This window comes from Periophthalmus magnuspinnatus, chromosome 12 (genome assembly GCF_009829125.3).
Source record: "Periophthalmus magnuspinnatus isolate fPerMag1 chromosome 12, fPerMag1.2.pri, whole genome shotgun sequence".
In the NCBI taxonomy this organism is placed as follows: Eukaryota; Metazoa; Chordata; class Actinopteri; order Gobiiformes; family Gobiidae; genus Periophthalmus; species Periophthalmus magnuspinnatus.
In genome coordinates this window covers 4,121,308-4,224,238 of record NC_047137.1, presented here as the reverse complement: position 1 = coordinate 4,224,238, position 102,931 = coordinate 4,121,308, and the positions used below count along the sequence as shown (strand labels likewise).

Sequence of the window (102,931 nt, the reverse complement as noted above, 5' to 3'; positions counted from 1 at the left end):
GCCGGTGACCCAGCATTAAACAAGGTCACAATTTTACCAATAATCATTTCAATTTATGGTCTATGAATCTAAGTTAAACAGAAAAATACTTTCTTTTTTTTTTCCTTTTAAATAAATACACTTAGTTTTGGTATTCCATTTCCCGTCCTTTTAAAAAGTGTTATTTGGGACATGTAATTCACATGAAAATAATTTGAAGCTGTCTTAATTGTGGGGGTTAGAGTCCAATTCAGTAATTGTGATCATTATAAATAACCTCTTCACTGAGCGAATTGTACTATGAACAGTTTCTGCATGGCCCTCGTGCTTAGGTATATACAGTATTATGATTGCATTGTGCATTACAGCGGCAACATTTGGCTCCCTTTGCAGACCACGCCCCCTGTGCGCATTCACGGATGTTGGCCGCACCCCCTTCGGACCCAGCAGCCTATAACCTCTCTGAGTTTCCGCCCATTCCTCCACAGTTGATTCTTTGGAACCGCATTGTCATGCAAATAGAAGACGCGTAAAACCTTCCCCAAAGCAGAGCGCAGGGCAGAAACCCACGGAACGCACGGAGGATACGCACGGCCCACGCCTTGGATTTGTAGCGTTTCGTCGCCACGGAGCCGTCCGTTTATCATAGGTGAGCCCCCAATCCTCTCATTTTGGATGTTCAAATTAGTTTGAGCGCGTAAAGGTGTGCGCTCTTGTGCCAGGTACGCCTGTGTAAAGGAATGCGGTGTCCAGGACTCAGTTTAGCTTGTTCCTAGTCCCGCATCAGCTCAGGTCCATGTGCAATAATGTGTATTTTGTTTGAATAGACGCCACGTGAATAGCGGCACCGGGGACGCGAAGGAACCAGGTCAAAACTAAGGAAAGCGCGTGGACACGCGGAGTGGACTATCAGAGGTGTCTTCCCCATCCCCTGCGCTAGACGACCTACTGCTCCGCGGGGAATACAGTCAACAGAGGCTGGACCGCTCTTTATGCCCTAACAGTCTCCGGATTCAATTTTTATCTTTTGCACACTGCGTGTGTTTTCCTCGTGTCCTTTTTGGGATATACTACACAGTGGTCTTTCCTCCTTGAAGAGGCTGCTTATAAGTGCCTTATCGCTTGGCAGTGGCCCTCCATAGGACCTGTTCCGGCTTTAGATCCACGCAGGATTACAGTCCCGTATCGCCAGCTGCAGCCATGAGTCAGGCGGACGTTTCCACATGCTCCGCACCACAGCGTGTTTTTCAGGAGGCGGTGAAGAAGGGCAACACCAAGGAGCTGCATTCATTGCTTCAAAACATGACAAACTGCGAGTTCAATGTGAACTCGTTCGGGCCCGAGGGCCAGACGGCCCTGCATCAATCCGTTATCGATGGCAACTTGGAGCTGGTCAAATTGCTTGTCAAATTCGGGGCGGACATCCGGCTGGCCAACAGGGAAGGATGGAGCGCCTTACACATCGCCGCATTCGGGGGTCACCAGGACATTGTACTATACCTCATCACCAAGGCCAAGTACTCGTCTGGCGCCCGGTGATCTGCTGTCAGGTAATCAACTAGCAAAAGCAACAAGCAACAGTAGACCACAAACTGCAAGCGGGATGCAGAAACTGTCTTTACTTCACAGTTGTGCCAAATGATCAGAGTAAACACACAGGGCTGCGCAGTTGTCCCTCACTGTAAACCAAACGGGGTCCTGCACACTCCTGGGCCAAACGCACAGCCAGCAGCGTGTTTGGTACTAAAGCTTTCCTCCTGAATGTCTCCCACATCGCGTCGTTCACTCTACAGGCTGCTGCTGCTGTGCGACTGGCCGAAGAGCCTCGCAAATGTCCCAGTTTCTCTCTCCATCCTCAGTACAGTTGAATAGTATCTTTGTGGGGACGCGGGTCTGACCTATGGCTCCTCATTGTTAAAACTTCCTAAGTTATTTTAAAGAAACACGCACTTGATGTTAAAGCTGTATGCTGGAATATCTGCAAGGGTTGACATGGAGAAGAGGCAGTGTCTCCGTGGGCAGCCAGGTGTCTGCTTATCTGAACAACTTTTACTCCAACATGTGATCACTTTCAGACGTGTAATCATGAACAATTGACTGTGGTGAAGTACTGTACACAATAGCTTTACTTTGTGCATGTTTTAAAGAGACAGTACTGCTGGCGTCCCATCTTTTCAGGCCAGTGTCAGTGTGACCCTTTTTGCCAATGGTCAATGTGTTACTAAAAACAGCTGCTTTCGCTTTGTATCATTTGGAAATTCACTTTATAATCTCCTTTCAGTATTTTATTAACATCCTAGTCATCACTGTGAAAGCAGGCTGGGTTCTTTTATTTATGAAGGTACATTGAGAAGACTTTTTTTGTAATATGTCATGGTTCATCTGTAAAAAAGTGAATCTTGGGTGACTCAAGCTGCTGCAGCCTTGTAGTATAACTGTCCCGTGTGGAGACTCCATTTAAAGCGCCCCATACCAACATATAGGTTACTCTATTGCTGATTCTTAACAAGTGTTTTCTTTTTTTCTCCTTTCCCACTTTTGTTTTGGTTGCCTGTTGCCAGCTACCTCGACTATATAGTGTTCCCTTCATGTCTGTCATCACTGCTTTCCATGCAAGGAATCACATAATTGCGCTTTTTAAATGGATTTTCTGCTGTCTTCACCCGGAACAGTTTTTTAACACTACATCCAAACAAATTCTCAACATTTCATAAGCATACACTGCCATTCCCAATGTGCTACCTGTCCTCCAAGATATTTTTCAGTAAGACAAAAAGTGGAATTGTATCTTTGAAATGCAGGGAGTTTTATTGCACACAAAATGAAGCCCCTGGTGTTGGCCTGGGGTGCTGCAGGCCTTTGGAATAGTTACGACTACTGAGCAGGACCCTCATACTGTTGGACTATGAAGACAAAACAAGAATCCCACTCATGACTGTGGCGCGACTTCACTTTGGAATTTGGTAAACTTGCCTGCTGCATTTGCTGAAAAGTCATGACACCCTAACATTTGTATCAATGCTGCTTGTATGTTTGATTTTTTTGTTTTGTTTTAATGTTATATTTTAAGCCTACTGCTCAAAATGGCCAACAGTTTTATAAAGGCTTCACGGTTGCACAGGTTCACCTCATGAGAAGTGTGTGGTTTGTTTTGTGAAATACGTTACAGTGTGTGTGACTGAATGTGTGAGTGTGGTGAAGCCCTGAGCAGCTGTGGCTCTAGCAGTCATTCTGACTGACTTTTGAAAAACCTGGAGAGGTAACAAGTGAAGTGAGATCCACAACATGGTCGAGATTGGTATCAAGCAACAAACATGAAATATGCATCACTTGTCTTAAACTTGATGTTTTTTCTTTTTGTTTGAATATTGCACTGATGACTGTTGTTGAAAAGTTGGCTTTTATGTGTCAACATTTTTTATTTTTTCTGAATAGAAAAAAAACAAACACAACAAGATACTATTGTATGAATATATGCTCCAGGTGATGTTGTCCTAATGTCTGTGTTACTTTGTGGAAAAACATGGTGTTTTTTAACAAAGATGTGTGTATTGGGTGTATGTATATATACATATGGATATATATATCGCTGATGATGATATCTTTGGGCACTTTCTTTTTTGAAGTGCTGTCTTCCTATTATTGTTGAAAGGGGAATAATACATTTGATGGTAAGATCATTGATTAAAAATTGCACGGTTGTGTGGTTGTTTGGCTTTTCAGGGTCATAACATTTATGACGTATGAAGAAGCCTGCCACCGGATTGGTGTACATGAGTGAGATGACTTTTTTCAAATTTTATTTTTATTTTTGAATGAGAAAAAGTGTGGAGTTTTATTTTTTTGGGACCAAATTGTCTTTCTGGTCTTGCTTCATTTTAAGTGAGAGGAGATCACAACTTGATCCTTATTTTCTTTTTATTTGTTTTTTTTATCCTTTTATTTTTGAACGTTTGTAACACTGTGATGATGACATCATGTCATGTGGAGATGAGTGCTGTATTATTTTTGTACGTTTGTGTACAAGCCAGTAAAGAAATCATTAAACCCATTCTTCAGTCTATGCATGCATTTTTTCATTGACTGTATTTAATTGAATGTACTCATTATTTAGAACTTGGGTATACTTGTTACTTGTCTAGTGCAGTTAAGTGATTGGGTCTTTAGGCAGACAGGTGGATCTTTACTAATGTCGTCTACATGCCTGATTCTAAACTAACAAAATAGTCCTTAGCTGTTTTTTTTTACTGGTGGTGCAACTGCCTTCTCCTCTGACCCCTCCCCCTCCCTCCTGGTGCATTTTTTCATAGAATAGACTAGTTTGGGAAACACCCCACTCTTACCCCCCTCTTTGCCTGTCTTCTTCCAAACCCGAGCCCAACCCAGATCCCCATTCTCTCCCTTTGTCATTCATCTGGCCTCATCCTTTCACTGCCTGGATAAAAGAGTGCAGTGCATTCTGGGTAGGCTTGGTTTAAAGAAGCCTCCCTCCCCTCCCCTGTATGTGTTGCTGGTTTTATGTTACCCCCACAAAAAACGTTCCAACACTCTGCTCTTGTTCTCTCTTTGGAATGATGAAGGCCCAGTCTTTGCACAACTCGGCTCTCCAAAAACGTCTTAGATCCAGCACATTTCAATGCTAGAATGGTTTTATTGGACATTTGCACTTGTAACACAACACTCATTGCTCTATATTTGAGCAATTTGTTATTTGTAGGTAACTGAGAATGCTTTATAGGTTAAAAAAATATGTTTTTTTTTAACACTGCTGCATTTTTTACCGCATACTTCCACTACTTTATATGCCACTCAACAATTATTACATCTTCTACTACTACTAATACTGCAATTGTAAAACAAGTACTACTAGGCTACAATAACTACACCACTATGACATGCATGCAGTACTATCACTTATATGCATATAGACTTGCTTCAGCTAGTCGAGTAATACATTATTTGCAGTTTCCATAGCAATTCAACACTTCAAAACACAATATTCTTTTGAATGTTTTAAAGTCCACCCCATAAACAGGAAACTAAAACATATGAATACTGCTGCTAATATGCTATTTCTGCCAGTGATACTACTAATATAATAATAAATTGTACTGATTGTAATACTAAATGAATTCATTGTTTTTCTTAGCCAATAGTTCTAAAATTTCTTTATTTGGCAATATGTTGTGTGACCCAACTTCTGAATTGTTTTTCTGCTCTTCTTAAGGCCTTTTTGCTGACTAGAAGCCCCCGAGTCTTGGCTCTCCTCCACTTAATTCCCAGCACCTGTTTTGCGAAAGCCGCCTATGTCCCTGTTTCCTGGAAGTACTGTGTTGCTACTGATATTGCATGAGTGTGGGAGGGTCGTGGGAACGCTGACACAACAATGCATCTTTCTACATGTCCGACCTGTTCATGTTGCAACAGTGGCTGGGTGTAGTTGAAGTGTTAAACAGTTTAGCTTCTGCTGTCATCTCGACAGTTCTATAAATATCAACTGGATAACTATCAAGACTACGCCACTACTATTTTTACCTGTACTGCAATAATTATTACTGCAACTGCTATATATTTTATGTTGTATTTACACTATACTGTATTGTTGTATGAAATATTCATCAAAATAGGCAGCTCAGTCAGAGTCCCAAATAGCATGAACATTTTAATAGTGTGATTGGTGACAGCAGCTCAGTTACCAGTAATTAAAAGGTTAGAAATTTAATCCCCAACAACACTGCATACTTGTTGTTGTCCACTTGGGAAAGACACTTTGCCAGATCTGCTTATATGAATGTGTAATGATATTGTCATTGATTATTTAAAAACACTATTTGGGTGATTGTGTACTATTTGTTTGATATAACGTTTCTGGTCCATCACCTACTTATGTCTATAGAGATGTAATTGATTTGCCAAGCATGTGCATGTGCATTGCAAGTATGGTATTAAATATACGTATCTCCTTGGAAACAAGCTAAGTCTTAGGTCAGATCTGTGGAGAAGCAAGTCCACTCAGTCATGGTAAGAATGCTTGTTTTTCAAGGTATTTTTGAAATTCCATATACTGTGCAAATTCTACATACTGTGGAATATTTCTGGCAAATCAACAGAATCACTTTGGAGACAAGTAGGACTCCCAAGTTAAAAGTTCCACAATGCATCTTTAAATATTTCTAATGTTACTGGATGAACAATTTTCATTTGGTCAGAGTTGAACCATCACTTATAAATGAATACATTTGTTATTTTTATATTTTATTATACATTTCAAACCCAGCATCAACATTATCCCTCTTCCCTCTCTCCTTTTCTTCTCTCTCCCAGCTCTCTCCCTCCCTCAGTCTCTCACTTGTGGAGGATGTTTTTGTTGAGTTGTGTTCCCATTGTTCACACACTCAGTTGGCTGGCCTCCCAGGGCTGCTGCTGCTGGCTGCTTGGCCCCTAATAGGTTCTTCATGTTCCTTGGCTTTCCTCGCTCATTTCGGTCTGGAGCTGTGCACCCAGCAACACCAGGCATTTCACGAAGGAATTCTGTCACCAAGATAGTATCCATTGTATTTGAGAATGGTGTTTTTATCTTTATTATTTGTTTAAAAATGTTTTTCTTGTCTGTATATGCTATGAAATTAATTATATATTTAAAGGTGCACTATGAAACATTTCTGGTGGAGGGTCTGCTACCTGCTTGACTTCATGGGGATGTTATTGCCTTGCCAGGAATGATCCACAGTATGACATTAAACCGATACTATACTGTGGAACATTAAAGACAAAGCTGAACATGGAGATCAGGAGGTGGATGACCCTCCACCAGGAAAGTTAAGTAGTACACCTTTACCATTGCAGTAAAGGAGCATCAAAACACATAGATCTTTTGGTAAGGCAAATAACTATAAGAGTGGAAAACTTGCACTGGTTAGCTATCACATAACATAGCATTGGCCTGTAGCAGAGGTCCTGGTATGCACCTGCAGAATACTTTCACTTTGTTTCTGTTGAGTGTGGGAAAATGTACTTGATTTGCATTACTCATTTAGGTTGTCAGTTATTATTCTACCTTGTTTCTTTAAATAAATGTTTTCACCCAACTGAAAACACAGACAGTATCCGCAGCATGGAAAGCGACAGTTGTAATACAAAGAGGAACCTTACCACACTGTGTCAACCTGTGACTGTGCATGACCTGAGGCTCTACACTTACACAAATATAATGTCGTGCAATCACTGTTTTCACTTCAATATGACAACATAAGCCATACTATCCTGCTCACATGGTGCCCTTCTGATATTTTTTCATTTGTACTTGAAAAATATCATGCAAGACAAAGAATTAACATCTCCATGGAGGTGAGCAGGTGTACTATCCATCTGAAATATTACTTAGTGTACCTTAATGTTGTGAGTGCACATATACTGTATAAAATTAACAAAACCATCACAGTTACCACATGAGCCTTGACAGTGACCTGCAATTTATGAACAGAATATAACTTATTTCATCAGCTTTTTTTAAACAAAAACAACACTCCAGTTATTGTCCATGCTTTAATCCCTGTCTCTGTCGGGTGACAGTGAGCTTTAAATCTTGCTGATATTGCACTTTGGTTTTGTCAACCCCTGAAAACAAAAACATGTCTGTGCCCCCCCCCCCTCTCCCACCCATATATGTGTGTGTATGCAGGGGAGTAAAAGTGAGAGAAAGACAGGTGGTTGGGCCGATCCTCTCCTTGCCCTATGCTCTTTATTGAACTTTTTTTCTTTTTCATTCTCCCAGTTCATTCGTTGCTGCTTTTCCATAGCACTAGTGACAAGGCTCTCCATTCAATGGCTCATTCTTCCAGCGGCCCCCTCCCTCACCGCTCTTCCTTTTGTCTCACACGCGGGGCCTGCTTTTGCTATTCACCAGCCAGACGGACCGCCATTGACTGGACCCCCCCTTTCCCCCCACCAGCAACACCACCCCACTCTACACCATCACACACATATGCACGAAGCAACCTGGCCGGTCCCCACCCTACACTGCTCTGTATTAGGCAGCTGCTATGCTAATGAGGAGGAAGGCATGGATGGAGCAGGCAGCCTATAGTTGCAGAGTGACCCCATGTCCATGCCAGAGCAGCAGCAGACCTCCTGTTACACAAAGGGATGGCCCCTCCCCCTTGTGCTCCTCTGCTAGGACCTTCTCCTTTCTCATTCAAATCCATTTTATACCCCAGTGGTAAAGAGAGCACTAAGTGCAGTATGTAAAGTAAGCCTGCTCCTGCCCCGCGGGCGTAGCCATTCACAAGCCCACAGACAGACACAGCCCTGTGTCCACTCTGGTTTGGGAACCATACCTTTACACACGTGACACCTGCACAAGAGAGGCAGAGCAGAGCCTTCTCTGTACTGTGGTGAGGATCTGAGTAAACTATGTTTTTGGTGTGTATACACCACGCAAACTGAGGGTGATCCAGATCCAAATAAAACATTTATATATTTCATATATTTAAGTCTTTATTCTCATATTCCTTAATTTTATTTTTTCCCCATTCATTTATTTTCAACTTATGACTCATTGCAGTCATCATACATGTGTGTCTCTAAATTGTGAGACCCACTATGACAATAGTCATAGCTTCAACTTTCCATCATCTTTTAGAGCTAACATAATTTCTGAAATTGCTAATGTATTCAAATCAATTAGACCTACCTGGATGGACTGTTTAGAGGATGCATTAGTCTTATTATGACAACAATTGCATATGTCTTGTATGGTTGAGGACTGTGTTGTGTTGCCATGTGTTGGTATGTTTGTGTTATGGAGAATGCATCCGTGCGTCTCCATGTGTTTTGGGGGAGGTGGTGTTGGCAGGAAGCTCTGTTCTGTTATTTAGCTGTGCTGTGCAGTGTGACCCTGTGCCCCATCAGGGAGGGACGTCCTATTTGACATCTGCCTGTTTGCAGGGGGAGAGGCTTGAGGATACGAGGGGTGGGCTGCCCATATGGACCTCCAGCCCCCTGCTTTTATCAGCCCCACCCTAACTCACAGCAGATCTCCTGCTGCCGCCAGTTTTTGTGTCACTCTCTGCCATTCCAGCGCATTATATGGATAGGGATACTTTTCAAAGTACCAGGGACAATATCAGACTTTTGCTATCATAGCCAAAGAAGACAAACAGATTTTATTGTTATTTTTTAAGTAAATGCTGTTGGAAATAAAGCATTTGTTAATCAGCATATAAAATATTCCACTACTAATTCATCATTTAAATTACTTTACAAATCTGACTCAGCATCAAATTATTTTGGCGGTAACTCCTCAGATCTGTTGAAATATGCAAACACCTAAAAAAAAAAATTGCAAATAGATAAACATTAGGCGAGTAGCCATCAGCCAGTGGTCATCATATAATGAAGAACAAAGATCCTTCACTATGTAGTCACACAGGTTTGAAAACCTGCCGATGCTCTAGCCTTGTACTGAACAGGGGAATAGGCTGCTGTGGGCACAACACTTCCATGCATATCAAAAATTTTTTTTTTCTGCTTTTAAATAATGCTGTTACTGTAGACACTAGAGAGATTTTGAACTGTAGTAACATAATATACTTAATCATTTTAACTATTTAAATGCCATATGGCTTGTGTGTGAATGGACGTATCAAGCGGATCGTCCATCTGTACTCTATAGGCCAGGTTGTGGATTAGGCTGTGCTGGTACAATGTTCCAGTGTGCACAGCATATATAGGCTAACGAGCTCGAGCTCTTTAACTTGCAGTGAGTAACAGTAAGCACACAGTGGCTGATACAACTGTCTGCTCCCCTCTTCACCATAATACCACTGTGGAAGGCTTACTGTCAATTAGGTTGTTAGCACATATTGTGACACAGCTGTGCAGCTATTTTGTATGGCCTCATACCCGAAATTAGGTTTATATGGGATTGTAAATTAATTGTATAAAGTGACAGTTGAGGTATTTGGGCAGGACAGCTATATAGGGCACTATTATCAGGCACTATTAACAGCAAAGCCACAGTTTAAACAAAGGTGGACTAACTGATGGAAAAACAATGGCAATAAAATGGTGTCATAATCAGATTTAAATGTAGCATCAAATTATGTAGCCTATAAATGACCAGGTCATGTTATCAGTATGTCCTGCTGTATGTGCGTGTGCATGTATAGACGTGTGTGCGTGTGTGTCAGGGAGTAATTATGGAGAATAAAGGCCTGGTTGTACACAGTGAAACTATGGGTTTTGAAGTGAGATGGAAGATGCTTTTCTGTTTGGCTGAGCACGCTCAATGGTCCCATTGAGGCAGCCCCTCAGCAGCCATTATCCCTCCGCACTAGCCCTGCGCACACAGCTGTAGGAGCGCACAGAGCCCCGAGCACACTGGGCCTGAATGAGAATCTGAGCTGTGGGGGTGAAGTAAGGAAGAAGAGGTGATCAGCGAAAGAAAACAACCTCAGGCTTCCACAGGGACGTGCCACCAATGTTCTCCATGGCTAGAAGAGTTTAAATGGAAATCCCCACCTCACAGATGTAGTAATGAGAAGGCCCTATTCATCTCATGATTTGAAGTGTACATTTAATATACATTTAAACATTGCATCTAATTGTATGCACAACACAACTACAACTTTCACATCTCTGAATAGGTATAATACCCATAGCTGAGCAGAGCTGCACTACTTGTGTTACAGTGGGTTGGTATGAGGCACAGCCACTCTGCTCTCTATAGAAGAGTGATTGGTTACAATGGACCACTTTACTCCTCTCTTTGGTCAGGAAACACATGTTGTGAGCATCTCTAAGTTGCCCTGAGTTAGACCTCTGGTCCAGCGGTTAAACAGCTCCCTGGGAGACGGTGCTCTGTATTGCAGAACACAAAGGCTTGTGTGCTACAAGGAGCTGACACTTGCTGGGGGTCAATGATGGCTGGTCACTGGTGCAACCCCATTAGGCCATTGATCTGACCCTGGCTTCTGCCACCTGGGGAAAGGAATGTGCCCTCTCCTTTCAGAGGGCCTGTCTGCGAGTGTCACAGAGTCCTCATATGTGCGCTGCTTATCATCCACAGGTCAATGAGAGTTGTATGCCTGCCACACACTCTGCAGCACTGCAGAATGCCATCATTTAGACTTCAGTTTCACATGTGTGCAATAAAGAGAAACAAACTAAAGAGTTCTATTTCATCTAACACCACACACATGTTTGAGTCAAGCACGCACATCAACACAATCTGTACATTATTAAATTGTAAATGCCACCCAGACAGAGGAAGACACAGGGTCCTGCGGAGCTCAGCACCTTTGACGACTACGTGAGGTGAATACATAGACTGCACTCACAAAGGGAAGAATGGAGCAGCATTCAGCACTTTCCCTTCTTCAATAATATAGATTCCAAGTTAAAACTTTTTTTTTTAAGCTTAATTAAACAGAATAAATTTGTGCTAGAATGATATGTATTTCACGTTTTTCTTTAATTAAGAACAAGTTTAGTATTATAATTTTTCTCACACATCTGTTCTATTTCAGAGTCAGTGAAAACACTCAGATGACACAGCTGGTTTTAAAAGAAGGGAGGCGGGGGGGAATGATGGTGGGAGCTGCCAGTTGGTCGGCCATGTAATCAGAGTTGAACTTGGAGAAGGAAAGAAAGTGATGTCCAACACAACATGAGAGGGAGAAGGGGGTGGGGGAGTTTGGGTGGGGGACATTGGGTGCATGCAGGAGGGAGGGGATGGGGGAATGATGGGACAATAGACAGTGGCAGAAGCAGCAGCAGCTGACCAGAGAATCCCTTCTTCTTTTGTCATCTCATACAATGACGTCCTACCACACACTCTGTTTCCTTTCCTTGGGGATCCTTTAATCCTTACTCCTAAAAATCCCCAAATTTGTATACCTTGTCTTGAATTAAAAGATTCAGAATAGCTTCAGCAAATGGTTGTAGGGGTAATAAAGTAGCTTTAGGTTCTGAGTTGACAATGTGGTTCACTGGTTCACTTTCAGCTTTGGCCTCAAGGCTTGGCTATTTGTTCACATTTTTCTATAGCGCTTTTCCACCTTCAAGGTGCTCAAAGCGCCATTTCTTGCTCAGGAGTTGATTAGTGACGTTTCCTCTCTATTTCAGCACCTATTACAGGCTGTTTCTAGTCTACCATAAAGCATAGTCCCACAAAAACTGATGAGACCAATACATGTAGCCTTATTTGCTCTGAAAATCTTGTTTTGGTCTTAAGTTTGTTGCTCATTGAGAACAAATGTGGGAACCACTGTTTGATTGCTGATTCAGTTTGGGACAGTTAGATGGAGTGTGCTCTTATCTGATTGGAGGCCCGTGTGAAGCTGTGTTTACCGCGGCCTGTCTTCTGGAAAGGTATTGGAAAGTTTTGTGCTTTAGCAGTTCAGTTATGGCTTCCTCTGTGTCTTCATGGGAACACGCTCCCAGCGCTCCCTCCCTCTGTCTGAGGCCGGACCCAGCAGCACCAGGTGATATGGCCCGGTGCGGAAGGTCACCACTGTGATGTCACTTCTCCTTCCTCTCCGGATATTCCCAGCATTCTCCTGCCAGCCGCCGGGAACTCTGGGAACTAAAAGCAGGAAGCCTGGCTCCTTAGCAAACCAGAGAACATGCATGTCTATTTACTGATTTTTACACTGCTATGTGAGTCATATTTCTTCTGCCCAGAAACAATTGTTTGTGGAGAAGAGAGACGACTAAAACTAACTTGCTTTTATGAATCCATCGTTAAATGTTATTCCCATGTGTGCTTTAACCTCGTGGCAGGTAATCCTAGTGCAGTAATTCTGAGCAACAGCGCCCCCTTTTGGTTCAATGTGTGCATTATGCCACACACTGTTACTGGACTGGACATGTAAAGTCATGTGCAGCTGTCATCCTTAACCTTTATTAATGTGTCCACTAGCAAATGGACAATAAAAAGGTAAAGAAAATTTGTGGGATCATGATAAACATTATTGTTGATGTAATCTATCCAGTGCAACAGAAGAAAATACATTCAAAGGGGACATATCACGCAAATTTCACATGTGGTTTTATGCACTTTCTCAAAGTTGTATTTTGATTGATTCATGGATGAGTAATCCTGTGCATACAAGACATGAGAATACAGAAAATTTGTTTTCACCTACCCCCTATCTCCTCCCACTGCTCTGTACTTACTCTCAATTATGAAAACAAATTCAGGACATACATGTGTGGTTAAAAAAATTAAAATAATAATAAAAGCAAATATATGAAAAGCTGATGCTTGCCATGGTGAATTGCCACTGTGAAGAGGTTGGGCCTATCAGTTCTGCAGAAAATCGATGATCCCATAAGCCGTTTTAGATCAACATTGCTGTTTACAAGCAACAAAATATAAAATAATGTTATATAATGTTTTCATTAAGGTCAATGCCACTGTAGCTAGTTCAAATAAATATACGAAGTCATGGTGAATGACACTATGTTTATAAATATCTGTAACTCTAATCTAAGTTCCTAAATCTAAATGAACTCTCCCTCTCTGATGATCTGTCAATCAGGAAGATCTTTTCATGGTGATTTGGTGCTTTTTGGTTTGATGAAGTCCCACTCTCAAACACAAATATGCATGTCCACTTTTCCTCACCCACTATTGGTCAGTCTCTGTCCTGTTCTGAGTGAACGTTTGGTGAATGTAACCAATCACAATGTGGAGAATAGCTCTGAGGAAATACAGTAGCGTACAAAGTTTACGAGAGCACTGCATGGAAAATAGTGAACTGAGCTAAAAAAACAACAACCTTTCATTCAAGTTTCAAGTAATTTCACCCACCTCTAGCTAACTTATCTTATCGCCAGTAAACTAGCGATAAGATAAACTGAGTATGAAATATCTGAAAGTGTGTTTGTCAGTGGGAAGTGGGAAATGTAAAACAATTAAACAGACAGAAATGTGTTCCCAATCTGCCAAACAGATTACAAGAAGCTAATCAAGTCAAATTTGCATAACCCAACAGTTTTATAAGATATTTATTTGACTCTAAACTTCAGTGTCACGTGCTCACTGTCATGGGTAGGTGTAAATCAAAGGCATAAAGTTGTGAGAGGAGATTGGGGTGGAAAGCTGCACAATGGGGAATAATGCGACCCTGCTGAGCTACTAAAAAAACTAAACTAACTAAAAAGAAAAATTTTGGTATTTTATATTATTTAAACATTTTGTTCAAAGTAAACATCAGATGAACTGAAGGGTTAAATATTGATTTTGTCTGTATCGTTTTGAATTGTTGCAATGGACGTGAACGTGGCAAATTAATACAAAAATGTCTCTTATTTTGTTTGTAAAGACTCCAGACTTCTGTAAACTCATGCCAGAGCCAGGACCTGGGCCTAGTTGTTTGGCCTACATTCCCCAGTTCTTCTACAACTCCACATTACAGGAGTGTGAAGAGTTCACTTATGGAGGCTGTGGAGAAAGGCCGAACAGTTTGTATTCAAAGATAAAATGTTTGGAGACCTGCCATCCCTGTTTCAAGAGTAGTATTATATTGTACTAGTAAACAAGTCTTCCTATTGTGCTTATAAGTTGTATCTCTTTGTCTGTGCAAGCTTTTAGCAAAGAGGAAGCCGGATCTTCTTGCTGAGGCTTGTGCTTGTACTGGAGATGATCACGATCACTGGACTGGAGTAAGATGCTTATTTACAGTGCACAAATGGCTCTCTAGACTTTGTCGGCCAGTGGGAGACATCACTGTCGTGAGTAAAAGTCCTGAGAAACTGATCTTTTTTGCCTGATCAGCCAGTGCATTCCACATTCTGTTTTCAATCCAGAAGCTTCTGTAGTTGTACCATAGAATGTGCAGGCACAGATGCTAATTGTATTACGTGTCTCTCAAATCGAAAATTCTCTTATCATTAAGAACAATATCTATAACTGAGATAATTAACCGTTTAGTGCTTTGATTGATTTGATTGTTCTGTTGTTTTTTTTCCCCATTTTTTACATGTAAGAAGCCATGTTGTTTTGTTTTTTTTGTTTACACAAATGGACCATGTGTCTCTCTGATTGGTTGATCTGCCTGACAGACAGGATACGTCTCCAGACCTGCTCGTCTTTGTAAAAGTTTGTCAAAGTGGGCAGTTCTGAGTGTCCAAATAAATTCTTTGTCTGCTCTCATGTCCCACCGGGCGCCTTACACCGCTATAGCTTTGTGCTGGTTGCTACTTGAAAACAGTGCTGTGGGTTAGTGAATATTATTACATTTATTGGAACCACTGCCTCTGTGTCAGTTTTCTTACCTGCATGCCCTGTGTGTAGGGAAAATAAGACTCACAACATCCACTTGGTTAAATTTAGATAAAGTGAATTTGCTTGGGTCTGTCAAATCACTCACTCTGAACTTCCTGTTGCTTTCTAGGGATCTGTAACCTACCTCCAGAGACAGGACCCTGTAAAGTCTACTTCTCAAGACATTTTTACAACACCACCTCTGGGAAATGTGAGATCTTCATATATGGATGCTGTCAAGGCAACCTCAACAGATTTAAATCTTTAAGAACTTGTTAGATGTATTATGGTGCTGTTCATGCACTCAATTCAACCAGTGGGTCATTTTTTTTTTTTTTATCATAATAACAGTCAAAATGTGTAAGCATTCACCAGTCTCCTTCTCTGTTCACCTGTAGAGGTGTAAAGCCTGCCCCCAGAGACAGGACCATGTAAGGTGAGAATTCACAAACTATTCTACAACCCACATTCTCACAGGTGTGAGCCCTTTATCTATGGAGACTGTGAAGGCAACGGCAACCGATTTCCCTCCGCTAAAGAGTGTCATGTGCCATTCTGGGGGCAGTGATGTGGTAAGACTCACAACCAAATGAGCTGAATATGAGTGTTGTGATCTAAAACCTGTGTTACTCCATTTACATGTGTTTTTTATCCAGATAATACCACTTGTAACCTCAGATGAGCGAAACTCCAGTAACTTGATGGTAGGACTTTTGATATTTTGGCACAAGTGTTAGTTGAGGGTACTATACTCTATGTACAAATAGTATAGTAGTAGCAGGCTATACAGATTAACTGAATTTCTGAAGGATGTACATTTGCACTTGTAGTAAATGTGTTTTGACCTACTTTGTGAACAAACTAACTTTTGTAGTCTGTCACCTACCAACAGAGAGAGGCCTATATGAGGTCTACATACAACACTATTATTACAACCACGAAACAAAGAAATGTGAAGAATTTGTTTATGGGTGAAAAGGAGTGCATGAAAAAATATAAAAAGGTTTAGTAATGACATCCTACACAATCAAATCTGACAAATAAAATATGTTGAATTGCTGTTTAGTTTGTGTTCTGCGATGTATGACCAAAAAAAAAAAAAAAAAGAAAAAGATTTTGATATATTTTTTATATTATTATTATTTTTTTAGCTTTTTAATCATGTTGTCCCCTCATCAAATACCTCTCTGGAGTTGTTTTTTTCATTCATGTTTCATTAATTGTCATGATGTGTGTATTTCTGTTCCTGTTTTGTCTCCCTGTGTGCTCTTCCCCCTCCCTCACCTGTCTGTACCTGGAGCTGGGCGGAGCTCTCGGCTCCTCCCGCGCGCACCTGCTGCCCATCTGACTAATCACCACACCTGCCGTGGGTAGGAGGAGCTGGGAGAAGACACCCTGTGTCCCTGTTGTGCCTGTGTTGCTTCACCCTGTTCTGTACTGGATTATCTGCGTTTGGTGCCGGATCCTATGTGTGCCTTCAGCCCTGCTCCGACCCTGTTCCGACCCTGCTTCTCAGCCCTGGTACTGTCTTGGTTTTTCCCTGCACTCCATGTTCCTGGATCCTGGCCCACACCTGGCTTCCTGCTCACCATCAGATCAACCCTCAGTTTTGTACCTTGTCTCAATCTGTACAATAAACACCGTAAATATTCCCCGAGTCTGCACTCTTTGGTCTGCTACACCCACCGTTACGACATTAATTCATTAATCAAAAGTCATCTATACAAAAATGCTCTATTTGCATTTTGCTTGAATTATTGTATTATAGGTTAAAAAATCCAAAGTTATTCTAGGCAGTTTTTATGTTTGTTTATTTTCCCATTCTTCATTCCCATTGTTGACAGCAGAGGGAACTCCAACACCTAATTCCGTATAGGAGATGGAGCTGTAGTTTATAAAGTCTGTTTTCTAAATGTAGACATTATTCTATGCAAAAAATGTGGAATGCTTATCCCACAGTGTCCAAAAGCATGTTCAAAAGGGGAATTAAAGTAAAATGCATAATATGTGTTCTTTAAATATGCCATGATGTGGATTCTTAGTACAACAATTGCCGTCTTGATTATGTTTGAAACTACAAAGAAGTTCCACACATTGGAGAGCAGAGTTTCCTCTGTGTGACAGCTCTCCTTTGCAGTATCGCTGAGACTAACTTCAAATGAGGACATGACCACTTGAAGAATTTAAGTTTGATTATTATTACTTGTTTTCCACAGTATATTAATGTTATTTGTAAGTATTGTATATTCTTTCCTGAATTGGAAGTTTTTTCAGTTAGCATTCAGAAGATCTCCATCTACAAAAAGAAAAAAAAGGTTATCAAAGAAAAATGTAACTGTAATTGTCAGTAAATGTAAAAAAGTGGACCTCTCACCATCTTTGACCACTCCACAGTACTCCTCGCACTCAGCTTTACTGTAAAACTTGTTGCCATTGGTTTGGCAGAAACCCTTTTTGTACGGGACACACAATCCAACAGTAAAATCAAAGGCCCAGGTGGATGAAGGGTCAGTGCAGGGCTCAGCCACCATGGGGAGACGGCACACAGCTGGATGGGAGCAAGGTCAATTAAATCATGTAAATTATGTAAAGTTGACTTTTTATGATCTTTTAATAATGTCATAATGGTTTTGCCTCATCATTTGCTATCCAGAGTTGTATTTTGATCATTCTGTTTTGTTCTGCATTAGTGTACTCAGAAAATATGCTTTCACCTACCCCTTATCTCCACCTGCCTCTCTGTAGTGGCTTGTGAATATTCAAAAAATTCAGACTCTGGGTCCGGTCATATATGTTGGATTTCTAAATGTCACATGGCAAAATAAATAAATAAATAAATACTCTGCTTCCTATGGTGTCATGCCAATATGAAAGTGAAAACTGATCTGTTCTATTATGAAACCACTTTAGATCAATATTGTGGTTTATAATGGACAAAATGAGGTTATACTTTTCTTAATGTCTGAAAATATTCCGTCTTTAACAGTGATTCATTAAAGACATTCACAAAGCTGCTCAGTTACTACGTTCGTCTGGCCACACAGTAGTCACACATCTCAGCTGGCCCAAACTGTGGCTAAACAACAAAAAGGCAGACCATAATAATAATAATAATAGTACATATTTTAATGAAAATATTACCCAAATATTAGTCAAAATAGTGATTCCTACGCTCTATGTGGCCTTTTACAGTAGTTAGTTCGTTTCCGCCCTCTAGTGGTGATGTAGTAGTATTTGCTGTATTTGTGCGTATCCTACCCTCAGTGCGACACCCCTGCAGGCAGTCTCTCTCCTTCTCAAAGTTGTTCTGATTGCCCAGACAGCCTCCGTAGTTGAAAATCTGACAGGTCATTGAAGTGGCGTTGTAAAAGTACCGCTGCTTCATCCCAAAACAAGGCCCAGTGTCCGGAGCTGCCGTACAGGCCTCTGTGAGACAAATCACAGTTTCACACGCACAGTTTATGAGTGGCTGTATGAAAACTATCGGCATGTATTTATCACTTTGTGGGGACTAAAACCTGACTAGGACCTGCCTCAACTTAAATAGAAAAAGAGTTGACAGAATGTGGTGGGGCATGGAGGGATGGACTCAGGAAATGTAAGATGAAAGATAATAACTACACCATACGATTTTCAGTCATTTCTTTGGGAGTACAAAGCAATATCATCACACTTTCTATATAATTCTTGCTACCTGCCTTTCACATGGAGATAATCAGGTGCCCATAATGGAAATCCTCACTTATTAGAACAACATGGTTTCAAATTAAGATATGGCTTAAATAGGTTAAGGTAGGCAAGTGACTATGACTATGATATTCAGTGTGGCAAAAAGTTCTCCCACTTAAAAAGATGAGAGAGGCCTGTAATTTTCATTATAGGTACACTTCAACTATGAGAGACAAAATGAGAATGAGAATCTTTTTTAAGAAGAAAGATTTATTTACAAATTATAGTGGAAAATAAGTATTTGGTTAATACAAACATGGGTTCATCTCAATACTTTTGTTAAATACCCCTTGTTGGCAATGACAGAGGTCAAATGTTTTCTGCAAGTCTCCACAAGGTTCTCACACACTGTTGCTGGTAGTTTGGCCCACTCCCCCGTGCAGATCTCCTCTAGAGCAGTGATGTTTTGGGGCTGTTGCTGGACAACACGGACTTTCAACTCCCTCCAAAGATTTTCTATGGGGTTGAGATCTGTTCGTTCGTTGCCCGGGCGGTGTGTTTGGGATCATTTTCATGCTGAAAGACCCAGCCATGTTTCATCTTCAATGCCCTGGCTGATAGAAGGAGGTTTTCACTCAAAATCTCACAATACATTCTTTCCATTACACGGATCAGTCCTCCTGGTCCCTTTGCAGAAAAACAGTCCCAAATCATGATGTTTCCACCCCCATGCTTCACAGTAGGTATGGTGTTCTTTGGATGCAACTTGTCATTCTTTCTCCTCCAAACAAGTTGAGTTTTTACCAAAAAGTTGTATTTTGGTTTCATCTAACCACAAACCATTCTCCCAATCCTCTTCTGGATCATCCAAATGCTCTCTAGCAAATTTCAGACGGGCCTGGACATGTACTGGGTTAAGCAGGGGGACACATCTGGCACTGCAGTATTTGAGTCCCTGGTGGCGTAGTGTGTTACTGATGGTAGCCTTTGTTACTTTGGCCCCAGCTGTCTGCAGGTCATTCACTAGATCCCTCTGTGTGGTTCTGGGACTTTTGCTCACCGTTCTTGTGATCATTTTGACCCTACGGGGTGAGATCTTGCGTGGAGCCCTTTATCGAGGGAGGTTATCAGTGGTCTTGTATGTCTTCCATTTTCTAATAATTGCTCCCACAGTTGATTTATTCACATCAAGCTGCTTACCTATTGCAGATTCAGTCTTCCCAGCCTGGTGCAGGTCTACAATTTTATTTCTGGTGTCCTTTGACAGCTCTTTGGTCTTGGCCATAGTGGAGTTTTGAGTCTGACTATTTGAGATTGTGGACAGGTGGCTCTTATACTGATAGCAATTTCAAACAGGTGCCATTAATACAGGTAAGTGGAGGGCAGAGGAGCCTCTTAAAGAAGTTACAGGTCTGAGAGCCAGAAATGTTGCTTGTTTGTAGGTGACCAAATACTTATTTTACCAAGGAATTTACAAATTAATTCATTAAAAATCCCACAATGTGATTTCCTGGATTCTTTCTCCCCATTCTGTCTCTAATAGTTGAAGTGAACCTATGATGGAATTACAGACCTCTCTCATCTTTTTAAGTGGGAGAACTTGTACAATTGGTGGCTGACTAATATTTTTTTGCCCCACTGTAGGATCTGTTTCCAGGAAATGAATGCAAGTCAGTGTAATTTCCCCAAAAAGCATGGAAACCCAACATAAATGAGAGTGCGTGTATGTACCAGTTCCATTGAAGAAAGGAGCGTCATCCCCAGAACCTTCAATGTCGACAGAAGGCAGAGTAGGCAGCACAGCCCTCCGCATTCTCTGTGAGGGAAATATACAAGTAATACAGTTCCAAACTAGACAATAGTCACGTTCACACATGCTTATAAACAAGTAATAAACCATCAAGAAAGATGACATTTAAAATGAATAAAATGTTTATTAAGAATGATTCAGGTTTAGTAACTAACTAATCAGTCAATTAATTAATCAATCAGTCCTAACACTACTCCTGACCTTGACCCCTACAGAGCCTTTTTATTCAATCTGAATTAAGTCTTTGTTGATGGTTTATTAAGGCTAATTAATACACAGTTATTATAAAGTGAGACGATTCATCTCTTTGCACGTGTATGGCAATAAGATGACATTACCGGCAGCTCTGGTTGAGTGGATGGTGCCACCACTTGCTCCCCAGGAACACAGTCCCCTGCAGAGCACTCAAACTGATAAGATTAAATCAAACGAGCTCACAATTTTCTAAGTCAGAACTGAACCAACCTTTGTTTTGTTTGATAATGACAAACTCATCACTGATTCCCTGTTGTCTGGCTAGTGTCTTGAAGTCTTCTAAAATAGTAGGTCTTATGTCTTTGGATCGACCTGACATTGAGAAACAGTATAGCAGTTATAAGGTTCAAAATGTTATATATATTTTGACATTGTACTTACTGTAAAGTTTAACTGAAACACTTTCGCCTGTTGGTTTCTTTTTGTTCATGATTAAAATAGCATACTCATTGTAGTTTGTGTGGACGACATATGCATCCACGTCTGCGTTCCATTCTAGATTAAAAACAAAAAACATTATTTTTGAACATACCCAAATCTCCTGCTAAAGTCTCATATAAAAAATGACATACTTGCAACATGGTAGAAAAATCTGCCTGCTGTTGAAGTCTGCTCATATTCTCCAGTTATCTCCACACAAGAGCTTTGCCTTCACAAAATCATGGATTCAAATAAGCAATATATATATGTTTCCCCGTTAAATTGTTAGTCTCTATGACAACAGTGTATTGTTCTAATTTTTCATCATTCTGATACCCAAGTATAAGTCTCTGAAAGTTTAGTCCCAAAGTCTCATAATAAGGTTATGTATCAAGTACTATGGAAGTGTTTTTCAGTACTGACTTGAGCATGGTCCGTGTCATCTTGAGCTTCTGTCCCGTCCCTCTCTGTAGCACCAGTTTGCCGATAGCTGCGTCTCCTCTGCGGTGTTGCATGTGGCTGCACTTTGTGGCCACAGCCAAATCATACCAGGTCCCCAAAAACTGATGAGACATATCACAATCACTAGTTTAAAGGGGACGTATTCATGTCAGTTTTAACCATAACAGTATTCCCTAATCATTAACTTACTGAAACTTGTATTTCAATAGATGCACACATGTTTGAGTAATCCTGTATTGTCCTGCATTTGAGGCTTGAGATCTTAGAAATTTTATGTTTTCACGAACCCCTTTTCTCTGACTACTGCTCTATACTCACTTGTGATTATTCAAAACAGATCAAACTCTGGGCCATGCATGTGGTGCAGGCATTTTTTAACAATGATAATGTGTTACGTAGTATGGTGAAATGCTACTATGAAGAATCAAGGCCTACCACGTCTCCTGTTTTTAAACAGGAAATCAATGAAAGTGTTTAGTTTGTTTCAGATCAATATTGCAGTTAGCAATTAAACATGTAATAAAATCATCTACATATACTACCAGTCAAATGTTTGGACATCCTCTCATTCATTGTTTTTTTATTTTTTTTTTATTTTTTTATATTTACCACTTTCTACTTTTCAGATAGAAAGATGTCAACTATATGATGCAAGGTACATGCAATTGTATTGTAAAGTAAAAGAATGTTACACAACTCAACTAAATACTTTTTATTTTTTATATTCAAATTGTTAAAGTTCACCTTTGCTTTACTGACAGTGCTGCAAACCCTTGGCCTTCTCCCAAATGAGCTTCATGGGTGTGCCTTGTCTAAGTCAAAAGCAGTGACAAAGTCAAAAGTGCCTATTTTAAAAAAATCTAACATCTAAAACCAGTTTTGAGTTATTTTGAGATTACTTTTTGTTGACTACATTCCATACATGTTCATTCATGGTTTGATTCTGTCAGTGAGAATCTACAATGTAAATAGTAATAAAAATAAAAACGTGTGTCCAAACTTTTGACTGGTAGTGTATGTTGTTTTACACTAAAAACATAACAGCTTTTGTTTAGTTTAAGGAAGATGTCTGTGTGACATTTCTGAAGTCACTGAGAAGTCACTCTAAGAACATGTGAATGCAACTGACCACAGTTTAACCACTCAAAAACATGCATGATAAAGCCACAGGTCTATCAGCAGCACAGAGCAAGTGACTTAAGCAAAGTGAGAAGAAACAAACAAAACAAAAAAGAAAAGAAAAAAGATGCTGTAATTGACTGCATAAATTGTGTGGTCTATTGATTTTATTGTTTACATGGCTGCCAACTTTATTTACTCTGTTGTGTAAATGGCTGTGTAAACATTGTGTTATTTTGTTTACATCTATTTTGCTTATTATCAACATTTTACCATACCTTATAGTAATAATGAACAAAATACAAATATTAGGTAAACTGAGGTGGGCAATCAGTTACATTTACTTGAGTAACTTTTTAAAGAAATTGTACTTCTTATTCTTATTCCCACTATGAGTAATATACAAAGTTGCCTTCATTAACATATTTGTGTTTGTTGCACAGTACATTCAAATATGATTTGTTGTTGGTTCATCTTTTGAAACCATAGGTGTTTGTATTATTTAAGGTTTTGTCATTTGTAGTTTTCCAGTAGTGCTTTAGTAGTAGTGTAGTTTAATCTTAATTTAATTTGTTGGACTTTTTACTTGTGTAATATTATTTTCAATATTAGTTTTACTTCAGTAAAATTTTTGGTTGTTCACCTCTGTACATGAATAAGATGATTACTGACCCGGCCGAGATCAAAGTTCTCCTGTGTTGTGTATAGTGGTTCTGTAGCCAGCGGGACAGCGTGTAGTCCCCATGTCCACCCCAGGAGCAGCACACTCAGTAGAATCCTGCACATCCTGTCTGCTCCTTGCTTGGGCCCAGTGTCTTACACAGATGAAACAGTCTGTCCTGAGGCAGCAACCTTTATCATGTGTGATTTTGTGATGTCTGCTCACTGCAACAGGGGAAAACAAACAGCACAGAGCAAAAGTCCAATGGTCTTTTCAGTGGATGTGTGCGTCATGTTCCCATTTGCCCCTAAATCAATGGAATTCATCATTTCACAAGGTTATTTTTGGCCATGAATAGGTTTTAGTACAATTAATACTGAACGTGTAATGAAGAAATTATGTAGCATAAATATTACAAATGATCAAAGTAACAGCACTGATTGTACATTTGTGAGACATTATAGTGACCAAAAAGAGCAGACACTGCTTCTCACATCATTTTTGGTGTATTAATTACTTACTATAAGGAAAATCTACACATTTTTATACCCAAAAGTGACTAAGTTTGATATTTTTCATTTCATTTTGTGAAGGCCTGGCATACAGAGAAAAAAGTACTAGTAGTTGTACTATTGGACCATTATTTCACAGAAAAGGAAGTCCCAGAGGGCCAAATGGGAATTTCGCAAGTCAAAGCTCCAGGTTCATTATGAGAGTTATAGAGAAAAGATACACAGGTACAACCACAATATATGTAGAACAAGGGAGAGGTATTTTTCTGACATTGGAAGTTGCAGTAACAACGCTCATGTCCTGTTTGCAACAGTAAACAGATTAACAAACCATCCAACTCCACTGCCTTTAGAAATAATTTCCACATCTAAGTGCAATGAGTTTGCAGTGTTCTTTAATAACAAGGGTCAGGGCATTAAAAATGCTATCAATTCCAGAATGCAATTAATAACCCAGCACCCACCTAGACACTTAGAGCTGACTCACTTTGCACCTATCACTGACCAAACTGTCCAAGAGATCATCACCAGTCTGACTTCTTCTACATGCTGCCTCAATGTTACCCACTAAATTTCTAGTTCTGTGCTCAACAGTTTACTATCACCCCTTGCTTATGAACAACTCCTTTGATGTTTTCCAGTCAGGTTTTAGACCCCACCACAGCACTCAGACGGCTCTTATCAAGGTGACAAATGACACTATCAATCATGTGATCCTCTTACAGGAACTAGAGGACTGGGTGGGCATCTCTGGTACGGCACTAAACTGGTTCAAATCCTATCTAGAAAACAGGGAGTACTTTGTTGAACTTGGGAAATGTGTCTCAGATAAAATGGACTCAGACTTGAACTTTAAGAGCCACATCAAATCAATAACATCTGCAGCTTTTCACCATCTAAAAACATTGTAAAATAAAAGGTACACTCTAGACTTAGAGAGACCTATCCATGCATTTGCCTCCAGTAGGTTAGACTACTGTAACAACCTGCTCGCTGGCCTCTTCAAATGAGCATTAAAACAGCTGCAGTACATCCAGAACGCTGCTGCTCGGGTCCTGACTAGAACTAGGAAGTACGAGCACATAAGTCCTGTGCTCAGCTGGTTTCCTGTGGCTCAGGGAATACACTTTAAAGCAGCTCTGCTTGTGTACAAATTTCTCACCTAGCACCAAAGTCCATCTCTGACATGTTAGTGCCATATGAACCATCTTGCACTCTGAGGACCTCAGGGACAGGCCCCCTGCTGGTCCCAGAGTCAGGACTAAACATGGGGAATCAGCATTTCAGTTTTATGCAGCTAAAACCTTGAACAGTCATTGACAATGTTTAAATCCAGGCTCAAAACGGTTCTGTTTACCTGTACATATGACTGAAAGGGTTTTATTCTGCACTTTCTCCTTTAATGTTAATTTTATGAACATTATTTGTAATTATTTATGTTTTGAGTTGTTGTGTTGTGATTTGAATGTCTTTCTTATTCTGTAAAGCACTTTGAATTACCTTGTGTACAAATTGTGCTATACAAATAAACTTACTTTGCCTTTTGAAGTGCATTTTAAGTTTTTCCAAAATGACAGTAATTTAGCTGTAACTTGTGTGATTTGTTTGTTCGTATTTTTTATTATAAACTGTAGCATTTGAAGAATGACTCAAACAAAATGCTTTTAGTTGGTCAAAGATGATTTTGAAATTGAAGCCTAGAAAGTATATGGCATTTTGCATTGTGTATTACAAGAACACCATGGACAAATATGATTTACCAGTAAGAATAAAGTGTGATATAGAACCTTAAATAAAAAATAAATAAATAAAAAAATAAGATAATTTTGAAAGACAATTTAATTCAAATTATTGTATTCATCCTGGAGGAAAATCAAACAGAGCAGAGGATGTTCATGCACAATTTATTCTTTTACAAAGCACATGCGCAGTAGTGGAAAGTACGGTAGACCTGTGAGACCTTAGTGAAGTCTCATAGTGGATATTTTTATTTCACAACATTTGAGAGTAAGGGTTTGGCTTTGACGAAATAAAAATGTCTTTATTTTGACACAAATTAGCACTAGCATTATAAAATGGCACTCTTAGCAAAATCAGTGTGAAATCTTTATTTACTTAAACTGTTGTTTTTTTAAACTATAAAATTACATTTTAAATGGCCGCTTCAGTACCTTTACTTAAAAAAAACTAAATTCAGCACTTCCACCAGTACAATATGGGTACTATATGAAGGTTAACTAGAGCTAAAAGTGAAATTTAGAGCCCAGAGATCTCCGTCATGTGTTAGCACTGGCCTGATGAGAAAAAAAGCGTATATTAAAGTTAAAATACAACAGCTATTGCATTTGTATTTGATATGTTGTGATCAGCGTACCTCTGTCTTGATTCATAATTACTGTTTTATCAATCCCCTGTTGTCTCACCAACGTTTTAAAGTTCTCCATCATGGCCTCACTCACTTCTTTACTCCGGCCTAAGAGCAACACAATTTGACACAGACTGGTGTTTCTTGTAAATGATAATGATAACACAATACTTACTATAAAGTTTAACTATCCATGTTGTGTTTCCCTCTGGCAGTTCTGTGCTAAGGAGGACCATCAGTGCATATTGGACATAGTTTGTATCGACCACATACACATCAACGTCCGCATTGAACTCTGAGGACCAAATACAACTGTAATACAATTTACTATTAAAGAGCCCATATTATGCAATTTTCTGGTATAAGTTATGTTGTTTTACTCATCAAAAACATACCCAGAGTTTAGTTTAGTTTCAGTCACACATGTTTAACACACTTAACACAGTGTTTTATTTTCTCTATACATGTTGCCCTTAGGTGCTGTTATTTCAAATCACAATGTGTCCTTCCATCTGTATGCAGATGATTTACAAATCTACCTGCCAGTTGTTCCTGATTCCTCCGACAGTCTGGATTCCATCCATAGATGTCTAGATGATATCAAACTGTGGCTGTCTCAGAATTTCCTCTGCTTGAATGAGGACAAAACTGAATACATTGTGTTTGGAACATCTAGCTTGCCCAGTGTCTCAGCTCCTGGTCTTATTGCTTTGGGCCCCCATCATTTTAATCATGTTGTCAAAAACTTGGGGGTGAAATTGGACAGTGATTTAAAATTTGACAAACAAATTGACTCTGTGGTCAGAGCAAGCTTTTTTCAGCTCCGCCTCCTGGTGAAAGTGAAACCTTTCTTGAGCCGTGGTGACCTGGAGAAAGCCATCCACGCCTTTGTCAGCTCCCGCATAGACTATTGCAACGCTCTCTACGCAGGGATTAACCAAGCTGGTCTTCACCAAGCTGGTCTTCACCAAGCTGGTCTTCACCGCTTATAGCTTGTGCAAAATGATGCAGCTCGCCTCCTCACGAACAGTTGCAAACATGATCACATCACCCCTCTCCTGTACTCTTTGCACTGGCTCCCTGTCCACGTCAGAATTCATTTTAAAATTGTAATGTTTGTTTTTAATGCACTAAATGGCCTTGCACCTTCTTAGCTATGTGACATTTTGACCCCTCACCAGCCCAGCAGAGCTCTACGATCTGCTGGGCAACATCTGCTGGAGGTCCCCCGGTCCCGGTGCAAACAGTGGGGGGATCGATCTTTTGCAGTGGCGGGTCCAAAACTCTGGAACTCATTGCCCACAGAGTTGCGTTCCATCTCTGACCTGCCTCTCTTTAAAGCCAAACTGAAAACTTATTTATTTAGACTGGCTTTCAGCACTTAGTGGCCCAGTGACTCTTTATTTTAATGATGTAATATGCTTTGTTGATTTGTATGAAGTTTATTGTTTTTAATCGTGTTTTTTTTAACGTTGTACAGCACTTTGGGCAGCCTGGGTTGTTAGAAGGTGCTATAGAAATAAAGTTTGATTGATTGATTGATTGAAACTCTGTTCCACCTTGTGATGTCATGTGGTAATACAGGAAGTGCTCCACTGTGTTTTAAAACTCCACACACCTTCACCAGAATCATTTGGAGGATTTCAGCCTAGGAATTGCCAGTCTCTATTGAACTAAAGGCAAAATGTAGCTGTTAGCTTGAAAACTACCACTACATGACATCACAAGGAGGAACAGAGCATTTTGAGCTTTGAAGATGCAGACAGGAAAATAATAAATGATTACTCAAATGTGTGAATGAAACAAAATGCAACTCCAGGTATACTTTTGATGAGGTAACAATATTATAACATGGCTTAATGCTCACAAGAATCTATTTTGTGTTGAAAATGTCAGTAAAGATAATGCTGAACTCATGTACTGACTGGGAACATGGTAGAAGAACTTCCCTGGAGTGTCCGTCATACTGTAGTTGGTGAAAGTTGATTTACAAGATTCATTTCTAAAAGACAGAGAAAGAAACATGTTTTAAGAACAATAACAAACATTGGGAGATTTAATTTCAATGTACTAAACAAATGGTTTTAATTTTCTATTTCCTTGCAATCATGCAGGTGATGTGCTGCCTCTAGAAAGTTATGCAGTGTTTCTTTAAATGAAAACTACCACCACCTTTGGAGTGTTTTACATAAAATGTTAGATTTATTTGAGTTTCCAAGTATAACATATAATGCAAATTTCAACTGCTACCAACAGTATGCCTGTAATTCTTGGCTGTTGTCAAAATCACACATTTCCAGCTAACATTATTATATATGTAAGTAAACATAAGATTAAGTTTTATTAAGTTTAAGTTAGAACATGTTTGTAAATGTTTATAATTTACCCTCCATGGCAAAAAAGGGCTAACCTGAAAGTAGTGGCTGCCACAGAGATGTTGCTCTCTGTGTTGTTAAGATCTAGCTGAACAATAGCAGGGCTTCTCATCTTACGCTGCATGAAGTGTGGACATGTTGAAACAACTGCCACCTCGAACCAACGTCCCAAAAACTGCAGAAAAGTGACACTTCAGATGAAAAGTTATGTAAATCCTGTGTTTCAAACCACATGCACTCACTTGATCCAGATTAAAATGGTTCTGTGGTGTGATGGGAGTATCTTGAAGAGAAGTTCCATGAGCTAACCAAGCTCCAAAAACAAAAAAGAAACTAACAAAAGTCTTAAGCATTTTGTCACACAGAAATAGCTAGTATTTAGAGGTTGTATGCCAAAAAGCAGAGTTTTTCTTTTAGTGGACTTTGGTATTCAAGGCTAGATGAACAATCAATACACTAAGTCAGGGTTGTCCAAACTATGGCCCAGGGGCCAAATGCGGCCCTCAGACCAATTTTTGTTGGCCCTCATGCCTCCTCGTAAATGGACCCAATTGATCAAGAAGTGTTTTTAGTACAAATTGAAGCAATTCTACCTCAATAACCTGAATAACATCACATTACGTTGTGACACAGACCTAAAAATAATCTCAAAAGTCTTATTAAAAGTACAATGTCTGTCAAACTTGTGTTAAATGCACCATTTGACTCCTTGTATCGACACTGGCCTGTGACCCTCTGCCTCAAATATGTTTTAGTGAAAAAAGTTTGGACACCCCCGCAAGTAAACCTTTCACAGGGTCTTTCCTGGTTCTACCACTGGGTGGAGACAAATTCCATGTGTAACCTGACAAACATTCATCATTATTTCACAATAATGGGTGTTGTGATGTGAAATATGACACATTTATCTAAAAATAAAAAGACACATATTTGATTAGTGTATGTTTATTTATTTGACTTGTAAATGAAAATGTAAATTAAGAACTGGGAACCCTGAGAAAGGAACTACACAGAAGGCACATTTTTGATGTCATAGTTTTAAGCATCCAATTCATCAGTTCTGGACTCTGTTAGTATCCATTAGCTGGGCAGTTCTCTGTTGACAAAAGTATGTAAAAAATAACATAACCAACAAGGTGATAATAAAGTTAAACTAGTTGACTTGTAATGTACCTGCTGGAGGAGGTGTCATGATTGAGTCTCTGGGAAGGTGACGCGACAGGGCGAAGGCTTTGTACTTCTGATAAACTTCATTTTTTACTTTCAAACTGCGAGCTGCAAAAACACACATCAGATACGTTTGTGACATAAAATCACTAGATAGAGCACAGGTGTACAAAAACACCTGTGCTAAAAGCTCAACTTGGGAGGTCTTTATCCTTTTTATGGCACCACCAGCCACTGTGTGTCACTGTACTTCCTGTTTGGTCTTACTAGGCGTGCCCAGGTGTGCCTATTTAAAGGCTAATTTATGCCGTCTCAGTGCTACAGAGTAGAGGCATACAGTTTTGTCTGTGGTTGTGCCGATGTAGAAAATGTCAATAAAGGGATTCTTCACTAAACACATGATTATTGGGCTCTTCTACACCTAACACCTTTAAACTCTGTCAGTCTAGTGGCTGTTGGTGTTACATAAATAAAAAGGTATTTAGTTGGCTGGCAGCTGTTCTGTTTTAGAAATCTATGGTCTCGCTAAAGTAACGTAATAAAACTTTGGTCAGCAGTTAAAATGCAACTACAATGTTTTCTTTATGGTAGCTAACTGAAAATGCATAACCAAAATAGCCAGTTTCAATGTTTTAGAATTTTAATTTTCTACATTTCCTATAGTGTGCAAAGTACATCAGCACTAACCATTTTCTTCTTCATTTGAGCAATGACACCACTGACCTCTGGAAAGCACTGTATGAGCTATAATATAGCTACAACTGTGCTCTTACCATACAGAGCCACTTGGGTGTACTCCCGGTTGAATACTTTATTCTTCAGGACTATGGCATACTCGGTGTAATTGGTATCCACCACTGTGATGTCCTTCACTATACCATGACCTGGAAACAAACAAACAAACTCAGAACACAACTCGTTTTAAAAAAATAAATACCAGAACTTACGTAAGCTGAAGTAGGAAAACTGTCCTGGCACACTGGTCGCTTCATAATGGTACGTCTTTGTCAAACAGCCAGCAGGACTACACATAAATCATTATAAAAATGTTACATTTTTCACATATGATTTATGTGTTGATTTGGCTGCTTTACTAGACATCCTCTGACCTTTGCTCCCACATGGTGAGGTTGACATTGCCATTAGGCAGTGGAATGACTATGCCCATAGAAGCCGTCAGCAGAGCTCTGTATGGGAGGAATCCTGGGGAATCATACGCCAGGCCCACTCGGTACCACTTGCCTCCAAACTGCACACAAATAATGTTATGTGATGGTGGAGGACTGGTCTACTCTGGGTAATATTCCAGAAGCTAATTTCTTCTCCAGTAACCAGTATACCACAACTTTAAAAGGCAGTTCAATGGAAATCTATGGACTGCTTAAAGGTGTATGTAACATTTCTGGTGGAAGGACATTTGCTTATCATCAATGGGATGTTTTTTGTTTTGCTTGAAATAGAGTATGGCACTAAACATATTCTCTATATAAACAAGCAGGTACTACCACCAGGAAAGGTTACATGTCAGATCTGTGGAGAGGTGAGACGCTCACATATTTGTCAAGGTATTTTTCCCACAAATAAAATCACCTGTAATTTAATAAATGCAGGATACGTTTAAAGTCGGAGTACCAGATTTTTAAAACGTGAAAAATGTACTAATAATTAATGATTCCCAAGCTCTCAGAAACCTCTTGGCACATTCACATGCAAAAAACTTTGGCCCCAGGCAGAAAAAGTGAAAACAAGGGGGGCCACACTTGGACAGCCAATCAGGTCTCACCCCAAAGCCTCATATGATAACTCACATGGATCATGGCTTATGTTTGCAATAAATAAAAGGTTTTATAATTAGATGAAGACAGCATCTACCCATCTGAGTTTTGTCAGAAAGTTCTGCTTTCACAATACACTTTCTGTGGGGAAAAACAGAATGTATTAATTTATAAGAAAAAGTTGGGTACTTGAAGCTTTAATGTCATACTGTGAAACATTGCAGGCAAAACAGCAACATCTTCATGGAAACAAGCAGACACCTCACTAGAAAGGTTACATAGTGGAGCTTTAACTATAGAGCAGATAGCACCAGTGCACATTCCTCATTATTTAAATTCTAAGAAGTACCATAACAAAAAGTTGGCCCATCTAATATTGCATTCATTCCTGCTCAAATTCAAGTCTGCACATGAAGATCTGCTAATACTCTTGGCTTAAACCTGTCTTATGGAGTGAGCTTTTAGACTAGGGAAAATACTGTACATAAGTAGTTTGAGAACATTTTACCCTCCGTGTATTTTTAGCACTCACAAACAAGTGAGCGGTGTTAGTGCCATAATTATAACCCCCTCAGCGGCCTCAGCAAGGGTAACTGTATCTCAAACACAACGTATAACAAATGCATAAACAATCTACCCTTTTAATTTGGCTCATGTCATGAGACATTTTGTTTTATTTCTCATTATATATCCCTTTTGGTTTCTTTTACAAAAGAGGAGAGCTTTCAATAGCAAATGTTTCAAAGTAACTCTAGTTTCAATGATGGGCTCATTCACAAAGTTGTAATTCTTGTGCCAAAGTGTGTCATGAGGAGGATGGATATAATTTAAACTATTAGTATGTTTGACACTGCAATTTTGTTTTAGGTACTTACTTGGCTGAAAATAAAAGGGTAAGACTCACACAAATAATGAACTTCATTGGTTAATGCTGAAGATGAGACTTATAAACTAAACAAGAACTGACACTGGACTAAATCGGGACAAAAAGAGAATGTCTGAACTAAACTACAGCTACATAAAAACAGCACCAGAGTTTGAGAAGTTTAAACAATTTTATAAACACCCTTAATAGCATGTTTAATAACCTTAATAAAGCATAAACAAAGACTTCATTCATAAAAAAAATAATCATGAATTAAGTTTATTAAGAGAGATTCAGGTTTAGTAACTACTAAATGAATACCCTAACCCTAGCCTCTAAACCTTTGTGCAGTTACTAAGGCTGAATCATTATCAATAAACTTTTTGTTCATAATGAATTAAGTCTTTGTCCATGCTTTATTAACCCTAATTAAGATGTAGTTCATATAAAATAGAACCATAAGAAGCAACAAATATTTGCTCGGTATCATTCACAGAGCTTATATAGCTTGTTTTGGCTCTGACTCTAGCTGTTTACTTTGTACCCAAATTACACACACAACCTACCGCAATGTTCCGAAAGTAACCCGTACTTTTGTCTTTATGCGCCACAGATAATTAGTAACACATATTATTACAGAAACACAAACATGAAAAATTTGAGCCTACAAAAACTACATTACCCTTTGCAAGTTGAAGTCCTTCTGTGGCTTGATGTCTGCATGCACCATCATCACCATTGCCATGACAACAGCAACCCTGATGGACCCCATGTTGAAGCAAAGATAAGTGGATTTCAAATGTATGTGAGTCTTGTGACCTAATTCTAAAGCAGAAAGTGTCTAGCTCTCGGCAGGTACTGAGTGGCAAAGCAGTGGCACTGTTTATTTAATCATGATCCACCCCTCTGACAATTGGCCAATCACAGCACAGGAAAGCTAAAAGCCAAGCCATGAGCCAAGATGACTTTTGGGGCTGTGTAAATGTAAAATAGCTCATTCTGTAGATGTAGACAGAAGTTTGTGGTTGTAGAGATCAGCTGGTGTATGAGATAAGATGATCATGCAAGTGGTTTCACAAGACTAGAAACCACAATGTGTCAAGAGGAATATGTTGAGTTGATAATTCTCAAGAGCCTATAGTTCAATTGTTATAACAGACAGAATTGTAATTATTTAAAGGGGCACTATGTAACTTTTCTGGTGTGAGGTCAGCCACCTGCTTGTCTCCATGGAGATGTTGCTGCTTCACCTGGAATAATTTTATTCTTCTATCATTTAGGGGCTTTTTTTGTTTGTTTTTTTGCTCCAAAATATACCTTAAATTTTTTGTGTGAGAAGGGTTGCCTGTCCACAGACCTGACCTGTAATTTGGAATAGTGGTGCTACCTACCTGGAGATAAGGGAGAACATTCCAGGCAGTAACAACATCTCAAGTGTATCTTTATGGTATTCCCATAAACAAAATAACAAGGTAAAATAATAATATCATATAATAAAATATACAATGGATATGTGCACCCAAATCCAAATTGTGTTGCCCCATATTTGAAATTATATGTATAAATCAAAACTGTAGTCACTGATACAAGAACTGACACTCAACTAAACCAGGACAAAAAATACAACTAAAAAAATAAATGATAAACCAGAATGAGTTTTTTTTATGAGTTTGTGGATTTTCTATTTTGATACTTATTTGAATCACTCATAGACTAATGTCCTATGCCCTCCATGATTTTGACATATTTTCTACAGCGTAAACCCATCTTGAATATTACCAGTAGAAGTAGAATAAAAAACAAGCACTGCCCATATAGTCAACAACAAACTGGTTTATCTATTATTTGCTATTAAGATTAAAAGGCTACAGGTTAGGGCAAGACACAGGAAGTATAATGCACATGGGCCAACATGGTTAAACAGTAGTACTAATTCCTCCTCAAAACAGTACATTAACTAAATAATATTGGAGCTATAATGATTAAAAAAATTGAAAGTATCTGATGCTGGTAAGGTTACATTCTTGGAAATCTGCATGTTAAATTTTATTTATGTATCCCGTTTAAATATTAAATCAGTAAACATGAATGATTACGCAACAATTGCAATATAGATGGCTATAGATAATTAGACAGTCAACATGGGTTGGTTTGACATTGCTGGATTGGAAGGAATGCTGTAGCCTAAGATATCCAAAATGTCAGTGGATGTGTCATCCTTTACTGAATGTTTGCTTTGCCTTTTTTTTCCCTTCAGTGCCCAGTTTTATAGAAACATAATAGTTGTTTTGACTATTCTTTCCAAATGTAAAACAAAGGTTGGCATAAAAAATTTGCCAATTACTGAGAAGCCTACTACTGTTGTAGTAGGCTACTCACTACTACTGTCCTTTACTCCACTCTCATTCAAATAATAATTAATATTGTAAGAGAATATCTGATTATACCTACTAACATATAAAATGATATCTGGGCTGAATAATGGAACCTAACTGCTGACCTGAAGCAATCCCTGGTAATGGGGAAAAGATCAAGGTTAGTGATCAGGATGAAAAACAAAACAATTTAAATAGTTTTATTAATAATCATTTCCATTCGCAGCAGTGCTTTTTTTCTTTTTTTTTCAGATGCAGGTTTGTACAGCAATAGCCTTCATTGAACATCAAGAGGACACCTCGCTCTGCACTGGGACTCACTGCAAAACAACTCCTCCAATATAAGATCATATCGTTCCACACCACACACACACGCACGCACACGCATACAGAAATGGTTCTCCTCAAGCACTGTATGATGTTCCTGAGTACCACAATAGGGAAAAGACAAATAAAAAGTGCAAAAAATCTGGGTTAAAAATTTAAACGATAAGCCATAATTTGTACACTGTGAAATATATTACTTTAGTAACTTATACACATTTTAGTAGTAATTTTTACTGATTTGAAGATAATTTCCATAACTGCCAAATGTCTGCTGGTCAGTTGTTTTTCAAAAGCTTTTACCATTTACTTCAGTTTCAAATGCTGCAGTTGATTGTCATTGACTCAAACATAACTCCCTCATTAACCCAAAATAATAATAAAAACAAATAGCAATAAGAATTTCACATAAAAAATCATACGGATAAAGCATTAAAACATTAAAAGCATCGACATTTTCAAAAATAATTTAAACTTATTACAAACATAAAAACATCTTTTTTTCAGAGTGCTGCAGTGAAGCTGTTTAGTCATGCGCCCCCTGGTGGTCCCAGTTCACTAGTGCAAATCCGGGTCAGAAGCATCATAACAGCTGCGGTATTCCCTTAAATACACACTGTACAACATCATCAACATTGGTCACTCGTTTTCTATGTGGACATTCATGAGAACATTTCACACTCATCATTAAAAGAATCAAGACAAAAGATCAAATTGCCATCCACTGCGGCACAGGAGGCAAGAATCAAGTAATTTCTTGCGAAAACCACTTTAAGGTCCTATTTTGTCTAGGTTCTCCCCAAAGAGGGAAAGGAAGTGACAAGCAATAATGGCCATTACTGTCAACAGCTTGCACCAATCAAGATCAACTGTTCAGTGCAAACTCTGAACAAAAGCACAGATTCAGATACAAAACAGGCTGTAACTTTGCCCTAATGTACGTCTTTCAGTCTATGATACACAGAGATGGATAGAGATGTTGTATAGATAGTTATAGAGATAGTTATAGTTAAGAAGGGAGGGGGGGTCATCGTAATGCAGACAATGTAGATAGCCAGATAGTATCAAATACAAGGGACATGTAGCATGGTTTAGCTGTACCCAAAGTACAACTACAACATACTAAATTTGAAATTGAAAGAAATTGAGTGTTTAAAATATCTTATAATAGCCAAAAATGTAAACTTTAGGTTCCAGACTGCTTGTCTCTATCAGTAAACCAGGGTTGTGCAATACCAGATAAAATACAATTATCATGCTGCAAACTTGCAACTGGCTCCAAGCTTTTCTTACCTCAGGCTCATATTTGTTGCCTAGAAAGCACCTGCAGTCACTAATGCAGATAGGTGCCATTTTAGTTCAGTTATACTGACACTGAGACATGGGGATGAAAAGCTCTCAAATGTTCTCTCAAATTTAGAGTAACCATGCCCTAGTGGCTGTTAAGGGAGGATAATGCATTACAGTACAGTAGTATATTTTTACAGTAAGCATGGAGCAGGGCCTGTGGTTCTGGAGCTGAGCTCACAGTAAGGCTAATGGCTAATGACACTCACTCACTCATACTGCTACAGTGTGTGACAAAACTACTGCAAACACCTTACAAAGATCTAGGACTAAAACATCTTTCCTCTCAAAGGTCAAACGAGTCAAACTACAGCCTTTCAATCTTTGGATCAGAGGGCTCTCAGTCACATTGAACACATCAGGCAAATTGGTGTTTCGTTCCATCGGTCACTTGAAAAGATGTCTGTGTAATCCCTCTGTCGTCGAGGTCTGATCCATAGTAAAAGCCAAAAGTAAAATCTGTCAGCTGGACAAAAAAGTTGTAGTGAAGAAGTTTTGCTGCTCATCCAAGCTCCTTCTTCAGTTCTGGTCAGATAGCTGGTGGACCCTATATCTATCTGAAGGGAGGAGCCAACTACACTGAAACTGGAAATTGCTATTCTTTACAGTTTCTGTATGTAGGCTGGACCATTTGTAGGTTTGAAATAGACCATTTCATAATCTCTGAAAACTCTCTGAAGCTTTTCAGACACACCAGCTGTGTAAGGAATAGTTACACCTTTCCTTCTAGATTCAGATTACCTGTTGTCCTGTTTTGTTTTTTTTTAGCTCTCTTAGATCATTGGATATCCAAAAGCCGAGAGGGCTTGAGATAACTGAAAGTGAAAACTTAAGAGAATGAAATTCCTGTCTATTTCAAACCTACAAACGTGTTAAAACAGAAGCCGGTTCACATAAAGGACAAAACCCAGAGCCATAAACAAAGTAATATAGTCTACTCCATTCAGTGTTGGGAAGACTGCAGTGAGCGTTGTTTAGAGAAACTAAACAGCCACTCCATAAGAGAATGTACCAACACCGCCCTGAGAGCCCCTCTGGACCCCAGTCCTCTTTACATCTCCATCTTAAATCCACTGTCCACTCCTTTGAAGACAGTGAGGTACACATCTTAGCCAAAGAAAAGAAATGGTTTGAGAGGGGAGCAAAAGATGAAGTTTAAATCTGTCAACTGGACAAATTGAATTTGTCCAATTGACAGATTTAAACTTCTTTAAAACATCTTTTGCTATGGATCAGGTCTGGACAACTGAGAGATTACACAGGCACATTTGAGAGGGGAGTTAAAGAGGCAATTTTTGCTAGGAAAGACCTTGAACAGGAATGGGGGCCTTAGACATCATCTTTCCCCCATATATAAGTCCATCCTCAGACACAAAGCAAACAAAGAAAACAAAGAGAACAATAGAGCTGCCACTAGGTGGGTAAGCACCCATTAAGAGTTGATTAAATATGCTAATTATGACTCAGGCACAGTGCACACTTAGTGTAGCTCAATAGACCTAGCCTACTACCTAGCTATTGTTTACCGAAACTGTAAACAATAGCTGTTTGCAGTTTCAGTGAAGTTCGCTCCTCTCTTCAGATGGATATAAGGTAGTGTCCACCAGCAATCTGACCAGAACTGAAGAAGCAGCTTGGATGAGCAGCGAAACAAACTCACTGCTACAACTTTTTTGTCCAGATGACAGATTTTACTTTTGACTTTTACTATGTCCCATCGGTCACTTCATCAGTTCATTCTGTGTATTTACACATCATTGTGGAGGTGCAGCTCACCATTAGGATAAAACCTGCACAACACAAAAACATTACCGAACAACCCATCAGTCCTTGTAAGATGAAACTGTGTCTTCATAAACATAAACTTACAACTTAAATATATTTGGTGTTTTAACACAGTTGTATTGTAGATATGCACAGGCATGGTCAAGCAGGTATTACACTGCACATTAAAGCCCTATTGCACCTGTGATGAGCTGCTCTGGAGAAGTCCTTTGTAACCAGAAGAAAATTTGCTTTATTAAAAGAGACAGTGAATTTGTAAATTGTGCAGGTTTGGCCATGGTATTTTAATAAAACACCTCACTGACAGGCTTGTTTATGAACATCCTAAACCTGACTAAATCCAAATCTCGTTCAAGTCGTCTGAAGTTTCTGTTTTCCAAATTCCTGGTAAGTTCAAATAGTGTTCCCATAACAGTACGGCTGTCCAGTTGTACCAATGGAGCTTGTATGAGGATTCACTTGAAGGTGCTTTTGTTTGGAGATTGTTGAAGACGTGCTGGATTCTTGTTGTAGGTTTCTACCCCGCTTGGTACAGCTGAGGTACCTAGAGAAATCCTGTTTAAAAATGTGAGGCCAGACAGGCAAAGCAGCGCCCTGTGTAGTTAGGTTTAATCAAAGAATGCAATCATGTGTTTGTGTTTCTATGGCTATTTCAGACATGTGCAGAGGATTCTCTGTTCCATATCTGTTTTGCTGAACCAAATTGTCAAATTTCTTTTTTCCAACAAGCTTCAATGTGCACATTAGGGCTGCAGTGTAGTCCTTTTTCATCACAATTTTACTTTTCCTTCAGTAATGGAGCGGTGCATCTCTTCATCCAAGGGCACATACCGCCCTCTACTGGAATCCAGGAAAAAAAGCCTGTCTGATACTGCGCTTGGATCAAAGCCATCCCGGCGCAGCTCTGTCTTCTGAAACTTGAATGTTCCTGAAGAAATAAATACATTTAAGTTCCAAAGTCTTAGTTTGTCATACCACTCAATAAGATCTACAGTATCATAGTCACATTTACCTGTCTTGTTGACCTCTGGCAGAAAGCGGAGGAAGACGGGGCGTGCATATGGAGGCAGAGCTTTCTCCATCTCCTTCACTAACTGCTCCAGGTCACTGGACTGCGAAGGATCAGCGATGGCTGCCATTCCAGCCTTTCCTTCAGCTCCTGTAATCAAAATCACAGAAAATGCAAATTGTGTAAGTGCTATAGGTAACATTTTTTGTTTTCCAGTGAAACTCATGGATGGTATTGTCTCTCAGGGCTCTTTGGGTCAGAAATCAATCTCAGACACCTGTGCCAATTAGTTTACCAGGTAAGTCCAATTAAAGGAAAAACTACTAAAGAAAGACATTCCATATTATTAAGCAGACCACCATTTTCAAGCAATATGGGAAAGAAAAAGGATCTCTCTAGTCCCAATAAAACGTGAACTAGTTGAATACCTTGGGCAAGGTATGAAAACCTCATCATACTATTAAGAGGTTTGTAACTCATTCAGAGCACACATGGATTTGTGTAGATAAAGGCACAACAAATACATCAGATTGAGAGAGCAGCTGCTAAAATGCCATTACAAAGCATTATAATTACAGCATTACATGACAAACAGGTATTTGAAGCTGCTGGTGCCTCTGGAGTCCTGCGAACATCAAGGTGAAGGTATGCAGTACATAAACCTTCTATTTGCCCACCCTTAACCAATGCTTAAAAGCAGAAACGGCTCCAGTGGGCCCAGAAACACATGAAGACTAATTTACAAACAGTCTTGTTAACCACTGAGTGCCATGCAACCCTGGATGGTCCAGATGGATAGAGTGGTAGATGGTTGGTGTACGGCCACCATGTCCCAACAAGGTTGTGACGTCAGTAAGGAGGTGGTGGAGTCATGTTTTGGGCTGGAATCATGGGCCAGACCATTTAAGGTCCCTGAACGTGTGAAAATGACCTCTGTAAAGTATGTGCAGTTTCTGACTGATCACGTTCTTCCATGGTACAAAAAGAAGAACCGTGCACTCTGTAGCAAAATCATCTTCATGTATGACAATGCACCATCTCATGCTGCGAGGAACACCTCTGCATCATTGGCTGCTATGAGCATAAAAAAGAGAAACTCATAGTGCATAAGACGTTTTCATTGAAATAGCTTTTGAGTTCAGTAATATGCTAATGCTTCTAATTGAAAAATAAACAAATCATTTTCTGTTCTTTACAACAATAACATGGTTTGAAACTCTGTTGTGCATAATAATTTGGAACGGTGCATTTTAAGTTTTTATTTTTGAAAAATACTGTTATCATTAGGAGGTTTGTTCAGTAACATTGAAATTGTATTCTAAAGGTTGATGAATTGTAAATTATGATGACTGTCATTTATACTGACAATTTGGCAAAATTAAAGAAAAATATGCACAATAATTTGGAACGCAGTATAGTTCTAATCCAGCATGAAACTGAAATAAGTCTAATACAGCTGCCCAACCATTTTTGTTGGGGCAATGTTGCTAAATTATGAGTGTACAGCTATGTAGCATATGGTGCACGTCGGCTATTTTAAGTTGTTCTTTGTAGGGGACAAAGTAAAGTGTTTTTACCTGGTACTTCTACTCCATAAACAACAACATCTTTCATGTCTAGCAGGCGGCTAAGAGTTCCCTCCACTTCTGTGGTAGAGACATTCTCTCCTTTCCAGCGGAATGTGTCTCCTGTCCTGTCTTTGAAATACATGTGGCCATACTTGTCCATGATGAGCACATCACCTACAGAAGAAACAAAACAGTTAAAATACTCCACATTATTTTGACATACTACAGGATAGATGGCATTGGGCATTACCAGAAAGATAGGCACTGTCTCCTTTCTTAAAAACACTATGAGCAACCTTCTTGCTGGTTGCTGATTGGTTGACATAGCCATCAAACCTTCTTAGTGGGTCATTCTGGATTATTTTTCCAACTAGTTGTCCAGGTTCACCTGTAAAGAGAAATACATTTGTTTGTGCCATATACTGATACCTTTTTTGTTTGTTTGGTTTTTTTTAAAATCCAGAGCAGCCGAATGCCACTGAGGTCTGGTGTTATTTTGATGCTGATACATAGGTCACATTTAGATTTTTCTCCAAAAAATGTCCAAACACTGTTTATACAGTGCACTGCTCTATATAAGAAAATACAATATATCTATATTTTCTATTTTTAGATTTTAGACATCCACAGCCCTGCACCCCTGCAAAAATAAAGCAGTGTAGTAAAATGATCTCATTTGATTGGCTGAAGATAATCATGTATGTATTTCATTATTCATGTATTTTATTAAGTCAGGGGTTCAGCTCAAATAAAACAGTGACCTATGCTTATGCTGTAAAATTCGTCAACTGATATATTGGTCCATCTACCAAACGTATAGAACAGAAATAAACCTACCCGGTTTACAGGGGATACAGACACCATCAGGCCCTCGAATGAGCTCCATGGTTTCCTCATCCACTCTCACCAGTCTGATCGGGTAAATGAAAGGTAATATCTGACTGTTGAAGCCACATGCTCCAACCTAAGTCAACAATGACAAATACAAAGGATTAGCACATATTTTGTAATACGACAACACTGAAACTGAGCTTAATCTACTATGATGTAGCACATTACATCACTTTAGTACCTTATTATCAAAATTGCCCAGACTACAATTGCACTCTGTAGCTCCATAGAACTCTGCGATCTGTGGGATATTGAAGCGGTTCATGAACTCCTCCCAGATGGACTGGCGCAGGCCATTACCTAAAGCCATGCGCACTCTGTGCTGTCGCTCAGTGTCCCGCACCGGCTGGTTCAACAGGTATCTGCAGATCTCACCAATATACTGAACAATCTGCAGAGAAGACACAAAGACACGAGTCAGTCTTCAAGAAGGAGTATAGAGATTCCATTTCAGTTTAGTAGATTTCATAAGCATAATGCATTGCAGCAATTTACAACCAAAAAGGAGCAAATTCATGACTATAAGACTCGGATTGCATGTACAGAAAGTGTGTATAACAAATGCCTATGCAGCGGTCTGCATTGTACTTACTGTGCAGTTGTATTTGAAGCAATCATCCCAGAAACGTGAGGCGGAAAACTTCTTTCTAATGACCACAGTCATTCCATGTATAATACATTGCCCAACTCCCACAATGTTACCTATGATTAAACCAGGCTCATAAGTGGTTGCTTGAACAAAGGACACACTTGTAACACAAATAAATGTGGTCTATTTATTTTTTTTGCATGCAACGCTGTTAACTTTTCATACAAGCAGCACTTAAAGCAATAACAAAACACACTTACCCGCAGAGTGGTAGAGTGGAAGACAGTCATACAACACATCGTCTGGTGACATCCTGAAGCCATAATACACCAGTGCAGCCATGCGATAGTACCTTCAGTTAGAGCAAAGAGTCATTCAAAACCTCCATATGACCCCTCTCTATCACAGTTATGACATTCAACACCAAAGCTCCACAGATCAACAAAAAGAACAGCTGCAGTTCCTGTGTATGTCAGATAGCCACATGACTTCTTCGTACCTGCTGTGCACGACAATAGCAGCTTTAGGCATTCCAGTGGTTCCTGAAGTGTAGATGTAGAACAAGCGATCTGAAGCAGACAGTGAAACAACAGTGAGAATAATATAGTTTGAATTATTATTTTGCATTTTTATTTGTATTATAGACAGTATGTTTAAACAAGCATGAAACAATGTGTGCCAACAATTATATTAACAGTGTCTGATAACATAATACTTCAATTTGATGCAAATATTCAATTTATTTTTATTTGATTAAGTACAAATAACAATAAATAAATAATGTATATGTTTTGGGGTCATATTATGCCAATTCCAAGACATTCTCACCAATAAAGGAACGCTGGGGCTGTTTGGGCAGGTGCGTGGGGGCACTTTCCAGCAGGGTCTCCAGGCACTCGGTTCCCTCTGGGAGACGTTTGGGGTCCCATTCTCCAGAGCACAGCATCTGTACTGCTTTTCTCATTGAACTGTGGACCTCATATACAGCTAGAAGAGCAAAGAAGAAATTCATTAGGTGCACACACAACCAGGTTTTGTTTCCATGCTTTGTGGGGGCAGTATATTGACCATAACCATACTTTTAATAACAATTACATCATGCTCTTATACATTGATTGGTACTTTTTTGTTGCCTTCTAGTACACTAAGCCAAATTTAAAAGCCTGCTCGGCCTATCATGCTGGCACTGTAGTAACATTACAGAGTAGTCTTTTGTCTTCTCTGTAGCAATTACTTAATGGCATAATGCACATGATGATCCTAGAGACTATTCTTTACAAATGGCTTATTCACTCTTGAGAGTTGTGGAGGTTAGAACTTTTATCAAAATAGAAAGCTCATGGGGAATATTGTCAACAATCTAAACATGACACAAATATTTCAGAGTTTAGCATGTGAGGATGTCATGGTGTGTTGACAAGATAAGTTGTGCATTATGCAGCTGAACAAATGGTATGAGCATGGTCATTATTGATGACAAGAAGGATAAGATTTCCTCAAGAAGGTACTTTCAAAAGGTGAAATTAATTTACTTCTTTAAATTAATGCAGTAGACCGAATACATAACAATATAATACATTCATAATTTTTTATTTTTTATTTTTCTATTTTGTGGTCAGTGGCATCTGTAACGAAGAGAGTTTCCCCTCGGGGATCAATAAAAGTGATTCTGATTCTGATTCTGATTCAATCGGCACTTGCTAATCTTCAATCAGATAAAATTTGCTGAAATATGTGATTTGTTATCTGAGTTTATCACTACCTTTGCCATCACATATTAATACAAAAGAGATAAAAGATGTTTCACTGACACATACTGTATATCCATGAGCGTCAGAATGACGATAGATTAGACCCATTGCCATAGCAATTAATAATTTAAAACTAAATATTACAACGCAAAATATCTTTTGAATGGGAGTCCAAATTAAAGCCAATGAGATCCAGTCACTCTTTTGGCTGCTTGAAATTGATATTCACCTACGTGTTTGATAACATAGAACTGCAAAGGATTATTTAGTAAAAATGTAATTTTGGTCTAAAAAAATCTGAATCTATCATATCATTTTTATTTAATCTATTGTCTAGGTACCATTTGATGGATGATGTTTTAATTTCAATGCAATATCACTCTGAAACCCATATTATATATATATAATGTTGAGCATTGTACTGGTTGTTCACTTACCCTCAGTCAGTTCAGATCCAAACACGACTGCCTTGGCATTTGAGATAGTGACACAATGAACCAGTGCCTCCAGCCTTAAGTTGAAGTTGATGAGCGCAGCCTCCACCCCAATCTTAGCCATTCCAAGCCACAAGCCCACGTACTGGGACCTGTTCTCCATAAAGAGGGCCACCACATCCCCCTCCTACAAAACACAGCTTGTATCACATTGTGTTCTTTACTCGTGATATGCAACCTAGTTTAGAACATACCTTGAAACCTCGTTGTAGCAGCAGGTTTGCAACTCGATTGGAGTATTCATCAAGTTGTCTAAAGGTCCATCTTTCTCCGGTGCCTTCAAAGATGAGAGCAGTTTTGTCACCATAGCGCTGGACAGTTTCAGCAAAGATCTTGGGGATGGTGTTCTTCTCCCGCAAGTGGCGTTTCACATTCAGCTTCACTCGTAATAACACATAGGCTGCACTATAGATAAATGAATATACATTTTTTGAGTTAGACAAACAAAAAAGCATTATACTGTAACATGTATTGAAAACTGAATTGCAAAATAGTACCTCAATCGCAATTTGAACTGATGTGTGAAATGGATGTGTTGAAAATATGCACTATGGCCTGAATCCTGATTTGAGAAACATAAATTGCAAATCTAACATATTCACTGGATTTATTTCCAAAATCATGCAGCCTTAAAAGAAAGTTTTAATAGATTCTCAATGTACAGCCCAATACATGGTTTTATTATACTTCTCTTTTATCCCATTTTAAAGGTAATAAGAGGTGAATCGTGTTAGATATGTAGATATCCATGTGCAAAGTGCTAAGTTTGCCCTAACAAGAAAACAACTAAGATCTATGTTTTGCAACATTGAGTGGAATTAACACAGGGATCCTATTACTTATATGGCTATAGTTAAGGGATTACACTCAAATAGATTAGATAAACACACAGATTTATTGTTGTGGAAAGTTGCATTATGATAACCTTTAACCTACATTAAGGCCTACATTAGACTTCAAACTCAGTGTTCAAAATTACATTCATCTGTCACTCAAGAAAGGTTTAAGTTCAATAGAACAAAGGGACACACTGATGTGGAGATATTAGTTCCAACTCACTGTAATGTACTTTTTGTTTTATTTTATTATTTTGGCAATAATACATGGCAAAAACTGCAAGATGACTGACCCATAACCTGATATTCACATCTTGCACAATTGTAGAGATTTATGTTGCAATGTACGCATATCATCAGGTGGTTTTTGAGTAACTCTTAATTCAAGTTCAGGTCAGATATGCAAAAATGTTAACCGTTATATCAGTTACCATGGCAACCAACGGTAAATATTAGCTTAAGGTAGTAGTGGGACAATGCAATTACCTTCCCCCACTCATTCTTTGTCCTCGAGTAGCCTATTTCAAGTAACTACTGCTCTACCACAAAATTTTGCAACGTGATCTTAAAGAGAAGATAGAAGATAGAAGTTTACATTCTCACAGCGACATCCTGTTGGGTGGTAGTAGGCCTATAGAGCGGAGTAGGTGAGCTTCCTGATTTGGTGTCTATTCATCATACCTGACTTAGGCCTAATGTAATGAGTTAACATTAATTTATTTAAATGAATTTCATTTAAGATACTGAAGTTTATTAGGCAGAAAAAAGGAAATTGCCATTTGGTTAGATATTATTAAGAAAAGTTTTTTAAAGGAACTGTATGTAGGATTTTAGAATTCATAAACTTGAAATAATATAGCTTTTATTTATATCTCATTTTATTCTTCATTACAAAAGCAGTGGACATATGTCCCATTTATTTATGTTCTAATTTGTCTATCTAACCAATCAAAAAACAGAATGAGACTCCCATGAGTCTTTCATTTGGGTTGCCAGTTTCAAGGCTGAAATCCAGTTGATTTGAACTTAGAGTGATTCTATCTGAACTCCCTAAACCACAGCACCTGCCAATCAGTGCTAGTGCAGCCTCTGTAGCTCTGAGTGAATTCTGGAAGGTCCGAGCTTTTGCATGAGGCATGGCCTGCACTTATATGGCAGGCCATGGCCTGAGAAAAATGTGTATGTGTCCTCTATATGCAGGTTTATAGGTTTAGGAACTAACAGTTACTTAATTGTAATTGTAATTGAAGCACAGTAAGAGCACAGACTACATACAGTTTTAATATGTATAAAATACATTTTGTTATCTATTTCTTTTCCACGCACCATTGCTCAAATACTGTTTTATAACCAGCTATCACTCGTACACTATACATTATTCAGTGATTAAAAGCAAGTGATTTATATTTTTTTATTCAATTAAACATTTTCATGACTGCTTCTGTATTTATGGTGTACACAAAACATGCTTACTGTAGGTCTCTGCCAATAGTTTTGACAAATATGTGTAGAAAGCTCCATCCTCCACTGCCCAGGTAGAAGATGAGGATGGCCGGGATGACCTGGTACCAGGGCAGGCCCACCAGCAGTCTCAGCACAAACAGCAGTGCTGTGCAACATGCCAAACGCATCATCCTGAAAGAATGAACATAGATGTAAAGAAGTGAGAGGTCGTGAGTCTGACAACAAGTTACAGCCTAAACAGGCCAAACAGCATGTCACAGGCACAAAGGTGAAAGAAAAATGTGTATGCGGCGGGGCAGAAACTTATTTGTAGTAAACAATTGAAAATGGCTTGACATGTCATGTTTTAGTGGGTGTCCATGCATATAGGATAATAAATGTGGCATTATAAATAATAAATATAACAATAATAGCTGATACTGCACATTCTGAGCAGCTCTACATAGGTCACATTAACCAACACATCATCATGTGGTCTTTTTAGTACTGACACATGAGTTAAATAGTTCAAAACGGATAGAGTTGGAGGATAGGGGACTTTGGGAAAACAGTGTATAAAAGCCAGGAGTCCACGGTGACAGCCCAGAGCAGCATGTGTCGACACTCACAATGGTGTTCATTGCTACCTGATAGCTAGAAGCATGCTGCCAAAGAAGCAACGATAGGTTTACATACCACTTATTACCTATTTATTAGTCTGGTTAGGCCTAGTGGCCTTTAGGAAACAACACTTGCATTGTTGATGGGTAACAGCACCGTTACCCATTTACAGAATTGATATAATGCTGACAAGGCGAACCTGCAATGTGCTATTAGGGAGATGATGGCTCTTTTACACCCGGTTTGTTGCCTATGATTAAAAAGACAGAGTGAGTCTAATGGATGACTATATGAACATACAGTACTAGCAAATAAAAATGATCGGATTTGACAGGACAGTGCAGCAGCACGGAAGAAAGCCTCATCATCTGCTCCTGCTATACCCGGAAATATCAGAAGCGCGTAACGGCTACATCATATTGCGGTGGCCAAACAAGGCTCAACCCACAGCTGCCAACACCACCTCTGTAGTCTTGCCATGTGCTTTTGTACCAGGTTTTATAATAGTAGAATTCGGGGAAGCGTTAGGCTGATGTGAGGTATTATGCGCGCATCGCGCCTGGGAATCTGAATACGCATCAGCCTGAAGCAGGGCTGACGGTTGTGGTAGGCTTTGATGGAGGAGGAGGAGGAGGAGCTGACATGTCAAATATGTCTTTTAGAGCTTAATATTAAGACTAATAGTAAAGACTGAAGGAACGGGTAGCCCTACATTGCGAAAGGTTCGAAAGGTTTGTTCGCGCACAAGGTAGAGGACAAGAGACTCGCCGCCCGGCTCCTTGTCTTTCCCTTGAAGCACAACCCCCATTCACTAATAAAACAGTTCTAAGCAATGGCAAACGCGCTACATACCTTTCAACTGTATCCCTCAGTCACAACATGAAGGTTCACAGAGAAATCCTACGTGAAGCTCGTTGTGTGCGCTTCCACCTTGATCGGCTTAAAGGCCAGCCTGGTCGCCCCCTCCGTTCCTCGCGGCTCGCCTGGCTTGTCACAGCGGCTCACTGAAATGCGCAGACACACGCACCGGGATACCCTCTCTCGCTGGTAATAACACTAGGGGAAGATGCGCTTCGTGTAAGCTGCCAGCCGAGGACAGAGTCCAATTCACCTGACCGAGCACGTCGACTTTGGCCCTGTATTCATCGTTCGCTCGCTGTGGCAGCCATTCATATCATTTCTTCAATTCATTGTAGCTGATAAGCTCGCTAGCCAGCGTAATTCAAATGACCTTATAATTTCCTTAGCTGTGCCCGCCCACCATCGTCAGCATCCCATCAGTGCATCAGGAATAAGAAATGACAGACGGGCGCCTCAACCAATCAACGCTTCAAATTTCGTTTACATCCACCCCATCAGACAGGGGCGGGGTCTGCGGCACACCGAGGAGTGTGAAATGCAGCAGGCCGGCGCGCATACGCTGTACACAGTATCCAACCGGCAGGCGGCAGCAGGGCCTGGTGCGCACGGCAGCGTGATGTAGGTCCGGCTTCTTACTTCCATTCATCAATGTGAGCGTGACCCGCACAGGAGTTATTGGGCATCTGAAAGCCCAACAGCCTATAGTCGACAAACTACAATATAGCCTACTACTTACTGCAAAATGGGCCATTTGTCTGGAGTCCAGTCAAGTTTCAATTGTCCCGGTCATCTTGCTGGAACACCAGTTGGAAACAATTAAGTTACTACATGCTTACTCACTCCAAGGTTTACTAAATGTTGTTTATTAAAGCTTATAAAGTTATAAACCAAAATACTGTATACACTATGGATTTTTATTTTTATTTTGGAACAGTGACACTGGCAAATATGACATCAGATTCAGTCAGATTCATCAAAAATAAATTATTCATTGAGTTCCCTGTCCAAAAAGTAGTGTCTTCATATTTATTGTATCCTCCAACAAGTGATGGAACATATTACTTAATCATTTGAAATTACAACATTGCCCTGGGTTAAAAAAGGTTATGTTCCAGCATCTAATGAAGTCATAGGACTTCAAAAAAACACAAGGTTGGTTGGATTTTGTCAACACTATGCAGATGTTATAGAAAGCAACAGCTTAGATCAGCACTTGACATACATATATGGTCTTCTTAATACTCCATTGACCTCTGTCTGCGAAGTGTAAGAGATAAGGGTTAGAAATTATGGCTAATGCAAAGATAAGCAAAGCAGGATGAGCTTTAACCTGCAAGCAAATTGCTAACTGAACATGCTTTTTCTTCTTTATACATTCTCCAGATAGACAGTTTCAAAGGGCCAACAGATAGTGTCAGGGCTGTCAAGTACCTAATCTTGGACAGATAAGGGCACACCCAAAAATACTATGGCTTAGGGGCTGTTGACCTCTTGTGTTAAAGTCACTGGTAAAGTAAAGACAGGAAGTGTAACTAACAATGAAATGAACACTGAAATTCAAAAACTGAAAACTATTTTTACAATGGTTTCATATACTGTTGATTCACTTGTTTTGGCAACACAAACTGACCTGTCCTTTAGCTCTAATGCAGCACTGACATAGACATACATTTACAGGACATGCAATAAAAAACAATTAACATTGAGCCAATGTAAACATAATGTGTAGTGTAGATAAACTCTACATTAGCTGATGTTATAAGACATACAAATAATACACATATTCATGGACTCAAAACATGAATCCACTTTTGTCAGTCATCCAAATCCAGTCCAAAGTGACTGTAGAGGTCCCGAGTGGTAGTTCCCCTCAAAGCAGCTACAAAGCATAGCAATGGAAAGGTTAAAATAGTTCATAGTTTATGGAGCTGTTTTAGGCATACATACATACAGACATACAAGGTAGATAGGTAGAAGGTTCAGATTGAATCTTGATTTTCTTTTTAAATACAAATAAAATGTCTTTCAATTCTTACTTTTACTTTCCTGAACAAAACACACACAAAAATATTTCTTCAAAGTCTGAACCTGCTCCAAACCACATGTTTTACTGACAGAGAATTGGCTCTTGACCTCTCAATTAAAAAGATCCCAGTATATCAATAACAACAATTTTTATTTTATTTTCAATCCCGATAAAAAAATAGATGAATTGCATTTGTTGAGGTCTGTAACCCTGGTGGTGAGAGATACTTTTGTGGAATAGTCACAGACAAAGACTCTCTTCTGGGGGGAACTAAGGGGTCTATCTTCTGAGAGCAATGGCCTGCCCACTATCTCTCAGACTAACATAGAGTTTAAGTGTCATAAAAGTGTGTCTGTGTTTGACGAGGCAGGAAGGGGGGCACAAGAGGAAGAGAGAGTTTGTATTTGACATTGTGTATGGGCTACTGTAAGTATGCATCTGTACAGCAGACAGATGCAGGGATTGTGCTGGTGTAACTGAATGGTGGCTATTGTGTTAAAGGGAAATGCCACCTCCATTCATTATCTTCATTGGGACATTTTACTGTGAAATGAATTAGGGACAGACGGAGAAGTTAGTAAGGACACAAATTGTAAATAATAAAATATTCATGGATTTCAGACAAACAATCCCTTCCTGAATTGAAGGACTCCCCATTCAAAATATATAATATTTTGATTTGAATTGCTTAATTGCTATGATCACGGAGGACAGTTGCCATAGCTTAAAACCCATGAATAATAAAAGGTACCAAATTGCCCAACAAAAACACAAAATCCTCAATTGAGAAACATATAGAATAAAAAATGGTATTACATTACATTTATTACATTTTAGATATGCAATCAAATCTGTACATATCAGTACAAAACACAATTTTTAGTAATTACAACTGTATAATATAATATTTTAGGCTTGAGCAGCAAGACAACTGTATGCTGCCCTCTAGTGGTTGTTGTGTAGAAACATTTAAAGTATATCGAAGTCTGTTATTAAAGTTATAATTAACCATCTGGATTGAACTAGGTATGAGAAACTGAATGTAGAATATTGCAGTCATTTGAAATTGACCAGAAAAAAAATGCACATCTTGCTGTTGCGTCTCACCATCTTACCTATGCGACCAAGAAGCGACTGTCCAATGTCTTTGATATTGTTGTACTCATGGAGCTTGTCTATATGACACTCCAACTCTTCAACATTGTACCCTCTGCAAAACAACCAATAAATAATCACAATTTTACTTGCTATAAAGTGTACAAATTTCAAGCATATGACAGGTTTTCCATCCATCCATTTTCTTCTGCTTATCCGAGTCCGGGACCAGGAGCAGTAGTCTAAGCAGGAACCGCCAAACCTCCCTCACACCAGACACGCCCTTTAACTGCTTTGGTGGGACTCCAAGGCGTTCCCAGGCCAACCGAGAAACATAGTCCCTCCAGTGTGTCCTGGGTCTTCCCCAGGGCCTCCTCCAGGGAAGACATGCCCAGAACACCTCCCTAGGGAGGCGTCCAGGAGGCATCCTGAATAGATGCCCGAGCCACCTCAGCTGGCTTCTCTCAACATGGAGGAGCAGCGGCTCTAATCCGAGCTCCTCACCCTATCTCTAAGGGAGGGATGACAGGTTTTGATGTTTTCAAATCATTACTTGGCTTGGTGGAATAGTACTGGTAGTAAATATGTAGGAGTTTTAAATCCATTAAAGGGCAATTTGTGGAAAACACGCTGAGCAGAAAAGTACAAAAATACAGGAAGCAGGGGCGAGTTCTAAAACAAAATACCTCTACCTATGTCATCAACACAGAAAATTCTATCCAAAATACAGAGATAATTTATACGCAAGGAACATATTTTGCTGACAGTTTAAACCTTCATTTAACAGAATAATGGCGTAGTCATGTGGTTTTATTTGTCAAATAATCATTGTGTAAGTTAGATGAGCTTTGGCCCTTGTGTACAGTATCACTGCTATAGATCAGTTATGGAATTACCTCTATGTATGTCATATCTGCTGCATGTGTCAAACAGGAAGTAAAATTATTGGAATAGAGAAAACCAGGCACAATTATTAGTAAAATCTTTAATATAATAGTAACTAGGTTTTAATAAAAAGTCTAGTCTAACCCATCACATGCACTTTAAACACAAAACTAAATCACCATGTGCTTATTTCCTGGTGGCAGGGAATAATTGAGTTTCTTCAAGTAGGAGTCCAACCACTCCAAACTTTATTATATGCTGTTTATTAAAACATAATGTTATAAACAAAAAAATATTGTATATACGGTACAATGGATTTTTTAAAATTTGATTTTGGAATAGTGACACTGCCAAAATGACATTCATGACAAAAAAACTACAGTTTCTTCTAAATAAATTACCATGGAGTACAAAAGTACTGTCATTATATTCATTTGTATTGACCAGTCATAGAACATATTTCTGAATCATTTTTTCTGGTGCCTATTCTTACAGCACAAACTCAACAGGCCAGCCACCAACCTCACTGACCTTTCCCCTCATCTCTGAAGGCCTTCATTTTTAATTGGACCCAACACAAAAATACAGGCAGAATAAACAGACACAGCTGCACTCACTCAGCCTCCAGCAGAGCTATCTCAGAGTCCAGCTGCTCCCTTCTCCTCTGCAGCTCGGACACTTCTTCCTCAGGGCTCACTTTTGCACTCCCTGGGACTTGAAGCTGTGAGGTGAAGACACATAATCATCAATCAAACAAAAAGGGGCGCTATGTGTATAGAATTAGAAAGCCTTGATTAAAATGACGGTACTTACGGGTGATTTAAAATTGGAGTGCACTCTCTTGAACTTGGAGCATGGTGTTCTAAAATAAAAGTCTGTATTTTATATCAATATTGAACAACTTGGTGGTTTGTCCAGTAGTTTATTCCCCCTAACTCAGGTTTACTAAGCTTGAACGCTGAACAAGTAAATCAGTTGAATATATAATGCAAAAAGGGCAGATGTGTCACGACTTGAAAGATGCACTGTTCAGACTTAAGGTACAACCACATGTCACTGAACAGATGCAAGACATACATAAGTTAAAAGCCACACTGTGGCATATTCCAGGCAAAGCGATAACATCTCCATGTGGCCAGCAGGTGGGGGACCCTCTACCAGAGAAGTTTCATAGTGCAACTTCACAAGAACTTGACAACTTATTTAATAGTGAGAGGCCTACCTTCCCTGGACTTGTCTCAACTCATTCCCCTCTGGTGTAGAACTGCGATTTTTAGTAATATTTAAATGATTTTCTTTGGGTTGATCTGTATCCATTTTGCCTTTAAACATGTTTTAAATGCCTTGAATTTAATGCGTATGGAAGTTTTCTAACTGGTCAAACAATCGCTACAACAAACAGGAAGTATTGAACATTTGGCGGTTCACGTCAGAACAGATCTGATTGGTTCTGAAGCGGAAGCTGCGGCTCAAATGCAGCGACTAGAAAATGTTTCTGTGCCACTGTTCCTGATCACAAGGTGGCAGCAAAGTAGTAGAATACTTTTTGCTACGTTTATTTATGCAATTTTATGGTACTGCTATTCGTTTAAATTAAACAACTTAATATGCTTGTAGGTAGGCTATAGGCTATAGTTCTATTAGTAGGCTGGACCAATTAGCCTGCAGATTTCCCCCTAACAAAATAATTGACTAGAACTTTAGAGTGCCTGTCTAGATCTCAAATTGCACTCTATTTAACGGGTTTCTCAACGTCATCCCTGAGACGTTGCAAATCCAAGAAAATACTTTGCCTCTACAATAATATTGCACTGCCTTAGACACTTGTGGGCCCTTAATTGCAGTAGCCTTTTTTTCTCAATTAGAAACGTTGATTTTCTTTTTAAGTTTGTATTTGGATTTTTTTTTTTTTATTCAAACCAAAGCTTGGCCTAAGAGACAGGGGTCTGAAGCTCTCTCCCAAGGGCATAAAGCGTGCTCCAGAAAAAAAAATAAAAATAAATAATAAAAATAATATATAATAATGATACTAATAATAATAGGCTGCAGCTCTAAAACAAAGTCAGCTTTAGGTCCCAATTTATTACAGGCTCAAGCAGACATGCAGAGCCATTTATAATAGAAGACCAGCACTCTTTGGTTCAGTGGCAGTGGGCACGTAGCCAAGCAAAGACAGTGCAGCAGAGGAAAGGGCCTTTCTCTTAAAATAGGAGCACAAGACAGTAGAGGAAAATGGTGAGCAAGGCAGGTAACTGTATTCAAGTGTGGTTGGTGGGCTATCCAAAACAATATTTAAGCTTATTCCACGGCAAGGAATTGGTTACTTGCTGATCAGATGCACGGGTCCTATATGAATATTCAGGTAACAGACATGGCCTTTTCATGTGGAGCCCATATTGTACTGATAAAATAAACAATATTACATCTGATCTAATTAAATTTGATAGAGAATTGTGTTGAAATCACATAAACAATCTCATTTCAACACAGTGCCTGCAAACACACAATGGCAAAGTGCACAAGAGACCCAAAAGAATGGAGGTCACAGCAGATAGGGGAGGGAGTAGGCTTATGCTGTACAGTGCAGGGCCCACGAACCAGGGCAATGATTCATAGCATGTCATAAAACAGCCATACACCTCCAAAGGCCACGCTACCAGCTCTGCTTACTCTGGAAGCGATTATGGCAAGTCATGAAAATGAAAGTTGCTGTTTGCTTCACACAATTAACCAGTCAAGTAATGTGTTAAACCATTGAAAAGTGGCTAATATTGAGTGAATATGTTGAATACCCTTTACATTCTTATTTATATGCATGGTAATTAAAATGATCTTGAGTGAGCCATTATTTGAAACTTGATTAAGCAGGTTGTTTGCCAGATGCCCTTCCAGATGCAAACCTTATTTGCACTGGCCTGACATAATAAAAGAAAAATTCAAATCTGGACACAAAAAAAAATGTAGTAGTGAAGACGCTTTGCTGCTCATCTAAGACAGTTCTTCATTGTGCTCAGATTACTGGCCTTATATCTGTCTAACCTAATCTGACCAGAATTGAAGAAGAGGCTTGGATGAGCAGCGAAACATCATCGCTCCTACAACAGTTGACAGATTTGAATTTTTCTTTTACTATGGATCATACCTGGACAACTGAGGGATTACACAGACACTGGCATAACAACTGAAGTGAGATTTGTTGAAGCCCATACTACAGTACATCTCCAAAAATCCACATTGGCCTACTGGGAAGAGCAGTTTTTTGGATTGTGTTCATAGGATAGGGTGAGGTGACCATTTTTCCATGTGTATGTGAATTTAATACTCACCAGCTTGTACCTGTGACCTCTTTCTCGTTAATGACACTTTCAACATTTGTTAAGGCAAAATCTTGAGTTAGGGCCTCGATGTGAAAGCCCTGGAAACTCAGAATTCATGCTCTCTACTCTAGACTAAATCTGTACCATTTATTTTTATTTGAAGGTTATTTAAGTAAAATCCAGTCCCTATTGCAATCAACCACACACTGCGACTGGAGGAGTTCATCTTTTTAACTGTCAATGTCATTAATCAGGATACTGGATTAAATGTATCTATTTATTTTAACATTTTATTCATGAAAGCGCCAGGCCTGTGTCAATATGTTATTGAAAGATGAAAAAGATGCACTGTGTGCAAATACCATGGACTTTTATCATGTTTTATTAGCAACAATGTGTTTGTTAGTTATACATTAAAACAATGACAGAAAGTTTTCTGCTGCACTGAGACTGAAAACCATTTGGATAATAAAGAAGTCATCTCAGATATGAGCAGTTCTGCATTTAAATACATGTATTATAATAATCATATTTAAACTCTCATAGTTAATTATGGCACTATATTTCCTGTGCAACATCACATTGTTTAATAAGGAAAGCATAGCATATAAGAACTACTGTATATGTGATGTGTTGTACTGTATGTTGTGCCAATGTCTTTGCAGGAAAGCAGATATCACAATAGAAGAAACTCAACAATAAACACTTGAAAACGAATGTCTCTCTCTCTCTCTCTGTATATATATATATATATATATATAATTATGAACAAGGTACCAACTTCAAAATAAGGAGGAAAAAACAAAAAAACATCACTCATTCAATGTTCACTATGACATTGTTCTAGCCGTAAGAGAACTTGAGAATAGAAATCCATCATCTGAGCTTTAAAGAGAGTTTTGGCTGTTGTAAAACAAGGAATAAACTGGTCTGGTAGTGTAAGTGTGTGTCCGTGTGTGCATGTTAAATATAATAATATAATATAAATAAATGTGAGAAAACCAAAGCATCTGAATGTGAAACTCTTGTCAGCAATGAGTTGGTGTAATTGTGATACAAAATTTGAAGAACTAAAATAAATAAATAAAGAGAGAGTGACAGAGAGAGAGAGAGAGAGAAAGAGAGAGAGAAGAGAGAGAGAGAGAGAGAGAGAGAGAGAGAGAGAGAGGTGACAAATGTAACAGGTTTAGATTGAGTGTTGCTCATTTCTTTCCAATTGTAGTATGACATTGTACCACTGGATGGAGTCAAGAGCAATGGTAATATTCACACACCTTAAATGACATGAGGAACTAAAGAAAAACATTAAGAAAAACATATCGTCATTGTATAGTATGTCTTGTCATTGTAGTATTACATATTCAAAATGTCCACAAAATAAAATTTCATTAAAAATAAAGTTACTAAACCTTCTTTCTCTTGTAAATAATTTATATGAATGGACCTTGACCATGACGATGATGAAATATGAACTGAATAGCCTCTCACTTAAAAATATAGATTATTGCAACCCACCACAGGGTAAAAAATTGATAGAAGAAAAAAATCCTAAAAAACAAAAAAAGATAGATACAAGCATGCACACAAAACAAACATGTGAGCCCCTTTGGCAGCAAACCTCTTCCCTCCACACAGACAGGCCTTCTTAGGCTCCACAGCACTCTATGGCATTACATTAGCATCAAAAAAAGGGCTTCAAAATGAGGTGGAAAACAAGCAGGGAGTTTCGTCTTCAGCAAGCCCTTCATGTCTTAAGCATTTTTGTATGGCATTGGTTCAAAATGGTCACCCAGCTTTCCCTTCCCACTGGTCTTTAATCTGCCAACAGATCATCCAGCACACAACACAGCACACTAGTCCGAATCAGATTTTAGCAGCTATAGCAGAGAAAATCCTGCTCATGTTTTTGACATAGTGGCAATCAATCATCTACGGGTCAGAGAAAGTAGGGCAATTAAGAATTCAGACAGATACATTTTAAAAAGAAAACAATAAAAGTTTACAGTATAACATTACTTCAACTTAAAATGAGTTTAAGGTCCGGGACCAGCGCATAGTACCATAGAATCCAGTCCTGAGAGCCCTCTGTGTCCTCCATTGTGAGGGCAGACCAGTAGACACTATATTACATGAGAGAAGACTGTGGCAGGTCCCTGACTTCTCAGCCCCATGTCAACACACACTGTCCACAGCTAGACATCAGTGCTGATGCTACAGCTGCGCTGGAACATGTCTCTCATGGTGACGGAGCGGGCCAACTGAGGCTTGCGGTAGTTTGTGATGTTCACAGGCACAGGCAGGTCCAGCTCTTGCTGTTGGATGCTGCGGTAGCTGATGCGCTCCCCTCCATTTCTCAGCCCATCTGGCTGGTGGTGCAGTTGGGGCGGCGGGGGCTGAGGCTGTGGGGGCTGCAGGTAAAAGGGCAGCTCATAGTGTGTACATGAGGGACAGAAGGTCTGTGAGCGTGTCAGTTTCCTGGCCATAGGGGGTGTGGAGAAGAGGGCGGGGCCATTAGGGATGGCCGAGGCAGCAGCGGTGGCCGCCACAATGTTGTGGTTAGAGTGGACTGGAGGGAGGCGGGATGTGACTGCAAAGTCTGGCTCCTCCTCCTCCGACTCGGATTCCTCCTTCTTACAACAATAATACTGTAAAGAAGAGAGAGAAAAGCAGTCAGTGAAATGTGCCATATGAAATACAAAATTGAATAAGCAGTCATTCAGGAATACAGTGGGTCAACCTTATCCATACTCTGAAATAGCAATGGCCTAGCATAATGTTCTAAAATGGTGCTATTATAGAAACACAAAACAAAGTTCTTTGTATGGATTGAAGAGTACCCTTTCTCTCTTGGCACATGTAAGTTTTCACATGGCGCTCCCTCCCTATCTAACTGTAAAAAATACTTAGAATACTTACTAAGGCATTACACTCTTGTCAGACACTGCATAAATGCATAATGATAGGACAGTAATAGCAGCATAATGCCTGTCTGAATAGTGTATAACAATGGACAAAATAACTCAACATCTGAAAACTCCATTCAGCTGCTTCATTTGTATTAATAGGATTCTACACACACAACACGTGTTTATAAAAGACAATAGAAGACTTTCATAAATTTAAGACCCTTTCACAGGGTTTTGTACTTTGATTTATGCAATCTGATGCATATGACCTAAAGCCTTTGTAAGTATCAAATTCTGGTAATATTTTGTCTAACAGTATAGGAGCACAGATAAACTCATGTGGATTTATCTGTCTATTTATCAATTAAGTATTTACTTACACAATCCAATAATGAGTAGTGTGCTCTTCCCATAATCACATGACAAATGTTTCACAGTGTGTTGTCACTGTGTATATGTAATAAAGACTCAATGCCTTTGTTATTGGGGGATTTTGTATTCCCTACAGTGCACACAAGCTTACCCCAGTTTCTCTGTTTGTGGATAACCCAGAGTATGTCGTGTTTTGTTACAATATAACATAACCCACACTGATGTCTTAGATCTGGCATTGATGATAAATACTTCCTTCACAACTCTAGGACAGCACTCACTTTCTTAACACTTGTGTAGGAGAATCTATTCGACTAAGTGACAGATGGCTAAATTAATTATTTACAATCTTACCAAATTACCAAATCTAGAATGTATATAGCAGCTCCACAGATATTTTTGTCTGCAGAGAGTGACTCATAACTCATCCTGGCACCAAATGAAATTAGACATGGTGCTACATGCTGTTCAGAAAACCTGCAACACTAATTGAGCCATAGAGGAAAGACTTCATAACCATTTTAAGATCCAAGTCGCTTAGCCGTTCTTCCTCTACAGTGGAAGATGTATTTATATGAAGTAACACTGCACTGTTGGAGTTTTATTCCATCTGTTTAGGAGTGCATTGATGTTAACAGTTTTAGTAATTACTTTATTTTCATTTCTTGATTCTTTAATTACATAAGGTTTATATCTCAATCATTCAGTGCATGAAGTTGGGATAGTGGAGGCTATACAATAAAACTGAAAAAGGTTATTATAATTAATTATTCTAATTTTCTATTAAATGCAGTTCAGTACTCAAACACACATACCTCGTGCACTGGAATTTCCCATGTACACCTTTCATATTGGTCAACCTATGTTGTGCTCTGAATGAGTGACAGGTTCAACCAATCACAGTGAACTACAAACTCTCTCTCAAAGGGTGCATTTTATGCAAAGTAGATTTTTTTTAATCTACTTACATATTATAGCTTTTAATCATGTTATACTGATATCCCCTCATCAAAAACGTACCTTGAGTTGTATTTTTTGCTTTAATCAGGCTTGCTTTATAAATACATTAAGCCAAAGTCTTCTTGTCTGAGAACTCAAAAGTGCTCCATTTGCATTTTTCCCTGATTACAGGTAAAAATACAGACTTTTTGTACACACCATTTAAGTCCATAAAACATCACCAGACTCAGTGAAAATCATGGTATGTTTTTTTTTTTTGGCATATCACCTGTCCCTAGAAACCAGTGGCACTAGGACCAATCAGTGCATTTCTTACCTGCAGCCTACAGTAGCACAGTACCGCGATGATAAGGAGTAGTATTACTGTTGCTAGGATTCCACCAGTGATGACCACTGTCCCGGCTGTCATTCGAAAGGCTCTCCATCAACACCCTGCACATACACAAGCAAACACACACATAGGGTCATAGGGTGCCAGAGGGGAAAAGAGAGGAGGAAAGGTAGGTGATATGAAGAGGAGAGGGAGGCACACATTTCATCAGTACAGTGGCGTCATTAAATTATAAATGTGTGTCATCTCCACAGTGCTTATTGAATTATCCACTAGTTATGAGAGGTGTAATAGAATCAACACTGAACAGTGCTCAGATACGCAGACAAGAAGTCAAGTATCTAAGAAGACAGAGAACAGGGATGAAGGATTAGATACAGAAAAAAATGTTGACCACAATGTGTGTTAGTTTGCAAATATTGATCAATTTCATTTTGAATTAGGTGGATACAGCGGCAAATAAAAATCCATTTCTAGAAAGGTGTAAAAGATTCCTGCAAAATGATTAAGGTGTTACAATGTCCCCTGAAAAACAACAACATATCGAGTCTGTTTATTGAAAAACCTTGTGGTAGCTGTTGCTTAGACATCATATTCTGAGATTCATGGAATTCTTATATTAGATTTCAGTGTTTTCTCAGTTATTTGCAATGTGCACAGAAATCTACTTTTAAAACATGCAATGCAAATCTAATTACAATATTTGTCAGGAAAAATCGGCAGAAGCAGGATGGAAGGATATGAGTAAAATAATGGAGGTAATGGGTTTATGGCGAAGTCAAGTTCATGTTGAACAATAAAAAGGTATGAAAACCCATCACAGACAGCAGGCAGACAGAATGAACAGCAGGGGATGATAGAGAGGATACAGATGGATTTGGGAGATAAACTGATAAAGAGCTATCACACAATTATCAGGAGAGGTACATGAGGTTCTTCTTAACACTAAATCACTTCTATTGTGAGAAGCCAAACTCAAATCCACTGATAAAAATCACTTTTGAACAATATGACTCGTAGTGTACAATGAGCAAACTATTATTATTATTATTATTATTATTATTATTATTATTATTATTATTATTATTATTATTATTATTATTATTATATTATTATTATCATTATTATTATTATTATTATTATTATTTGTTTTATAGTCACTTTTTACAGAAATCCTGCATTTACTAAGAATATTTGGACAAACTGCCCTGATTGAACTATTGTACATACATCCTGCCACAGTACAGTGAGGCAACAGCTTGTATCTAATGTCTGAATTAGAAGTATAAAGCTGTATATATATTGTTTTGTCTGCATTTAATAATGCACAAATTCTGGTATTTCCAAAGAATAGACACAAAGAAAACAAAACATGTACCGGTAATAATGTCAACATAAAGTTTTTAAAGCTTTTGTCACTTCTATTCACAGGGAAAATAGTAACCAACACATTTACACCATTACTAGTACTCATTCTAAATATTGCTCAAGTAAAAGTAAAAATATGGTGTCAAAAGGCTACTCAAGTATATGTAACTGAGTACTACCCACATCTGAGAAAACATCATAAGTTAACAGCACTAAAGTGTAATTTTGAGCTTGCATCTCACTACCTGCTTAATGATGCATCACTTTTTCAAAACCTATCCCCAAGATCATGGTGGAAGGACAGAGAAGGACATTTGAAATTGGCAAGGTTAAAGGTATGTAAACTAGCAGTGGCATTATTTCATTTGAGATTCCGCCAGCTCAGCATCATAATCAGTTATTTCACAGCTGAACCTTCGACACAGCTGAGGTCAGGGTGTGTGCAAATGGAGACATTGATATGATGCTAATGCTACGGTTGGGCTCCTGTGCACCTGAGCAGATTGTGCGCAGTCATAGCAGTGTTGGAGCAGTAATGATGTGCTCCCCTTCTCTGTCCTCCACATGTCTTAATACAGTCAATACTTCAGAATATCCACAGCCACGTGAGGGACTTGAGACTCAGCTGACCCCATTCTCAATTTATCAGATCAATGCATTGCTTTAATTATATCTTTTCAGACTGCAGCAGCTGGATTATGACTACAGCCTTTCAACATTTGTTTTATCCCTCACAAGTGCTGCACATTAATCACAAGCTGTAAAGCCATTCAAAATGTCACAAATAATTCTCATTGTTCAGTCTTCTCATCTTGGTGTGGAAAACGTTTATTGAGCTTTCACAATCTGTGCCAACTCCCAAATCCATTGAAGCCAAACAAACAGGTTGCTAATAGTGATGGAGATTCTGATGATTTTCCTTATATTTACTGTAAAACGGAGTATGCGGAGTAAGCTAATCTTTAAGATAGGCACACCTTTCAACCACATTCTAGTGGTACATTACAATGTGACACTGTTTAAACACTCAACAGACATTAACAGATCTAATTGATTATAAATTACAGACAAGTGATTTGCGATGCTGATGAAAATAGTACCGGCCTACAGACATTACCAATACTTGTATAAACATTATAACATTTGTGTTATAAGAGTCTTTGTATGTCACTTTACTCTTATGTGGTGTCTGTACAGAATGTCTTTGTAGATTCTATAGCATTTCACCAATCAATCATAATGTAAGATGACTTACTGGTTTTAGACTTTGAATGAGCCCAGATCTATGACTGTTGTGGGCACGGGGCAGACACCCTCTTTCCTTCATTACATCCACAATGTGGAAGTGTCATAGGACTACAGTGCATTGTGGATAATTGCCTGGGACCAAAAATAGTCCAGCAGGCTTGTTGCTAAGCTATGACTCAATGGTGAAAGCCATTATCAGCAGCAAGCACACAGCAGCGTAGGCCTGCTTGTCAAGATCCAGCTCAACTTTATGACACAGACACACCCTCCAGTAAAAATACAGAAAAATAAGAACCCATAGTTATTATACAAAAGAGACACATGCAGTAATTATACATGACCAGCCCAACTGGGGCAAAGTGTTAGGCCCAAGTGCTTTTCCACGTTGCCATTTAGATTGATGTTTTGGCTTACTAATACTTTCTCAACCAGTAAAAATGTCTGTGTCAGAATCCATCAGCACAGGCCGTACTGGGGGGTGAGTGGGCTCTATTAACTATCTGAATGACAACTCTGACCTTTTTACCCTGCAGCATCTAACATGGGCTAAATTCCTCTGTGGGCAACTTGCCTCTACTATATTACACTTTATTGTGAAGTGTCTCTCCAGAGACATTTCTGAGTCCAAGCATGGATACAAATACAAGCGACGTTCTCCCTTCAGGCTGGAGCACAGCTGGATTGTAATCCAATCTGCAGGCCAGAGTCCACCAGCGCAATCAATACAACTGACAACAACAAAGAGCTGGGCTGTGTGGCTGTGGGTCAGCATACTATTCTACATTATAGAGTGAATTCACAATACCATGTCAAATTTACATAATATAGATAGCCTCATATTTAAATGCTGAATACTTTAGAGTAACATAAGGTTTTGCGGTTTATTTGTTTATCTTATTTATAAGTGAAGGTGACATTTCCAACAAAAAACAAACACATTGTATAGAACTATAAGTCTAAGATAATTTCACAAATTCCTCGAAGGTAATTATGTATTAAGTACAACAGCCTTTCTTCAAAATGAGTCCAGTGATTAACCCCTTGCCCATATGCACGAGCAAGAAAGCACTTTAACAAGAACTCACTTTCACATTCTGCATACTAAACACCTCATTCGTAAAACATTTACATAGCGCATAGCCATACACACTAAATGCCACGACTCATAGCACTGTCCCTTGTAGTTCTCCAGGCCAAAGTTGAACACATTAGTGAAAATCCCTACACAGCATTAGTCACCACACAAGGCATAGAGAAAGGCCAGTCAAGCATATCTCCTGGGGCATCCTTAATCAGATCACCACGTGAAAGATGTTTTGCAGCAAGTTTATTAATTATTTAGCTACACATGCACAAACATACAGGGGTGAAGAATAGAATGATACAAATGTTGTCTAGTCAGCTGTTTTTACCGGTTACCAAACCTTAGGCCCACGAGAGCAATGGCGACATGTAGATGTATTTGCACTTGCAGGCAATAATTGGGGTACAAGCTAACATGGCCAGACATTTATATAAATTGTCCTGCTTTGATTGGACATGGCAGAGGTGGCAGCAAAGGGCTTGCTGCGTATAATGGGTGTTGACAGGTTCTGGGTGGAACAGGGGCGAAGAGCACAGTAGGTGGTGGATCGGCATCATACACAAGAGAACAAACGGGATGAGCTTGCTTACTGGTGTAGCTGTCAAAGATGGATGCTTATAAATACAGACACTTGTAGGGAAATTACCCGTAGCAAACTTGATTTCAGAGTCAAAGTTTGGGTAGAAGTTTTCTGTCAAAATGTGAGGAAGATTTATTTGTTGTTGTCACTTTTAAAAACTGGTGTTAAAATCTCTATCTTAGCCTGTCATTCTTAAAACTAACACGCAGCCTTATGGCGAGAACGTCCAAACTCCAAGAAAGGCCCTTTTAATTCTGGTTTTAATGTCAACTTCTAAAAATAAACATGAAGCTTCCACCTATTTGAAAAAAAACTATGTATAGAAACTGTGTATGATCTCAGTGTAGCTGTACTGTTTTGGTTTATAGCTATGGTCACTGTGTATTAGATATTTGTCAGACAGTTTGACAGCCAGGTAATTACACCTGCCTTCAGTTTGTATTCACAGTGTGAAGGGCATAGTGGAAAACAGTGGTGAGTGAAGCCAGCTGACTCCTCTCTCAAAATAGTGTAGATGAAGATCGGAAAAAATTCAAAATGTAAAGTCAACTTGCCTAATAACAAGAAAGTACAACATTCTATTAACTGGATTGTGTGGAGTCTTTCTGTGAGTTTCCATGTTCTTTTGTTCCTGGCTGTGTCTCAAGTTGATGGTTGCACACTTCGTTGGCTGCATTTGAAAGGCACTTATGTCACTCCTGGTGTGACAAGGCCTGTCCCATTTCATGCACCCCACGACTGTCCCACAAATGTGCCCTGCGTTTCCAGTATTTCCATGGAGATCGGCTGTGAACGAAGCGTGCATCTGAGCAGGATACGGGAGAAGCAAGGTATAGTTCTTGAAGTTATGTAATGCTAGCTAATATTGGGAAAAAAAAATCACCTAGAACATTTGCCTATTGATACTCAAAGGGAAAGATTAATTCCTTACTTCATCCATCCATCCATTTTCTTCTGCTTATCCGGGGCCGGGTCGCGGAGGCAGAAGTCAAAGCAGTGACTCCCAGACTTCCCCCACCCCAGACACGTCCTCCAGCTCCTCTGTTGGGACCCCAAGGCGTTCCCAGGCCAGCCGAGAGATATAGTCCCTCTAGTGTGTCCTGGGTCTTCCCCTGGGGCCTCATCCCAGTGGGACATGCCCAGAACACCTCCCTAGGGAGGCATCCAGGAGGCATCCTGAGCAGATGCCCGAGCCACCTCAGCTGGCTCCTCTTGACGTGTAGGAGCAACGGCTCTACTCCGAGCTCCTCCTGTGTGACTGAGCTCTTCACCCTATCTCTAAGGGTGCGCCCAGCTACCCTACAGAGGAAACCCATTTCGGCCGTTTGTATCCGTAATCTTGTCCTTACCCAGAGCTCATGACCGTAGGTGAGGGTAGGAGCATAGATTGACCGGTAAATCAAGAGCTTTGCCTTCCGGCTCAGCTCCTTCTTCACCTCAACGGACCGATACAGTGACCTCATCATTGCAAACGCTGCACCGATTCCTTACTTAATTCAATTTAAATGACGACGACGATACCTTGACTCTTCTGCAATGAAATAATAAAGAATAACCATAAAACTGTAATTATTTCAGTGTCCATTTTACATGTTTAGGTTGTGAGTCAGCAGCCGTCATGGTTACTAGGCAATGCAATGTAAGCACACAGACAGCGGTTCATGTACGCTCTGGGGTGTAGACCTGTTCCATTTCGACACGGCCTTTGCGGTCGATGGGGGTTACATGGAGGAGCACCCTTTGTCAGCCGGGTACTTCGAATAGTACTTCAAAATGTGCAACCGTTGAATTGAGACTTTGGCTTTGGTTTCCCTTCTGAAAAAGGGTTGTCAGTTTCTGTTCTGCTGCACGAAGAACAGGTGCAGTGGCATGGGAATCATTCTGTAGATCTTTATTGTTGGTTACAGCAATACAGTCGGATTAAAGGCAGTGTCCAGCAAAATTCAAAGCAGAGTCGAACGGGTTGCAGAGTCTAAAGCAGAGTCTAACAAAGTAAGATAGCACCAGTGTTTTATAATCCTCCCTTCATGGGGAGTCATACATTCCTAGATAAAAGAAGGCTACAGAGAAGAAATGTGGCCTTGACCAAAATGACCAGAATGTAGCAACTATTCACTCTGAGTGTGATAGATGGCAAGTGCTGCATGGGAAACAGAACATTTTGCACCTTTGTAAGAAAATAAGCAATGTATTATATCTGTATATTGTTCACAGGGTCCTCCTGACAGGTTGACTATGTTGAGAAAATGAAATATACCTTAAATATGCACTGTGTAACTTTGCCACTAGCTTGGCTCCATGGAGATGAAATTGGTTTGCCTCCACACTATAGCTTAAAACTTATCTGATTATCACCAGGTCAAGTTAAAGGTCAGATCTGTTTAGAAGAGACCTAGCACAGTAAGGCTACATGTTTTTCATGGTCATTTTTGAACAATAAATTACTTGTAAATAAATGAATGATAAAAGAGAGAACTTAACTTAATACTGTGGAACATTTCTAGCTACTTAGTGATCAGTGATTATCAAACACTTACACTTTTATAGTGACACTACTTTCCTGCATAGGGTATGACAAAAGGTGAGTTTCTAGATTATAACCTAAAAAAGAACATTTCAGTAGTTCAGAGTGTAGTAGCCATTTTGAAATCCAATGTGTTTTCACCCCTAAAACAGTGCCATCTTCTCTCGTTCATCTTACAAATTCCATTTTAAGCGCAGTCACTATACTTCAGTATGGCAGGCCTGACTGCAGCAGAAGCAGAACTATCACCTCCGCGCCCCCTCACACCGCTGCATGGCTCTCCCCTATCCAGCGTGACATTTCGAGCTCCACACAATGAAATCCATTTGCCACCATTTTCTCGTTTCCCTACACCCACCAGTTGTGTCCGGGAAGAATAATGACAACAGAGAGCTGCCTCGGGTGTAGCTCGACCCCTGCCTTGACCTTGAAACCCTGAATCATGGAGACAGAAAAGCTACAGGAACTCAGCACTGGGAGAGTGGAGAAGGCTGCAGCAAAGTGGGGACAGAAATGGGTTCAAAGTAATTATTAGTATTCAACATACTTCATAATTATTACTATTCAACATACTTCATTGGATAAACAAGTCAGCATTTCAGTTTCACTTGTCATTTTGCATAGACTGGGACAATATTGATTATTTTTTACATAATGGTGGATGGAGTTTGTGAATGTCTCTCCTATGCTCGGATAGATCAGGCAGACTGCTTTATTTAAGGTCCTAGATTACTCAAAATTGAATGTGGAATTTAATCCATGTTAGAATGCTGTTACCACCTCAAAAACATATCTGGAGGTGTGTTTTGTTTCATTCATACATGTTTGAGTAATCCTACATTATTAGGTTGTCTGCATCGTCAAAGCTCAAAATGCTCTACTCCACCTTGTTATGTCATTTTGTGACAATTGCATGTCCAGGGCTGAAAGTATCCACCTCCATCTTCACAATGATTCTAGTGAAGGTGTATGGAGTTTAAAAACACAGTGGAGCACTTCCTCACATGACCACAGGACATCATAAGGTGGAACCCGTTTGAGAGAAGAACTCAGTCTATACATGCAGGATTTGTGTGTTGTTTTTGATGAGGAAACAACATTGTAAGATTAGAAAATAGCATAATATGGGCCTTTTAAGATAAAAATAATAATAATAAAACATTAAAGGTGCACTATGTTCAGAGGAATGTTGTTAATAGGCTAGAATGTTCCACACTATGACATTAAACTTATCTATAATAAAGACAAGCACGTGAGGTTAGTGGTGATATTTATGCATGGGCAATGGCGCTAGTATGCACGCTTATTTATGCTTAGATAATACCGGAAATTAAATCAATGTAAGATAGATAAGGTCACTGCACCATTGTGGAACATTCCAGACTATAACATTGCGATGGAGATAAGCAGTAGTTTAGCCCCTTACCAAAAAAAGGTATACTGCACCTTTACATAAGAGCAGCTCACAAAGAGGGCATGCATAGAGAACAGTCTACTCTATCATTCTATCTATTTAATTTTCAATAATTTGTCAGTTCTTAAAGGGCCCATATTATGGTATTTTCTGATCTATGTTAATATTGTTTTCTCATCAAAAACATAACCAGAGTTGTGTTTTGTCTCATCCACACATGGTTAACACATAAATCCTGCATACTTATTCTTTATCGCTCTCCAGTTTCAGCTGTGTTATCTGGGCAGCATTTGTGTTAAGAGTGCACCCTTGTGAACATCCCATCACATATAATGGCTTTTGTGGAGATGAGAGGTGCACATGGAGGACATTTGAGATAAAAAAATAAAACTTTAGTGACCTGGAGCTCTCTTCATTTAATTACACAGCTCGCTAAATGTCTCATCCATCTAAATGACCTTGCTTAGTTCTCTCAGTTCAAATTGCAAATGCTGATGTAAGATGTCCACTGTAACTTTAACCACAGTGCAACGGAGCATGCTTCCCATTTTAAAGAGCATCCAGCACCTTAATATGTCTTTTAAAGTAACCGTACATAGGACTAAATTCCATAAACATGACCTATGTGTCCAAAGATAGAAAGACATATTCAAATCTAACATTGCTTTTACTGATAACAATTTTGATGTTAATTTATTCATAATTAGAGAAACAATGGACATGAAGACCAGGCTGTTTATATTATAATTTGATGTTTTTGGTTCTCAAAACAATTATCCAATCAGAAAGCAGAATGACCCCCACTTGAGCCACTCATCTGGAGAATCTTCACTACCTAAACCTTAAATTCTGGAGGTTCTGAGCATTTACATGTGGCATGGCCTGTCCATACTGAGGAAAAAAAAACAAAAAAACACAACAACTTGTACGTGCCCTCAATGTACAGCTTAAGACACTGGCAACTTAGGTTCAGTTGCGATTGTACTTTTTTAAACCTGGAAGAGCATAGACTACAGTTTCTTTAAGTGTTTCTCTATTCAGTTTGGATCAATTCCAAATGTATTTGTAGCAAAAATCTTTGTGCTTGATGTACAAGGCTAAAAGTCTGTCAAAGTTATGAAGCACCCCTGATAATGTGCCGTCTCATCTCTGGACTCACACTAAATCTTGTTCATGACCTGAGTACCTTAGCATGCGCGATCAATAGTGGATTTACCGAGGCCTTGCTAACCTGACTCCATAGATACAGGCACAGGAATGAACAAAGCATCCAGCAATATCAGATAATAAGACATCTACTGAGAAAACAACTGATGAAGTGATGAAAGAAAAATTCTATAGAACAAAAACACATCTCTATAATAAATAGGACCTTGTAAGTTGATTGTGAAAGCAAAGCTACATTATTCTGCTCGAAATAAATAAAGAAATGACTGAATGAGTTCTGGAGAAAAAACTACTTTGATATCATAAACAATTCCAGCAGCATTAAAAATTAAGTAAAGACTGAATATGGAGTGAATCCAATCAAAATTTTGAGGGTGATTGTAGAGGTCTAAATACATTTTTTTTTTTCAGTATATTTTTGCAGATAAGATATATCTAAATAACAGCAGCCTTTTCAATTTCATAATTGTGCCAACTCAAATTGCAATTTCAATTTTATATTGATACATTGTACAACCTTTGTAAGAAGAGTAAGTTTTGTTCTTAACAGCAGACCGTAGAAAATACAGGACCATAGTAGTATGAGCAAACTAATCATATAAGAAGTGCATTCATGAGTGTTCAGTATGGGTCACATACACATAAGAGTTGGCGTTTTGCCAGTGAACTAATCTCTTTGAAAATAAGCGCTGGTGAGACATATTTAGGATGCTGGTTTAATGTTCTAACTCCTGTTTGTTTAATTTGGAGTCAATCTTATACACATTTTATTTACCTTTGGATTATTTGTTTAGAACTTCTGTAGCAATGATCCTATGTTAAACCCATTATAGTCCTAGTTTAGACCAGGCATAGTCCTGTTATGAACCAGATTTAGATCTGTTGGTACTCGTTAAGGCAAATATTATAATATAATACTGTTAATCTTTAATGCTAAATTATTTTTGAGAAATTTTGATTGGTAATTATTGTTCTTGACATGTTCCTTTTAAGAATTGTCAACAACATATGAGTACATGCTGTCATTTGTGTCAAAGCATGTCCTGCTCCTCTGTGCCTTACACGGGCCTAAGCTCTGCTGTGCTAATAACAACCCTCATCTGCATGTGGAAGGGCAAAATCTCCACAGGAGCCTGAGCCAAACTTAGTACAGACATTCAATGACCCTCATCTTTAATCACTTCAGTTTCAACTACTCCCTTTATGATCACTAACACTTATAAGACCATTACTGTACCAAACCAACAAGTGCCTCCAAAACACCAACTCAGGGACAATATTTAAAAGTTGTGTAAGAGAATAACCATTTCTTATAAAAATGTTGCTATTGCTAAGTTGATTTGGGTTCAGACATAACACGTCCATCTCCTTTTCAGTAGAACTATTTCACACCAGACACGGTTAAGTGGTGCTCAAAACCACTTGAGATTTAACAATGATCGTTTAGAATTATTCAAAGCCAATTCAACACAGTACAAGACAGACTTGGCCAGACCAGTGGCAGCACACAGTGGCATATTCAATCACAGCTATCAGCCAATCACAGATGCTCCATAGTGACCCCAGGGCCTGAGACAGATGACTGACAGCACTGGGTCTCAAGGCCACAAGATAAACACAGCAAAATAAAAGGACAGTTGTATAATGCAAGTTATACAGTTGCTAACCTGCACAATCTTGCCAGCCTTGCCTGTGTCTCAGAGTGCACGAGTGTGAGATGTCAGCATGTGGCAGTTGTCTTTTGTATCTTGGTGATGCTTTATGAATTGCGTCGGTTGTGTTGCTTGTCTTGCCCGAGCAGGGTACTAAGGGTGGAAATTAGCTTTGGCTATAATCTTGCATATTTATGGTTATATGTTTATATGTTTTTATTATGTGTTGTCTCTTTAATAAATAAATACAAAGGTAAGGTTGGTTAAGTGTCTTACCTAAAGGACCCAATGACAGTATGCAGTAAAGCCACTCCTGCCCATATAGCACCTGGTTTTCCCAGCAGTTTACCATTCCAGTACTAATCAGGCCAAACCCTGCTTAACTTGGAGATCAGACAAGATCATATTTGAGGCATGGTCAAGATAATGGTCAATTACAACTACAACCTTTATGCTACATACTGGTTTATATTATTACTATGACACTGTAGCAATATTTCAACAAGGAAGCTCTTGAAACATGTCAAGATTTTTTTTTTTTATCTGTCATGTTTTTCACTAGCTCTCTGTCAGATCTTCTTGATATAATATAAATGCACCACGCACTATACAATGAAGACAAAACCATCTTAGTGTTATTTTTTTGACAAACTATAGGACCAGCTAATCACACACATAAATATTGTTATAGCAGTCCAACATTTCTCAATCTTCCAGACAAAAAAAACTGCATTCTGTCCTCATTAGTGAACACACACATCTCTGTGCGTCTGGTGCAGGTTCTTTTCTGAATGACACAGTGTTGTCTGATAGCTGTAACTCCTTGTCTTCCTCCCAAATTATATGAGACACTGCTAAATTAGCTTTCTGGAATTAGACAATGAGATAGTCCCAGAATAAGACTTTTTAGAAGTCCCATTACCCCAAAGCAATATCATTATGTGTGTAATTTCAGCTATCCTTCAAAACCTGCTAAAAAATATTACAATATAAAATTACACAAAAAAAAAAGATGTAATACAATTTTAACGTTACATTCCCTATTTGGAATGTTGATAACAAATGAAAAATATGTTAGGTAGTTACATAGTTGTCCAGTTTGGGAGAGGGACCACACCTAAAGAAGCACAGGGCTGTGGTAGGAGGAGGGAGGCTGAATGCAGACAGTGTATAGATGATCACTGTCAAGGGCATGTGACTTAATCATTCATAATGTTCCATACAGTGTAATGGATATTTCATCTGACATGTCATAAGTATTACAATGCAGTAGCCTTTGGAGACACGCAGATGTGCACATACACCTGGACTGATGCCAGGGTAAATGTAGTGCAACAAGAGGTGCTGTCCTGAAGGTTAACTCATATTATGACATTGTAACCTGGTTATCTCAGCTCTCGGCGCTATGTGAGGCCAGCTGCTGTGGTTGGTGCCGATGTGCACATATGACAGACATACGGCTGCTGCCTGGGCCAGAGCACTCCATAAATCATGTCTACAGTCTGCCCAGAGGAGCAGCTGTGCCGGGCAGCTCAACGCTCCCTTCATCTCCCTATATGTCTTTGTGCTCTCGGCACACAGCCAGTTCCTATATGCCTGGGCTTTTTCTCATCTTGCTGCTTTTCTTTAGAGCCTTTCTTCCACCTTCTGTCTCCTCTGTTGCCCTCTGCATAGCACTGGCTTCCCATCTGTGTCTCCCTCTGAGTGCTCTGGGGCCCCTCTCTACATCGCCTTAGGGAGCGCGGACAGGCTCACCCAAACACCCCCTACAAGCACTACTACGGCTTTGCAAAGCTCCACTGACAGCAGACTGAGAGATCTCTGCACGGCTTCTGTACATTCAAAGTTCACTCATGGGATTTTTAAGGACTACACAACTGTCACTACACAGTCTGAGTGTGTCACAGGGGAGAGAGGACCTACTATCAACCGCAGGCAATGACGACGACTCTAAAGCTGAGAACTGCTCACTCATCTCTCTACTCTACAAGAAATCTTTTCTACTTGAGCCTTACATTGCTTACATTCCTTTGCACATTTAGTCTGTTTTTTCCATCCATACATCACCAACTTTTGATTCAGTATCTATTATCTACTAGTGTTGTCACTATACAATGCTAAAACTTCAAACTTGATTTTGATACAAAGCAATATACTTAATGCCAATTTCAATACCACAATGATAATTAAAACCACTTTCTTTAGACTATTTTCAACATGAAATCATAGTACTTTCTTTTGTATTGCTATGTGGCCTTATATCAATGTAGTTCCTCAGTCGTTCAGGTAGGTTCCACAGTCAGTTTCACAGTTCAAAATCATTCTAAAGCTATTCAGGAAAGGTTTATTTCTGTCCTGTGAATGTGACTTTTTTTCTATTGATACCGGCTCAAATGAGTATTCTGATTTTCTGTTCTTTTGACAACTCTCTTATCTACCACAGGATCTGTATTTCTCAATTGTATAAAACTTAAATTCCTGAAATTTCAATTTGACATCCTGATCCTAATCCACTGTGCAAAAGCCAGTCTCCGTGTCGATAAAGACACAAAGAATAATGTTTTTTCACGGCCCGGTATGACTACAGAGAAAAGAAGGTGATAAACATGGTGTTATTGGAGGATATGGAAGCTGTGCTGAGCTATTAGAACGTGTACCTAAAGAAATTGTTCTGAAAGGTTGATCTTTATGGTCTTAAGCGTTAATGGTCACTGCAAAAGGAAGCAATTTGTGTGCTTACCATGGCAACGAGACGATTTAAGATAAATGTTTTACCGTTACTGGAGCTTTTCATGTGGTAAGATTATAAAATATAGGTTTTTGCATGTTAAAACTTTAACTACTTTCTGTCTGTAACTTCCATGTACATTGGAATGGCCTATTAATATTAATATATAAAGGTGTACATTTTTAGAGGTGGCATTCCACCTGCATGGGTTCATGGAAATAGATTGCTAAAACCATACTTTGGAGCATTCTCCATGGACATACATACGTTTTATGCCATAATGTGAAATATTATAGGCAAAGGAACAAGATTTCCATAGAAACAAGCAGAAGGAGGCTCTCATCCAGACCAAATAAGAGGTGTGTGGAGATACTTTTATGGCTAAAAAGTTTCATAGTGTGGCTTTAATTAAAGGTTTATGGTGTTAAATGGTTACTAAGTCTGAATCATTTTTTGTTGTCTTTTTTATTACAGTGTCCTGATGAGGACCAGAGAAAGTCCAAATGAGTCAGTTTATTGAGAGAAAATCATGTCTGATGTGTGAAGCCTATCGCTAGACCTCAACCCCTAATGCAGCCCATGTGCTATGGAAACACATGGACAAATCAGCAAGTGCCTCCCTACCATCCAGCCTCACATTTTACAATCACTCAGTGTAATGGGGGGTGTAGCTGTCGAGGGGGAGGGGCCAGGCGGGTGGTGCCTGTTTAACATGATCACTGGAGGCAGCCATTTTTCCCTTCCTCCTCCCTGGACGCTTCCCTCCAGCCAATCCGTCATGATTTCACCTCCCGACAGAGCATTTTAGAAGTAATTAAGGTGATATCTAGGCTTTCTGAACAAAGAAAAGATTTTGTCAGTTAATTTTAGCCTTCTCATGCTGACAAATTATTCTATTAGCTCTAATTTGCATCTTTGTTACAGAAAAAAACATGCTCTAACTGGGTGGTGGTCCAGTGCATGTATGACTGATCTCCTGGGGGGCCAAGGTTGTTGCAAGGGTCACAGTGGGTATCGTCATAGGAACATAAACCCCTCCTTGTTGTCCATTGTTGTGGCTAATAAGAAAAAACCACAATGAATATCATTTACGTGCAGGCAGATTTATTTTCAAGGATTAGCTTTCAATATTGTTTTCTTCTTGAGACTGCAACATGTACACTGTCACTGATGTGTAGTAGTGATGACTCATGAGTACAACAACAAATGGAACAATATTGAATAATAGTGTCAAATCAACATCAGTTCATATATATATATACACATACATGTGTGTGTCTATATATATATATATATATATATATATATATATATATATATATATATATATATATATATATATATATATATATATATATATATATATATATACACACACACACGCATAATGTAGGTAGATTAAAATAGAATAGTAAAATAGTCTTTAGGTACTTACCCTTTCACAAATTATGCTACTAGATTTTGATTTGTCATTCTAAAAAATAAGTAATAACAAAGATATCACTCAAACCGAAGTCAGCATACTTTTCTGTCCACCCCAATCCTGGTGACATGTGTTTTAACTGTCAATTTAGAATTTCAACTTTCAACTTAAATTTCATTTACCAGGGGTTAGGTTATACTCAAACTGTAATAAGGCTAAACAAGAATACAATTTTAATACAAAATTTGTGTTCAGTTGTGTTCTTTATCATATTTATGTTTATGCAGTGATGTAATGTGACGGCATAGCTTTATCCCAAAACAGGAAATGTGTTGAAATGTGTTGAATCTATCCCCAAATAGTCTAATGCAGTCATTCCAATATTTTCCTTTCTGCATAGCTTTAACGGTGCCTTCGGTGTATTTTCACCCTTCCTAAAAAGGAGTGAGCAGTTTGGATATGACCATGGCTAACAGTTGGTGACAGTAGCTGTAGCGCACAAGCCATGCTGTTTTGTCAGCATGTGGCATGCAGACCAGCCAGCCAAGCCAGTCTGCCATACAAAGCTCCTCTTTAGACTTCACACAACCTTTTCATCAACTATACCTCCAAGGCTGTCTTTGACTGTCAGCTCTTTCTACCTCCTTATACCTGTACTTCAAGATAGGTCTACCAACCTTATGCTGAATATTCACTATATAGATTGCAACCAGTTATAAATATTGAGAGCGGAATGAGAAGAAGAGAAGCACATTTCTACTTCAAAGCAATACAATGAAAGAGCTGTGGTGCTGTCCAGAGTGCTGAAATCCAACCACATTTGAGTCATCAGGCAAGTCAAATGCAATTGCCATTTGTCTACTGGACCATAAGAAAACACAGAGCTAAATACCCTGTTTCATTACCAATGTGATCAATTCCCTGCAATTAACTGTATTGTTTAACAAATTATGAAAATACTATTAGTTAACTGGAAAGAAGTGTACAGCAAACAAGATGTTTGTGTCAACAAAAATGTTAATTTAACATTACATGTTTCCCTACCCAGGTGTGTTTATGTTATTAATAACTTGGCCACTAACAAGTACATCAATCAGATTTTTCTAATTACCACTTCTACACACCACACAAAAATAATACCATGCTTTAGAATGTAATAAAGCTGGTTTACTTAAGCATTCAAAAGCAAAACAGTTGAAGATTTAAAGATAAACTTATCTAACCAAGCTTACATTTATAAGATACATATTACAGATTGCTCAGCGAAAATTAAGCTTCATATTGTCCTTACCTTCAGAGACAAAATGAAACTAGCTGGCCACATACAGTATTGGTGACTCCAGGGAGATCAGGTCTCGACCCCTCTATAATTCGGTTTCTTTCGACCTCAGTCTGTAAATACGCAACCAAAAACTCGGAAATTCAAAAAAACTGCCCAACATCGACATGCAAACAGTGGCTGTAGCTGAATTGTCGGCCCTACTCTTCGTTCAGCTGTCGCAAATCAAATCTACTCTGCACTTTATTTCCATAGCCCACATTCTTTGTAGTCCAACACAAGTACTTTTGAGCGCACTCAGTCGTATAGTTAGATCCACGGCGCTTGTCTGAAGTTGTTTGAACGGTAGGTGACGGAAAACCAACACACAGTCCGCGAAATAAAGCACTCCTACGCAAATCTCATCACCATCCAAGGCAGGGTGCGCGAGGGAAGGAAGAAACAAGCGAATCTCGGCATCTTATTTTCAACAAGCAGTTTCCCTTTTCCCCTTTTCTCATTAGGCTGAGGTCAAATATTAGTCCACACGATCCGTAGCTTTGCATTTACTCGTTCAATCCATTAACCCATTCATTGTGCTCCAGTGCGTAACGATCATCCGCGCGCTGCTACGTCCGCATTGAGCTCTTTCGATTGTGCCGTCGCTTCGTCTCAGTCAGAACTGTAAAAGGCTGAATATTTCATTGACTGTCGCTGGATCTAAGTGCAGGCTCTGATTCGTGGTGTACAGCGACGCACGGATGGGACGAACGTGGCTCCCGGTGGTGCTACAGAGCCGGTGATTCAAACGCAGCTGCCTGGGGTGAACGTCCACGGAGAGGGCGCTTTAGTCACGGGTTTAGAGGAGCTAGAGGTCCACACATCTTGTACTTGTAGCGTGCTGTTGAATGCATGCCACTGTGCCTATGTGCGTTAGGGAATTACAGCACTGGTGGTTTATTGCTTAGGATTAGTATCGACACAGGATGCCAAATCAGGCTGGGAAACTAGTGCCTGTTTTCCCCAAATAAAATGTAGGCTATTAAAATATGAAGATTGTAGATGTATTCGGTCATTACATTCAAATCAAACATTATTCAACTTGTATAAGGTTGTACATAACATCTCTATCATGACCAAAAGGGTTTAGGCTGAAGTAAAGAAAAAAAAAAACACTAATAATGCCTAACCCATATTAATAATAACACACAAGAATTCAAAGAAAAGCAGCATCAGTTCTACAACATATGACTAAATGTGTAACAAAAGAAAAACTACAAACCACAACAGTACACATGAATCATTCCTGAGTCCTGTAATTTTCAAAAAGTCATGTTTTATACCTCTTTTTAAATGCTTCTCTTGTGTAGGAGCTTTTTAATTTATCATCAAGGTTGTTCCACACACTAACCCCATCGAACAGAAATACAATGATGTTTTTTATTGATTCTAGTCTTAATTTTTTTGAATATACCTGTTTGTCTGAGATGATATTGACTCTCTCTGTTTGAATAACATCTGTAAACAAGAGGGGAGCTTATGATTATATCTTGTACATCATTACGGCTGTGTTCAAATTAACAAGATCAAACAATTTTACTAGTTTAAACTTAACAAAAACAGGATTTGTCGGTGCTAGATAGTCTGCTGTCTTACTAAAACAACCAGAGGTAAGCTATTTTTTTTAGTTTTTTTTAAACAATAGGGGGTCCTTTGTTTGGCAGTGGATTAGAGTTTACAATAAGATAAAAGAACAAGAATGGCAGGTAGTCACGAAAAGTAAAATGTCTTGTTGCAACGGAGCTTTGGAAACATATGAGATTGTTCAGCAACATCATTTTTTCTCAGTCTCAGGAAATTAACTTAGTGACACCAATCAATTTGTCAACATTCTGCAGAGACACCAGAAAAGAAAAATAGATTCCTAGGCTATAAAATGTAATAAATAAGTTTAATTTACAGATATCCAATAAAATGACTAATGAGAAATCTGCAAATTCAAAAATCTGCATGTGGGCTTTTTGCGAACAAAATGCTGACTTCTTGATAACTCGCAGATGCATTGTTTTAAGTCAGGGGTGTCACATCAGCAAAATGGTTTGTCTCAGATTTGCAAAGATATAAAAAAAATATGTCTGTGTAAATGCGTAACTCCTGATAAATTGACATTTTAAGACAGTCATACATTTAAATTTACCTTGTCGCGGGCCACATAAAATGACATGGCGGGCCGCATTTGGCTCCCGGGCCTTAAGTTTGACACTTGTGTTTTAAGTCATACCAAATATCAAACAGTTTCATTGTTTTTAGTGGTAGTGCATCTACACTTAAAGCCAACACAAATGCCATACAGATACACAGCTGCCCTTTGTCTTTTCTGCAAACTCTGGAATGACATCTTCTCAATGATGATACAGAATTTATTTGACACCTCACCTTTAACCTTTGACATGTGATCTGTCTATACTCCATTCACCTATCACTGGATGTTTGTGAGTTCTGCCTATAACAGCCCAATCCGCCCTTTCATCTGCTCAGTCTTGTGGCTCAGATCAGATAAGGCCAGTTGAAGGCGATGCTTAGAGCGGCAGTATGGAGTTTAAAGCATTTATTATTCAAAGTCGCCCAACTCAAGTGAAGATTAGTGCTCTGTGAAAGTATAAATATTTAGGCTACTTGCGATGGAATAAGATGATGGGTTTTGTTGTTTGTTTTTCCTGTTTGTAAGAGTTCAAAGCAAATGCAGCCTTTACAAAACATAATTCATACACTGAAATTATGGCAATCTAGATGGATACAAGATGTGAATATTGTTATCACTGACCATTCAGCAGTTTGTATTAGGGCTGGGTCATATGATATCATTCATGAATATATTTTATTTTGCTTTGAGACATATGGTTACTCGAGGAAATCTCTTGCATTGTTCTTTACATAAAGCTGTATTGTCCCTTGGGAAATTCAATTTTGTGGTTTCTTTAAACATATTGATTGAAGCTTTATTTGCACTGTGGTCTCAGTTGCCTAGTATCCACCTCTTTGTTACCAAACTATTGTTTTCTGTTGAACCAGTTCTCACTTCAGTCATTGATAAAAATAAATAAATAAATAAAAAATAAATAAAAAATGTGTAAAACATTGCTTCATAATATTGTTCATTTTGGTAAATTTAGTTTTTACATTTACTTATTTACATTTAATTTACTTTTTTGTTTTGTCAATAATAATGTAAAGCTTGTAGTAATAATAAGTAATAATACATGATTTAAAAATTATTTAAAATAGTTTAAAACAACAAAAATTCAGTAATGCATTTCTTTAAAGATTACATTGTCTGGAGTGTGCCAACAAAGTGCCTTTAACTGTGTAATGCAATACACTGGAGTGTCACTAGAGGTGGGCACCAGTAGAAAGATTTAGGACTCCAAGGTAAATGGTAAATGGTCACATTTTTCTAAAGCGCTTTTCCACCTTCAAGGTGCTCAAAGCGCTTTACAACAAGGAACCACTCCCATGTGACTGAGGTCCTCACTCAATCTCTAAGAGAGTGCCCAGCCACCCTGCGAAGGAAACCCATTTTGACTGCTTGTATCTGCATCACTGCAGACGTTGCACTGATCTGCCTGTCAACCTCACGCTCCATCCTTCCATCACTCATGAACAAGATCCCGAGATACTTGAACTCCTCCACTTGAGGCAGGAACCACCCACCTGTAGAGAACAATCGACCTTTTTCTGGTTGAGAATCATGGCCTCAGATTTGGAGGAGCTGATTCTCATCCTAGCAGTTTCACACTCGGCTGCAAACTGTCCCAGTGCATGTTGCAGGTTCTGGTTTGATGAAGCCATCATGACAACATCATCTGCAAACAGCAGAAATCTTGTGATCCCCAAACCAGGCCCCCTCATGCAACTGACTGCACCTAGAAGTTCCTGTAGGCCAACATAACAGTGATAAACCTGTCCCCAACCCAAAGACTCAAGGACGCGACCCTCTCAATCACTGGGATGAACTCTAACACTTGGCAGGTAAGCTGTGGGGCAATAAGCGAGTCCACACAAACACCCCACCACCTCTCCCAGCGGGCAACACCAGGGAAGTGGCGAGTCCAACCCCTTTTGAGGAGTTGGGTTCCAGAGCCCGAGCTTTTTCCCCTGCAGCAAGGTGACATTCCATTTCCCAAGGGCCAGTTTCCATGTCCGGAAATCTGGTCATCAAGGCCTCAACCTTCAACTGCCACCCAGATCGCTCCACACTGGCCCCTGTGTGGTTGGTCCACAGGACAACAGCCCCACGCTGTTCCTTCGGGGTGTGCCTGGCTGGACCCCATGAGGGAAGACCCAGCCACCAGATACTCACAGTCGAGCACCCACCCCAGGCCTGGCTTCAGGGTGGGGCCTCGGTGACACCAATCCAGGTAATGTAATTGATATTACACTCATCATAAGGGAGTTGTTTGCCATGGATGACCCTACCAGGGGCATGACACTGACGACAACATGGCTCCCAGGATCAAACCTGTTCACCATGTTTAGGTGGCGGTTCAAGGAGGGGCTGTCCCTCTATAAATAAAGATAAATGAAATAAAAATACATGAAATCATCTGTCCCTTGTATTTCTTTCTCAGGTTTGTTAAATGTACTTGTATCACATCAAAACAGTGCATCTGTGTAAATCCAAATATTGGCCAAAGCAAAGTTGCCAGTTAATATATTTTGACGCGGTAGCTAGTGCAGGCTAGGCTAGCCTGGAGTTTTAAAGTAAAAACCATGCGGAGTTAGCACAGAAATTCTGCAGTCAAATTATGCACAAGAAGTTGTCTCAGGATTTACCTTCTAACAATAATAATACAATTCTTTTCAATTCAGGTATAATTTCTTCCTTGGAGAGGTTCAGTAGTTTAGAACCTTGTCCGAGCCTACTGATTTCAGGGTAATGAAAAATTATTTCTTTTAAATGAAAAAAAAAAATATATATATATATATATTAAATTTGTTTAGACTGTAGCGGTCACCCATAATTGGAGTTTTTTTCTCTGAATATTACATGACTCTACCAAATTGAAAACATTACATGATTGGTATAGGTTATATGGCTATATCTAGAGGTATAATGTCAGATAGGGCTGCAGGCTCTTTGCATAAACACACAGCATAGGCAATTATACCCCCCCTCCACACACACAGGCACACACACACACATACATACAGAATACACCATCCCTCTCTGACCGCCTCTCCTCCCTCCACTCCTCTGCTTCGCTCCTCACGGTTTACTGCCCACTTTACGGCATCTCATCTCCTCCCTGTTTGCTGACACATCAACAGCAGCTGCAGAAATATTAGTGTGCATGTACGAGCTATGGCCAAGCAACAAGGCCAGGAAACCCAATATGGTGCAAATGGTCCACAATGAGATAGACCAGACACATTGGTAACACTAGGGTATGCATATTAAAATGTATCAAGCAGCTATTTTGCATATTTATAAGTAGTTAATTTGATGTTAATTATGATTGATTCAACCCTTATTAATGTCTGGATGACTTTATTTTGCTGCTAATTAGGCAGCTACTTTCCTATTAATACATGTGTTATTACTGTTATTTAACTAGTATGATGTTTGGACATTTTTGCACAGGGATAAGCGGTAAAAAACTACTTGTACTCAACAGCATCCTTATTACTATTATAATTTATGTACACAAATTCCTAACACACTAAAATGCACTTTGTTATTAGGAATTAACACCGAATAAACCACTGTGTGCAAATCAGCAGCTAGTTAGATGTTAATAAGTGGACCCTCGAATAAAGTTACCAAGACATCTTATTTGAATAATGTGGACAATTAGTAGTTACGAGGTTCAGTTTTTACACTTAACAGAAGATCCTTTTCTAATAAATAAATGAATAAAATAACAATAAATGAAATAAATAACAACACATTCTCACAATCATTGTCAAAAACTCCTTTTTACTGCAGGCAGAGCAGTAAATAATGAGAGTAAATAATACATTGTACAACAAAAATAATAGCTGTACAAATAGGCAGTTAGTGAAATAACACTGCACCCAATTCAAGAAATGCAGGCTCTGGATACTAGTTATAGTATAAGTAGTGGCTGTAGCAGTCTTGGTAGTTGTAACGTCACCATACACACAGTAAAGAGACACTGGTATGAAAGGCAGGATTAAGCTACAAAAGAGTGAGACGCAAATTGCAGTGCTGTAAAGGAGGAGAAGGTTAATGAGGCTGGTGCAGTGAGACAGATCACAGGGACACACAGATCTGAGCCGCAGGGGCTAGCTCACTTTATTACATTAGCCAACATGAGAGCATTTAGCTTCTCCATGTCTGCTCTCTCTGTATCCCAAACCTTCTCCCTTATACCAGTACCAGCAACAATCAGTGCCGGAAACATTCAGTCATCTGACGCAAAAGAAATCTTCTCCGCCATGCACATGTTTGCTTAGGCTCTGTCATGAAAAGAGCTTAAGTCAATTCACAGAGGATTTCACTTGTAAGCAATCAGTTAAGATTATCTTATTATTGTGTTTGAGACTTGGGTGGATAGATGTCTTTCCAACCTGGATAGGGAACAAAAACATCTCATTTTGGTGGTTTAAAGCATCAACTTTGGTAAATATGTAGTGTAGATGTCTTTATTTAAAGTTAGCATGAGGCTATATTCCACTTTATTTTTATGACTCCTTTATAACATACATATATATATGTATGTTATAAATACACTTTTTTACTGAAATTAATATATTTAACATCTTTGCAGCACTGTTTCATGGGGGAGAGCGCATGGATTATGTCTCACTGCTGGTTGAGGATGCAGGATGTAGAAAGGATTAATAAGCAGCTCAGCTATTAGTAACATGATGCTTACTTGCATTTTCCTCTAGCACTAACACTTTTGGAACAGAATGGTTAAGAATGGTACCCCCACTAAAAAATACAACACAAACAGTGTATTTCAAATATGTGGCTATAGCTTTTGGATTGAATGGATTAGATGATCATATTACGTTCCTTTTTCCAACCCTATGGCTATAGTTGAGACATGCACAATACGCTTTTTCAACCTTTGCAACTCAGGGGTGTCTGTCTTCCTTTTGAGGGCCATAATTGACACCTTGATTAGGTCTTTCGCAGCCTGGGGCACTGGTTTAAAACAGACTCAATGCATTAAGCACATTTCAACCTGTTGACTGGGTGAAATCTATCTCTTCCAAAAATCAGCTGATGATATATGAAACTTACTCTTACACAAAAACACTCGGGAAGTAGACCGTGATGTTTAGATGGTGGAAAATGACGTCCCTGATAATGTCCTTGGTCGGACTTGGATCAATTAAGGCATGGCAGATGTGCAGAATTATGGCTGGCTCTAGGGCTTAAAGAATACAATTCAATTTCCCGCAACAAATGTAATAGTATTAGGGTTGGATAAAAAAAGACAAGTGGACAGGGAGGAGTCTTTTAAAAGGCAAAGTCAGGGGAGTTGCACAATGCATGAACGCTTGGTGTACAGACCAGAAGAAATTGATGGAGAGAAATATTTGTCCAAGGATTTATAACTAATTCCTCTGAAAGACAAACAACTTCTACAACCGCTATCGGCCATTTGGTTTGCGAATAAAAACGACTCTAAGTGTTCCACATCACAGACCACAATGAGGATTTTCAGCAGAAACTTTCGACTGCAAGATATTACCGTCATGTACTTCACGGCTTTGGCCACTCTCATGATCATCCTCGTGGCTTCTTATCAAGCGCCCACTTCTGCAATAGATATCTCCAGTCTCCAGTCTAACCAGGTCCTCCCGCCTCTGCCCATGCCCTTCCGAGTGCTTCTGGATCCTAATGGAGAGCTGCAGCTGGCCTGGAACATCAGCTACGAAAACCAAGAGGTGTATATGGAGGTGAGGGTGGCCAAGGTGCGCCATGGGGTGGTTCTGGGTATGTCCGACAGAGGCGAGCTGACCAATGCAGACCTGGTGGTGCTCTGGGACAGTGGGACGAGAAACTACTTTGGGGTAAGTACATTTGGAATGAACAAGCTTCTATTTATAAACACAAATTACATGTAAATGAAAATGTTTAATATGACATAATAATAATAATGATGAAAATAACCACTGATAAACCACTGCTTCCTATATTTACTCATGAAAATAACAATCATTGAGTTACGTGATTCACAATTCAACATAGTACAGTCTAGGAAATGGAATTTGATCAAATTGTTAGTTTATGTACTTAAGGAATTTAAAAGTAATACAGTATAAATTTTGATTTGAAGTGCATTCTCACTATAACAATGGACGATCGTTGTCATCCCAAATCATTCAAATCAAAAAGCGATTCTTACACCTGTAACCCATGAATACAATCTCATGTTATTAATTGTAAAATATTTCAGTTACAATATCTCATTTCTTGATCATTTGTAGGGAATAAAATGTGGTATAATGTGGCCCTACCTGGAAACCATATGCACATTTTCAATATTTGGTAATCATTTATTTATTGCTTTCCTAATTTCAAGACAGAATTGAGAAACCTGAAAGAGAAATCAGTGCTGGGGTGTGTTTGTGATCCCTGATGCATGAGATTGCTGTGTTTCGCTCTAAGTGGCAGGCAGCTTGTTTATGATGGCTTAGTCACAAGGGATTATTCTATCAGCCGCTGCTAATGAGAGAGTATTTACACCACCCCAGCAGTTCAGGTGCGCCAGGGATTCATTAGAGGACATTAGCATGTTAAAAACTGCCCAAAACACTTGTCATCCCTTAATTTAGCCACAAATGCATATTAAGTTATTACTAGAAATCTGAGGTTCAGATAAAGCAAAAAGAATATAATATACTAAAATCCTGAAGGAGGTCTAACTCATACATGAAAACTATAATATGTACATTTCATTGCCTCTCAATTGCTGATTAAGACTTATATTAACTTTGATTCACATAGAAAATTACATTAACATAGTAGCTCATAATTACAATATAGAAACAATTATTGTACTATCTAACCACTGTGTTCTTCCACCTGGAGATGTAAGTCTTTTGACAAAATATTCTACTGTGTGGTATCTAACATATCTAACTAGCATTTATTTAATTGGAGGTGTTTTATTGCTTCAAAAAATACTCATGAGCATGCATTACAATGTGAGTAGGCTCACCTCTCCTCAGATTTGTCCTGTAACTTTGTTTAGTCGCAACATTTACTTGTCTCTATTAATGCCATGATGTGGAATATTACAGTCAAAGCAATAACAAGCAGTTCTAATAATAAAAAGCAAATTAATGAACTGACAATAAATGAATAATAACAGAAATCTAACCAATAATAGTAACTTTGGTACTGTTATACTTGATCAAGGCTGGCATCCTGGATAAAACACTTTACCATTGCAAGTACTTCTCCATATTGAATAGTACTTCTGACTTCTATCTATTTTCAGGATGCTTGGAGTGACAGTGAGGGCCGCATCTCCCTGGACTCTCAGCAGGATTATGACCTGGTCCGGGCCGAGCAGAGAGCAGACGGGTTCTACCTCCTGTTCAAGCGCCCATTTGCCACATGTGACCCCAGAGACTACCTTATTGAGGTGCACGTAAAATACATGGATGTCATTCTGTTGAGCATTTTAATGAAGTTACTCCACACCAAGAGATAATAGAGCATCTTCTAATTGCACAGGATATCTACAGTACAGAAGCCTATATTTATTTGTTTTATTTTTCAGAAACAACCTGTAATGAGGCTTTGAAAAAATCTAGCAGGTTTGGTTCCAAAAATAAATAAATAAATAAAATAAAATAAAAAGGAGATTGCAATCTGCTTGACACACCTGGTGTTCTTTATATTCACTTCTAGTATTTAAATCCTTTCTTCAAACAAAATGTTCTGCTTGGTTAACTCTAAGTCTGAGAGAGAATTTAAAGTTTGTACTTTCTGCATAAAGTTGTATTATATTTGCAAGTGTAGAGCTTTTTTTCATAATTATTTACTGAGGCTTACAATGATTTGGAGAGATTATCTATTATTTACTCTACTTGACAAATGACGAAGAGCCTGCTCTGTAAGTGTATGAGGAGATTAAGGATTCCTTAGTCAGCACTGATAAGGCTTTTTAGGAGCAACTGGCAATTACATATGAATCATGACTTAAGCTCAGGTTTTGAGCAAGGTATTAAAAGTCTTAATAGCATATTTACGCCCTTTTTGTGTTCAGTAACAAGCTTGAAATCAATAAATGAATGAATGAATGCACAGTTTTCAAATTAAATGTACAATAACATTACCAGGTCTTGTAAGGAACTTTTTTTTTTTTTTTTTTACCTCAACCCATAAGCTTAAATTGGTAATACATTTGTCAAAAAATGCAATATAGAAGCATCTTCTTTATTTAGCTGAAATTGAAACTATAACTAATATCATGAGTAATGTTTTTATTATTATCTATGCAGTGCTACAACAAATGGTTGTGGAACTGATTCATGGATTTATGGGTAAATCTAAAGTGCTTACAATATTGGAATGTTCAGCAGAATTTCTTCTCAGGCATTCATTATTGTGATTAGGGTTTCTATGGGAGCATCCTTTCAGTGGACACAAAAAGAACAGCGCATCACTATGACAACAAAATGAAAAGTTGTCGTGGCTATCTCAAAAGCATATGATTATAATCATTTTCGTGCTGTTTAATCAGGATGGGACAGTGCACTTTATCTATGGGTTCCTGGACAAACCACTGGCGTCTCTGGAGCAGTTGAACTTGTCCCGGATACAGACCGGACTGCAGAGAGTGGTGGTGCTGCGCCCAGACACCCAGCCCCCCACCCTGCCTCCTGATGTCAGGACCTTGGATGTACTGTCCCCCAGTGTTATCATCCCCAGTCAGGAGACCACCTACTGGTGCTTTATACAGAAGCTGCCTGAAAACATGCCCTTGAACCACATTGTGATGGTAAAACATACTACATGCACAAAATACTAAACATTACTACTACTACAAAGCATTTTTACTACTACATTACTTTAATTCATGTGATTCAGCTTTCCTCCTGTCTTGTCTGTGTCAGTACGAGCCTATGATCACTAGAGGAAACGAAGCCATTGTTCATCATATCGAGGTGTTCGAGTGTGCTCCAGAGATACATGAGGTGCCTGACTACAGTGGTTCCTGCGAGGACAAAATGAAGCCCAAAAAACTCAACTCCTGCCGACACGTACTGGCTGCATGGGCCATGGGAGCCGAGGTACCACCCACTATACTTTTACCCAATCATAGACATGCCAAATATCGACACTCGTGTTGGGTATATCAAAACTTGTTGTCCACACAGAATCACAGAGGACAAAATAAAATTATGTTAATAAAGGAAATGATGAGGATGAATGTCACCTATGTATCCAGCTGCGAGTTTAGTCCTGCTCTGATTTAACATGCTAGTTGCCAGAAGTTTTCTTATGATATAATACAATGAAAATCAAGTTTAAAAATACATAAATGAATAAATACAATTTTATTACCAAAAAAAAACAAACCAACATCTACATGTTTTCAGTTTCCTGATCTTGTGCAGTCTTCAGTATATGTACTCTTTTCTAATACAAGATAAATGACTATGTAATTACCTATTTTCATATATATTTTTAATTTACATAACATTGCTTTTCCAATCTTATTCCCCATGCTATTGTATGCCATTAAAATAAAAGATTAAAATAGATAGATTGTAGCTGTCATAGATATACTGCCATCCAGACTATCATGTTATTAAAGGTAAAGGATTTCTCACATTATACTTGCATTTACAGCCCATAAATTAGATAACGGACATTCATGTGTCTAATTGAAAGAGGCTTTTAGTTCAGTGGCTGTATTAGGGTTATTAAAAGACATCAACAAAACTCCTACTCCAATAATAAGTAGCAGCTCAGAGAAAACCTTGTAAAAGGCTAGCCCACACAACAGGTCTATTAAGAGCTCAGACTTTGAATGTGGGATGCACTTCAGCCAATATATAAAAAGTTATATAAAAGCCTCACATATACACTTACAGACATGACAAGAATTAAAGTCTAGAAATCTGTTAATGTGTATGTTGGAGTGTATGGTGACATAGTGCTTACCAGTATTGGCCATCATAGAAAAGCAATCATAGAAAACTGGACTAGCCCACCCTACATCCTTTATAGTGCCCATGGGCTAGTTTCCTGGTCATTTTAGGGCACAAACTGTCCATTCACTGCCCCCATGCCATGCAGTGTGCTATAGGTAATGGGGGACAAAGCCTCTGTCACCATGTTTCTTCACTGCACTCCCCACTGTATCACAGATAGACTCCTTTCTCACAGGATTATGTGCGAGGCAAACAAGCAAAAAAAAAACAAACCCAAACAAACAAACAAGCGGGAGCCTACTGTGTCACGTGAGCAGCAAAGACGAGATTAGGTGGGAAATATTCAGTCCTCTCTCATCACCTCTTAATAGTGTTGTTTTATAGAGCATGGCACTGTATCAAAAAGCATGAACACGGCAGAGAGGGAGGGAGATGCAAATAGAAGAAAAGGATATCAATAATGCATAATGCTGTCAGTATGTAAGGGAAAAGGTGTGAAAATTTAGTACTCGGGGGCTACAGTTGTGGCTGCAAAATGTTCCTTCACTTTTAATGCTCTACTCTTGTCATGACACTATATAATGCTAGTAACCACAAGATGCAGGTAGATGGTAGGGCTAGGGTTGTAAAAAAATATTGAAAATCCGATACTAACTGATACAAAAACATCGAAACTAGGTACTCATTTGCGCAAGTAACAAGACTGAACAAGTAACAAGACTGAACATCACATGAACTAAATAAAAGCAACCACATGGTATTAGAAAGAAATACTATTATGTTTAGTATTTTAAAATGACTATATTGTTTAAAAAGAGGTTGATAATTTAGATATCAAAATTCTTCAGTATCAAAATTGGGTTTGAGATTTTAGTATGGTGAAAACACTAGGTAGAGCTGCATGATTTTTAAAAATGTGATTGTGATTTTTCTGAAAAGTATTTGATTTGGAACATATGTTTAAAAATAGGAATCTGTTCAAAGTGCATATTTCAAACAAACCCGAAGTATGAACTGGTAAACTAAAAGAAGAATCCCAAGAATTTCAGAGCATGTTTGTAGAAGGCTAAACTACAGATACTATAAAAAGACAGAATATTTTCATAATTGTAGGGGATATTCTATAATCTAAAAAACGGTAGCCTTGTGCTTAGATAATTGCACCAACTCAAAGTGATATTTCAATTCAACTGTGATTAATTGTGCAGCCTTAGTAGACGGATAACAAATTCAAACTCGACACTATGACGAGTATCCTGCAAACACTAACAGAGTCTCCCCAAATCAATAGGAGGTGTAGAAAATCCAATTATGGCAAACTATCACATAGCCAGGTAAGATAACAAATATAGATTGTGTATTGTGCAGTCAAAATATATATATCTCAACACAAACAGTTCTAGAATTGGATATAGGGGACCATCAATGTGAAAAACAACTGTAAAGAAAAATCTTTCTCCTCGGTATGGAACCAATCAATAGATATGTTCCAAGCCAGCCCCTGGAAACCTGAAGACTTAAAATACATTTAAAAGCTCATATAACAACACTGACATTGTTGTCTCTATGCGAGTGCCATGTACAAGTTGCTGTTCGCTGTAATAATCTTTTTTTCAGTTTCACAGTTCTCTGCTCTGTGGGTGGTGGAGAGTTTGCAGGAAGACTTTGCTTTATTTTTAGAATCCAACCGTCCAAAACTCCAGAATGCAGTAGTGGAGCAAAAGGCTACCAGTCTTCTGTGTTGGGGAACAGGGCTTCAGTAGGGCTTGCATCTAGAATAATGAAGCGATTGGGTACAGCTTAAAATGGCTTGCTGCAGCACAAAGTATGTTATAAAGAGAATGCTGGTTATTTTATATACCTTTACCAGCTCAATCTGAAATGTGGTTGTGATTTTATGTGTTTAATACAACTTTAGGTTAGTTCTCAACTGAAAAATCAGTTCATCAGAAGATATGAGCAGACTGCAACATAGGTTTTAGATTCTTCCGAAGAATTTCAAAAATACAATATACTATAAAATCAGGACACAAAGAAGCTTAAATCACATTACACCAATTACGCGTCTGTCCCCACAGCCTTTCTACTACCCCCCGGACGCAGGCCTGCCCATTGGTGGACCTAAGGGTTCCAGGTTTCTTCGCCTTGAAGTCCACTATCACAACCCTCTCATCATCTCTGGTACATACAATCACACACAGGCAGCCATGCTTCAAGTTAACTACCCTCTGAACACACGGCACGGTTTTCTGTAAGGCAGCTTATTGCACTTGCTTGAATAAAACAGTTTCTATTTTAATGAGTAAAGTTTTTGTTTTTATGAGAAAAGATAGGACCTGAGCCGTCTTTGGACCTCAGCTGTCCAAAGAAGCCATCCCCTGAGGATCCATAGGCTCTTCTTTAATCGGTTTGGTTGCAGACTTTCTTACATAATCAAATGCAGTTACCTACTCTTAAGAAGAAAAGCACAAAATGCAAATGTCCATTCTATGCATGTTTGGGAGTAACTGGAGTGAGTCAGATATATGCACTGCATCTGCACATATCAAACCCAACTCCAGCAAGTGCAGCAGGTCATGAACTGTGGATTCTACCATAATTGCCCAATTTCACATTTTTTTCTAGAACCTAACACCTTAGTGGATAAAATACATGCCATACAATTAGGGATGGGATAATAAACGATAATATAAAGATAATACAAAGATAATTGCCAATGTGTCACCATGTGCAGAAAAAAATTACTTCTTCCTGATGGTCTCCTCTAGATCACTGTAGTGTCACTTGTAACAAAGTACAATACTTTACAAGTTGTTTAAATATGGAACCTATTCATATTATTAAAACTGTAATTATTCATATCCAGAACATTTTTAACCTGTTTGCAACAATAATTATCGTGATATAATCGTTAATCACAATTAACACCATAGCCATGATAATTGTGACACCAAATTTCAATATCGTCCCATGCCTACATACAATACAATACAACTGTTCATTGGGACATGCTCTTCAGTATGTGTCTGTAGAGAGCCATTAATTGGCTTGGTTGGTAAATTTTCTCCTAAAACAGAATCTTTTCTCATAAAAATTGTAACTTCTCTCATACAAAGAAACTTTTATTATTTAGAAGTGAATGCAATACGCTTCTGTAGCCTTGGACGTAACTTCACAAGATTATTTCATCTATAATAGTAGCAATAATAGCATTTTATAAAGTTTGCTTATCCTGAAATGACCCAAACACAGATCCCCGTTTTAAAAGCCCTTTACTTGAAGCAAACAGTAAAATAGTAAAATGTTGTGGTCAAGTACTGATTATTTAACAGTCTGTGAAAGGTCAGGTGTTTAATACTCAGAGACCTCTATTTTGATAGTGCCACTACAGGGCACCCAAAGCAATTTACATGAAGGAAACATTTGCCCATTCACACGTTAGGTTTGCATGCTTTTTCAGGACACATTCATCCTAAGCTTAACCATAGTTACTACTTGCCTAACTTATCTGTTTTCCCCATATCTGAATTTTGTTCATCTATTAATAAAGGATTTATGTTATGGAGAGTTGAGTACCTAATTATGTGTCCACATGCAACTGTTAGTCCCTACAGTGTTATAAATGTCCACCCATACACACATTCATACAACAGTGTACACATACTTTGGAGGCAGGATTAGGTGCCCAAGGACACAACAACAGAATGCATTAGCGGGAGACGTGATTGAACCACAAACGATTGGGTCAGAGGGCAAACGATTTTCCACCTGAGCTACTGTCTTCAATTAACATAAAACCATTATTAATGAAGATATTATGAATGGATTTGCACAGGTCGCAGAGACTCTTCAGGGATCAGACTACACTACACTCCAAGTCTGAGGAAGTATGATGCTGGGATCATGGAGCTAGGGCTGGTCTACACCCCCATCATGGCTGTCCCACCCAGACAGCAAGCCTTTGACCTGAGCGGCTACTGCACCTCAAAATGCACCGAGACCGTGAGTTCTCTATTACAATATGTACGAGCTGAGATGTTTAAATATTTAGGAATGTGGTTATGTCTTTTTTGTGTCCAGGCCTTACCTAAACAAGGGATCTTCGTTTTTGCCTCTCAGCTGCACACACACTTAGCAGGACGTGCAATCAGGACCGTCCTGATTCGAGGAGGCAGAGAGGTGGAGGTGCTCTCACAGGATCCACACTACAGTGCACATTACCAGGTAACTATCGGAAACTTTACACTACAGGTCTGGAATGGATGTTCCACCTCCTCCTGTCCCTGAATTTTGGAATGATGAAGAATTAGGACCGTTGCCATGGCGATGAACAATTTCAAACTAAAAAAGTGAAAAATTGCTCAAAATGTTGCATATAACAGGGAGATAAATCATGACTACGGAATGTGAGGTGAAGGTTACGATGATAATATGGTCGTATGAAAAATGTTATTGGGTAGCAAGTAATGTGTCGTCATTATTATTATTATATACACATACATATACGAATATATACATATGTTATATATATGTTATATGTATAAATATATACACACACACAAACCTCTCTAATTAAAACAATTAGCAGAAAACATAGTTATACTTGATCAGCATGCATGCATGTTTTATTTTTTTATTTTTATTTTTTTTTTAACAAACTGTTCATTGTAATTGCTACTTCAAACCACAAACGCTGTCAAATTACCTTTCCAGAACCCTCTATCCTTCAGCTTGCATCAATACTGCCTCAAAGTCACTTATAAACTTAATCATGGCCGTAAGTAATGCACCACTGCACTGACTATGCCGCTTTGCATGTCAACACTACATACTAGTACTGTCACAAGCAGCACGCAGTAGTTACACTATCATCAGGAGGACCACAACAAATCTCCCTGTCGACCCTGGATCAAAACTGACAAGTGTTGTAATGTTGTTTAGAGGCCGCATCCAACATCTGCTATGTTTTATTTATGCACAATCACCAGAGGCTGAACCACATGCACACTAACACGCGCACATACGCACATGCAAAACTGAGAGAGACATCTGTCCTGCCGGCTGATACAATCTGTGCCACTATTGATGGCTCTCTAATGTAAGTGTACCTGGGTGGTGTGTAGCTCGCAGTTTCATCGGGTGTATAAAGATGTTATCAGCACCATCCCCCAATCCTATTATGGCCAGTCAATAATTATGGAAGTGCCTCTGCCGCTGTGTTTTGTTTGGTGAAATAAACTGCAAATAATATCACTACTAGGAATAAAACATTGGCAAAATGAAGCCATTTTAGACTGAAATTAGACTTTTTAAATGTATGTTTAGGAGGAGGTAGATTTAGTAATAAGTAGATTGGTGGACAGATCATTTTTAATATTTGACAATAAGGCCAGCTTGAAATGGTTTGGGCATGTGGTCAATAGAAAGTTATAGCTGCCAGCATATAGGAAGCCATTTTTGATTTAGTTACATGCCTGTGAGTTGGTGTTGGAAAATAGAACATAAAGAGGACTTTTACGGAGGATAGCCTGCCGTATGCTCGTTTCTATGGAGATGTTACTTTGCCAGGAATGTTCCACAGTATGACATTAACCTGAAGTATCTTGCATTTATTCAATTCAATTAAAGTGTTTTTATTAGTGAAAAAATACCTTAAAACACATCCATACTGTTAACATTTGCTACCCTAATATGTATCAATATGCTGTTTGTTTACCAGATGATCCGTAGTCTGAGGAAGATGGTACATGTCTTACCAGTGAGTAATAACTTAAGATTTTTCTGTTTAACGCAATTAAAATAAATGTGTTTTTAGTCTTTGGGAGGAGGTTTGCTGGGCCAGAGCACTTGGACTGAGTGCTCAAATTGAGTGGAAATAGGGACAGGCTGTAAACTCAATAGTGCGATAGGGCAGTCCCGGGAGAAAGAGCAGATGTGCCCTATTAAGACGAGCACTGGCAATTTGAAAAGGTTCATTCATCTCTGAAAAGATGCCCAAAATGAAAGCATTAGTAGAGATTTGTATTTTATAACTGCACAAAAATAATCATTTCTATTTTCACATAAGAAACCTTCACAGCTGGTCTTTTTTCACCCTTTTCTGTCAATAGGGAGACGTTCTCATAACCAAGTGCACTTATAACACAGAAGATAGGACCAAGCCTACAGTGGTAAGTCTCATAGTTTATCCAGTTTTCACATAAAACTATAAGCCTCCCGTGGACCCACCACCTGCGGGAGGAGCCATGAGGGGCGGGTGCGGAGAGATCCGGGTAGCAGTCAAAGGCGGGGACCTCGACGACCGGATCTCCGGACATGGAGACTAGCTCTGGGGACATGGAATGTCACCTCGCTGGGGGGGAAGGAGCCTGAGCTTGTGCGGGAGGTTGAGCGTTACCGGCTAGATATAGTCGGCCTCACCTCCACGCACAGCTTGGGCTCTGGAACCCATCTTCTTGAGAGGGGTTGGACTCTCCATTTCTCTGGCGTTGCCCGCGGGGAGCGGCGGCGAGCTGGTGTGGGCTTGCTTATTGCCCCACAGCTCAGCCACTGCGTGTTGGGGTTCACTCCGGTGAACGAGAGGGTCGCGTCCCTGCGCCTTCGGGTCGGGGACAGGTCTCTCACTGTTGTGTCGGCCTACGGGCCAAACAGCAGTGCAGAGTACCCGGCCTTCTTGGAGTCCCTGGGAGGGGTACTAGACAGTGCACCAACCGGGGACTCCGTTGTTCTCCTGGGGGACTTCAACGCCCATGTGGGTAACGACAGTGACACTTGGAGGGGCGTGATTGGGAGGAACGGCCTCCCCGATCTGAACCCGAGCGGTGTTTTGTTATTGGACTTCTGTGCTAGTCACAGCTTGTCCATAACAAACACCATGTTCGAGCACAAGGGTGTCCATCGGTGCACATGGCACCAGGACACTCTAGGTCGGAGGTCGATGATCGACTTTGTTGTCGTGTCATCTGACCTCCGACCGCGTGTCTTGGACACTCGGGTGAAGAGAGGGGCTGAGCTGTCAACTGATCACCACCTGGTGGTGAGTTGGATCCGCTGGCGGAGGAGGAAGCCGGACAGACCTGGCAGGCCCAAGCGTATTGTGAGGGTCTGCTGGGAACGTCTGGCGGAGCCCTCTGTCAGGGGGGTCTTCAACTCCCGCCTCCGGGAGAGCTTCTCCCTGATCCCGGGGGAGGTTGGAGACATGGACTCCGAGTGGGCCATGTTCTCCACCTCTATTGTTGATGCGGCTGCTCGTAGCTGTGGTCGTAAGGTCTGTGGTGCTTGTCGCGGCGGCAATCCCCGAACCCGGTGGTGGACACCGGAAGTAAGGGATGCCGTCAAGCTGAAGAAGGAGTCCTATCGAGCCTTGTTGGCTCGTGGGACTCCTGAGGCAGCTGATGAGTACCGGCAGGCCAAGCGTGCCGCGGCTCGGGCAGTCACAGAGGCAAAAACTCGGGGTTGGGAGGAGTTCGGGGAGGCCATGGAGGAGGACTATCGGACGGCCTCAAAGAGATTCTGGCAAACCGTCCGACGCCTCAGGAGGGGAAAGCAGTGCTTCACCAACACTGTTTACAGTGCGGGTGGAGAGCTGCTGACCTCGACTGGGGATGTTGTCGGGCGGTGGAAGGAATACTTTGAGGATCTCCTCAATCCCACTGTCACGTCTTCCGAGGAGGAAGCAGAAACTGGGGACCCAGAGGCGGACTCGTCCATCACCCTGGCTGAAGTCACTGAGGTGGTTGGCAAGCTCCTCGGTGGCAAGGCTCCGGGGGTGGATGAGATCCGTCCTGAGTACCTCAAGTCTCTGGATGTTGTGGGACTGTCTTGGCTGACACGTCTCTGCAGCATCGCGTGGCGGTCGGGGACAGTACCTGTGGAATGGCAGACCGGGGTGGTGGTCCCTCTGTATAAAAAGGGGGACCGGAGGGTGTGTTCCAATTACAGGGGAATCACACTCCTCAGCCTTCCCGGTAAGGTCTATTCCAGGGTGCTGGAGAGGAGAATCCGACCGATAGTCGAACCTCGGATTCAGGAAGAGCAGTGTGGTTTTCGTCCTGGTCGTGGAACACTGGACCAGCTCTATACTCTCCATCGGGTCCTCGAGGGCTCATGGGAGTATGCCCAACCAGTCCACATGTGTTTTGTGGATCTGGAGAAGGCATTCGACCGTGTCCCTCGTGGTGTCCTTTGGGGGGTGCTCTGGGAGTATGGGGTCCGGGGCTCTTTGCTAAGGGCTGTCCGGTCCCTGTATGACCGGAGCAGGAGCTGTGTTCGCATTGCCGGCAGTAAGTCAGACCTGTTCCCAGTGCATGTTGGACTCCGCCAGGGCTGCCCTTTGTCACCGGTTCTGTTCATTATATTTATGGACAGAATTTCTAGGCGCAGTCAGGGGCCGGAGGGGGCCTGGTTTGGGAACCACAGGATTTCATCTCTGCTGTTTGCAGATGATGTTGTCCTGATGGCTTCTTCGAGCCAGGACCTGCAGCAGGCACTGGGGCGGTTTGCAGCCGAGTGTGAAGCGGCTGGGATGAGAATCAGCTCCTCCAAATCCGAGGCCATGGTTCTCGACCGGAAAAAGGTGGTTTGCTCCCTCCGGGTGGGTGGTGAGTCTCTGCCCCAAGTGGAGGAGTTCAAGTATCTCGGGGTCTTGTTCACGAGTGAGGGAAGGATGGAGCGTGAGATTGACAGGCGGATCGGTGCAGCGTCTGCAGTGATGCGGTCGCTGTATCGGTCCGTTGTGGTAAAGAAGGAGCTGAGCCGGAAGGCGAAGCTCTCGATTTACCGGTCAATCTACGTTCCTACCCTCACCTATGGTCATGAGCTTTGGGTAATGACCGAAAGGACAAGATCGCGGATACAAGCGGCTGAAATGGGCTTCCTCCGCAGAGTGGCCGGGCGCACCCTTAGGGATAGGGTGAGGAGCTCGGTCACACGGGAGGAGCTCGGAGTAGAGCCGCTGCTCCTACACGTTGAGAGGAACCAGCTGAGGTGGCTCGGGCATCTGCTCAGGATGCCTCCTGGACGCCTCCCTAGGGAGGTGTTCTGGGCATGTCCCACCGGGAGGAGGCCCCGGGGAAGACCCAGGACACGCTGGAGGGACTATGTCTCTCGGCTGGCCTGGGAACGCCTTGGGGTCCCACCGGAGGAGCTGGAGGACGTGTCCGGGGTGAGGGAAGTCTGGGAGTCCCTGCTTAGACTGCTGCCCCCGCGACCCGGCCCCGGATAAGCGGAAGAAAATGGATGGATGGATACTTTCAACAACACGATTTCTGCGGAATATATTTAAAGTCACACTAACACACTAGCTGTTTTTGTATGTTGTATTTATCTATGTTACCATCAGTCAAACATCTGCATTACTAAAGTTAAACATAAAATAACTTTCTTCTCTTTAATTTGATCAAAATTGAAATCAGTTAACTTGCTAACTTACCATTTGAACGATTACACCATTATTTAAAAAGTGCTAAATGTAGTTTGTGAACTATTGTCTTCCCCAAACAGTTCACTAAGCATTAAAATAGTCTTCCTAAGTTTCATTTTGTGAGGTAGTTGCTATGACAGCAAAAATCTTTCAAGGAAAGAGTCTAGCAGACTCTTTGCTCCCTCATTCGTTCACTCATCCCGGTTACACATTGGACAAAAAATGACTTAGAATCAAGCATTTTAAATAAGTCTGCATATTAAACCTGCATATTATTTGAGAATGATCTGAAATCCATTAACATAACTAACCAATTGTTCTAGTATTCTGTTTTATAAGTCATTTTATTTTCACTTTCCTAATGGTGCAAGGAGTAGACTCACCAAGAAATGCTGATGTACATGTTCCAGCTCGCATTATAAACTTCTGCTTGTGCAATAAACATGCAATTACAATATTAGACATGTGATGGCTCTAGCAATAAAAGTTCTTCTATTGTGTAAGCTTCTGTTTTTATTTCGTTTTTAATCACGTGCATTATTTTAACTTATTTAAGCTGTGAAATTAGGCTTGGACCATGCAAATGAACTGCACTGCGGCATCATTCTACTTATATCTTTCTCTAAATATTTGCTTCTATAGGGAGGATTTGGTATTATGGACGAGATGTGCGTCGACTACATCCACTACTACCCTCGCACTCAGCTGGAACTGTGCAAAACCCATGTGGACCCGGGGTATCTGCAAAAGTACTTCAACTTCATCAACAGGTGGTTCCTTCAGTCGTAGCAATTATTCACAAATGTTTCTCTAAGCTAGGCATATGTCCATTTTGCCCTTCACGCTCATTTAACTCTCAAGTTTGTTGGTTGAAAACTGTGGCTAAGCTTATTTGGTTTTGTGCATTCAACACTGCAGAGTGAGAGGAGCTTGTGATCATAAGCTTTAAAGGACAAAGCTTCAAATTGTTTTTCTCAAACACCAACTTTGCTTGTTTTTCCAATCTCTCTCTGTTGTCTCAGTTTCTCAGTTAGGGAAAACAAAGAACAGGTACCAAATTGTTTCAAAAAATGTAAAACACAGATATTTATTTTATTTTTTATTACCAAATGGCCATCTCTGAGCCAATACGTTCATGTTTTATACAGTGCGTTGACACTGAACCTAAACCTGGACTTGACCAGGACTAAACCTGGACTAGAACAGGACCAAACAGTACCCTGAAACAAAAGACCTTTTACTTTATTAAAGCAATGAAGTGCTTGCTGTAACTGTATCCCTTTTCCACAGACACCATTGCTAATTTCATGTATTGACTATTTTTGAGTTTGGGGGGACTTTTTTTTTTTTACAATGATCTTTACTCAAACCTGCTTCCCATCTCTGCCTGCAGGTTTCATGGTGATGACCACTGTGTGTGCGGAGATGTTGGTGTAACAGAACAATACGAGCAGTTGAAGTGGGACGCATTCAGTGGAGAGGTGCTGGACTCCCTGTACAAAACAGCTCCCATCTCAATGCACTGCAACCAGTCCACTGCTCAGCTCTTTCCAGTGAGTTTTTAAAGCAGGCATTTCCACATAAAATGGCTTCAAATTCAGATCTCGCTAGGCTAGAGGGAAATGGAGTAATTGCAAGCAATTATATGTAAATACAAACTTCATTTGATCAGGTGAAGGGAAGAAGACGCCAAATACATTGTGGAGGTGAAAGATTTAGACCAGTTAATGTTAATGTACTCTACAAAAAAGGGGGTTTAGGAGACAACAAAGGCCTTTTAAGATGCTGTTTATTCTTGCCTTAAGCTGACTAGGAACACTCAACTGATTTTTTTAACCTTAAATATGAAAGTAAAGAATCAAATTAATAGTTTTAGGTTTCTGACTAACTTCAAATGGATATAGGTCACATGTCAAACCTATGTTTAGAAGCCATCACTTGATGTATGAGTTAACCTTCATGAACAGTCTCTTGAGCTCTATATATTTTGTTTTCTGTGAAATTGAAAGGTCTAGTCAAATACAAGGCAAAACGTCATTTCTTGTGTCACCTTCATAGGCACTCATGTTAACATAACCATTAGTAGCACTCACAGCTGCAAGTCACACAATTATTCATAATCACTACTTAAACTATGCAGACTCAACTTGTAAGACCATGGCTGATGTAAGGTGATCGGAGCCAACATGAAAATATTTTGGCAGCGTTGTCTTGGATTATGTGCAAACTCTAGAGGTTCAGTGCAACCATGTGTATAATGGAGTACTCAGTACAAAAAAAATCTGCATAAAATCTAACTTGTGCTTGAAGAAGTTTACCAAAAAATAACTTTGTTTTTTAGGTCAGTATTCTTTATCTTCTGATTTAGTAGTTTAAATAATTTTAGCCATGCAATTGACCAGATTAGTCCACATTAGACTAGCCCTGATAGTTTTTAGGAAGCCAGATATTTTAAATATGGTGATATTTGATGTAGAAACCTTCACAGCCACTGTTTCAGTCGATTGTAAGACCTCTTGATTGAAAAGTCAAAACTACTATTTTAATCTTGATGCTAATAACTTCAGCCATAACTTGCCATTTTAACTCCAGATCTTAAGTCTGATTTATGTCTGCATTGCAGGGAGAGTGGGAGAGGCAGCCTTTACCAGTTGTGACGTCTGCCCTTGAAAAGCCTCACTATCCTTGTGAGGGCCGAGCTCCGCCCACTCCTGCACCCTAAGAGGAGCACCTGGGGATGATGGGAAACCCAGAGAAGTCATGACCTGAAGGAGACTATATTTATGACAAGAATGTGCTTTTGCTTTACTAGACACTATATATGAAACAATCCTATACAAAACAGAAAAGTATCTTTCATAAATACTGAAACAAAAATAGTACTACAAACATTAGCCATTAAACTATATTGACCACATAATGACAAAAAACTATATTATGAAACTACTACTATGTTAATAGTGCTTTATAGATGTTTTTTTTTTTTGGCTCTGTAGTTGTGTGCAAGAAAAAAAAAAAACACTTTAGAAAGGTTGCTGTTAAAATTTACTAATAAAAATGCACATTGGGTTTGACAAAATAAATGTACTCTTACATTTTGTCTGACTGTTTTATGGTTTCTGTAAAAGTAAAATTAACATTAAAATGACAAATTGTCTTACACATGGCAGCAACAAGAACATGGATTATGGCTCACATTAGTCACACTTCTTTAAGACTTACAGCACAATTCAAACAAATTATTCATAAAAAACGCTTGTACCATAACACCATAAACTAATTAAAATGGTAACAAATGGAGAACACCTGATACGCAACCCTAAACATTTTTAAGAATTGTTATCACTTGAGGGTGTTAGACCTGAGGACACGCATACTTCAGCCCTTGAAAAAACTGAGAACATCCTTTGTTGTATGAGGACAGTGTTTTAACTGTGTGTGTGTGTGTGTGTGTGTGTGTGTGGGGGGGGGTATGTGTAGGGGTGTGTGTGTGTGCGCGCGCGTGTGTGTGCATATGTGCTTCTGAAATCAGTCTTTTTTTTACTAAACCTACTCAGGAGAGCTATAATTTGTATGATTTATGGTTTGGGGCAAAATCCATGAATCATTTCAAATTAGTAAACATTTTGTGCTGAACAGGCAGCAGCAGCCAACATCACAGAGGATAGAAGTGGCGGAATACAAATGGCTGCCATTGACAGACACTTTTTTGGAAGATGGTCCACAGCAATGCATTTGCATTGGGTATACACTGTCTTCCAGTAAATGTAATTAATGCAGGTGTCAAAGGTATTAAGCACTTCATAATATTAATTTCCTCCTAGGTTGTAAACAATCATGTAAACATAATTATCTTGATGTTAAATTAAAATGCTGTCGTAAGAATAGCAAGGCAAGATTGTTTCAGATATGCCAGCTAAAGAAAAAGAGCAATGCGACATGGCTAAATTGGATGTTGCCTCCAACAAACTGGACACAACATTGCATTTTAAACTAGAAAACATTTAAAACATAGCTATGATTAACAGAAAGGATACATGTTAAAATTTGTGAGAAAAAATGTGAATTCCAGTTTTTTATAGCGTAAATGGCTGTTGGCTGTGAGTTCACACATTGACCATCATAGTACTGGTCACTGCCCTGGACTGTCTTAACTTCACAGTGATCTCAAGTAAGTAACATTAGGATAGTTTGGTTTTCTAGATGTTGCTCCACTGACTCAAAATGAATAGGGAGTATTTGGGTAAAAGCGTATGACATTCACTTGGTAAGTGGTGTCATCAGGAGACCATCGCTACAGCACTTTGGCAGGGCCACACACAACAGTTTGCCTTTTTATGTCATTCTTCCTCACAGTGTTTTGTCCCCGGCTCCTGTTGAGATCCTCAGGGTGTTTTGCTCTCTAAACCTTACCGGTTTGAGA

At 39.4% G+C, this 102,931-nt stretch overlaps 9 protein-coding genes across 10 annotated transcripts; 3 read left to right on the top strand and 6 right to left on the bottom strand.

Annotated features, from left to right (window-relative positions):
* The first annotated feature begins 808 nt into the window (after window positions 1-808).
* On the top strand, window positions 809-4,042 carry nrarpa (NOTCH regulated ankyrin repeat protein a). The gene has a single exon (XM_033976188.2). It carries the CDS (start codon window positions 1,180-1,182, stop codon window positions 1,516-1,518), a length of 339 nt encoding a protein of 112 aa, XP_033832079.1. The 5' UTR covers window positions 809-1,179; the 3' UTR covers window positions 1,519-4,042.
* Window positions 4,043-14,285: 10,243 nt separating this feature from the next.
* LOC117379704 (carboxypeptidase inhibitor SmCI-like) lies at window positions 14,286-15,545 on the top strand. The gene is made up of 2 exons (XM_055225769.1): window positions 14,286-14,448; window positions 15,381-15,545. Exons 1-2 carry the CDS (start codon window positions 14,286-14,288, stop codon window positions 15,527-15,529), a joined length of 312 nt encoding a protein of 103 aa, XP_055081744.1. The 3' UTR covers window positions 15,530-15,545.
* Window positions 15,546-16,202: 657 nt separating this feature from the next.
* Window positions 16,203-23,874, bottom strand: LOC117379474 (protein AMBP-like). Its single transcript, XM_033976196.2, has 10 exons — window positions 23,658-23,874; window positions 21,828-21,967; window positions 21,557-21,633; window positions 21,366-21,479; window positions 21,195-21,296; window positions 21,068-21,123; window positions 20,651-20,735; window positions 18,509-18,676; window positions 17,625-17,798; window positions 16,203-17,546 (listed from the first exon to the last, which is right to left on the bottom strand). The coding sequence occupies exons 1-10, from the start codon at window positions 23,769-23,771 to the stop codon at window positions 17,521-17,523; spliced, it is 1,056 nt and encodes a 351-aa protein (XP_033832087.1). The 5' UTR covers window positions 23,772-23,874; the 3' UTR covers window positions 16,203-17,520.
* A 2,620-nt stretch (window positions 23,875-26,494) lies between these two features.
* LOC117379466 (protein AMBP-like) lies at window positions 26,495-29,284 on the bottom strand. The gene is made up of 5 exons (XM_033976187.2): window positions 29,141-29,284; window positions 28,934-29,073; window positions 28,449-28,525; window positions 26,699-26,818; window positions 26,495-26,631 (listed from the first exon to the last, which is right to left on the bottom strand). Exons 1-5 carry the CDS (start codon window positions 29,249-29,251, stop codon window positions 26,495-26,497), a joined length of 585 nt encoding a protein of 194 aa, XP_033832078.2. The 5' UTR covers window positions 29,252-29,284.
* A 543-nt stretch (window positions 29,285-29,827) lies between these two features.
* On the bottom strand, window positions 29,828-33,570 carry ptgdsa (prostaglandin D2 synthase a). The gene is made up of 6 exons (XM_033976179.2): window positions 33,388-33,570; window positions 31,175-31,314; window positions 31,013-31,089; window positions 30,839-30,949; window positions 30,072-30,173; window positions 29,828-29,994 (listed from the first exon to the last, which is right to left on the bottom strand). Exons 1-6 carry the CDS (start codon window positions 33,475-33,477, stop codon window positions 29,969-29,971), a joined length of 546 nt encoding a protein of 181 aa, XP_033832070.1. The 5' UTR covers window positions 33,478-33,570; the 3' UTR covers window positions 29,828-29,968.
* A 1,694-nt stretch (window positions 33,571-35,264) lies between these two features.
* On the bottom strand, window positions 35,265-48,969 carry slc27a4 (solute carrier family 27 member 4). Its single transcript, XM_033976142.2, has 14 exons — window positions 48,591-48,969; window positions 47,148-47,309; window positions 45,033-45,243; window positions 44,782-44,965; window positions 43,422-43,580; window positions 43,093-43,162; window positions 42,854-42,945; window positions 42,597-42,706; window positions 42,186-42,395; window positions 41,951-42,077; window positions 41,364-41,501; window positions 41,123-41,287; window positions 39,549-39,695; window positions 35,265-39,464 (listed from the first exon to the last, which is right to left on the bottom strand). The coding sequence occupies exons 2-14, from the start codon at window positions 47,306-47,308 to the stop codon at window positions 39,307-39,309; spliced, it is 1,932 nt and encodes a 643-aa protein (XP_033832033.1). The 5' UTR covers window position 47,309; window positions 48,591-48,969; the 3' UTR covers window positions 35,265-39,306.
* Window positions 48,970-49,687: 718 nt separating this feature from the next.
* Window positions 49,688-54,019, bottom strand: swi5 (SWI5 homologous recombination repair protein). Its single transcript, XM_033976185.2, has 5 exons — window positions 53,828-54,019; window positions 53,419-53,467; window positions 53,223-53,326; window positions 51,741-51,835; window positions 49,688-50,478 (listed from the first exon to the last, which is right to left on the bottom strand). Exons 1-5 carry the CDS (start codon window positions 53,935-53,937, stop codon window positions 50,414-50,416), a joined length of 423 nt encoding a protein of 140 aa, XP_033832076.1. The 5' UTR covers window positions 53,938-54,019; the 3' UTR covers window positions 49,688-50,413.
* A 3,774-nt stretch (window positions 54,020-57,793) lies between these two features.
* fam163ba (family with sequence similarity 163 member B, genome duplicate a) lies at window positions 57,794-77,421 on the bottom strand. Its single transcript, XM_033976180.2, has 3 exons — window positions 76,971-77,421; window positions 60,477-60,592; window positions 57,794-58,567 (listed from the first exon to the last, which is right to left on the bottom strand). The coding sequence occupies exons 2-3, from the start codon at window positions 60,567-60,569 to the stop codon at window positions 58,115-58,117; spliced, it is 546 nt and encodes a 181-aa protein (XP_033832071.1). The 5' UTR covers window positions 60,570-60,592; window positions 76,971-77,421; the 3' UTR covers window positions 57,794-58,114.
* Window positions 77,422-84,615: 7,194 nt separating this feature from the next.
* Window positions 84,616-101,318, top strand: dbh (dopamine beta-hydroxylase (dopamine beta-monooxygenase)). Of its 2 annotated transcripts, none has more exons than XM_055225731.1 (12): window positions 84,616-84,986; window positions 86,420-86,566; window positions 87,671-87,928; window positions 88,044-88,220; window positions 91,166-91,268; window positions 92,923-93,089; window positions 93,207-93,311; window positions 94,807-94,845; window positions 95,198-95,257; window positions 99,151-99,278; window positions 99,902-100,061; window positions 101,132-101,318. In XM_055225731.1, the coding sequence occupies exons 1-12, from the start codon at window positions 84,624-84,626 to the stop codon at window positions 101,228-101,230; spliced, it is 1,806 nt and encodes a 601-aa protein (XP_055081706.1). In that variant the 5' UTR covers window positions 84,616-84,623; the 3' UTR covers window positions 101,231-101,318. The 2 variants fall into 2 exon arrangements, with proteins under 2 accessions (XP_055081706.1, XP_033832287.1); XM_033976396.2 differs by having other exon boundaries at window positions 93,168-93,311.
* Window positions 101,319-102,931: the final 1,613 nt, after the last annotated feature.

Coding starts and splice junctions, on each gene's coding strand:
- nrarpa (XM_033976188.2), top strand. CDS start 1,180: ATGAGTCAGGCGGACGTTTCCACATGCTCCGCACCACAGCGTGTTTTT.
- LOC117379704 (XM_055225769.1), top strand. CDS start 14,286: ATGTCTCTTATTTTGTTTGTAAAGACTCCAGACTTCTGTAAACTCATG. Junction 14,449..15,380: donor CTGTGGAGAAAGGCCGAACA/GTTTGTATTCAA, acceptor GTTGCTTTCTAG/GGATCTGTAACCTACCTCCA.
- LOC117379474 (XM_033976196.2), bottom strand. CDS start 23,771: ATGTGCAGGATTCTACTGAGTGTGCTGCTCCTGGGGTGGACATGGGGA. Junction 21,634..21,827: donor ATGACACGGACCATGCTCAA/GTCAGTACTGAA, acceptor GATTTTGTGAAG/GCAAAGCTCTTGTGTGGAGA. Junction 21,124..21,194: donor CATTATCAAACAAAACAAAG/GTTGGTTCAGTT, acceptor AGTGCTCTGCAG/GGGACTGTGTTCCTGGGGAG.
- LOC117379466 (XM_033976187.2), bottom strand. CDS start 29,251: ATGCTTAAGACTTTTGTTAGTTTCTTTTTTGTTTTTGGAGCTTGGTTA. Junction 26,819..28,448: donor GTTCTTCTACCATGTTCCCA/GTCAGTACATGA, acceptor TTTGGTCCTCAG/AGTTCAATGCGGACGTTGAT. Junction 26,632..26,698: donor ATGGATAGTTAAACTTTATA/GTAAGTATTGTG, acceptor TGTTGCTCTTAG/GCCGGAGTAAAGAAGTGAGT.
- ptgdsa (XM_033976179.2), bottom strand. CDS start 33,477: ATGGGGTCCATCAGGGTTGCTGTTGTCATGGCAATGGTGATGATGGTG. Junction 31,315..33,387: donor AGGACTTCAACTTGCAAAGG/GTAATGTAGTTT, acceptor ATTTGTGTGCAG/TTTGGAGGCAAGTGGTACCG. Junction 31,090..31,174: donor CTCACCATGTGGGAGCAAAG/GTCAGAGGATGT, acceptor ATTTATGTGTAG/TCCTGCTGGCTGTTTGACAA.
- slc27a4 (XM_033976142.2), bottom strand. CDS start 47,308: ATGATGCGTTTGGCATGTTGCACAGCACTGCTGTTTGTGCTGAGACTG. Junction 41,502..41,950: donor CTGTATCCCCTGTAAACCGG/GTAGGTTTATTT, acceptor TTCTCTTTACAG/GTGAACCTGGACAACTAGTT. Junction 39,465..39,548: donor GCCAGAGGTCAACAAGACAG/GTAAATGTGACT, acceptor TTATTTCTTCAG/GAACATTCAAGTTTCAGAAG.
- swi5 (XM_033976185.2), bottom strand. CDS start 53,937: ATGTTTAAAGGCAAAATGGATACAGATCAACCCAAAGAAAATCATTTA. Junction 53,327..53,418: donor ACTCCAATTTTAAATCACCC/GTAAGTACCGTC, acceptor TTCACCTCACAG/CTTCAAGTCCCAGGGAGTGC. Junction 50,479..51,740: donor GTCGCTTCTTGGTCGCATAG/GTAAGATGGTGA, acceptor TATGCTTTGTAG/CTGCTTTGAGGGGAACTACC.
- fam163ba (XM_033976180.2), bottom strand. CDS start 60,569: ATGACAGCCGGGACAGTGGTCATCACTGGTGGAATCCTAGCAACAGTA. Junction 58,568..60,476: donor TGTGCTACTGTAGGCTGCAG/GTAAGAAATGCA, acceptor TCTTCTTTACAG/TATTATTGTTGTAAGAAGGA.
- dbh (XM_033976396.2), top strand. CDS start 84,624: ATGAGGATTTTCAGCAGAAACTTTCGACTGCAAGATATTACCGTCATG. Junction 99,279..99,901: donor TACTTCAACTTCATCAACAG/GTGGTTCCTTCA, acceptor CTCTGCCTGCAG/GTTTCATGGTGATGACCACT. Junction 100,062..101,131: donor CCACTGCTCAGCTCTTTCCA/GTGAGTTTTTAA, acceptor TCTGCATTGCAG/GGAGAGTGGGAGAGGCAGCC.